Source organism: Salmo salar, chromosome ssa20 (assembly GCF_905237065.1).
Source record: "Salmo salar chromosome ssa20, Ssal_v3.1, whole genome shotgun sequence".
In the NCBI taxonomy this organism is placed as follows: Eukaryota; Metazoa; Chordata; class Actinopteri; order Salmoniformes; family Salmonidae; genus Salmo; species Salmo salar.
In genome coordinates, this window is record NC_059461.1 from 46,145,047 (window position 1) to 46,246,787 (window position 101,741).

The window sequence follows — 101,741 nt, forward strand, 5'->3', positions numbered from 1 at the left end:
CAGATAAGGCAATTAATTGGTATTCGCTCTTGTTGGACTTCGGGCTGCATATTTTTTGCCATTTTCTTCACATCTTAAAACGTTGTGAAGCCTCGCCCCTTTTTTAAAGAATTGCATTATGGGCCCTAAAAGCAGGGAAATAGTGTCCACTGCTTGTATACTTTGTATTTTTGCGAATGTAGTACGACATCCGGGAACTTTTGGCATACTAACTATATCCATACTGTGACCAGTAAGCATACTATATACTCAAAATACGTCACAACTATTATGGTTAGTGCGGTTAGTATGAGTATTCGAACACAGCTATGGATTCCATGTGTTTGATGCCATTCCATTTACTCCGTTCCAGTCATTATTATGAGTCGTCCTCCCCTCAGCAGCCTCCACTGGTCAGTATTCCTTTGATTGTAAGCCAAGCCTGTCTGTTTTGCCTCAACGTTGTGCATATCTTGGTTTTATTGGTTAACAACCCACCGATCTATATTACTCTCACCTCGTTTCAGCTCATCTGTTGCAATATCTCTACACGAGTCATACATATTTAAATATGAATGAGTGTAACCAGTCATAATGTCCATGATCTGCAGACCTCATGCCAACACAGACGGTTTAACCATTGACTGCAGCCAGGACACATCCTTCACTCATCTCATCCTGCTTGTATGTGTGTAAAAGGTCACCACAGCTCTCTTAGGTAACTAGCTAGTTGTCATTGAAAGGGCATTGTCATTGACAGGGCATAGTCCAGAGCTTCTGTGGTGAATTATGTAGGTTATTCCATGTAGCCAAAGTCCATTCTTCTTTAAAAAATCAAGTGGAAAAATATATTACGTGAAATGTCCTCGAGAGTGGATAACAGTGTATCTATCGCAAGGTCTGAGCAAGGGGGGAAACAGCTAACATCCTCTAATTCTACACATTTCCCCATTGGGCAAAGAGAGAATGCTATTTTTTTTAAACCAAATGTCCTGCAATTCTACAATAATGTCATTATTGACATTTTGCAATGAGGCGGAGAGGATTTCGCATTTTTAAAGCTAATTTCCTGTAATTCAACTTTTTTTTGCCATCACTTCATATGCTATAGGGAGGGGGAAACACCAGCAGTGGATTAAGGCCACCTGCTTATGCTTGTGCAGAAGGTTGACTTATGAACATACTGCAGGTAATTACATAAAGAAAATGAGAAGTAAAAACAGGTTTAGCCCCTGGTGCAACCGTGATCTGGCAGAGTTACTCAAGGATTGCATTTGGCGAAAGGCTCGGCACACGCATACTCAGGCTGACTGGCTCTCCTTCAGGCAAACGAGAAATGAGTGCACTCAGGCTATCCGGAAGGCCAAAGTTAGTTACTTTAACCTCTATGGGCTAGGTGGGACGCTAGCGTGCCACCCGTGGTGCACTCCATCAACAGCAGGTGCATTTCAAGAGCGGCAAATTTGAATCCAAATAAATGTCAAAATTCTAATTTTTCAAAAATACAACTATTTTACACCATTTGAAAGATAAACATCTCCTTAATCTAACCACGTTTTACGATTTCAAAAAGGTTTTACGGCGAAAGCATAAATTTAGAGTATGTTAGGACAGTACATTTACAAGAGTTGTGTGTAATGTTTTGTCAAGTCAAAGACAGGGTCACCAAAACCATAAAACCAGCTAAAATGATGCACTAACCTTTTACAATCTCCATCAGATGACACTCCTAGGACATTATGTTAGACAATGCATGCATTTTTAGTTCTATCAAGTTCATATTTATATCCAAAAACAGCGTTTTACTATGGCATTGATGTTGAGGAAATCGTTTCCCTCCAATAACCCGGCAGTCAAGTCAGCGTCACAAATTAAATAATTAAAATTAGAAAACATTGGTAAAATATTATATTGTCATTTAAAGAATTATAGATTTACATCTCTTGAACGCAATCAACTTGCCAGATTTAAAAATAACCTTACTGGGAAATCACACTTTGCAATAATCTGAGCACTGCGCCCAGAAAAATACGCGTTGCGATACAGACTAGACGTCATGTTGGGGAGATCTAAAATCGAAAATACTATGTAAATAATCCATTACCTTTGATTCTCTTCATCAGATGTCACTTCCAGGTATCACAGGTCCATAACGAATGTAGTTTTGTTCAAAAAAGCTCATCATTTATGTCCAAAAATCTCCGTCTTGTTAGCACATGATCTAAGCCAGCCGGACTTCTCGTCATGAACGAGGGGAAAAAATATATTTCCGTTCGTTCAAACATGTCAAATGTTGTATAACATAAATCATTAGGGCCTTTTTTAACCAGAACATGAATAATATTCAAGGTGGACGAATGCATACTCTTTTATAACGTATTGGAACGAGGGTACCCAACATGAACTCGCGCGCCAGGTGTCTAATGGGACATCATCGTTCCATGGCTCTTGTTCGGTCAGATCTCCCTCCAGAAGACTCAAAACACTTTGTAAAGGCTGGTGACATCTAGTGGAAGCAATAGGAAGTGCCAAAATATTCCTCAGCCCCTGTGTTTTTCAATGGGATAGGTTTAAAGTCAATACAACACATCAGGTATCCACTTCCTGTCAGAAAATGTCTCAGGGTTTTGCCTGCCAAATGAGTTCTGTTATACTCACAGACACCATTCAAACAGTTTTAGAAACTTTAGAGTGTTTTCTATCCATATATAATAAGTATATGCATATTCTAGTTACTGGGTAGGATTAGTAACCAGATTAAATCGGGTACATTTTTTTTATCCAGACGTGCAAATGCTGCCCCCTAGCCCTAACAGGTTAAGAAGCAGTTCTCTCTCTGTGGGTCTAATGCGACTAGCCCCGATGCTCCTCCCTCTTATTCCTCTGCCCTGCTACAAAGTTTCTCCCTGCAGGCGGTCACTGAGTCCGAGGTGCTAAAGGAGCTCCTTAAACTTGACCCCCAATAAACATCTGCGTCAGATGGTTTAGACCCTTTCTTCTTTAAGGTTGCTGCCCCTATAATCACCAAGCCTATCTCTGACCTTTTTAACCTGTCTCTCTTCTCTGGGGAGGTTCCCTTTGCTTCGAAGACAGCCACAGTCCATCCTTTATTTAAAGGGGGAGATCAAGCTGATCCTAATTGTTATAGGCCTAATTATATTTTGCCCTATTTATCCAGTGTTGGAAAAACTTGTCAATAATCAACTGACTGGCTTTCTTGATGTCTATATTATTCTCTCTCGTATGCAATCTGGTTTCCGCTCAGGTTATGGATGTGTCACTGCAACCTTAACCTGTTGAGGACAGCCTAGCCAACATCCAATGGAACAGCACGGCGCGAAATACAAAACCTCAAAAATCGAAAACTTTCAATTTCTCAAACATACGACTATTTTACACCATTTTAAAGATACACTTCTCCTTAATCCAACCACATTGTCCGATTTCAAAAAGGCTTTACAGCGAAAGCAAAACATTTTCCAAGCAAGGATATATGTCACAAAAACCCAAAACACAGCTAAATGAAGCACTAACCTTTGACGATCTTCATCAGATGACACTCCTAGGACATCATGTTACACAATACATGTATGTTTTGTTCAATCAAGTTCATATTTATATCCAAAACCAGCATTTTACATTGGCGCGTGATGTTCAGAAAATGTATTCCCACCAAAAACTTCCGGTGAATTTACAAAAATACTCATCATAAACGTTGACAAAATGCATAACAATTATTTAAAGAATTATAGATACAGTACTCCTTTATGCAACCGCTGTGTCAGATTTTAAAATTGCTTTACGGAGAAAGCACATTTTTCAATATTCTGAGTACATAGCTCGCCATCACAGCAAGCTATACAGACACCCGCCAAGTTCGGTGTCACCTAAACTCAAAATTAGTATTATAAATATTCTCTTACCTTTGATGATCTTCGTCAGAATGCACTGCCAGGACTGCTACTTCCACAAGAAATGTTGTTTTTGTTCGAAATAATCCATATTTATGTCCAAATACCTCCGTTTTGTTTGTGCGTACAGAGCACTATCCAAAGGCATAACGCGCGAGCGCAGTACCAGAGACGAAAAGTCAAAATGTTCCATTACCGTTCTTTGAAGCATGTCAAACGCTGTTTAAAATCAATCTTTATGGTATTTTTAATGTAAAAATGCGATAATATTCCAACCCGACAATAGCATATTCATTCAAGAAGAAAAAGAAGGAACGGCGAGCTCGCGGGATCACGCATATCCAATCCCTTTGTCCCCAGGCAGTCCACTCAGTGACTGAGCTACTATTCTCTGCCCAGTGACAGGAGAATGCTGAAAGAACTTTCTGAAGGCTGTTGACAGCCAATGGAAGCCTTAGGAAGTGCAACGTCACCCCACAGACACTGTAGTTTCGATAGAGATTCAAAAGAAGAACTACAATTCTCAGACTTTCCACTTCCTGGTTGGATTTTTCTCAGGTTTTTGCCTGCCATATGAGTTCTGTTATACTCACAGACACCATTCAAACAGTTTTAGAAACTTCAGAGTGTTTTCTATCCAAATCTACTAATAATATGCATATTCTCGGTTTTGGGCAAGAGTAGTAACCAGTTTAATTTGGGTACGTTTTTCATCCGGCCGTGAAAATACTGCCCCCTATCCCAAACAGGTTATTAAAGGTCCTCAGTGATGTCACCATTGCCCTTGAGTCTAAGCCATGTTGTACTGCTATTTTTATTGACTTGGCCAAAGCTTTTGATACGGTAGACCATTCCATTCTAAGGGGTATTGGTGTCTGATGGGTCTTTGGCCTGGTTTCTGAAAGAGTGCAGTGTATGAAGTCAGAACATCTGCTGTCGCAGCCACTGCCTGTCTCCAAGGGTGTACCCCAAGGCTCGATCCTAGGTCCCACGCTCTTCTCAATTTACATCAACAACATAGCTCAGGCAGTAGGAAGCTCTCTCATCCATTTATATGCAGATGATACAGTCTTATACTCAGCTGGCCCCTCCCTGGATTTTGTGTTAAATGCTATACAACAAAGCTTTCTTAGTGTCCAACAAGCTTTCTCTGCCCTTAACCTTGTTCTGAACACCTCCAAAACAAAGGTAATGTGGTTTGGTAAGAAGAATGCCTCTCTCTCCACAGGTGTGATTACTACCTCTGAGGGTTTAAAGCTTGAGGTAGTCACCTCATAGAAGTACTTGGGAGTATGGCTAGACGGTACACTGTCCTTCTCTCAGCACATATCAAAGCTGCAGGCTAAGGTTAAATCTAGACTTGGTTTCCTCTATCGTAATAGCTCCTCTTTCACCCAAGCTGTCAAACTAACCCTGATTCAGATGACCATCCTACCCATGCTAGATTATGGTGATGTAATTTATAAATCGGCAGGTAAGGGTGTTTTCAAGTAGCTAGATGTTCTTTACCATTCGGCCATCAGATTTTCCACCAATGCTCCTTATATAACGTTTCAGGTAAAACCCAAGTGCAGACTGTGTTGAAGTAACAATGTTTATTACAGCAACAGGTAAACGACAGGCAGGGGTCGATAATCCAGAGTAGTGGGTCAAAGGTACAGGACGGCAGGCTCAGGTCAGGCAGAGGTCGGTAATCCAGAGTAGGGGCAGGGTCAGGCAGAGTGGTCAGTCAGGCGGGCTCAGAGTCCGGACAGGATAGGGTCAAAACCAGGAGGGCGAGAGAAAGAGGGGAAAAGCAGGAGCTGAGTGAACCGCTGGTTGACTTAACAAACAAGACGAACTGGCAACAGACAAACAGAGAACACAGGTATAAATACACAGGGGATAATGGGGAAGATGGGCAACACCTGGAGGGGGGTGGAGACAATCACAAGGACAGGTGAAACAGATCAGGGCGTGACACCTTATAGGACACATCACTGCACTCTATACTCTTCTGTAAACTGGTCATCTCTGTATACCAGTCGCAAGACCCACTGGTTGATGCTTATTTATAAAACCCTCTTAGGATTCACTCCCCCCTATCTGAGATATCTTCTGCAGCCCTCATCATCCACATACAACACCCGTTCTGCCAGTCACATTTTTTTAAAGTCCCCAAAGCACACACATCCCTGGGTCACTCGTCTTTTCAGTTCGCTGCAGCTAGCGACTGGAACAAGCTGCAACAAACACTCAAACTGGACAGTTTTATCTCAATCTCTTCATTCAAAGACTCAATCATGGACACTCTAACTGACAGTTGTGGCTGCTTTGCTTGATGTATTGTTGTCTCTATCTTCTTGCCCTTTGTGCTATTGTCTGTACCCAATAATTGTTGTACCCTGTTTTGTGCTGCTACCATGTTGTGCTGCTGCCATGTTCTGTTGCGACCACGTTGTTGTCATGTTGTGTTGCTACCATGCTGTGTTGTCATGTGATGCTGCCATGCTATATTGTTGCCTTAGGTCTCTCTTTATTTTTATTTCTAATCTCAGCCCCCCGTCCCCGTCGGAGGCCTTTTGCCTTTTGGTAGGCCGTCATTGTAAATAAGAATTTGTTCTTAACTGACTTGCCTAGTTAAATAAAGGTTAAATAAATTAAATAAAATATTACACATCCCAGGCACACACTCAAGTGCATTCACACTCAAGCACACACACACACGTGTGCATGCACATACCCATGTGCATGCACATTCCTAGTGTACACACACACACACACACACACACACACACACACACACACACACACACACACACACACACACACACACACACACACACACACACACACACACACACACACACACACACACACACACACACACACAGAGCTTTGCATTATACACTTTAGTTTTGTATTGTGGTTTCTAGGTGGTTGACCTATATTCAAACTGCTACTTTTTTTCATTGATATTTACTTGGTATGTGGTATTGATTTAGTACATGTGTATGCGTATGTGTACCACTTGATGAAAGCCAGGACAGGCCCGTTATCTTGAGGAAGCAAAGGGTGAAGATGTTACCTTGGATTTTGAACACAAACTGGCAGCCTTTCAGTACACAGGACAAAGTTTGATTGGATAAGCAGCAAAACAAAGTATTCATTTCTCACGACCACTCTTTGACCTAGGCAAAACGGCAAACAGAAACCATCTGAAAAACAATTTGCTAATTCTAAACATCCAATTCAAATAAATAGTACATTTCTAGAATTTTGGGAGAATTGCAATGAACCGTAAAGCAAAGTTGTGATGATGTGACGAGAGCCAAATCACTATCAATTCAATATCAGTTCCATGGTAGGATTGATGTGGACAAAGCCTGTAATCTGACCTGGACGCATAGGGTTGCCATTTTCAACCCACCAGCCTCCCATGTTACCCTACCTCTCAGGCCCCATCAATTATTCAGTAGGCCAGGGAAAGTGCTGGTCTCCAGTCCCCCACTGAGTCTGGGACAGCAGTAGCAGGATCGTCCAGCACCGGGATGATGCTAAGGAAGTTAGGGCCAGGAGTCTGCAGGTGGCCAACCCTGCTGCTTTGGTGCCTGTACGTCTTTGTGGAGGAGCACACTGTCTATGGCCACAACAGAACTGTGGAAACCAGGGAGATGGAGAGGCCATTTTGTGAACAAGGTAGACACACTGTATGTCTCTGCATGCTTATATAGACCTGAGAATAATTATGATCCTATTGTGAGGCTACTGTGTTTTAGCTGTGTGTGGCATGAGAGACAAAACCTGACTATGTCACCTTGTGACAGCACATGGAAACCCTTGGTGGTACACTACCACTACCATTTTGTGGTAAAACTCTATTTATTCAAACAGGATACTATTGTCCGGTGGGAAGTCCCACATCAGTGCCATGTCCGAAGGGTACGTTTGGGCCGACGGTTGGTGCTAGTTCCATGGACAGCTGTCTCAGCTGCCCAACCAACCACTACTGTCCACGACCTGCTCTGACCTCCGGCATACCCTGTGGAGCCTGGGCAGAGCAGCCCCTACCTGGCCAGGACAGATGTGTGTGTCTTGGAGAAGGGCAAACCTTCCAGGTGTGTGTCTGTGTGTGTGTGTTTACGTATGTGTCTGTGTGTGTGTGTTTACGTATGTGTGTGTGTGTGTGTGTGTGTGTGTGTGTGTGTGTGTGTGTGTGTGTGTGTGTGTGTGTGGGTGCAAAGCCCTTCTTTTATGATTTGTATTGTGTATCAATGACTCTGTCCTGTCAGTCTTCTGTAGTATCAGGCACACAGGTTGCATGCAAGAACAGTTAACACAATATACAGTATATCCACTTGGTTCATGGGTTCAATCTGTAGCCCGCGGCTCAGAATGTTTCATATCAAGTTTCAACATAGCCGGAGTCTAATTTCCGTCCGTGTCAGTCACCCAGTGACTGTTGAGCCTTCCACTCAGCAGCTCATGTTCAAAGGGGAAATGACTAGATACTCTGAATGACTTCCAGGTATTGGGTGTTGATCTAAGCGTTTTAATGTCAAATCAAATCAAAATCCAATTGTATTTGTCACATGCTTCGTAAACAAGTGCGTGGGGAGAGTCCAGTGTGTGTGCTTCGAGTCAAACGAGTTTTGCAAAAGGTCTAATGTCTATTTGTGTGCATGTGTGTGTTTGTGTGTATGTGTTGGTATTTGTGTTTGTGTGTGTGTGTGTGTTGGTGTGATGTTTGTGTGTGGGTGTGTGTGGGTGTGTGCATGTGCCAATTTAGGCCAGTGATGGGCAGTGCCCCTGTGCCCTAGGGTACCGCCTCATGGGCCAAGGGGACACTTGTTTGCACAGTGTGTATGATATTTGTAGAGATGGGAGAGCGAGGACACAACATGGAACCTGTCTGGACAGGCAGCAGTGGGCACAGCACTGTACCCAGCAGGTTAGGAGAAGATAACTCACCCATGCATGCACACACACACCCTACACACACACACACACACACACACACACACACACACACACACACACACACACACACACACACCCTAACACACACACACACACACACACACACACACACACACCCTACACACACACACACACACACACACACACACACACACACACACACACACACACACACACACACACACACACACACACACACACACACACACACACACACACAGACACTCTACATTCTGTGTCAATGGTTAATTGAACAACGTATTGTAGTTCATTGAACAAAGTACTTTGTGCAGTACAGGTGTGTTGATAGTACTTTTTTAATAACGCGATTTGCTTTACCAAGACATGCATACAAAAACCGTGGAAACTGTTTCCATTGTTACATTCTATTCTGTGTACAATCATAGACAATGTACAGATGGAACTGTGGCAACATGGGTGTCTACTCTGTACTAGTCCAACCAATCATTTATTTATACAATAGATCCGTGGATCCCAAACTGTGGGGCTCGCGGTCGCGAGTTTAAATAGATTTTTTTAAGGAAATCAGTCCAGCTTTCAACTTACTCTTGAAAGTTGTAATAGTAGAATGCACAAGATGCAATTTTGAAATGCTGTAGTGCATGATCTGTTTTCCTTGTCAGTCGTTGCATACTGTATCTTAGAGAGCTATTTATAACTTGTCAGAAATGTCCAGATCAACTAGCCATTGTCAGCTAACAATTTTTAGCTAGTTTTTTCCCCCCATAGATTGTGTTGTAATGCTTGAGACACTCATATCACATGAATACACATTAGACATAGGCAAAATATCTAGAATTGCAAGAAAATAAGCTTTAAACCTGCAAAATGTTCTCTCCACCAACAAGAGGGTGTGAACAGTGCTTGTGCCCATAGAAATAAATGTGGCACATGTACACGTGCGCAGTGGGGGCGTGGGATGTTCCCCAATGCTAGAAGAGGGGCCTGAGTGAAAAAGTTTAGGAACCCCTGCACTACATGACTGACAGGGGGCACTGTTTTGAAGCCACCGCACCTCCATCTTCACACTCCCCCACCATTGTAAAAAATATTTTGGAAACCATCGAAATGCATTTATTAATGTCTACATTAGTTTTTTTGGCACGTTTATTCTATTATCATGTCATTGGCCCATATATAGCATCATCAATCCAAGGTTTATATACATAATTGAGTCCAACTTAATGTGTAACCTTTTTCCCTTGACTGGCTGCCGCTCAGTCCCAGCCTTTTCCTTTAGTCTGTAGGTCAACAGATCCCAAGTGTTCCTCTCTTCCTCTCCCAGGTGTGTCTCTCTCCAGGGGACTACCAGGGCTTTGATGGAGCTCTGGGCCTGTGTCTGTGCAGGGAACCCCCAGAGAGAGCTGTGTGTGGGGGCTGGTGTAGGAGCAGGCCAAAGCTGGCACTGCATTTAGTGTGTGCTGCTGTAGACTTGCAGCTGGTATATAGCAACTCTGAAGGCCAGGTAAGCCATGATGACTTGAGCATGTGTTGGAAAGAGTTGCATGGCAGACACATTATGCGCACATACTCACACAACGCACCACACACACACACACACACACACACACACACACACACACACACACACACACACACACACACACACACACACACACACACACACACACGTATGCAACCAATAAAAACGTGGATTTGACACACACACACACACACACACACGCACGCACGCACGCACGTACGTACGTACGTACGTACGATTATTTGTCTCTCTGAAATTCAACCATCAAGCGATGTCTGTCGTTGAACAACCCCATGCAATGATTAGATAGTGAAAAAACACACTAATCTCTTTCATAATTTCTTTAAACAATAAAAGCAAATTTACCAACATTTCTGAACATGGATATATAGCATTTTGGAATGAAACTCTTCAATTACAAACACTTGATCCTGTCCTCTTAACTCTAATCAACATCCATAGCACCATTTTAATGAAAAATTGATGGGTATACAGTACACTAGCTTGGGTTAAAACGTAGCTTGTACAATCACAGACAATGGACAGAGGATGCACTGAATAAACTTGGAAATCACATACTTGGAAATCACATACTTGGATATCATATGCTTGGACATCATAGACAGCCATATAGAGTAACAACCTGACATAGTTATCAGTAAACGGCCCTGTGTTTTCTCTAACAGGTGAGCGTCTCCGGGAGTGTGCTGCTGGAGACCGTGTTCAAACGCTGGGACTCCCAGGGGACCTTGCAGTGTGATGGTCGCCACAATGTCTCCCATCCTGTGTACACAGTGCAGACAAATGGTGAGCTCCTCGGATACAGAGTGGGCCCAGTTAAAATAGGTCCTTAATACACGGTAGGACCAATAATAACAATGACTGTCTTTGTGTGTCTGCTTTTTTAAAGATGCAGGGTTCCTTGGTCTCCTCAATGACGTCCCAGCGGCGATTCAGAAGTTATTTCCAGAGAAAAGCATGGGAATGCACATCTCTACAGGTTACCCTATCATCAGAGAATGATACAAAACCTACAGTGCTGTCAAAAAAAAATTTCCCTACTTTTGCATATTTTTTATAATGAATATTGTCAGATCTTCAACCAAAACCTAATATTAGATAAAGGGAACCTGAGTCAACAAATAACACGACAATTATATACTTATTTGATTTATTTCATAAACAAAGTTATGCAACACACAATGCCCTGGTTTGAAAAAGTAATTGACCCCTTACACTCAATAATTGGTTGTGTCACCTATAGCTGCAGTGACTCCAACCAAACGCTTCCTGTAGTTGTTGATCAGTCTCTCACATCGCTGTGGAGGAATTTTGGCACACTTCTCCAGGCAATGCTGCTTTAACTTAGTGACATTTGTGGGTTTTCAAGCATGAACTGCTCGTTTCAAGTCACAACATCTCAATTGGGATTAAGTCTGGACTTTGACTAGGTCATTCCTAAACTTCAAATTTGCTGCTTTTTAGCCATTTTCATGTAGACTTGATTGTGTGTTTTGGGATCATTGTCTTGCTGCATGACCCAGCTACATTTCAGCTTCAGCTCACAGATGGATGGCCTGACATTCTCCTGTAGATTTCTCTGGTGCAGAATTCATGGTTCCTTCTATTAAAACAAGTCATCCAGGTCCTGAGGCAGTAAAGCCTCCCCAAACCATCACACTACCACCACCATGCTTGACCATTGGTATAAGGTTCTTACTGTAGAATGCAGTGATTGGTTTTTGCCAGGCATCGTTTTTGTTATTTGTAAAGTCAGGTTCCCTTTATCTAATATTAGGTTTTGGTTGAAGATCTGATAACATTCAGTATAAAGAAATATGCAAAATAAGAGAAAATCAGAAAGGGGTCAAATACCTTTTCATGGCACTGTACATGTTATCCTAATTTTACTGTCCCAACACACTTACTGATAAAATATTATCTCTGTGATTCATTCATTCATCCATCCATCCATCCATCTATCCATTCCTCCGTTTGTTTCTTTGTTCGTTTGTTAATTTGTTCATTAATTAATTCAACCATCCATCCATCCCTCCATGACTATTTTCTACCAGGTGACTCTGGTGTCAGAGAGGAAGGAGGGGCTGGGCCTGATTGGTCCAGCAGATCGACCATCTGGGGAGGAACCATGAACTCCAGCTCTGTGGGAATTCTGAACCCTACTGCATGTCTACACCAAGGAGACACACTGCTCTTCACTGTCACCAGACAACACTACCCTCAGTATGATGTGTAAGTCAATCAAACTGCTCCTGATAGTGGATTTTCTACACTTCGCTCTCAGAAATGTGTTTTTTATTTGCATAGGACTTGAAGATTTTTTATAAAATGTCAAACCTCTTCATCTGGGACAGGGTGCCGTTGCAAATCCAATGCACTTCTGAAAGTGCAGTATGGAAAAGCCACCATCTGCAACAATTATTTTGGCCTTTGCGTGGGTATCTTTCTATGAGCAGCATTTTCTTTATCCTTTTTTACTACTGAGCTTCAAGCTTCCTGTCTTGTTGTCCAGAGAGAACCTGTACAATACCAACCGTGACTTTGACTGGGGTTCTCTGAGGCTGCTGGCTGAGGACCTGACACTGGCCAGGACTCCACCGACACTCTTCTCCTTGGTCTTCACTCAACCTGGGGTGTACGCCTTCAAACTCAGTGACCATCAATACAAACACATGGTATTACCCTGTTTGTTTGTACAGGGCCTTAGAGGTTCTTACCTAATGAACAAAATGGGCGAAAGATGCAATCGTTCTATAGTAATGCCCTGCTCCTCTTCATTTAAAAAAATTGTGTTATGGAGTAACTTTAAACTGATAAAAGTGAAATCCATAAACTTTCCCAATATCTAAAGCCAATATGCTCACGTGCTCCTCTTACAGTATGTGAGGGTAATGCCAGCAGGTGGACAGTGCTATGAGGCTGGACCATTCTTCCCCACTGTCCCCCATCATCTGACAAGGATGGGCATCGCCAAGAGACGACACCTGATTCTACGCCCTGACTGGTTGGTGACAGGAGGACTGCTGCTTGGTGCTGTGGTCATCCTCAGCCTGTGTGTGACGCTGCTGGTGAGAGCACTTCTTGGCGTTGACAGGCACACACACATGCGTCCTCACAGGCATGCCTTGATTGCAAGCACACACACACGTCCATAAACATTATTGGCAAGTATAATGGAGAAATTTCAGTTTAGAAAATGCATATGTGTAACAGTTAAGAACGTAGTGGAGATTGGGGTCAGTCGAGCCAAAGGGTTAGTTGAGTCACCCCCTCTTTCTAGGAAACTATACATAAAATGAATCATGTGACCAAATATTTAGGAATAAAAAAAGAAAGAAAAGTGGTAAGCAAGTCAGGTTCAAAAAACGGATTTTCACAAAGTCAGATTAATGTATTGTGTTATAGCTTTCATGATGCTTGCATCTAAGCCAAAACTGATCATTTTAATACTGTTCTATACATCAGTTAGAGACTCTATAAGCTTATACAGTATATGCAGTCCTAAACCAAGCATGAAAGTGCATCTGTGTGGCTGTGTGGGCTAACATAGTAAAAATGGTTGCTGTGGGGCAGTGGTGGAAAGTACTTAAGTAAAAATACTTTAAAGTACTACTTAAGTTGTTTTTTGGGGGGTATCTGTACTTTTATATTTTTGACAACTTTTACTTTTACTTCACTACATTCCTAATGAAAATAATGTACTTTTTATTCCATACATTTTCCCTGACACCCAAAAGTTCTGTTTAGTAGGACAGGAAAATGGCCAAATTCACGCACTTATCAAGAGAACATCCTTAGTCATCCCTACTGCCTCTGATCTGGTGAACTCACTAAACACAAATGCTTTGTTAGTAAATTATGTCTGCCTGTTGTAGTGTGCCCCTGGCTATCCATAAAATAAAATAAAAACAAGAAACTTGTGCCGTCTGGATTGCTTAATATAAGCAATTTGAAGTATTCTTTTAATAGATGACTTTCACTTTAACTTGAGAAATTTTCTATTAAGGTATCTTTACTTTTACTCAGGTATGACATTTGGGAACCTTTTCCACCAGTGTATCTTTCCTTTCTGTATTGCACATGATTTTTCAGTGTTCTATTTGTGACACTCAAGGTGTGGGTTGATGGTCACTAGACCTTGATACTGAATGTTATGGATTATTCTCATATCTGTTGATTGCAGCCAGAATGGAGGTACAAGGACACTGAGTATTCACTGCTTTATTGTATTGATGACATTCTGTGAACACTATGATTCTGTAGCAGGTGACAAATTCACTTCCTTTTTTGTTTTGACTTCCTGCAAGCCTCTCGGGCTGCTGTTGACTACCTTTTAGATTCTAGTGGAGCAAAGGTCATACACATTGTACACACAATTCTGTTTTTACACAGAAGTCAGACAGATTTGTACTCCCATGTGTAGATCTTGTTTCGGGAGTATGGCTGGCCAGAGAAAGTGGCCACCAGAGCCCAGTACCGTATACTCCAGATCCAGTACCCCATGGAAGACTACTCATCAAAGGGTTCCAGGGTGACGACATTAAAGAAGTACCACAGAAACCTCCAGGCCAGGATGACAGAGGCCTCTGTACAACCCGGTACAGTATAATATATCCTCCTCGTTCCCACTCACTCTTCACCCACCATAGCCCATAGGCAAGCAAGCTACCCAAACACCTTATTATACAACATTCCCAGGGACCGGACCATAGTATAACAGCTCACACCTGTACCCTTTACTACCTTACACAACCCTGTTTACACAATAGGGAGACTGACCCTTAGACACCCAAAAGCTACAACCAATCACACTGGTGTGGTGCTTGCAAAATACCCCCATTCACGTGCATGCTCACGCAATATCAACAGCCACACATACTACAACTGAAACAATCTTGATCAAGTTGGAAAATCAGCCCAAATACGCTTAGATTTGTTATATTTATATTTTGACAATTTATATTTTTTCAATTTACATTGCAACGAAATCACTGCAGTGGTGTAAGAACAAGACCAATATACAGAAAAATATGCTCAGTAGCCGATTCAGCATAATATAGAATGGAAAACATGTTTTATGTGAACCAATGACATCATAGACAGGACAATCTGTGCAAGACAGTACAATAGGGACACAATGTTACAGCAATACCAGTAGTGTGGGTAAAATCACTGGGGAAGACAAGCCAGAAAAAATCCATATTACAACCTATGTGTTGCGATAATCGTATTGTTTGCTGTATAACCTGTTAGTTCAATCAACCAATCAATCCAATTTATTTATAAAGCCCTTCTTACATCAGCTGATGTCACAAAGTGCTGTACAGAAACCCAGCCTAAAACCCCAAACAGCAAGCAATGCAGGTGTAGAAGCACGGCGGCTAGGAAAAACTCCCTAGAAAGGCCAGAACATAGGAAGAAACCTAGAGAGGAACCAGGCTATGAGGGGTGGCCAGTCCTCTTCTGGCTATGCCGGGTGGAGATTATAACAGAACATGGCCAAGATGTTCAAATGTTCATAGATGACGAGCAGGGTCAAATAATAATAATCACAGTGGTTGTAGAGGGTGCAACAGGTCAGCACCTCAGGAGTAAATGTCAGTTGGCTTTTCATAGCCGATCATTCAGAGTATCTCTACCGCTCCTGCTGTCTCTAGAGAGTTGAAAACAGCAGGTCTTGGACAGGTAGCATATCCGGTGAACAGGTCAGAGTTCCATAGCCGCAGGCAGAACAGTTGAAACTGGAGTAACAGCACGACCAGGTGGACTGGGGACCGCAAGGAGTCATCAAGCCAGGTAGGCCTCAGGCATGGTCCTAGGGCTCAGGTCCTCCGAGAGAGAGAGAAAAAGAGAGAGAATTAGACAGAGCATACTTAAATTCACACAGGACACCAGATAAGACAGGAGAAATACTCCAGATATAACAGACTGACCCTAGCCCCCCGACACATAAACTATAGCCGCATAAATACTGGAGGCTGAGGCAGGAGGGGTCGTGAGACACTCTGGCCCCGTCCGACGATACCACCGGACAGGGCCAAACAGGCAGGATATAACCCCACCCACTTTGCCAAAGCACAGCCCCCACACCACTAGAGGGATATCTTCAACCACCAACTTACCATCCTGAGACAAGGCCTAGTATAGCCCACGAAGATCTCCCCCACGGCACAACCCAAGGGGGGCGCCAACCCGGACAGGAAGATCACATCAGTGACTCAACCCACTCAAGTGACGCACCCCTCCTAGGTATGGCATGGAAGAGCACCAGTAAGCCAGTGACTCAGCCCCTGTAATAGGGTTTGAGGCAGAGAATCCCAGTGGAGAGAGGGGATCCGGCCAGGCAGAGACAGCAAGGGCGGTTCGTTGCTCCAGTGCCTTTCCGTTCACCTTCACACTCCTGGGCCAGACTACACCCAATCATAGGACCTACTGTGAAGAGATGAGTCTTCAATAAAGACTTAAAGGTTAGGACCGAGTCTACGTCTCTCACATGGATAGGCAGACCATTCCATAAAAATGGAGCTCTATATGAGAAAGCCCTGCCTCCTGCTGTTTGCTTAGAAATTCTAGGGACAATAAGGAGGCCTGCGTCTTGTGACCGTAGCGTACGTGTAGGTATGTACGGCAGGACTAAATCGGAAAGATAGGTAGGTAGTTCTTATGGCTTGCTACCGTGATATATAGGCCTAAGGCCGAGACACTAAGAAGAGACAGTGGCAGAATAAATTCAACCACACATTTGTTTCATCACAAAACTGGAGAGCAACCTCTGTCCACAAAGCATATTACATGTAACAAACAGTTACATGACCTACAGCATAGTCAGGCAAGTTAATGTTTCCGACATTTTCGGACCACTAAACAATATTGATTTAGAACAACAGAGTTGTCGCAAAGAAAACAGGAGCTGCCTCCACTATTCCAACACCATTTCACCTTCAAAATTTCAACATCATGAAATCACCTACGCTTAGTCTAATACAGTGACAACTAGAAGATACCAAAAACAATTTAGTCCAATCAACATAAGCTAAATATGATTTGGCTGTCCATGGTTCTGATTTCTCTGTGTATGCGTGCAAGTAGGAAAAAAACATGTTGACTCACCCAGTTTGTAGAGAAACGCCAATGCCATCCCCCTCTCTTCCATGAGACGAAACAGTCTAACTCGGTCATACAATACGCTTTTAGTTTTTGTTATCCTAGGCTACCTGGCTAAAATGCTTGCTCGCTAGCCTAACTTCCTTTCATGGGCAACGTTAGCTTGATAACATTAGCGTACTACAACTAGCTACATATTGAACTTCTATCCTCTCAGGCCAGGGGCACAAAGGATGACTTTATGGTTGGATCAGAATCACCATTAAAATCATTGGCTAGTACGGAGAATTAAGTAAAACCCACAAGTCCAAATCCCTAAGTTATGAAAGGGACAGTTTTAGCTAGTTAGCTAGCCTCCAGAGGACAACAACACAGTGAGATGCAACAATTCTATTTTTTTCTGTATTTTGATGTTTTGCTCTCGATGTAATGTGAATTGTGTGAAGCCAAATCCAAGCTGGCTTCCCTTGACCCTTTTTTTGGTGTGCCAGGACCGTTCACAGTTGAGGTCAGTCAGTTTAGCTATTATTTTATACTTTATTTTATCAAGGGAGGCCAAATGCTCGCTGGCTTCCCTTGAGTTCAATGGCTTCCCTCGCATTCAATACTATGGGCGGAAACGTCATACCAGACAGCATCAGATAGGCCTAGATTTGTGGAAGGTACTACACAGCGCAAAGACCCCCTTGTGCACTCAACGTCTGTCGAGATGTGTTGAGTTTCCTTGTAGCCTATTGCCTGAATGTAAAACAATGTTCTGTCTGTTTGCTAATTTTCATGGCCTAAAATAAATGTGTTCATATGGGCAGAATATTATCTATAGGCTATAGTAGAATATTATCTATAGGCTATAGTAGAATATTATCTATAGGCTATAGTAGAATATTATCTATAGGCTATAGTAGAATATTATCTATAGGCTATAGTAGAATATTATCTATAGGCTATAGTAGAATATTATCTATAGGCTATAGTAGAATATTATCTATAGGCTATAGTAGAACACAGTCATGTGTAGGCTATTTCAAAAATACAGAATACCATATTTTGAGTTGACTCTATAGGCTATTATTCTATTAAGATCGACCTGAGGTTCAACTTTAAGCAAGGTCATCTTAAAACTATTTTGATACTCACCTCAAGTCTTGATAATATGAATGAGAATGTAGTCCATTTTGTTTTGAAATCAGTATGTATAGTGTTGGTCCCATGCTTCATGAGCTGAAAGAAAATATCCCAGAAATGTTCCATATGCACTAAAAGCTTATTTCTCTCAAATTTGTGCACAAATTTGTTTACATCCCTGTTAATGAGCATTTCTCCTTTGCCAAGATATGCCACACCTGTCAGGTGGATGGATTATCAAGAAGCTGATTAAACAGCATGATCATTACACAGGTGCACCTGTGCTGGGGACAATAAAAGCCAATTTAAAATGTGCAGTTTTGTCACACAACAATGCCACAGATGTCTCAAGTTTTGAGGGAGGGTGAAATTGGCATGCTGACTGTAGGAATGTCCACCAGAGCTGTTGCCAGAGAATTGAATGTTCATTTCTCTACCATAAACCGCCTCCAACATAATTCATAATTTTAGAGAATTTGGCAGCACATACAACTGGCCTCAAAATCGCAGACCACTTGTAACCACGCCAGCCCAGGACTTCCACATCTTTTATTTCACTGGTGGATTGTCTGAGAAGGGGAAAGGGGGGGGGGGGTTGAGGAGTATTTCTGTCTGTAATAAAGCCCTTTTGTGGGGAAAAACTCATTCCAATTGGCTGGGTCTGGCTCCCCAGTGAGGTGAGCCTGGTTCCCAAGTGGGTGGGCCTATGCTCTCACAGGTCCACCCATTGGCTGCGCCCCAGCCCAGTCATGTGAAAGGAAAAGGAAAAGTATGATACACTAAAGCCTGGCTTCCTTTGACACTCATGAACACATGCCTCTGAATACAGATATCAGTTAGTTACAGTGGGCCAAATCCTAACTGGAGATCTGTGCACGTAACTCTGACTTTCATGTATATCATTCATGAATATCAATTTGAGACTAAATTTGAGTTAAGAGCATGGATCTCAAGTTAGGATTTGGCTTAAGTGATAAGCTAATAAAACAAAATACCTATTCAGGATAACCTCACTTGTTGAATATGTATATATATATGCCATCCCATTGGGCACACACTGGTTGAATCAACATTGTTTCCACATTAAACCAACGTGGAATAGACGTTGACTTGACGTCTGTTCCCAGTGGGATTTAGCAAATGCTTTTATCCAAAGCCACTTACATATGGGTGGCGTCAGCGGGAATCGAATCCACAGCCCTTGGTTTGCAAGTGCATACTTCATGCTATACATTCTGTGTTCTATTTAATTCTGTGGTAGCCCTGGACTTGGAGGCAGATGAGTTCTGGGACTATGAGCATCAGGTGGACCTGGAGGCCTTCAGCACTAACACCTTCTACAGCATCCTACTAAAACACAGTGTGTCTGTCACCGCTAGACTGAGCCAGCTCAGAGGAGAGGTATAACCTTGCAGAAATGGAATAACAATAGTATTATAATGTAACTCTATATATAACTCTATAGGATTCGATTTTTTTTATAGATTGAGCAACATGATCTCACAAACTCACAGCTATTTGTCATATACTGTATGTACATGTATTTCTATAGGTAAGCCAAACCTCGCACCAAACCTCTCACTCTCACCTTCCCAAGCCTCAAATATCCCAAACGTAAAGTCCAAGTAAATTGAGACAATGTCATATTGTATAGTCTTCTCATATTGTATGTCATATTGGAATGCTTGTGTTTTTTTTGGGTTACACCCGTTTTTCACCATATTCAGGGCCGGTCCTAGCCTTTTTGGGGCCCTAAGCACCTCATGGGCAAAACATTTTAGTGGCCCCACTTTTAAAATTGGAGAGAAGAAAATGACATTTTAAAAGAAGTTTGCTGCAATTCCACAGATTTTGTCATGGGTTGAAGAAGATTTAGCAATTTTATAAAATATTTTATGCAATTCTACTCATTTTGTTATGGGGCAGAGAGAAAAATATGCAGTTTTATCGCTCATTTCCATCAATTCTACACATTTTGCCATAGAGTGGAGATAATTCTTTAAAACTACAAAAATGTTTCTGCAATTCTACAAATTTTTCCATGAGTTATGCCATGTAGGGTTAAGTGCCTTGCCCAAGTGCACATCAGCACATTTTTCACCTTGTTGTCTCGGGTATTTGAACCAGCGACCTTTGGAGGTCAGGGCCCCTGCGCAAGTGCCCTGCATGCCTGGTTGGTAATTTGGCCATGATTAGTACAAGTTTAGATAGCTGGCTAAACTAATTTACCAATCTAGAAATGTTTTGTTGACATGGGTCAATTGAGTGACTGTCAGTGACTGACATAAGAGAAAAACGGATGTATGTTTATGCACAACCAAATTGCACCTCGTGTATTCCGTTTTTATAACTCAACAGTAAGTTGAACATTTATTTTTGGGTCTGGGGCCCCTTAGTGCCAAGGTGCCCTAAGCGATCACTTATCTTGCTTATGCCTGGGGCCGACCCTGACCGTATTGGTCTTTCCTGTTTGTGGTTAGAGTATCGGAGAGTGGTTAAGATTATTACACTGCTCCGGGGAGCTGGGCCGATAACGATGTACAGTAATATGAGCAGCGTGGACCCTGCAAGTCTTTGTGAACCCTGTTTCGGAGACAGAAACTTGCTATGCTCTACTGTGTGTGTGTGTGTGTGTCTGCAGGTGAAGGACCTGTATCAGGGGGTGATGGGCAAGCTGAAGGGGCTCCAGCTACAGCCGGGCTGGTCTGCAGTTGGGAAGACCAAGGAGGGCTATGAGAGGCTGCGGAGGCAGGTGTGTGTTACCCTGACCTGAATCAAACACATGCTACTTGCGCTGTACAAATACCAACGGAGCTAATGAAATAGTCCCAGAAGTGCAAACATCAAGCTAAATCAAGTGCACCTTGTATTTGACCCAGGTCTCATTGTTTCACATGCATTGCATTCTATACTAACATTGTGGTAAGTAAAGTACTGCAATACTAGATGCTATCCCCCTGTTGCCATAAGAGGGCATTGTCATGTGCCACTGTCATCCACTGTTGCTTCCATCTCTCCCACTAAACATCACCAGGTGGAGCAGGAGGTGATCCGACGCAGGTCCCTGGCCCAGCAGCTCAGACATCTCTTGGACAGTCAGCTCGGGGTCCTGAGGACAGAGCTGATGGCCCAGCAGATGGTGCACAGGAACTTCGGGGCCCATCTCAGGGAATGTGTGAGGCTACTGGGCCAAGCAGTGGACAACACTGACCACCCTCTCTGGGATGAACACCCACAACAGTAATGTCTGAATCTGTGTCCCTTGTCTCTTCCTGTCATGCCTGTGTGTTCTGGAAAGAGCTTTGAACTACAGCTGTTTTTAATTGGCCAGGGGTTTTAATGAGAGTGTTACAGTTTTTCTCAATCCCGTGCAAGCATGTCTTGGACCAATGTTGTCGTTTTACAAAACAAAGTCCACAAAACACAGAACGCGGTGTCCTTTTGCAAAACTCAAAACATAAATACATTCATCAAAACTATATTATACTGTCAAAATTGCTAATAAATTCATCAAAAGACCACGACTGCCTGCAAAAAGATTAACGCAACCATACTTATCGAGTCCAAGCAGACAAAAGAGAAAGTTAGTCTGTCTCTTTAAAAATTCCAGTAGATTAACACATTTTCTTTGTAGTCACTAAATCATGATGGTCAAAATTGGAAGAACAACTATCCAAAGGTGCATAATTATAGGTAATTACTCTCCTTTTATGCATATTTCACCAAACAATTTTATACACATAAAATAAAAAAACAAGCACATTGTGTGCAGGATTCATTCATTGGTATCATCACTATCCAAATCCATGTATTCAATACATAGCCTGGTTAGTGCATAGTTTTGTAGATTTTCCATTGGCACACAGAAACAATCCACAATAGAAATAAGGAAATGTTAATGCATTGCAGGAATACAACTTCTATGAATGTACAGGCCTCAATCTACACCAAAGCAAAGCTGTAAAATGGAAGGTCACAATGTTGGAGATGATGACTTAGAAGTAACCCAACTTCATTCTATACATGTCTGCAATATTGTAAAAAAAACTAAAAAACATGTGTCCCTATTGTCTAGATATTTCCCTATATTGTACATGGTATGACACTGATAGCGTGATTTAGAATTTAGTAGTGTAATGCAGTAGTATTTACTTATTTGTCACGGTTGTCGTAGGAAGGAGCGGACCAAAGTGCAGCGTGTGTGTCGTTCCACATTTTATTTTCACTGTGAAACTATGCAATACATACACATAAACTAAAGAACAACAAAAAAACGTGACGCAGAGGTGAAACATACACTAACTCAGAAACAATCTCCCACAAACCCAGGTGGGAAAAACACCTGCTTAAGTATGATCTCCAATTAGAGACAACGATGACTAGCTGCCTCTAATTGGAGATCATCCCAAACAAAACCTAGAAATAGAAATACAAAACTAGAACATAGAAAAACTAAACTAGAAAACCCCCCTGTCACGCCCTGACCTACTCTACCATAGAAAATAATAGCTTTCTATGGTCAGGACGTGACAGTACCCCCCCCCCCCCCCCTCCCCCAAAGGTGCGGACTCTGAATGCACCAACACACAAAAAAATTGGGAGGGTAAGGGAGGGTGACAAATGTCTATGGCTGCTCTGGTGCAGTACTCAGAACCTTCTCATCCCGCGGATCCTCCAGCAGAGGAGGCGGCTCCGGTTCGGGGCATAATCCCCGCTCCGCCCGCTGATCCCTCCGCTTTTGTGTCACCGGACTCCGGATCGTCGCCGAATGACCCGGACTGCGGGCCGTCTCAGGAGGTTCCGGACTGCGGGCCGTCTCAGGAGGTTCCGGACTGCGGGCCGTCTCAGGAGGTTCCGGACTGCGGGCCGTCTCAGGAGGTTCCGGACTGCGGGATGTCTCAGGAGGTTCCGGACTGCAAAACGTCGCCGGAAGCTCCGGACTGGGAACTGTCGCCGGAAGCTCTGGACTGGGAACTGTCGCCGGAGGCCTGATGCGTGCGGCTGGCACAGGTGGCGCCAGACTGGTAACACGCACCTCAGGGCGAGTACGGAGAGCAGGAACAGGACACACCGGACTGGAGAGACTCACTGGAGGCCAGGTGCGTGGAGCAGGTACAGGTGGCGCCAGACTGGTAACACGCACCTCAGGGCGAGTACGGGGAGCTGACTCAGGTGGCACCAAACTGATAACACGTTCCTTTGGGAAAAATCTGTGCATCCTCCACCAACTCAACAACTCTCCCATATCTCTCTTCTCCTGGATTGGCTCTGGTTCCCTCCTCGGCCCCGCCGACTGCTCCATGTGCCCCGCCCCAACATTTTCTTGGGGTTTCTGTGGCCTTCCTTCCCGACTTCATAGCTGTCCCTCCCTCGCTGCTTCCGCCTGCTTCCCTGGCAGGCTCTTGTCTCCTGCCACTATTCCTTCCAAAGTCCAGGATATACTCCTCCTAATCTCCTCAAAAGTCCACTGGTCCATACCACGCTGCTTGGTCATATTGTGGTGGTTAGATTCTGTCACGGTTGTCGTAGGAAGGAGAGGACCAAAGTGCAGCGTGTGTGTCGTTCCACATTTTATTTTCACTGTGAAACTATGCAATACATACACAAACTAAAGAACAAAAAAACAACAAACCGTGACGCAGAGGTGAAACATACACTAACTCAGAAACAATCTCCCACAAACCCAGGTGGGAAAAACACCTACTTAAGTATGATCTCCAATTAGAGACAACGATGACCAGCTGCCTCTAATTGGAGATCAAACCAAAAACCAAACCCAAACCAAAAACCAAACCCAACAGAAATACAAAACTAGAACATAACATAGAAAAACTAAACTAGAAAACCCCCCTGTCACGCCCTGACCTACTCTACCATAGAAAAGAACAGCTTTCTATGGTCAGGACGTGACATTATTGCCAGAAAGAGTGAACACATTTCTCTTCGAATGAAAATATGTGTTAATATTCAGTCAACAAAACACTTAGATGACATTTGTATTTAAAGTTCAGCAAAAGTTGGTCTAAGATATGCAAGTCAGATCCAAAGGCAAGAAAATAAGACGTTCTGTAAATGTATTTTAAGAATTTGATCATTGCTGTTCTGTTATTGATACGTTTCAATACAGACCCAAAAATTGCTTGTAAATGATTAAAAAAAAAAAATAACTCACCTCTCATTGGTCTGTTAATTAAGATCAGGGGTGTCAAGCTTGACTCCTGGAGGGCAGCACATCAAATCAAATCAAATTGTATTACCACATATGTCAAATATAACTGATGTAGACTTTACAGTGAAACACTTGCTTACGAACCTTTCCCAATAATGCATAGTTTAAAAATAATATTACAAATAAAAGAGGAACCAACAAAAATGAAATACACAACAATGGAGCGACAGTACCAGTCAAAAGTTTGGACACACCTACTCATTCAAGGGTTTTTCTTATTTAAAAAAAAAACTATTTTCTACATTGTAGAATAATAGTGAAGACATTAAAACTATGAAATAACACAAATGGAATCATGTAGTAACTAAAAAAGTGTTAAACAAATCTAAATATTTTTAATATTTGAGATTCTTCAAAGTAGCCACCCTTTGCCTTGATGACAGCTTTGCTCACTCTTGGCATTCTCTAAACCAGCTTCATGAGGTAGTCACCTGGAATGCGTTTCAATTAACAGGTGTGTCTTGTTAAAAGTACATTTGTGGAATTTCTTTCCTTCTTAATGCTTTTGAGCCTATCATTTGTGTTGTGACAAGGTATGGGTGGTATACAGAAGATAGCCCTATTTGGTAAAAGACCAAGTCCATATTATGGAAAGAACAGCTCAAAGAAGCAAAGAGAAACGACAGTCCATCATTACTTTAAGACATGAAGGTCAGTCAATGTGGAAAATGTCAAGAACTTTGAAAGTTTCTTCAAGTGCAGTCGCAAAAACCATCAAGCGCTATGATGAAACTGGCTCTCGTGAGGACAGCCACAGGAAGGAAGATGCAGAGTAACCTCTGCTTTAGAGGATAAGTTCATTAGTTACCAGCCTCAGAAATTGCAGGCCAAATAAATGCTTGAGTTCAAGTAACAGACATCTTAACATCAACTATTCAGAGAAGACCGCATGAATCAGGCCTTCATGGTCGAATTGCTGCAAAGAAACCACTACTAAAGGACACCAATATGAAGAAGAGATTTGCTTGGGCCAAGAAACACAAGTAATGGACATTAGATCTGTGGAAATTTGTCCAAATTTGAGATTTTTGGATCCAACCACTGTGTCTTGTGAGACTTTGTAAGGGCTATTTCTACCAAGAAAGAGAGTGATGGAGTGCTGCATCAGATGACCTGGCCTCCACAATCACCCGACCTCCACCCAATTGAAATGTTTGGGATAAGTTGGACCGCAGAGTGAAGGAAAATGCAACCAACAAGTGCTCAGCATATGTGGGAACTCCTTCAAGACTGTTGGAAAAGCATTCCAAGTGAAGATGGTTGAGAGAATGCCAAGAGTGTGCAAAGCTGTCATCAAGGCAAGAGGTGACTACTTTGTTGAATCTCAAATATAAAATATATTTTGATTTGTTTAAAACTGTTGTTTACTACATGAATCCTTCCATGTGTTATTTCCTAGTTTTGATGTCGTCACTATTATTCTACAATGTTGAAAATTGTAAAAATATAAAGAAAAACCCTTGAATGAGTAAGTGTGTCCAAACTTTTGACTGGTACTGTATATATACGGAGTACCAGTACCAGATCAATGAGCAGCAGTACGAGGTATGTGGTGAAATTGCCATACCAAGCGGTGATGCAGCCACTCAAGATGCTCTTGATGGTGCAGCTGTAGACATTTGAGGATCTGAGGGCCCATGCCAATTCTTTTCAGCCTTCTGGGGGGGAAGAGGAGCTGCCGTGTCCTCTTCACGACTGTGTGGGTGTATGTGATGATGTGGACGCCAAGGAACTTGAAGCTCTTGACTTGCTCCACAACAACCCCTTCGATGTGGATGGGGGCATGCCCCCCCCTTTTTCTCCTATAGTCCACAATCAGCTCATTGGTCTTACTGACATTGAGGGAGAGGTTGTTGTCCTGGCACCACACTGCTAAGTCTCTGACCTCATCGCCGTTGGTGATCAGGCCTACCACCGCTGTGTCGTCAGCAAACTTGATGATGGTGTTTGAGTCATGCGAAGCCATGCAGTCGTGGGAGAACAGGGAGTACAGGAGGAGACTAAGCACACACCCGAGGGGCCCTCGTGTTGAGGGTCAGCGTGGAGGATGTGTTGTTGCCTACCCTTACCACCTGGGGCCGGCCCGCCAGGAAGTACAGGATCCAGTTGCAAAGGGAGGGGTTCAGTCCCAGGGTCCCTAGCTCGGTGATGAGCTTGTTTATCCTTGCCTTTAACAGCAGTTATATTATGATCAATTAACAACAAAGGAGAAATGAAAACCACCAGGAATACAGCAGCTCTTGAAAACAGGAGCTATACAGCCAAGTTAGATAGACCTTGCTATGCTTTGTGGTACACAGTTAGAACCTTGCGTTTTCCCAATGCCTGACAATGTGACCTGACCAGAAAAAAACTCTGTGCCCTATGATCTTTAATACAGTGTTGTTCAGAGGGTGGCGTCACTGGCATCTGAGATGGCAGAGCAGGTGTCGGGGGAGTGCCAGCGGCAGGGGGCATGGGCGACCCTGGGAGAGGGAACAGGGGCGAAGCTTCTGTGTCCTGACACTGGCTCAGTCCTTAGCAAGGAGGACATCATAGGTGAGACCTCTTACCATACTGCACCAGGCTTGAAACTGAAGGCTTAATCATTAAATAACGGATACAGTATCTTACAGTACAGGCACACGACTGCAATAAACAGTCATTCTAGAATCTATTATCTGTCCCTAGACAGATAATAGGTTATACGACAGATAATAGGTTATACTCTAGGCTCTATTATCTGTCCCTGCTAAATTTGAGAAGTTCAGAGAAATACATATTTTATATGAATGAAGATAAATAAATAGTAGTTACACACAGGAGTCACCCTGATTTGTGTTTCATTCACTCCAAAGCTGTAGCGAGTGAAATGACACCACCTTGTGATAGAAAGATGTTATGTATTTGTCAATGGGACAAAAGGGCCAATATATAATGTAAATCAGTCTACGCTCAAGTCAGATTAATTTTGCTTCATAGACACATTGGCTGTGGTAAGAGACTTAAGCCAGATTTACTGAAATATTGTTATAACGTTTGACATATTGCTTCCTATGAGGTGGATCAAATCCTTCTCCAACTTCATTTCTTCCAGCCCCTGACGGGTCAGTGCGTGCCTGTGGAGCAGTCCATGCAGACTCTATCACAGGTCTCATACTACCCAAACCCCACACCCACATGCTCCTGGCCAGCGGGCACAGTATGCCAGTGCCCCCTGACTTCTTCCTCCACCCTCAGACTGGCAGACTGCTGCCCGTAGCTGGCAACGTGGGCTATGACCCAGCAAGCTCTACCCTAGTCTTCACAACAGACTCATGTACAGGTGAGTCAAGTGCGCTGTGTGGTAACCACAACTAGAGATCGATAGTACATGCATTACGACTTCGTAATGCACTTTAACTTTGTAAGTTTACGTACAACAAGTTCACATACAAACAATTCACACTCTTTCACTTTTAAAAGGCATAGTAATGATTTAGATTCACTCAAATCCAAATGTATGATTTAGATAAGGTTGTAGATACTTAAAATGTCCTGCTCCTTGTTATCAGGGGATATGAGAAAGTGGGAGTTTCCCCTCCTGCCGTTTGTGCCATACCCCCTCTCCCGCCATTCAGCCCAGCCCGTGACCACCCAACTGAGGGGCCTCCGCCCTGGACAAAGACTGCTGCTAGGGAGACCCATGTGTGACCCTGACACAGGCGTCCTGGTGCCCATTTTAGCTGTGACCATCCACCCTCAGACTGGGCTGGTGTACCCCCTGGGAGGTGTGCATGTGTGCCCCCTCACCCGACTGCCCCAGCCCATCCAGGTGGGCTCTCCCATGTTGGACCCCATGACAGGAAATGTGGTGCTGACTGCCGGAGTCAGTCTAGATCCAATAACAGGTCAGTACTGCCTGGGTGAACAAATTACCCACATAAATACTGTAGTATTACTATATTTATATAGTATTCACTGTAGTGTTTTACAGGCTTTACTAAAGTGTTTTTGCGGTCACCTTATAGGCCTACTGTCATTAGCATATGGATTGGTTGTGCATTGGTGTCTAGTTGTAGGTTAGTTTTCTAGTGAAATTGTTGACTGGAGCAAATCGAGTCTGAGTCAATACCAAGAGACCAGAAGGGGGACAAGAGGTCTGAGATAGTCAAGACCGCGACCAGAAACATACGAGTCCAATTCAAGACCATGATTGTAATTTTGTCAAATCACCACCATAATAAGAGTTCTAAATGTCCAGTATGGATTTATAAAATAATGATTATAATAATATCAAAATAATTAGAATTTATATTGTTATTCTCAATGATTTTCTGATTTAATCTTTTCATATTTATTTTTTTTAAATCAGGATTTTTCTTTGCTAGTCTCTGGGGATATAAATCTAGCTAGCTAAGTCAGCCATTGGCTAGGCCATCAGAAGCTAGATAAAGGCATCTACAATTCAACTTTACAAAAACATGGAAACTTCTGCCTTCTTGAAGGCCAACAAGTCACTGAGCAATAGCGAGCAGTAGTTTTCCTATGGTCCAGCTAGCTAGCTTTTGTTGCCGGCTAGTTTGCAGAGGCTGCAGCAGGTGTTATCAAACAGGATGTTGTTGCTCATTTGTTAGCTTCTCCTTTTTCAAGGATAACTTTCAAAAATAAGTTAATTTTCAAATTATCATCATCTGATGAGTGGGACTGTGTTTTTTATTGCAGCGTGCTTGCGGTTGTTAGCCATCTCTTTGAAAATAAGTTATGTGTATGAAACATTGTTGCATATAACGTGGAACTGACAGCATTTTAGCAACATGAAAATGTATTAAAATCTGTTCATATACACCCCCAGGAAGAATATGATACTGAAAAAAATAAATAATAATCTGACAAGTGACCAATTTGGTCATTTTCACGTTTTCATAAATTCTTAGAATGTTTGGGAATTACATATACTAAGGGATTTGTGAAAATGTTATAGCAATCAATATAGAGTGAGAAAGCGGCCATGGGTTTGGACAATTAATAGACACCGCAGTGGATAGCGATTTACATTTGCGGATGTAATGGTTTTCTTTAGAGAAGTAGAGGAGTCAGGCGCAGGACACAGGGATAAATGTAAACAAACGTGTTTACTAAAAATATCAATAAATCTTCTCATAGGAAAATACATAGTTTGGAGAAACACCTCCAACTACACACAAAACAGGAAACAATCACCGACAAGACAAACAGGAAATGCAGAGGTTAAATAATTAACATAATTAGCTAAATCAAAAACAGGTGTACACAATAAAGACAAAACCAAACGAACAGTGAAACATCGATCGGTGGCAACTAGTAAGGTGACGTCGGTGACGTCGACCGCCGAACGCCGCCCGAACAAGGAGAGAGGCCGACTTCGGCGGGTGTCGTGACAGCGGAAAGTGATTTACATTTGTGGATTGGTGATTTACATTTGTGGACTGGTGATTTACGTTTGTGGATTGCTGATTTCACATTTGTGGAAAGTGATTTATATTGGTGGATTGGGAATTTACATTTGCGAATACATTTGGTATGATGTTGATCCCATACACCTCATTCTGACCATTTTACTCACCGGAGCAGAGCTGATTAGGCTGTTTACATTTTATCTACTGTGTTCTTGACTAACTATAACTTTTTTTGCCTATGTTTATGATCATATTCAGCAGTTGTTGCACGTTTGTAAATTCATCAGTTGTTCTGCGCTCTGGCACAGTCAGACGAGAGTGCTCTGAAATTGGAGTAGATAGCCAGAGTGAATTTGCGAACGCAAAAGATATGCTAACTGTATAACAGTTGTTCAAGTTATTGCTAGCTAACCAAATGACACCTGCATCTCTAGCTGTGTATAGCCACCGAAAAACAATATGATATGAGGGGAAAAAGTCAGTCACTCACCCACTCATCCAATGGCAGGACATGACATCCTTCTAGCACAGGCCTGGGCAATTATTTTCCATGGAGGGCCACATTAGAATATCTTTTTTGCCATTGCGGGCCAGAATCTTATTACAAAATCAAATCAAATTTTATTGGTCAAATACACATGGTTAGCAGATGTTAATGTGAGTGTAGCGAAATGCTTGTGCTTCTAGTTCCGATCATGCAGTAATATCTAACAAGTAATCTAACAATTTCACAACAACTACCTTTTACACACAAGTGTAAAGGAATGAATAAGAATATGTACATATAAATATATGGATGAGCGATGGCCGAACAGCATAGGCAAGATGCAGTAGATGGTATAGAGTACAGTATAAACATATGAGATAAGTAATGTAGGGTATGTAAACATTATATAAAGTGCCATTGTTTAAAGTGACTAGTGAAACATTTACATCCAATTTTTAATTATTAAAGTGGCTAGCGATTTGAGTCAGTATGTTGACAGCAGCCACTCAATGTTAGTGATGGCTGTTTAACAGTCTGATGGCCTTGAGATAGAAGCTGTTCTTCAGTCTCTCGGTCCCAGCTTTGATGCACCTATACTGACCTCGCCTTCTGGATGATAACGTGGTGAACAGGCAGTGGCTTGGGTGGTTGCTGTCCTTGATGATCTTTTTGGCCTTCCTGTGACATCGGGTGGTGTAGGTGTTACAGCCCGACAGGATGCTCTCGATTGTACATCTGTAAAAGTTTGTGAGTGTTTTTGGTGACAAGCTGAATATCTTCAGCCTCCTGAGGTTGAAGGGGTGCTGTTGCGCCTTCTTCACCACGCTGTCTGTGTGGGTGGACTATTTCAGTTTGTCCGTGATGTATACGCAGAGGAACTTAAAACCTTCCACCTTCTCCACTACTGTCCCGTCGATGTGGTGCTCCCTCTGCTGTTTCCTGAAGTCCACGATCATCTCCTTTGTTTTGTTGACATTGAGTGTGAGGTTCTTTTCCTGACACCACACTCCGAGGGCCCTCACCTCCTCCCTGTAGGCCATCTCGTCATTGTTGGTAATCAAGCCTACCACTGTAGTGTCGTCTGCAAACTTGATGAGTTGGAGGCGTGCATGGCCACACAGTCGTGGGGGAACAGGGAGTACAGGAGAGGGCTGAGAACGTACCCTTGTGGGGCCCCAGTGTTGAGGATCAGCGGGGTGGAGATGTTGTTTCCTACCCTCACCACATGGCGGCGTCCCGTCAGAAAGTCCAGGACCCAGTTGCACATGGCGGCGTCGAGACCCAGGGTCTTGAGCTTAATGAGGAGTTTGGAGGGTACTATGGTGTTAAATACTGAGCTGTAGTCGATGAACAGCATTCTTACATAGGTATTCCTCTTGTCCAGATGGGTTAGGGCAGTGTGATTGCGATTGCGTCGTCTGTGGACCCATTGGGGTGGTAAGCAAATTGGAGTAGGTCTACGGAGTCAGGTAGGGTGGAGGTGATATTATCCTTGACTAGTCTCTCAAAGCACTTCATGATGACAGAAGTGAGTGCTACAGGGCGATAGTCGTTTAGCTCAGTAACCTTAGCTTTCTTGGGAACAAGAACAATGGTGGCCCTCTTGAAGCATGTGGGAACAGCAGACTGGGATAGGGATTGATTGAATATGTCCGTTATCACACCAGCCAGCTGGTCTGCGCATGCTCTGAGGATGCTCTGAGGTTTTGGTAGTGGGCTGTGTCGGTGGCACTGTATTGTCCTCAAAGCGAGCAAAGAAGTTGTTAAGTTTGTCTGAGACATCGGGGTCCGTGACGGGGCTGGTTTTCTTTTTGTAGTCCGTGATTGACTGTAGACCCTGCCACATACCTCTCGTGTCTGAGCCGTTGAATTGCGACTCTAATTTGTCTCTATACTGAGGCTTAGCTGTTTGATTGCCTTGCGGAGGGAATAGCTACAGTGTTTGTATTCGGTCATGTTTCCGGTCTCCTTGCCCTGATTTAAAAGCAGTGGTTCGAGCTTTCAGTTTTGCGCGAATGCTGCCATCAATCTATGGTTTCTGGTTGGGGAAGGTTTTAATAGTCGCCATGGGTACAACGTCACTGATGCACTTGCTAATAAACTCGCTCACCAAATCAGCGTATACATCATTGTTGTTGTTCGACCCTATCTGTAACATATCTCAGTCCACGTGATCGAAGCAATGTTGAAGCGTGGATTCAGATTGGTCAGACCAGCATTGAACAGACCTGAGTACAGGCGTTTCCTGTTTTAGTTTCTGTCTATAGGCTGGGAGCAACAAAATGGAGTCGTGGTCAGATTTGCCGAAAGGAGGGCGAGGGAGGGCTTTGTATGCGTTGCGGAAGTTAGAGTAATAATGATCCAGAATTTTGCCAGCACGGGTCGCGCATTCAGTATGCTGATAAAATTTAAGGAGCGTTGTTTTCAGATTAGCCTTGTTAAAATCCCCAGCTACAATAAATGCAGCCTCAGGAAATGTGGTTTCCAGTTTACATAGAGTCCAATGAAGTTCTTTCAGGGCCGTCGAGGTGTCTGCTTGGGGTGGGGGATATACATGACTGTGATTATAATCGAAGAGAATTCTCTTGGTAGATAATGCAGTCGGCATTTGATCGTAAGGAATTCTAGGTCAGGTGAACAAAAGAACTTGAGTTCCTGTATGTTGCTATGATCACACCACAACTCGTTAATCATAAGGCATACACCCCCGCCCTTCTTACCAGAGAGATGTTTGTTTCTGTCGGCGCGATGCGTGAAGAAACCAGGTGGCTGTAACGACTCTGATAACGTATCCTGAATGAGCCATGTTTCCGTGAAACAGAGAATGTTACAATCTCTGATGTCTCTCTGGAAGGCAACCCTTGCTCGGATTTCGTCTACCTTGTTGTCAAGAGACTGGACATTGGCGAGTAGTATACTTGTGAGCGATGTGCCCATCTACGGAGCCTGACCAGAAGACCGCTCCGTCTGCCCCTTCTGCGGCACCGTTGTTTTGGGTCGCCTGCTGGGATCCGATCCATTGTCCTGGGTGGTGGACCAAACAGAGGATCCACTTCCGGAAAGTCGTATTCCTGGTCATAATGTTGGTAAGTTGACATTGCTCTTATATCCAATAGTTCCTCCCGGCTGTATATAATAAGTTTTAAGATTTCCTGGGGTAACAGTGTAAGAAATAATACATAAAAAAAACGAAATACTGCAAAATACTGCATCTCTGTCAGCGCCGGAAGTTACAGGATTATACATAATGTGTATGACTGTTGACAGATATATCTACTGTAAATCACATCTTGATATGTTACTTATTTTACTTTTTTAACATGCAGAGAAATAAACCACATCCATGTTCTCCTTTTGGTAGGTATTTTCATTATTAAACATGCAATGAACTACATGGAGGGAAAAGTACACTGTGCATTCAGCACCACGGACAGAACTCTTGTTAACGGGTATGCACAAAAACACAAGAAAGAGAGAGAGCTCAACATTACATTTAAACTACTCAATCAGTGTGAGGAGTGAAGTCTCTGGTGGGAATTGACTAGAGAAGTGAAGTCAGGTATAGTTTCTGACGTCACTATGTGCAGGTTTGTTGAGAGGCGAGCATCAGTAAGAGATGATCTGTGACTTGACTTGTTATATTTCATCACTGAAAATGTCAGTTCACATACATAGGCTGACCCAAACAGTACAAACATCTTCTGAACATGACTCCTAATCTTTGGAAAGTTTTGTTCAACAAAAGATGCATAAAACCTTGTCAGTGTCAATTAAATAGTTCTCCAATCACTGACTGAAGATCGATAAGCTCAAGTTGCAGGTCAGTGGAAGCGTTATCCACATTGAAGGTGAAAGGAGAGGAAACCAACAACATGTCATTTTCCAACACTTTGAAATCCTCAAAACGACAAGAAAACTCACCATTCAAAGCACGCAGCAGCGATGGATACTTCTCCCGCAGGTCATCTGATAGGGAACAGACTAGTAGTGTCGGAAGGTGGGTGAGATTGTTGGCTTCTACTTGGCGGGTCAGGAGGAGTAATTTTCCCTTGAAGGCTTTGACAAGGCTGTACATCTGATGTGCAAAGGTTCCTTCCCTTGTAGTTTGGAATTCAGTTCATTCATGAGGGCCATGATGTCCACGGTGAAGGCAAAATCAGCCAACCATTCTTTATCTTGCAGTTTAGGGAAATCCACATATTTTCCTTTCATTTGCAGAAACTCAGCAATCTCCGACTTCAGGTCCCACACCCTTTTAACCTCTTACATCTAGATGTTCCGCTAGCGCGAATTACAAACTCCTCAAAAATCCAAAAACTTCAATTTTTCAAACATATGACTATTTTACACCATTTTAAAGACAAGACTCTCCTTTATCTAACCACATTGTCCGATTTCAAAAAGGCTTTACAACGAAAGCAAAACATTAGATTATGTCAGGAGAGTACCCAGCCAGAAATAATCACACACCCATTTTTCAAGCTAGCATATAATGTCACAAAAACCAAAACCACAGCTAAATGCAGCACTAACCTTTGATGATCTTCATCAGATGACACTCCTAGGACGTTATGTTATACAATACATGCATGTTTTGTTCAATCAAGTTCAATCAGCTTTTTACATTAGCATGTGACGTTCAGAACTAGCATACCCACCGAAACTTCTACTTTACACCCAATGTTGTTTTGGTTCCAAATAATCCATAGTTATATCCAAATAGCGGCGTTTTGTTCTTGCGTTCAAGACACTATCTGAAGGGTGACGCGCCGGCGCGTATCGTGACAAAAAAATTCAAAATATTCCATTACCGTACTTCGAAGCATGTCAAACGCTGTTTAAAATCAATTTTAATGCGATTTTTCTTGTAAAATAGCGATAATATTCCGACCGGGAGACGTCGTTTTCGTTCAAAGACTGAAAATGTAAAATGGACTCTTCACGTGCATGCGCACGCCCGTTTCATTGTTCTCAGATCGACCACTATCCAAATGCGCTACTGTTTTTCAGCCAGGGACTGCAGAGTCATCATTCCCCATTCTGGCGCCTTCTGAGAGCCTATGGGAGCCTTAGAAAATGTCACGTTACAGCAGAGATCCTCTGTTTCGATAAAGAGGCTATAGAAGGCCAAGAAATGGTCAGAGAGGGCACTTCCTGTATAGAATCTTCTCAGGTTTTGGCCTGCCATATGAGTTCTGTTATAGTCACAGACACCATTCAAACAGTTTTAGAAACTTTAGGGTGTTTTCTATCCAAATCAAACAATTATATGCATATTCTAGTTTCTGGGCAGGAGTAATCAGATTAAATCGGGTACGTTTTTTATCCGGCCATGAAAATACTGCCCCCTATCCTAAACAGGTTAAGCACCTTCCCCAAACTCAGCCATCTCACGTTTGTGTGGCAGGGGAGATCTGCATGACCCGACTGTCTCTTCCAACAGTGAGACAAACTACCTGTGGTTTAAACATTTTGCTCTTATGAAGTTTACCACTTTAGTGACTGTATCCACAACATGGCTCATTTTCAGAACACATTTACAGAGCACCTCCTGATGAATAATGCAATGCAGGAAAATAATTTTCTAATCTGGGTTCAGCTCAGCTACTTGATCGTGCATTCTTTTCAAAAGGCCAACGTTTTTTCCTGTCAAGTTTGGGCACCCATAAGTGGTCACACTGGATAACTTTTCAAAACTCAGTCCCAGCTTTGCCACACACTTATTAACCTCCTCCAATAAATATTTCCCTGTGGTTGTGCTCTTCATTGACTGCACTGAAGCAAACTCCTCTGTAATTTCAAAGTCTGGGATTTTGCCTTGTAAGAATATCAACAACTGTGCCGTGTCACGTGGTCTCACCCAGGGCCAAAGACAAATAGATGAAATCCTTTACCTTGTCTTTCAACTGTTGTTCCATATTCTCTGCGATGTTCTCAACACACCGGGTCACTGTTCGTCTTGACAGCGAAACATTTTCAAACAGCTCTTTCTTGTCGGGGCAAAGTATTGCTGCAGAGTCAATTAAACGTTCTTTAATGAATTCGCCCTCAGCAAATGTTTTACTATGTTTAGCAATTGTGTGGGACAGTACATAGCTAGCTCCCACAATTCCGTTGTTTGCTGAATGCAGTTTTGTGAAAAGTCCTTGCTTCTTTTGCAACTGAGAAAGCAACTCTTTCAATGCACTTGCCCTCTGCTCAGAAGACATATTCCTATATTTCCCTGCATGCTTTGTCTGGTGTGTGTCGGGACAAGTTGTAACGTTAGTCTTTCAAGACAGCGATGGTGTCTTTGCACACTAAGCACACAGCCTTCCCCGATACCTCAATATACAAATATTTCAATGTCCACTCTTGCTGTAACACCCTACATTCATTGTCTACTTTCCGTTTCTTTGTAATCTTTGAAAAACACATTTTTGAGCAAATTCTAGATCGCTACTAGTTGTAACTGTGACGTGTGTGTCAGCCTGTCCGTCACTGTCTGTCCTCGTGCAGTTATTTATACGTGCCTTCAAAATAAATGTCCCATAAGAGGTGGGAGTTAAATCATTACACAAAGGCGAGTATTCATTGGGCTTTTAATTTGTCCAAATATGCAAAACTATTCTAATGAAGCTAGCTAACTTATGGCTAACATGACATTAGCTATGTTTGGTATCGTCAGCTCAATTAACTTGCCATCTGTTGTTGGGTTGGTTGAGAAAACAAAGCTGGATAGCGGAGTTATCATTGTTTTTCTAACTTAAAGAAGATGGACATACAGAATTTCTTCTTGAGAAAAAGGGTGAGAGATGCAGCTCAGCAAACACAGAGACGGTTATTGTATTTGCAGGAGTAAGTGAATAGATTGTGTGTGTGTGTTTGCAACACAATTATTTACTTGTAGCATTTCATATATGGGTTTGCTGGCAACGACACGAAAACGATTCTAGCGCTTCCATGGGGCAGAGGTCAGACTGTTGTGATTCTATATGGCCAGATTGCTAGCAAGAATGACAAGACACTGCCATGTGGGGGGTCGTAAGTGGCTCATTTCAGCATGTTTCATCTTGTTATAGATACCGAGTCTTGTTTTATGGTATTTTAACTGATTTAATGTAAATGTAAATATGGCTAAAATTTGCCAGCTAGCTACTAGTAACCAACAACTGTAATGATGTATGAAACAGCAAGTGGTCATTGTGCACATTTATTTGCTTTCAATAAACAATGGAGACAAAATATAGTTTACATGTTAACAATCTAAGACAAACTCATCTGTTTGTCCCATGGCTGCACGTGTGTCAATTTTGTTGTTAAAGTGACAGAGAACACAGGTATTGTTGTTAGTGATAGGTTAGGACAGTTGAATGTTAATCAGGCTGTAGATTGAGTGAACTGCTAATATCGTTAAGGAGCATTAGTGATCCCATATTTTACCTAGCTCAATTCAGGTAAATATTATTCGCCTATTGTTCATATTACTTCTGTGTTTTTCTGTTCAGAATAATCCATATTGTTACGGCACTGATACTATTCTGTCTCTGTAATAATAGGAGATCCATCTTCAGAAAGCAAGGAAGAGAGAGAACATAGAGAGAGGGGAGGCCCACAGAAGAGAAACATATAATATTCCTCTCAAACCAGAGGAAGTAGTACTTGCTAAACATTACCTCTCAAAAAAAGAAAGATGCCACTTCTGACATGTCCTGTGTGTATAAGCTGTTAGATCCTGATGCTCTATATAGTGCCTTCAGAAAGTATTTAAACCCCTAGTATTACAATGGCGCCAGAGGAGATGGCTGCCGTTTTACGGTCTCCTAACCAATTGTGTTATTGTCTATGTTTTTACGTGTTATTTGTAACTTGTTTTTTTACATAATATTTCTGCCACCGTCTCTTATGACCGAAATGAGCTTCTAGATATCAGGACAGCAATTACTCACCTCGTACTGGAAGATGATTTTTTCTTCAACGAGTCGGACGCAAAGGATTTACTTTACTTACGCCCTCATCCACATCATTCACAGGAGAAAGACAGAGATATTGGGGATGTAGGTCGGGGTGCCTTGGAAGGATCCGATGGCGAGTGGGTAATCTGCCTTTACCATTAGTCCAATTCGCCAACGTACATAAAATAGATGAACTACGATCACGTATATCCTACCAACGCCTGAGGTAGAGTATCTCATGAAAAGCTGTAGACCACACTATTTACCAAGAGAGTTTTCATCTATATTCTTCGTAGCTGTCTATTTACCACCAAAAACCGATGCTGGCACTAAGACCGCACTCAATGAGCTGTATAAGGCCATAAGCAAACAGGAAATCACTCATCCTCATCCGTTTTACCTAATTTCTACCAACATATTAAATGAGCAAGCAGAGGTAAAAAACTCTAGACCACCTTTACTCCACACACAGACATGCGTACAAAGCTCTCCCTCACCCTCCATTTGGCAGAGCTGACCATAATTCTATCCTCCTGATTCCTGCTTACAAATAGTAAAGCAGGAAGCACCAGTGACTAGGTCAATAAAGAAATGGTCAGATGACGCTGATGCTAAGCTATAGGACTGTTTTGCTAGCACAGACTGGAATATGTTCCGGGATTCTTCCGATGGCATTTAGGAGTTCACCACATCAGTCACTGGCTTCATCAATAAGTGTATCAATGACGTCGTCCCCACAGTGACTGTACGTACATACCCCAACCAGAAGCCATGGATTACAGGCAATATCTGCACTGAGCTAAAGGGTAGAGCTGCCGCTTTCAAGGAGTGGGACTCTAACCCGGAAGCTTCTAAGAAATCCCACGATGCCCTCCGACGAACCATCAAACAGGCAAAGCATCAATACAGGACTAAGATTTAATCGTACTACACCGACTCAGACGCTTGTCGGATGTGGCAGGGCTTGCAAACTATTACAGACTACAAAGGGAAGCACAGCCGCCGAGCTGCCCAGTGACACGAGCCTACCAGACAATCTAAATTACTTCTATGCTCGCTTCAAGGCAAGCAACACTGAAGCATGCATGAGAGCATCAGCTGTTCCGGACGACTGTGTGATCACGCTCTCCGTAGCAGATGTGAGTAAGACCTTTAAACAGGTCAACATTCACAAGGCCGCAGGGCCAGACGGATTACCAGGACGTGTACCCCGAGTATGTGCTGACCAACTGGCAAGTGTCTTCACTGACATTTTCAACCTCTCCCTGTCTGAGTCTGTAATACCAACATGTTTCAAGCAGACCACCATAGGCCCTGTGCCCAAGAACACTAAAGTAACCTACCTAAATGACTACCAACCCGTAGCACTCACGTCTGTAGCCATGAAGTGCTTTGAAAGGCTGGTCATGGCTCACATCAACACCATTATCCCAGAAACCCTAGACCCACTCCAATTTGCATACCGGCCCAACAGAACCACAGATGATGCAATCTCTATTGCAATCCACACTACCCTTTCTCACCTGGAAAAAAGGAACACCTATGTGAGAATGCTATTCATTAACTACAGCTCAGCGTTCAACACCATAGTGCCCTCAAAGCTCATCACTAAGCTAAGGACCCTGGGACTAAACACCTCCCTTGCAACTGCATCCTGGACTTCCTGACGGACCGCCCCGAAGTGGTAAGGGTAGGTAACAACACATCCGCCACACTGATCCTCAACACGGAGGCCCCTCAGGGGTGCGTACTCAGTCCCCTCTTGTACTCCCTGTTCACTCATGACTGCATGGCCTGGCATAACTCTAACACCATCATTAAGTTTGCCGATGACACAACAGTGGTAGGCCTGATCACCAACAACGATGAGACAGCCTATAGGGAGGAGATCAGAGACCTGGCAGTGTGGTGCAAGGACAACAACTTCTCCCTCAACGTGATCAAGACAAAGGAGATGATTGTGGACTACAGGAAAAGGAGGACCGAGCACGCCCCTCATCAACGGGGCTGCAGTGGAGCAGGTTGAGAGGTTCAAGTTCCATGGTGTCCACATCACCAACAAACTATTACGATCCTAACACACCAAGACAGTCGTGATGAGGCCACGACAAAACCTATTCCCCCTCAGGAGACTGAAAAGACTTGGCATGGGTCCTCAGATCCTCAAAAGGTTTTACAGCTGCACCATCGAGAGCATCCTGACAGGTTGCATCACTGCCTGGTATGGCAACTGCTCAGCCTCCGACCGCAAGGCACTACATAGGGTAATGCGTACGTCCCAGTACATCACTGGGGCCAAGCTTCCTGCCATCCAGGACCTTTATACCAGGCAGTGTCAGAGGAAGGCCTAAAAATTGTTAAAGACTCCAGCCACCCTAGTGATAGACTATTCTCTCTGCTACTGCACGGCAAGCGGTACCGGAGCTCCAAGTCTAGGTCCAAAAGGTTTCTTAACAGCTTCTACCCCTAAGCCATAAGATACCTGAACAGCTAATCAAATGGCTACACAGACTGTTTGCATTGTCCCCCGCCCCCTCTTTTACGCTGCTGCTACTCTCTGTTTATTATCTATGCATAGTCACTTTAACTCTACCTACATGTACATATTACCTCAATTACCACGACTAATTTGTGCACACTGTACCAGTACCGCCTGTACCAGTACCCCCTTTATATAGCTTCACTACTGTTATTTTACTGCTGCTATTTAATTTTTTGTTATTTATTTTGTTTATTTAAAAAGATATATATGCAAAATCGTTCAGAATAATAGTGTTGGGGGATGGGTAATGTATTGATGCTCGAGTGCCAAATCAACACATTTATTTCTATAAAAAATGTAAAAAAAATGCCCTTTTTTTCTCTCCAATTTTGTGGTATCCAATTGGTAGTTACAGTCTTGTCCCATCGCTGAAACTCCCGTACGGACTCGGGAGAGGCGGAGATCGAGAGCCGTGCTGCCAAACATTTTTGAAATATCTAATTTACATAAGTATTCATACCCCTGAGCAGTAGCGGATTTAGGTATAGGTGACATGGGCAGTCGCCCAGGGCGGCACGGGTCGCCCGCATCAAAAAATTCGGAATGGTGACATTTTTCATTGACGTGACATTGACGTCACGTCAATGAAATCATATCACCGTGTGGGACTGTGGGTCAATTAACCTTGTCGGAGTGGGCGCCCTGATTCTAGTTTGTGAGCTAGGCAGGCTACTGCCTGGGAAGGTCTCCCACTCAGAAGTACGAGATGGGGAGGGGCGCGGGTGTAGGTTGACCTCAGGTCTCCCCACTGGAAGCCCGAGGTAGGGGTAGCGGGGGAATCTATCAAATAGCGCACCTCTAACTTTGTACAGTACTAATGAAATTAGTAAAATCAGTTACACTACAAAATGCTACCAAATAAACCACAATTCCTTCATAATACTGTGAATATATAGTTTCACAGACATATTGTTGCATTTTTTTCTGGTTTGTGCAAAATCGTTCAGAATAATAGTGTTGGGGGATGGGTAATGTATTGATGCTCGAGTGCCAAATCAACACAAATTTGTTTCTATTTGTCTTTTTTACATGTTTTATTTTTATATACATTTTTATATTTATATAGTTTTAAATGTTATGATTATTTATTTGTGTTGTTCCAAATGTCTGAATAAAAATTACAGTTAGTGCAGAATGGGGTGTTTTTTTGTTGTTGGTGGGGGGGCACTGAAGAGGGGGTTCGCCAAAGGAGCCGTACAAGCTAGAACCACCTCTGCCCCTGAGTCAATACTTTGTAGAAGCACCTTTGACAGTGATTACAGCTGTGAGTCTTTCTGGGTAAGTCTCTAAGAGATTTCCACACCTGCATTGTGCAACATTTGCATATTATTCTTTTCAAAATTCTTCAAGTTATGTCAAATTGGTTGTTAATAATTGCTAGACAACCATTTTTAGGTCTTGCCATAGATTTTTAAGCAGATTTAGGTCAATCATGTAACTCAGAAACTCAGAAACATTCACTGTCTTCTTGGTAAGCAACACCAGTGTAGATTTGGCCTTCTGTTTTAGGTTATTGTCCTGCTGAATGGTCAATTCATCTCGCAGTGTCCGGTGGAAAACTTAACGATTACAAGCATACCCATAACATGATGCAGCCACCATTATGCTTGAAAATATGGAGGGTGGTACTCAGTAATGTGTTGTATTGGATTTTCCCCAAACATAACTTTTTATTCAGGACAAAAAGTGAATGGCTTTGCTACATTTTTTGCAGGATGTTTGTTTTGGAATATTTGTATTCTATACAGGCTTCCTTCTTTTCACTGTCAATTAGGTTAGTATTGTGGAGTAACTACAATGTTGTTGATCCGTCCTCAGTTTTCTCTTATCACAGCCATTAAACTGTTTTAAAGTCACCATTTCCCTCATGGTGAAATCCCTGAGCGTTTTCCTTCCTCTCCGGCTAATGATTTAGGAAGGGTGCCTGTATCTTTGTAATGACTGGGTGTATGGATACACCATCCAAAGTGTACTTAATACATTCAACATGCTCAAAGGGATATTCAATGTCTTTTTTTTCATTTTTACCCATCTACTAATAGGTGCCCTTTGTGCAGTGGTGTAAAGTACTTAAGTAAAAATACTTTAAAGTACTACTTAAGTAGTTTTTTGGGGTGTCTGTACTTTACTTTACTATTTATATTTTTGACAACTTTTACTTTAACTTCACTACATTCCTAAAGAAAATAAAGTACTTTTAACTCCATACATTTTCCCTGACAACCCAAAGTACTCATTACATTTTGAAAGGGAAAGGATTTGAATGCTTAGCAGGACAGGGAAATGGTGAAATTGACGCACTTATCAAGAGAACATGTGGTCATCCCTGCTGCCTATGGTCTAGCGGACTCACTAAACACAAATGCATCTTTTGTAAATAATGTCTGAGTGTTGGAGTATGCCCCCGGCTATCTGTACATTTTAAAAACAAGAAAATGGTGCTGTCTGCTTTGCTTAATATATGGAATTTGAAATTATTTATACTTTTACTTCTACTTTTCATACTTAAGCATATTTTAGCATTTGCATTTACTTTTGACACTTAAGTATATTTAAAACCAAATACTTTTAGACTTTTACTCAAGTACTATTTTGCTGGGTGACTTTCACTTTTACTTGAGTAACTTTCTATTAAGGTATCTATACTTTTAGTCAAGTATGACAATTGGATATTTTTTTCCACCACTGCCTTTGTGAGACATTGGAAAATCTCCCTGGTCTTTGTGGTTGATTTTGTGTTTGGAATTCACTACTTGACTGAGGGACCTTACAATTATCTAAATGTGTGGGGTACAGAGATGAGGTAGTCATTCAAAAATCATATTAAACACTGTTATTGCTTATAGAGTCCATTTAACTTATTATGTGACGCATCTCTGTGTGAACATTTTTACTCCTGAACTTATTTAGGCTTGCCATAACAAAGGAGTTCAATAGTTATTTTGACTCAAGACATTTCAGCTTTTCATTTTTTATTAATTTGTAAAAATGTCTAAAAACTAATTCCACCATCATTACGGGGTATTGTGTGTTTAGGCCAATAACACGAAATCTCAATTTAAAAATCAGGCTGGAACACAACAAAATGTGGAAAAAGTCAAGGAGTGTGAATACTTTCTGAATGCGCTGTATATACAAAAGTATGTGGACACCCCTTCAAATTTGTGGATTTGGCTATTTCAGCCACACCTGTTGCTGACAGGTGTATAATTAAGTGATAATGCCCGAAAAGCCAGTGTTTGGAGGATATATTGGCATTGGTGTTGTTAGGTCCGAGACTTAAGTCGAGGGGCAGAAAACGGTGCCAATATATCCTCCACGTTATGTTGATTAATTTATTCATACTATTTCATCCTTCCACAAGGTATACTCCTAACACAAATCTATTGCTACCCAAGCCAGCTGGTCGTTCGGTTGCCAGAGACGCGACCCAGTCGTTCAGTCTTCTTGTTCTGTATCTGTGGACGTGACCCAGTCGTTCAGTCTTCTTGTTCTGTATCTATGGATGTGACCCAGTCGTTTGATCTAAATGTTCCATTGCCATACTGGCTGGCAAAGTTCTTATCCCTTGCTTGCTAGCTAGCCAACTTCGGCTAACTTAGTCACGTCAAACCAGAGTAACAGCAAAGTTTCTGCATTTGTGCTTGTTTAAGCTGTTTTCTAGTGACATTTATATGGGTACATCCATAACAATAAGCTAATGATGTGCGATTTCGCCTGGCGTAGAAAATGTGCTCTCTCATTAGGACACTTTTTCAGAGGAGCTAGCCAACAACACAGCTAACAAAATCGCTTCAAACTGAAGTTGGAAAGACTGCAAACTACCTGCACTTCGTTTCATTTGACCTGTTTTCTATTGATAGTTCTTTGTATATAATTATCCATAAAAATTATGCTGATTCATGATTTCGACAGGCTGAGAAAAGATGTCTGCTTGTCTGTCTCATCCCAACTCCTGACACGTTCATTACTATGCGACATCTGGAGATCGAATTTGAATATTGAAACAATGTTGCAAATGTCGGAGACAGGTAGCTAGGTTTATACAATTCTCCGCTGTTAACTAAATGTTAGTCTAAAAGAAATGTGAGATAATGACTAGAGGCTTTTTATAGTGGAGATCAAGTTTATAAAGTGCCTGGCTGGGCTGATGAGACAGTGGATTGAGCAGTCAGATGGAACAGAGTAAATAGGCATTTTAACATCAGATTTAGCTGGTAGAATAGACACCGGCTGGATTGCAGTTTTAGTAAATCAGCATTCAGGAATAGACCTACCCGTTGTATAAAATCGAGCACACCGCCACGCAATCTCCATAGACAAACATTGGTAGTAGAATGGCCTTACTGAAGAGCTCAGTAACTTTCAACGTGGCACTGTCATAGGGTGCCACCTTTCCAGTTTGTCAAATTTCTGCCCTACTTGGGCTGCCCCGGTCAACTATAAGTGCTGTTATTGTGACGTGGAAACGTTTAGGAGCAACAACGGCACAGCCGCAAAGTGGTAGGCCACACAAGCTCACAGAACACGAATGCAGAGTGTAAAAATCGTCTGTCCTCGATTGCAATACTCACTACCAGGTTCCAAACTGCCTCTGGAAGCAACATCAGCACAAGAACTGTTCGTCGGGAGCTTCATGAAAGGGGTTTCCATGGCCGAGCAGCTTTACACAAGCCTTAGATCACCATGAGCAATATCAAGTGTCGGATGGAGTGGTGTACATATTATCTGCAAAAGTTTTCTGGGTACCCTGCACTCTACAGTTATAATACAAGCCTACTGCTAATGTAAATTTACGCAGTTGCAACATAATCCAAAGGATGGCATAACCCTTTGGATTATGTTGGAACTGCACAGTGCGCAAAGCATGACAATCTCACATTTGTTGTGACCAACACCATGAGTTGTTTTTTCAATCGAATATTGGACATTGTTTATGAAAACATTGCAACCAAAATAATACATACCTTCTCCAACAAGTTGTCTATATGGAACATTCCGAAATATTTATGCACTTGTAATTTGTACTATTAACAATATATTCCATGGGTTTACTGACCACAATCCATTAAACTAATATTAGGAAGTTTGGCATCAGGAGAGCACAGCGCATGGAAGAAAGCGGTGAGATATGCGACATCGCGTTGTTTCTGCAAAATGTTCACTTCTAGTTGGGGGGAGGCCAAGAGTACGGGGCGCTTCATTTCGGCCGCGCAGGGACCCCCCTCCGAGTCAGGTCTTCAGGTCTGAGCCCCGGATGTTCTGAATGTCAAGTGACGTCCCTGTTGGTGTCCTTTCAGAATCACGAACCTGTCACACACTGAAGGCCTATACGTTCTCCACTGCGCAAACTTGTCTATAATAGATATAAAGGCTGTTAAGATACCGTATTAATGTTTCAAGAAAGGAGTGTATATATTTGGCCTGGTGAAGTGGTTTTATGCGCTGACTGAATGGAAGCTGAGGATTCTGAGATTTTTTTTACTCCTCTGGTCTCGGGAAGAAAGTAAAGAAAGAAAAGTTAAAAAAAGACAATAGCCTATCTACTGGTGACTTAATCATAATTAGGACCAGGAGTTTTCCCTGACCACTTGACCTGAACCAGGAAAAACTGTAACTAGGACACTAAGTTCCTCTTGGTCAGGTCAAATGGTAAGGACAAACTCCTGGCCCTACACATAATGTCATATCCCTCTCTCTAGGAGCGGTGCTTCCGGTAGGCGGCCTCCTCCTGGGTGAGTCCTTCATCGAGCCCCTGAGCAGCATGGTGGTCCGGGTGGGCGGCGGTAGCATCCGGGCTGGGAAGCTGGTGCCTCATGCCGGGGGGTTCCAGGCTCTACTGAACAGCCAGACTCTGGTTGCCCGTATCCGCCTGGTGGAGCTTCTGCGTGGGCTCAGAGAGGACTGGGGCTCTGGGGAGATGGGTTTGCGGGGTCTGCAGGCCCAGAGGAAGGAGACTGAGCTGGGACGGATCCAGGCTGCAGCCAAGGAGTTGGAGCAGGCCTGGGTGAAAGGGCTACACTGTCACCTGCAGCTGCTGAGCCGGCTGGAGACCCTGCTGGACTGGGCCTGGGGCGTTGCCCAAGATGGTGGCGTCCAAGGTAGGTTGTTTTCACACGTGCTTGTGTACTTTGCCAGTTATTTTTGTCCAGAATTCAATCAGATCAGCCTTAACCCGCGGTAACCAACAAATGCATTGCTTATCATTGCTTTTGTTTAGGCGTGTCGGAGGTGTAAATGCATTGAAAGGATCAAATCCACAAGCGACACCCAGCATTATACCTATTGTGGACATTGCCATCGCATTACTAGAAATCCCATGCAGTTTGAACCCTGGGATTTGTGATGTAATCTACACCTCATTTAGGCTGATATAAATCTTTATTATTTTGTTGAATGATTTTCAATTTAAGTGTCATTATTTTCTATATAGCCTACGCTTTCTTGTTCTGAACTTCTCACGCGGGTGGGAGTCGGGATGGTTATGGTTTTGTGACAATGACCGCAAGATTAGCCGCTGATGGATTTGACAGCTCCAACACAGTCTTAACAAGAGCAATAATAAGCTATGCGTTTGTCGGTTACAGCGGGTTAACGATGATCTGATTGAATCCTTACTCCCAATCCAGATGTTTAGAAATAGAGCGAATGGAAGGCCAAGTTTAGGCCGGGGTAGACAGTGGCGGATGAAAACGGCTGAAAAAATACATCAATCCGTTTTGTCCGTCAAAAAGTGCCACTGTCTTCCTGGCTGCCCCTTATTCCCACTGCTTTCGGGGTAAAAAGGGTTAAGAGTTATGGGGACCTGACATCTGTATCCTACTACATTAGGAGAAATCCATCTCCCTGGTGCTGATCTGTCCCTCCCGGCACTGCCTGGGATGGAGTATCCTGATCCACAGGGCTCTGGCCTAACGGTCCCCGTCCTGGGGGCTCAAATGGACCCTGTGTCAGGACTCACTGTCCCCCTGGCTGGAACCATGGAGGACCCAGATGGCAAAGGTGATTGGATGATGGATGGACTGACTGATTGCCTGATACAGAAGTACATTTAATATATTTGATTGCCATACACTTATAGTGTATCATATCAGTATTTCTGTGCTACTGTATGTTATTCGACAGGACTAGTTGCGATTCGTTTTGGGGCCCTGACAGTGGACACTGTAACAGAGGTGCTGGCTCCTGTTGTGGGGGTTCGCCTGGATGTGTCCAGACAGACTGTTGTGCCTGTTACTGCTTCATACTGCCTGGCTCTGGGAGATAATACTGACAGTGTGCTGGTAAGAAAGATAAATTACACTGGTTGCTTTTCTTTTCAACACGTTCAACTTGGCCATTGTCAATATACATGTTCCCAAAATGACAGGTTAAGCACACAATGGCTCCAACATGTTGCGTTTGAGTGCTTTTCCGTCCCTTGTTCAAACAACTAACATAATCAACACACAGTGATTGAGTTCCATAGGATAAATCACATGTATCTCTTGTTGACTTGTTGTGCATGCCAGGTGGAGGCCCTGCGGAAGGAGTGGTGTCTGAGGAACAGGTACTGGAAAGAGGAGAAACAGAAGGAGGAGGAGCTTCTTGGGGATCTGGATGCAGCTCTGCAGCACTGTGTCCTTGTGGCCACTCAGGAGGACTCTGAGCAGGTAAGCTGAACTAGGCTGGGCAGGCAGATGGATGGGGCTGCTCAGTCCTCAACAAACAGAAAAGGATTTGTCTTCTGCTGAATTGTTTGAATGCATACATGTCATTTTGATTTATGTTCATCTCCCTAGTGGCATTACTGTATAATGGAGATCCTTATCCATTCTGTGTGTGTGTGTGTGTGTGTGTGTGTGTGTGTGTGTGTGTGTGTGTGTGTGTGTGTGTGTGTGTGTGTGTGTGTGTGTGTGTGTGTGTGTGTGTGTGTGTGTGTGTGTGTGTGTGTGAGTGTGTGCACTGTAGGCCCACTGGGTGGACACCGAGAGGCAGCTGAGGGAGGCTGCAGCGGAGCTTCATGAGGCTGGCCAGTCAGAAGCCCAGAGGAGAGCATCCCAGCTCTCAGACCTGTCTCTGCTCCTGCCTCCTCGCGTTCTGCTCATCCTCACTCAAGGTATTGCAAGTCTTCAGTTAATCGTTAGAGAGTGGATTTGGATAGGCTTATCCATAGCTCAAAGCTATATTGTAATATACTTTTGATTGCATATTAGGCTACCTTGTGATGTGTGTGTATATTTTATGGATTTTAACTTTATTTAGAATAAGGAATTCAGAGGAGGAGAGTAACAGTGGAAAAAGTGGTGGCTGGGATTGAGCCCCGATCTCCGGTGGGGAATCATAAATGTGGCTTATACTGTGTTACCACAACTCAGCACATGTCTGTGTGTGTCTTACTGTGTTTAGGTGATGATAAGGAGTGGGAGCAGCAGTGCTGCTGGCAGACAGAGCTGGTGGCTGGGCTGGACAGGGTGAACGTGTGCGTGGAGAAACTGCAGCAGGACCAGGAAAGATGGACAGCACAGAGAGGAGAGCAGACGCCATCAATCCATGTCGTGGTCAGATCTAGCATAGTTCAATCCGATTACGCAAACATATAGATCAAGTAAACACAAGGGGCCGGTTTCCCGGACAAAGATTAAGCTTAGTCCTAGACTAAAAAGCTTGCTCACTAGAAAAACAAAATCCTTTTACGGTGAAGATGAATTGTATAATTTATTAAGGGGATTGTAATCTGCAGATGAATGCATGTTAATGTACAAGAAATGAATGTGTCACAATGACTCACAAATATGGAAATGTGTTGTTTTGAGTCTCTCTTGTATGTCTCCCAGGATTGGAAACGGAGACAGAAAGAAATATGGGAGCAGCTAAACTCCAGGCAGGCAGAACTAGATGCTGCTCTTATAGAGCTGCGCTGTGTCCGAGAACTCTGCCAGCTCCGTGCAGATACAGCGCAGGTAAGCACAGGCAGAAAGCAATACAATCACGGTCAGTTGTGATACAGCCTGGATTCGAACCAGGGTGTCTGTAGTGATGCCTCAAGCACTGAGATGCAGTTCCTTAGACCACTGCGCCACTCTGGAGCCCAATTGGGAAGGTGACAAATGTTTTGTAGTTTTGGCTATGTACTCCAGAACTTTGGATTTGATACCATGACTATGAGGTTAAAGTGCAAACTGTCAGCTTTATTTTCATCCATATCGGGTAAACCATTTAGAAATTACAATACCTCCCCCCCCACCCCCCATTTTAGGGGACCAAAAGTATTGGGTATTAAAGTAGTAAAAGTTAAGTATTTGGTCCCATATTCACAGCATGCAATGACAACATCAAGCTTGTGACTACAAATTGGTCGGATGCATTTGCTGTTTGTTTTGGTTGTGTTTCAGATGATTTTGTGCCCAATAGAAATGAATGGTAAATAATGTATTGTCATTTTGGAGTCACTTTTATTGTAAATTAGAATATGTTTCTAAACACTTCTACATTAAATGGATGCTACCATGATTACGGATAATGATGAGTGAGAAAGTTACAGAAGCACAAATATCACCCCCCCCCCAAAAAAAATGATCCTCCCCTTTTATTGTAATAAATAGGTTAGCATGTCTTGGGGGCATGATATTTGTACGTCTAACTTTCTCACTCATCATTATTCACGATTCATTCAGGATTGTCCTTAGTCTTGGTAGCATCCACATTAATGTAGAAGAGTTTAGAAACAAATTATATTCTTATTTACAATAAAAGTGACTCCAAAATTACACAATAATGCATTATTTACCATTAATTTCTATTGGGTACAAAAGCAATTGAAACACAAGCAAAACAAACAGCAAATCCATCCAAACAATTTGAAGAGTCACAACCTTGATGTAGTCATTGCGTGCGATGCATATTGGACCAAATACTTAATTTTTTACTGCTTTAATACTTACAGTACAAGTCAAAGGTTTGGACACGCCTACTCATTCAAGGGTTTTTCTTAATTTTTTACTATTTCCTACCTTGTAGGAAAAGCAGCCAACAAGTGCTCAGCATATGTGGGAACTCCTTCAAGACTGTTGGAAAAGCATTCCAGGTGAAGCTGGTTGAGAGAATGCCAAGAGTGTGCAAAGCTGTTATCAAGGCAAAGGGTGGCTACTTTGAAGAATCTCAAATACAAAATATATCTTGATTTATTTAACCTGTTAGGGCTAGGGGGCAGTATTGACACGGCTGGATAAAAAACGTACCCGATTTAATCTGGTTACTACTCCTGCCCAGTAACTAGAATATGCATATAATTATTGGCTTTGGATAGAAAACACTCCAAAGTTTCTAAAACTGTTTGAATGGTGTCTGTGAGTCTGACCATTACTTGAACTTCTTTGCCATCTCTATCAATTACAAAGGATCTCTGCTATAACGTGACACTTTCTACAGCTCACATGGTCTCTCAGAAGGCGGCAAAAAGCTGAATCATGGCTTTGCAGGCTCTGGCTGAAACAAAGTAGCGCGTTTGGGTAGTGGCTGGTTACAGTACTGTGAGACTCAGGCTCGTGCCCGCGTCGACCGAAAGCTTTCTTTTCCTTTGTCTGTTTACCTAAAAGGAGATTCCCGGTCGGAATATTATCGCTTTTTTACGAGAAAAATGGCATAAAAATGGATTTTAAACAGCGGTTGACATGCTTCGAAGTACGGTAATGGAATATTTAGATTTTTTTTGTTACGAATTGCGCCATGCGTGCGACCCTTATTTACCCTTTAGGATAGTTTCTGGAACGCACGAACAAAACGCCGCTATTCGGATATAACGATGGATTATTTGGGACCAAACCAACATTTGTTATTGAAGTAGAAGTCCTGGGAGTGCATTCTGACGAAGACAACAAAGGTAAGAACATTTTTGTTATAGTAAATCTGATTTTGGTGAAGGCTAAACTTGCCGGGTGTCTAAATAGCTAGCCCGTGATGGCTGGGCTATGTACTTAGAATATTGCAAAATGTGCTTTCACCAAAAAGCTATTTTAAAATCGGACATATCGAGTGCATAGAGGAGTTCTGTATCTATAATTATTAAAATAATTGTTATGCTTTTTGTGAACATTTATCGTGAGTAATTTAGTAAATTGTTAGTAAATTCCCCGGAAGTTTGCTAGTTCTGAACGTCACATGCTAATGTAAAAAGCTGTTTTTTGATATAAATATGAACTTGATTGAACAAAACATGCATGTATTGTATAACATAATGTCCTAGGGATGTCATCTGATGAAGATCATCAAAGGTTAGTGCTGCATTTAGCTGTCTTCTGGGTTTTTGTGACATTATATGCTAGCTTGAAAAATGGGTGTCTGATTATTTCTGGCTGGGTACTCTGCTGACATAATCTAATGTTTTGCTTTCGTTGTAAAGCCTTTTTGAAATCGGACAGTGTGGTTAGATTAACGAGAGTCTTGTCTTTAAATAGCTGTAAAATAGTCATATGTTTGAGAAATTGAAGTAATAGGATTTTTAAGGTATTTGAAAATCGCGCCACTGGATTACACTGGCTGTTACGTAGGTGGGACGAATTCGTCCCGCCTAGCCCAGAGAGGTTAACACTTTTTTGGTTACTACATGATTCCATATGTGTTATTTCATAGTTTGGATGTCTTCACTATTATTCTACAATTTTGAAAATAGTAAAAATAAAGAAAAACCCTTGAATGAGTAGGTTTTCTAAAACTTTTGACCAGTAGTGTATACTGTAAGTGAATTTCTAGCAATACCTTTGGTATTGTGGGGACTATGTACAAAAAGTGCTGTAATTTCTTTGACCTAATAGTCATTGTATAATTTCACAAACAATTGTTCAGGTTCCCAATACTTTTGGAGCTCACTGTATATTTGTTATTGAATAAACTATCCCTTTAATATAGTCGACTAGTGTTGCCATTGAGCGTATCTTTCTATCCAGTCTGTGTTATCAGGTTCCTTCTGGTACAAGGAGTTTGGGCTGGCCAGGCTGATGGTCCCCAGTAACCCTCTGAAGGTGGTGTCGTTGACCCAGCAGAAAGCTGTGCCTCTCCTGGAGCGACTCATTCAGCTACTGGAGGACAACAAACAGCCAAGTCTCTCCCCGAGCACCTACCGCCAGCGCATCTCTAGTACCTCAGCAAGCATTATGTTGCATTTTTCAGTCTTGTTTTTTTCTGATAAGGATGTTGTTTATATAGCTTTTTTGTCAAATGTGTGTTTGTAGGTTTGTCAACAAAACAGACGTTTGGATTGGAGACATGTTCTCGTGCATGGACAGAGTCCGTGCCTGTGGTTAAAGGTAGGCGCAATAGACAGTGGTCCTAGTGGTTCAGATGGCTCGGTTGGTTGGAGCATGGTACTGGCGACACTAGTGTTGTGGGTTGTCACAGATAGACTTAGACTCCGCTAAATGATCACACTGTTCTATGTGATAGAACCATTCTACTGCGGTTGCTTGTTGTTCATAACACTGCCTTATCTAGTAAAAAGGGATCTATTTTTGATGAGTTACTGTTGTTAACAGTGAGAGATATCTATGAAGGAATCTCCACCCAGTCTCTGAGAGAACCAATGAAAGCTCAGCCTCAGGACCAGGATTCTAAGGGCCCCAGTGTCCCCCAGCCCAGTCCTACTCACTCACAGACAGCTCACAGAAAAACTGCAATCTCCGACATACACTCACAAGGTAAGATTAATTGATTAATGATTTAATAAATGAATTACCTTTACTTCATCATAGGCTCTGCTGATCATATTTATGAAGAGTCCTAATGGTCCCATTCCTTCACAGAGGGCCAGCCTATGAAAGAATCTGTTCAGCAGTCACATGTCTGTGTCCCCACACTGTCAGGTAAAGAACAACATTGAAATGTGCTCTTTATTACAAAATAAAGATTTAACAAGACTATTCTTTTGTTTTCACTATAACTGTGTGCAGAGAAATTGTAATCTCATCTCGTTTCAATTCTACTCAAGTGCTTTGACTATGTCTCCACCTTGTGGGTAACACATTGACTACATATAGTGTTTGGACGAATTACAGAACTTCTCAAACAAGATCACAAGGATGACTTGTTGTAAAAGTAGCTCTGAGATGAGTGTCTCATAATGGCATGTAAATGTTTATGTGTGACCTGCTCTATGTGTACAGTGTGTGTGTACGGTATAAGTCTGTGATGATGTTTCCCATACAGAGGGGGAGTGGGATAAACTGCTGGAGCTCTCCCCACTCTTCCAGCTGCTAAAGGGTGTGGAGAGGAAGCTGAGGGGCCCAGCGCGAGATGCAGGACTCCTGAGGGGGGAGCTCGACGGTGGGTTACGCAATAGCCTGTAGAGTAAAACGCAGATTACAAACGTCCTGTGATGTGTTTGGGCCAAGAATTGTAGAGATTAAAGAGGACCCTCACACACACGATTGCTCCACCACATACCACAATATATAATAACCGAACAATACACAATAACAAACCGAACAATGTTTATTTTTATACGTACTTCTCTTGTGGCAAACCTTTAGTCACCAAATAGTTTGTACCAAAATCAATAACCAAACCCCCCAAAGAGGAAGTAAAGGATGACATTGGCATGGAGAAAGATCTGAGTAAGAACATAGTGTACCACCTCTTTGAACTAAAAGGCTTTGTGAGGGACTCTTTCAGCCAGTCCTTGTTCAACACAAATGCAATTTGACACGGTAGTTGTTAATATTTGAGACCAACTCTGACGTTCAATAAGGAATCATTAAGAAGACTATTTCAGAAACAGTAAAAGTCTAAACAGAGAAACGGGACAGGAAGGAAGACAGTTGGGAGATTAGAGATTAGATATAATTTTTGTGAGGAGCACTTTGAAACAAACTGTCATGGTATGCACTATACAAATAACGTAATTCTTAGATAAGGATTACCATCCACAGTGTTGGGAAGTAGTGAACTACATGTATTTCAACTAGTAATTTAACTACATTTTGCAGTATCTTGCTGGTATTTGAACTAATTTCAACTTAGTTAATTACTTTTTTTCCCATGTTGCGGTGTAGCTAACTACTGGAGCTATGTAATAATTGTCTTTCTTTTTCGCCATCAGGCCTGCGTAATTCTCACTTGAATCATTGTTTTTGTGATTAATAAGCTAAATTACACATTACAGTATGTTACCAAATGACCCCAAAGTGATCTGTTCTTGGAATTTGTAGTCTGATGATATACATATGATCATTTTTCACGTAGTACTGTAGTTTAGATGAAGTGAACTACTTTCTGAAAGTAACTTTAGTTAAGTAAAGTATACTTTTTGTTTAAGGGTAGCATTAGCGTAGCTTAACTTCTTCCAGTGTGAAGTAATTGGTAGCTTGGTAAACTATATTTTCAGAGTAGCTTCCCTAACACTGACCATCCATCATAATCAAATCACCCCACCATCACGGGAAAAAAGCAGCTAAGATGGCTGACATAGCAAGATAACACCACAGCTGCTTCTTATCCTCCGAGGTTTTGCAACACCGGGAGTCATAATTCCCCTCCCTTTGGCCCTCGTTGTTTACATTTACATTTGAGTCATTTGGCAGACTCTCTTATCCAGAGCGACTTACAGTCGGTGCATTCATCTTAAGATCGCTATGTGAGACAAGGTGAGAAAACCATAGAAAATACATAGAATTCATAATAATATGATTTGTTTCAGTCTGACTCTGAAATTAGTCACAAAATTACACAACCAAAATGCAACCAAAAGGCCAAACCGGACCACTTGTTCAGGGAAAATCTCTACCAGCTGTGGTTGTGAAGGAACTAGAAAAAGATCTGAATCAAAGTGAAAACAAGCAAAAGACAAAAGTAAAAAAGACAAAATAGCCGTTGCCAAAAAGACAATACCCTGTTAACGACTGCTTTGGTGCTTTGATAATTATTACCAAATGTCACACCCACAACACTCAATACAACTTTACTTGACCTAAAATGTATGCTTTCAATTGTGATAATACACAGCCTTTTTAGAGTTCCTAGACTACTTGTGCTACGTGAAGTGTGAATTGATAACCCAGCAAGCAGAAATGGGCAACTGGATTTATAGATTATTTCTGTATTTCAGGCAGAGCGAGCTCTTTTATTGACTATCTGGATGCACAGTGGGAGTGTGAAGGAGAGCTGCTCCTTCTTGACCCAGATTGTCTTAATCCCAGAGAGTTCCTGGTCTACCACCATGGGCTATTCCTACTGCAAACACTACATACTCTCGAACTGGTTAGTCACTCACTTTCTCTCCCACATACTGAGAAAGGTTTGTGAAGGAGTCATAGTTCAAAGCATTGTTTAACTCATCTTTCCTATCAAAAGGAGATTAATTAATCATATGTGGTCTTTACTGTCTGTCTAAAAGTATTTTTCTTTGTTAGTGTGAATGTTCTTAGCACCAATTGTTAATAATATTACTTCCATAGACTCCAGCAGTGTCACTCCAGATAGCAACTAGTCTTCCATCCAATAACTACAAATACAATGCCTTCCGAAATTCCTTCTTTTATCAGGTGATGTCCCAATTTCCGCTGTGTGTGCATGAGCTAGAGAGAGAGGGAGGGAGGGAGGGATGGAGGGATGGAGAGAGACTACATTTCTATTTTGGAATAAAATATGCATTGGGGAACAGTGTGCATGTTGTACACGATAATCAACATCAATAAAATCTATTTCCCTTTAGGATTGAATGACAGCTCTGAATCTTGCAGTTTAGCATCTGATGTTTGTGATGTTAACATCTGTGCCACATCTGTTTGCTACTAACTGATGTCATGTGTTGGTAGGAGGCTGAGAAGACGGTGTTTGTGCGTCGCCAGAGACTGCAGTCAGTGGGAGGATTCTCTCTGCTCCTCTTGCACTGTCTGTCACATGTCACTGTTGGGGACATGACCGTCGACTCAAGTCCTACCTTCCAACGGGCTTTCTTCAAGGTGCTGCCAAACTCTGTCTGCGTCCCAGAAAGCAACCTATTTCCAACTTAGTGCACTACTTATGACCAGAGCCGTATGGGCCCTGGTCAAAAAGAGTTCATTATATTAGGGAATAGGGTGTCATTTGAGACGCAACCTCTGTCATATCCCAAAAAACTGTCTGGAGATGACATAATGTCTTTGTTTGCGTTTGTGTGTGACTGTATCGTGAACAGGGTTGGGTAGTAACGGATAACCTGTAACAGGGATTAGGTAATCACATTACAAAAATTAAATAACTGTAATCAGCCCCAATTTACATTTTAATACATGTATTTAGATTACCGTTACATTCTTAAAAACAACTGAATATATTTTGCATGACTTCTAATGTCAAGATGTGAGCTGCAGGTGTTTGCCTCAAACATACGGAAATGGCAGATGTTTGAAAGCTGTGCTGAGCCACACTGCTCAGAAGGTACCTTTCAGTGTGAATGGAAGCTGTTCCTGTCTGTTTTAATCTATCTATTTTGAAATCTCAAAAACTGCTTAGTTGCTTTCCACAGAATAGTTTTCTCCCCTAAAAAAGTCAGCCCGCCACATACTGAGAACTGAATCCTCGCAGAATTTATGTGATTCTTTGTGTCAAAAGGATCTCTAGTTTCAGTGGAAACACTACAACTTTATTGTCCATTAGTATGTGGACACCCCTTCAAAATAGTGGATTCGGCTATTTCAGCCACATCTGTTGCTGACAGGTGTATAAAATTGAGCACACTGCCATGCAATCTCCATAGACAAACATTGGCAGTAGAATGGCCATACTGAAGAGCTCAGTGACTTTCAACGTGGCACTGTCATAGGATGCCACCTTTCCAGTTCGTCAAATTTCTGCCCTGCTTGGGCTGCCCCGGTCAACTATAAGTGCTGTTATTGTGACGTGGAAACGTCTAGGAGTAACACCGGCACAGCCGCAAAGTGGTAGGCCACACAAGCTCACAGAACAGGAATGCAGAGTGTAAAAATAGTCTGTCCTTGGTTGCAACACTCACTACCAAGTTCCAAACTGCCTCTGAAAGCAACATCAGCACAAGAACTGTTCGTCGGGAGCTTCATGAAAGGGATTTCCATGGCCGAGCAGCTTTACATAAGCCTATGATCACCATGAGCAATGGAGTGGTGTAAATCTCTTCGCTATTGGACTCTGGAGCAGTTGAAAAGTGTTCTCTCGAGTATGGAATCACGCTTCACCATTTGGCAGTCCGACAGATGAATCTGGGTTTGGCGGATGCCCCAATGCATAGCGCCAACTGTAAAGTTGGCCCCACAAGTCTCAAAACCACAGTCTCAGACCGTCGCTCACCCGCTGGCCTGGTTTAATCTTTCCCCAGATATGGAAAGCCATTGAGCAAGTACTTGGTTTTGGCATAACCATAACTTAAATACACATTTGTCTGGTTTGTTGGCCATGTATTGGGTAAAACGGCACAAGCTTTGGTTGGGAACAGTTGCTCATCAACAGTTATGTTCTCTCCTGGCTTGTAACAAGTAATGCAATTCTTTACAGAACTTGTCCAGATGTCTGAGAGCGGCAAACCTGTCTGTCTGCACACATATTGGTCTTGTCTCCTTGTCATCAAAACTAGAATAATCTCTCTAGTCCTGTTTATACCTGCGGCTAGCATGCGTCCTTTGTCCTGATCTTGTCCATATTCTGATTGTGCCCACGTATAAACCGTTGCATCTACACATGGTATTAAAATGTCTCTTACCCATCCACCGTGTCCACACTGTGACCAAATTTCCCTGTATGCAAATCATTTGACAGATATTGTTTTTTAAAATAATATTCAAATCATATTTTATTGGTCACATACACAGGGTTAGCAGATGTTAATGCGAGTGTTGCGAAACGCTTGTGCTTCTAGTTCCGACTATGCAGTAATATCAAACAAGTAATCTAACAAATTCACAACAACTACCTTACACACACAAATACAGACATGTAAAGGGATGAATATGAATATGTACATTTAAATATATGGATGAGCGATGGTATGCGTTATAGGCAAGATGCAGTAGATGGTGTAGAATACAGTATATACATATGAGATGAGTGATGTAGGATATGTGAACATTATTAAAGTGGCGTTATTTAAAGTGACTAGTGATACGTCAGAAAGTCCAGGACCCAGTTGCACAGGGCGGGGTCAAGACCCAGGGTCTCGAGCTTAATGACGAGTCTGGAGGGTACTATGGTGTTAAATGCTGAGCTGTAGTCAATAAACAGCATTCTTACATAGGTATTCCTCTTGTCCAGATGGGATAGGGCAGTATGATGGCGATTGCATCGTCAGTGGACCTATTGGAGCGGTAAGGTGGAGGTGATATGATCCTTGACTAGTCTCTCAAAGTACTTCATGATGACAGAAGTGAGTGCAATGGGGCAATAGTAATTTAGTTCAGTAACCTTAGCTTTCTTGGGAACAAGAACAATGGTGGCCATCTTGAAGCATGTGGGGACATCAGACTGGGATAGGTTGAATATGTCTGTCAACACACCAGCCAGGACGCGGCTAGGGATGCCGTCTGGGCCGGCAGCCTTACGAGGTTTAACACATTTTTTACATTTTAGTCATTTAGCAGACACTTATCCAGAGCGACTTACAGTAGTGAATTCATACATTTCATATTATTTTTTTTTTTTGTACTGATCCCCCGTGGGAATCCAACCCACAACCCTGGCGTTGCAAACACCATGCTCTACCAACTGAGCCACACGGGACCTAACACGGTTTAAATGTTTTACTCATGTTGGCCACGAAGAACGAGAGCCCACAGGCTTTGGTAGCGGGCCGTGTCAGTGGCACTGTATTGTCCTCAAAGTGAGCAAAGACGTTGTTAAATTTGTCTGGGAGCAAGACGTTGATGTCCGCGACGGGGCTGGTTTTCTTTTTGTTATCCGGGATTGATTGTAGACCCTACCACATACGTCTCGTGTTTGAGCCGTTGAATTGTGACTGTACATTGTCTCTATACTGACGCTTTGCTTGTTTGATTGCCTTGCGGAGGGAATAGCTGCACTGCTTGTATTCAGGTCATGTTTCTGGTCGCCTGCCATGATTAAAAGCGGTGGTTTGCGCTTTCAGTTTTGTGCAAATACTGCCATCAATCTACGGTTTCTGGTTAGGGAAGGTTTTAATAGTCCCAGAGGGTACGACATCTCCGATGCACTTGCTAATAAACTCGCTCACCGAGTCAGCGTATTCCTCAATGTTGTTGTCTGAGGCTATCCGGAACATATCCCAGTCCACGTGATCGAAGCAATCTTGAAGCATGGAATCCGATTGGTCAGACCAGCGTTGTATTGACCTGAGCACGGGCGTTTCTTGTTTTAGTTTCTGTCTATAGGCTGGGAGCAACAAAATGGAGTCATGGTCAGACTTGCCGAAGGCAGGGCGGGGGAGTGCTTTGTATGCATCGCAGAAGTTCGAGTGGCAATGATCCAGAATACTACCAGCTCGTGTCGCGCATTCGATATGCTGATAGAATTTAGGAAGTATTGTTCTTAGGTTAGCTTTGTTAAAATCCCCATCTACAATTTATGCAGCCTCAGGATGGCGGGGGGACATTGGCAAGTAATATGAGAACAGGACATTGGCAAGTAATATGCTCGGAAGTGGTGGATGGTGTGCTCGCCTTCTGAGTCAGACCAGTAGGCCGCTCCGTCTGCCTCTCCTGCGGCGACTGCGTTGTTTTGGGTCGGCCTCTGGGATAAGATCGCATGAACAGAGTGGAGGTCCGAACAAAGGATCTGCTTCGGGAAAGATGCATTCCTGGTCGTAATGATGGTAAGTTCGCTTTTATATCCAATAGTTCTTCCCGGCTGAATGTAATAACACTTGAGATTTTCTGGGTTAACAATGTTAGAAATAATACATAAAAAACAAATAACTGCATAGTTTTCTAAGGACCTGAAGTGAGCTGACCATCTCTGTCGGCGCCATTTTCCATGGGATGCATATTCATAAATGTGTTTTAAGACAAATATTGATGCCATAAGTCAATGGTGCCACCTGTGATTTCATTTGGAGGGCAGGATAATTATGATTTACATGGTTTCACTGTCCAGATTCATCTACACTTGTAAGATATCCAGACACAATGCATCCCTGACTACCTCGGGAGGTGGTCAGGGAGATCAGATCACAATTTGTATTTTAATTGTCTACACCTGTCCAAACTTCTGGGCACAATGCATCCCTGACTACCTCTGTAGGTGCTCAGTAAGATCTGATCACAATCAGATCACAATGTGTCTTTTAATCGTCTACACCTGTCAAAAATTCTGGGCACAATCAGAATGTGGACAAGATCAGGGCAAAGGAAGCAGGTTAGGACCAGGTATAAACAGGGCTTCTGAAGCGGTTGCACACCTATCAGACAAAAATGACTCCACATCCTTGCTTTTTCGGCCTTATGCCCCACAGATACACAAGAGTGCAATAAAGGCATGTCCCACCCACATACTGTTTACTTTCCTGTGCGCATGAGTGACAGTGCAATCTCTGATGTGCTACAACATCTGAATGTCACATAAGCAAAGAAATCTGTGGAGTGCGCTGGCAATTTGTCTCTTTGCGTGAGGTGTAGAGCCTGCTCTCTCTGTGAGAATATTCTGGAAAAGCCGCCTTCCTGTTGCGTTCTCGTCACTCTTTCTACCCAAACCATGCCATCACTCCCAGACTTCTGTTTCCACCGTGGCAGTTGGGATTACCGTCTCAGTTGGCAAAACTCAGGTACCGGAGGCGGAGGCTTGAAGTCAACATCAGAATCAGGTGAAGACTTCATCAGCAATGCTGCTTTCAAGCTCAATATCCGATCCTCTATCCGACTCCAGCTCATCTAAGTTCTTTGTCCATTTGTTTGTTTGGGATTGCCATTGTGAGCAACCCACGCTGTATGTTTTATTCAGCGTTGGGGGCGCCGTGAGAGTTAAGATACTCTTCAAAGAGGTAGGGTTTCAGACATCTTTGAAAGATGGGCAGGGACTCCGCTGTCCTGACTTTAGGGGGAGCTTGTTCCACCATTGGGGTGCCAGGACACAGAAAATTGGCATACACAAATTGGCCTGAAACTAATCCAAGGCCACAATGACAATCACAGTTACTGAGCAATCAGACAGTTCAAACAGCAGTGATTAACTAGGCTACTAGGGAAAAGACAGCACTTAATTTCAATGGGCCTAACAACACCAACTGCTACTTATTGAATCAAAAAATATACTTGCTGCTCTTGTAAGAGTTCATCACCTTTCAAACTATAGATGACGCACTAAGACTGGGGCCAAGTAAGGCTCCTTAAATAGTCAGGGAAGACAGGCAATGCCACTCTCTCTTAAAGCAATTACACAAATAGTCCACAATGACAGTTACATTTCGAACAAACTTAGTTCTCCGTCTGTTGTAAAAGTAGGCTATTGCAAACATAAGCACAACATAAAGAGGTTGTCTAGCAATTTTATGTTATTTTTTCAGGAAGGGAGTTACACGCAGGTATTTAGATGCAGCTACGGTATGTAGCCTGCACAGCATATCAAACAAGCAAGACACAGACAGGCAATCAACAACGATGTAATGTTATTTTTTCTTCATCATTGCAAACTTTGGCTAAACAGGAGGCTATATCGCACCATAATCATCACACAAAACACTAATTGTTTTGCCCCAATGCAATGTGTAGACTGAGTCTTGCTTGTGCCTACGGCGTTATCCGTTACCACAGACATAGTCGTAGCCTTCATATATATTTTTTGAATGTTCATTCAAATCGCAGCTGTTCAGAAATACGAGGCACAGACATAGACTACATCATCATATTGATCAAATTGGTTGAGGGTTCAGAAGAGGGTGAGTAAAGAGCGATATTTGAATGTGTGTGTAAAATAACATATGCGCAGAACGTGATTTGGATCCTTCGATTTTAGAAAGACGTTTCCAGGCTGGGTGGGTTCTAGTGTTAATGCTGTGGGACATGATGTTTGCCAACTAAGTTTTTTTTGGCATAGAAGTTGTACAGCCACCTAAGAGAGGAGGTGATATAGAGAAATTGCTGTTGCAGAGAGGCATATTATATCCGTGCACTACAAACAGAGCCCTAGAGGCCTGAATTAAACATTTCTGTTAGGTTACTTCCTGTGAGCAACAGGTGTGCATTTCTTTTTTTGTAAAAAAACAAGTAAAACAATATACAAAACAGTATATCAACTATTTGTGTAAATAAGGATTGTGAAAAAAGAAAGAAGCAGTACTACATTGTGACATCATCTACGGTGCCTTCAGAAAGTATTCATACCCCTTCACTTATTCCACATTTTATTGTGTTACAGCCTGAATTAAAAATGGATTCAATAAAAAAAATCTCACCCATCAACACACAATACCCCATTATGACAAAGTGAAAACATGTGTTTAAACATTTTTGAAAATGTATTGAAAATAAAACACAGAAATATCTAATTGACATAAGTATTCACATGTCATGACATGTTAGAAACACCTTTGGCAGTGATTACAGCTGTGAATCTTTCTGGGTAACTCTCTAAGAACTTTGCACACCTGGATTGTACACTATTTTTGTACATTATTATTTTTTAAATTCTTCAAGCTCTGTCAAGTTGGTTGTTGATCATTGCTAGATAGCCATTTTCAAGTCTTGCCAAAGTGGATTTAATTCAAAACTGTAACTAAGCCACTCAGGAACATTCAACGTGGTCTTGGTAAGCAACTCCAATATATATTTGATCTTGTGTTTTAGGTTATTGTCCTGCTGAAAGGTGAATTTGTCTCCCAGTGTCAGTTGGAAAGCAGACTGAACCAAGTTGTCCTCTAAGAATTTGACTGTGCTTAGCTCTATTACGTTTCTTTTTATCCCCAGAAAACTCCATAGTCCTTGCCGATGACAAGCATACCCATAACATGATGTAGCCATCACTATTCTTGATAGTATGAATAGTGGTACTCAGTGATGTGTTGTGTTGGATTTGCCCCAAAGATAATGCTTTGTATTCAGGATTTTTTTTTTGCTGGTTTACTTTAGTGCATTATTGCAAACAGGATGCATGTTTTGGAATATTTTCATTCTGTACAGGCTTCCTTGCGAAATGAACTGCCATTTAGGTTAGTATTGTGGAGTAACTACAATGTTGTTGATCCATCCTCAGTTTTCCCATATCACAGCCATTAAACTCTTTTTTTTGAAAGTCGCAAAACTCTTGGATATCTGCACGAACTCTAGCATAAATTATGAATCAGCGATATACAAATTGGCTTAATTATTTATTTACTAACTAACAAAATAATCACACAGAATTACATAAACACACAAACAGGATCCCTAGTGGACTAACCCGATATGATGGCTTGGTAGACAATGGAAAGGGGTGTGGACAGATAAAGAGCGGGAAAGACAGAGTGGGAGAGACAGAGAGTGGGCTTATTGTACATACATGTGAAAATACGCCCACCGTAAATATGGATATTTAGCACCCAAACAACCGCTCATTCGGATTTTGAAATGCAACACATATTTACGCTTGTATGTCTTTGTTGTCTTTTTGTTGAAATCGGCGGTCTGCATGGGGAGTAATTCGACAGAAGTCTCGAAGTCTTTCATAGTTGTAGCTTGTTCAGCGGTTTCTGTTCGTTAGAATAGAGTGGTGAGAGCAAATTTTTCTTTGTCTCTCGTTTTCGGTCGAGTTTACTAGACTATTGTACATGCACAGCTGCAGACTGTGAATGTGTAGTCTTGTAGTTTTCTTAACCATTTCAACGTGTACAGCTGGCGCTGCACGTAACTGGTCTGTATTTAAATTGCCAACCATTTCAACATGTTCAACATGTGAATTGGGTCACGATGGGGGGGGGGGGTTATGCATTCTGGAAAAAGGGGTCGTTCCATGACGTTGACATAATGTCTGTGTTCACGTGGGTGTGGTCACTGACTGAATGGTTAAGACTTCAAATGAAAAACAATTCTCTCATTTAGAAGGCTAACATCACATTACATCTCACAAATAGCTTCATATTTAATCATATAAGTTCCTGAACATTTAGCTGTGAACCTGACAACTGGGAAATGTACACATTCAGAGATACAGTTACATTGTTATACCGGCCTTAATGAGATCCCAAAACAACAACTGATATGACATAATTGTTCTTTAAGTACCCACGGACTCTTCCAACTGTTTGGATTACAGAAATATTGTTTAATTATCCATACCTGGATGTCACAGTACTACAAAATCTCTCTCTGTTGTAACAAAGGGATTTTTAACTTCCCTTTTCATTGGGTGGGAGAAAGCGAGTTCCTGCTGGTATTTACGACCGTCATAAAATTGCCAACTTCACCCCACTCTCCCCCTCTGCGGGAGAGAGAAGGCGCTGAAGAGCAGACCCACTGTAAACTGATCCTTCAGATCTTCACAGAAGAGTCATGACACTTGCCATAACAAAGGGGTTGAATACTTATTGACTCAAGACATTTCAGCTTTTAATTGTTCTTCTTAATTTGTAAGCATTTCAAAAAACATAATTAATCTTTGACATTATGGAGTGTAGGTTAGTGACCCAAAATCTCAAATGAATCAATTTAAAATTCAGGCTGTAACACAACAAAATGTTGAAAAAGTCAAGGGGTGTGAATACTTTCTGAAGGCTGTGGGTAAATGCCTATTGTTCTCCAAACGCTGATGAAGGCTGTCGCCAAAACATGTCCGTTTGCTCTGACCTCTGCTGCTTAAAAACACATTTAAACTTGAAGAATGTTTCAGTGATTGTGGGTTTTCCCTTTTCCCCAGTATGTGCCTTTTGAACCTGGCACTCAAATACTTTGTGTTACTATAAACTATTGAGTTAAGCACGCCAGTGGAGGCTCTAAAGTTATCCTTTTTATATAAAACATACTAAATATATTCACGTCACTAAATAATTGATTAAAACACATTGTTTTGCAATGAAGGTCTACAGTAGCCTCAACAGCACTGTAGGGTAGCACAATGGTGTAGCTGGATACAATTGCTTTCCGTTCTCCTCTGGGTGGGTACATTGACTTCAATACAAAACCCTTAGAGGCTTGTGGTTCTCACTCCCTTCCATAGACTCGCACAGTAATTATGACAACTTCCGGAGGACGTCCTCCAACCTGTCAGAGCTCTTGCAACATGAACTGACATGTTGTCCACCAAATCAAAGGATCAGAGAATGAATCTAGTACTGAAAGCATAAGCTACAGCTAGCTAGCACTGCAGTGCATAAATTGTGGTGAGTAGCTGACTCAAAGAGAGAGAAAGACAATAGTTGAATAGTTTAATTAATTAAAGAAGCGAGAGAAAGCGATTTCTTTTCACTTTCACTTACTTGGCTAGTGAATGCAGCTAGTTTAGCCAACTCAAACACCTGGCTCAAACAGAGAGGGATGCTATGTTAGCTAGCTGGTTATGGCTATTCAACACTGGAACTCTTCCAAGCCAAGGTAAGCTTTTGGTTTTATTTGTTATTTGTTATTTTATTAGGATCCCCATTAGCTGTTGCAAAAGCAGCAGCTACTTTTCCTGGGATCTACACAAAACATGAAGCATAATACAGAATGACATAATACAGAACATCAATAGATAAGAACAGCTAAAAGACAGAACTACATACATTTTTTACTTTTTAGGGATAGGGGGTAGTATTCGGAAGTTTGGATGACTGAGGTGCCCAAAGTAAACTGCCTGTTACTCAAGCCCAGAAGCTAGGATATGCATATGGTAGTATTGGATAGAAAACACTCTAAAGTTTCTAAAACTGTTAAAATAATGTCTGTGAGTATAACAGAACAGATTTGGCAGGCGAAACCCTGAGGACAATCCATCCAGGAAAACGTTTTTTGAGGTCAATTGACATTCCAATGCTTTTCTATGGGAAAGCCGAATTATTAGGACCCAGATTCCTATGGCTTCCACTAGATGTCAACAGTCTAGAAATTGTTCAATGTTTTTTTTTTAAATGAAGAAGTATTCATATTCTTTCTAATTGTCACTCAGAAGGACTCTAGTATTATGGTGCGCGTGAATGACTGCACGCTCCTCGATATTTTTCTCTGGTATTGGAAACAGTTTATTCCGTCTTAAATTTTATCGATTATTTACATATTAGAGTACCTGAGGTTGGATTAGAAACGTTGTTTGAAATGTTTGGACGGGTTACTTTTTACATTCCTTTGTTGGGCGAGTTGGAACAGGTGTATTTCTGAATCAAACGCGCCAAATAAACAGACATTTTTGGGATATAAAGAAGGAATTTTTCGAACAAAACGACCATTCATTGTATAACTGGGACATTTGGGATTGCAAAAAGATGAAGATCTTCAAAGGGAAGCGATTTATTTTATCGCTATTTCTGACTTTCGTGATGCATCTGCTTTGTTGGAAAATGATTGTGACGCGCACCGGTGAGGGCGCGCACTTGGTTATTTATCTCCGGTATTGAATATACTATTTTCCGTCTTAAATTGCATTGTTTATTTACATATTAGGGTACCTGAGGATTGATTAGGAACGTTGTTTGACATGTTTGGACCAAGTTTATTGATAATGTTTGGGATTAATTTTGTATGCATTTTGAACGAGGGGAAACCGGTGGATTATTGAATGAAGCGTGCCAAATAAACATACTTTTTTGGGATATAAAGAAGGACTTTATCGAACAAAAGGACCATTTGTTATGTAACAGAGACCCTTGTGATTGCAACCAGATGAAGATCTTCAAAGGTAAGGGATTTATTTTATCGCTATTTCTGACTTTCCCGATGCATCTGCTTGGTTGGAAAATGTTTTAATGCTTTTGTATGCGGGGCGCTGTCCTCAGATAATCACATGGTGTGCTTTCGCCGTAAAGCCTTTTTGAAATCTGACAACGCGACTGGATTAACAAGACGTTTATCTTTTAAATGATGTATGACACTTGTATTTTCATGAAAGTTTAATATTACGATTTCTGTAATTTCAATTTGGCGCTCAGGCAATTTCATCGGATGTTGTCAAGGTGGGTCGCTTGAGGCACGCCTAGCCCAAAGAGGTTTTAAAAAAGGCACACTGTTGTGGAAAATCAGTACTGCGAGAGACTTGGTCATTTCTTATTTAATCTTATTTAATATTGATTAATTATTGCAATAATGAGGCTGGTCGACCCCCCCACCCTTGAGTGTTGGACCAAGTAACCTAACCTTTACACAAATGCAGAGTACTATATATACAGTGGCTTGCGAAAGTATTCACCTTCCTTCACATTTTTCCTATTTTGTTGCCTTACAACCTGGAATTAAAATAGATTTTTTTGGTGGTTTGTATCATTTGATTTACACAACATGCCTACCATTTTGAAGATGCAAAATATTTTTTCTTGTGAAACAAACAAGAAATAAGACAAAAAACTGAACTTGAGCGTGCATAACTATTCATCGCCCCGCTCCTCCGCACACTCCACTGGCTTCCAGTTGAAGCTCGCATCTGCTACAAGACCATGGTGCTTGCCTACGGAGCTGTGAGGGGAACGGCACCTCCGTACCTTCAGGCTCTGATCAGTCCCTACACCCAAAGAAGGGCACTGCGTTCATCCACCTCTGGCCTGCTCGCCTCCCTACCTCTGCGGAAGCACAGTTCCCGCTCAGCCCAGTCAAAACTGTTCGCTGCTCTGGCACCCCAATGGTGGAACAAGCTCCCTCACGACGCCAGGACAGCGGAGTCAATCACCACCTTCCGGAGATGCCTGAAACCCCACCTCTTTAAGGAATACCTGGGATAGGATTAAGTAATCCTTCTAACCCCCCCTACCCTCCCCCCCAAAAAGTTATAGATGTACTATTGTAAAGTGGTTGTTCCAATGGATAACATAAGGTGAACACACCTATTTGTAAGTCGCTCTGGATAAGAGCGTCTGCTAAATGACGTAAATGTAAATGTATTCTTTTGCAGCAATTACAGCTGCAAGTCTCTTTGTGTATGTCTCTATAAGCTTGTGTAACAGTGTAGGTTCCGTCCCTCTCTTCGCCCCAACCTGGGCTCTAACCAGGGACCCTTGCACACATCAACAACTGACACCCACGAAGCATCGTTACCCATCGCGCCACAAAAGCTGTGGCCCTTGCAACGCAAGGGGAAACCCTACTTCAAGTCTCAGAGCGAGTGACGTCACTGATTGAAATGCTATTAGCGCGCACCACCGCTAACTAACTAGCCATTTCACATCGGTTACACTTGGCACATCTAGCCACTGGTATTTTTTGCCCATTCTTAAAGGCAAAACTGCTCCAGCTCTGCTGGTGTACAGACATCTTTAAGTCATACCACAGATTCTCAATTGGATTGAGGTCTGGGCTTTGACTAGGCCATTCCAAGACATTTAAATGTTTCCCCTTAAACCAATCGAGTGTTGCTTTAACAGTATGCTCAGGGTCATTGTCCTGCTGGAAGGTGAACTTCAGTCCCAGTCTCAAATCTCTGGAAGACTGAAACAGGTTTCCCTCAAGAATTTCCCTGTATTTAGCGACATCGATCATTCCTTCAATTCTGACCAGTTTCCCAGTCCCTGCCGATGAAAAACATACCCACAGCATGATCCTGCCACCACCATGCTTCACTGTGGGGATGTTGTTCTCGGGGTGATGAGAAGTGTTGGGTTTGCGCCAGATATAGCATTTTCCTTGATGGCCAAAAAGCTCAATTTTAGTCTCATCTAACCAGAGTACCTTCTTCCATATGTTTGGGGAGTCTCCCACATGCCTTTTGGTGAACACCAAACGTGTTTGCTTATTTATTTCTTTAAGCAAGGCCTTTTTTCTGGTCACTCTTCCGTAAAGCCCAGCTCTGTGGAGTGTATGGCTTAAAGCGGTTATATGGACAGATACTTCAATCTCCGCAGTTAGAGCTTTGCAGCTCCTTCAGGGTTATCTTTGGTCTCTTTGTTGCCTCTCTGGTTAATGCCCTCCTTGCCTGGTCCTTGAGTTTTGGTGGGTGGCCCTCTCTTGGCATGTTTGTTGTGGTGCCATATTCTTTCCATTTTTAATAATGGATTTAATGGTTCTCTGTGTGATGTTCAGTTTCTGATATTTTTTTATAACCCAACTGTGATCTGTACTTCTCCACAACTTTGTCCCTGACCTGTTTGGAGAGCTGTTTGATTTTGAGACAATGAAGGATTGTTCTACTCCTAAGCTATCTCTAGTAAAACACATTCTTGTCTATGTAATGCAGTCTTTAACTCATTTGTCAGCTCAAGCCATCTCCAGTGACCATACGCCCAGATTAGCAGCAGGGATCTAGAGTGGAGCCCATGAAAACACAGAATTAAACAGAACAGACATGTCCTGTTTGTTAAGTATTAATTGCTAACTATTAATATAAACAAACCAGGTAAATAAGTAATTTTTCTATCACAACACATAGCCTACATATCAATGCATACACACAAGCTATCTAGGTCAAATAGGGGAGAGGCGTTGTGCTGTGAGGTGTTGCTTTATCTGTTTTTTGAAAGCAGGTATGCTGTTTATTTGAGCAATATGAGATGATTATTAATTTATTGCCACATTGGCCCACCGGTGTAGCTGCTAAACTGCTGACTGTACACTGTACTGCATGATTGTAACAGGTTTACTAATACATTAGTTCTAGTAGCTAGCTATGTTGACAATGATGTTAATATGGTGACAACGATGTGGGCTGTGTGTAGCGGTTAACGGTTATGATATGAAGGTTTGGCTTCGAAAGGTTTTTTCGCTTGGTCACTGAAAGCTGATGTGTTGTGCACTGAAGTTCACAAGCGAAGGGGAAAAGGTGAAAGGAGGGGAGCATGTAGATGCGAGTACAAATACAAACAGCATGAACCCCTTTATTGTTGTGTGTGGCTGCTATGAAAGTGAACTGTGTTTGCATGTGATTAAGGGTGTATTCATTCCACCGATTCTGTTGAAAAATGTTTCTTAAACGGAAGCAAACAGAAAAAAACAGGGATTAAAAATACCTACATTTGTCCAATAGAAACTCTTGTTTGCAACTGTTGGACTAATAATTACATCCTAGATCGCCTACTGTAGATGCAGGCAAGAGTGTGCAATGCAGTACTGAATGTGTCAATGTCTGTCACCTTGGTTACTCAAATGTATCTAGACCTGTCCACCTACGTTGTAAACTTTAATTTATAGGCTAGGTTGTAAGCAACCTGTCACAGGCGTCGTATTGAAGAGACCAAGGCGCAGCGTGTTGAGTGCTCATCTTTTACTTTTAATGAAAACACTTAATAAAGAAAAGACAAATGACAGCCAAACAGTTCTGTCAGGTATGCTAACAAACTAAACAGAAAGCAACCACCCACAAAACCCAAAGGAAAACAGGCTGCCTAAGTATGGCTTCCAATCAGAGACAACGAAAGACACCTGCCTCTGATTGGAAACCATACTCGGCCAAACATGGAAAACGAAACATTGAAATAGAAAACTAGAACAAATTCCCCAAGAATCAAAAACCCCAAAACACACAAAACAACCACCCTGCCACGCCCTGACCATACTATGGCAAATGACCCTTTTCACTGGTCAGGACGTGACACAACCTCATGATGGGTATAGGGAACATTTGAGTATCATGTAGTAGCCTAAACTTATTGATGTTACATTGAGCTGGGTGAATGGAATATGAATGACAGTCATCCAATATGCTGTAATAGAAATAAGACCATGCTCATAAAAAATAAATAATCGTCCTCCCTTATCTTAAACGACACCGACCGCCACAGGAGCACGCCAATTCCTCATTCTATTATAACAAGGCTTATAATATGTTATGATCATTATAAGGTTATTATAAGACATTATAAAGGGATCATACACACTCAAGACAATTAGATTCATCATAGTTTCATAATGCTCTATGACTGCATCTATAAGGTCCTACAGTATGAATATGTTTACAAGGATATCTAAGTCTTCATAAGAAGGTGCGTCAAGTAAAGTGATACCACAAGTTATAATACTTTTTTAAAGACTAATTTGTGCGTATAAGAAGTTATAAAGCATTATATGTAATATGTTACTGTTTTTCTTTCTTAGCTGCTGCAAGCATGTCTGGGTGAGCTATTCCAGGCCCGACTACGGAGTTCCTCAATGGGTATGGAATGTGCTGCTCCACAGAGCTCCATGCCATGGGACTCCCACCCCACCTCCCTGCTGGAGGGGCTTCAGAGGCCCAGTCGGGGGCTCCTTTCACAGGAAGTACGTTCTTCCTCTCCGGGGAATCGACATTAGCACAATGTCTTGCTGGCGTTTCACCTCAACGATTATGATAGCTAGAAACAATAAAGAAACCATCTATTTTGGTCTTTTAAAATAAAGTGATACGGAGTTTATTTCTAAAGCATTCCACACGATGGTGATGGAAAACAACTGTCTTTGGCAATTATCATGTTCCATTCCTGTTTGGTGTCTTTTTCTTGAGCAGGAGGTGGAGGGACTCCTGCAGAAGCACAGGGAGGATTTGGTGTTCCTCCATGTTGAAAGGCTGTTGAGAGAGAAGAGCTTGGGGCTCCGAACCATGGAAGTGCGTCACAAAGCCCAGGAGGAAAATACTGATTCTCAACCAGGGGGGCCTATGACATGATTTAGGGGTCCCCGGATTTTGGGAAAGCATTTTAGTAAGCGTCGGAACGGAAAATGTTGAGAGCCCATCACATACAGTATTGAGTACAATTAATGATGGCTGATCTGCTTGGAAAAAACACAGTTGTGTATGAACTGGCAACTGATGAAAGACCAAAACGTTCTCCTTGGAAGTGTGACGGAGAGGTTCTTCATGCACACTCACACACCTATCATTTTACAATTTGTATCCAAACTGACCATGACGTCATAAAAGAGATCAGACTGACATCACTGCAACCAGGTTTGCCCACTGGGACTAGAATGCTGGGAGGGTGGCACAGGAGGTGTCCTTCAACCCTATGTGTGTTGAGATAATTTTTAGGATCATCAGTTGCTGTTGTCAGTTGCAGGCACAATCTGTGATATTTCCTGCTGTTCAATGGTCATATCAATGAATACCCATTGGCTCTTGAGGAATATAACTTATAAATGCCTTATGAACTTAGTATAATAATCCAAAATATAGGTTGCAATGGTCCATGTTTTTGCTTTTTTTTGTCATCTTAGTTTTTGTTAATAATTGTATAATTTAAAGAAATGTGTATGTTTAAAACTATCATATCAATCTTTTTGATAACCCTTGTATCCATAGCTGAGTGTATGAATTTGACAGTGGTTGAATTTCTTCAGTTCCACCTCCCTGCTGAAATGGCAGCGGCTGCTGTGGGGCTGAAACATTGTGGTGTTCAAATCTAGATTGTAGTAGAGGTTTTGAGTTTTAGAAAATTGGTATACACAGTATTGACACAGGACACTGTAGGAGGACAGATAAGTATTAAAAACGTTTCAAAAATCTAAGACTGATTTATCAACTTTTTGCAATGATCAGTCTGTACTTTTGATGTAAACCGTTATGCCTGTATTGCTTATATCAACAATTCTATGTCTCAGAAGTGCTTGGAAGTAAATAAACAAAGACGATGAATTATGGCGGATTCATGTGTTTATTATTACATTTGACAGTCGGGAAGCTTCATATATTTTCTCAAACCAGCAACTGCAACATCTACAGTCAAGTTCTACCTAGATGTCTCTGAGCATGGAACGCAAGAGCTGGTCAGTTAATTGCTTTCAAGGCGTTTGTTAACACTGGGGCTCAGTTAGAGCACAGCTTGTCCTCATCAGGGTATGTCTGGGCTGGTGTGTTGTATGAAGTCGTAAAAAGGAATGCAAAGGGCAAAAGATGGAACAAAAACATATTCTCCTTTTTCACTCCCGACTAGTGAGTTTCAGTGCAACAACAATGATGAGCAACACAATCCCAACAACAAATCCAACGATATTGAGGATCTTGGCCATCCTGGACGCCTCTGCAGCCACTGTTGCCTCTCCAACTGCGTTTGCATTATCCGCCTTCAAACACACAATGGGGGATAATCAATGCATTATCCCACTTTCACTTAGATAACCATAGAATCCATCTAAAAAATCACACAAGCTATTCAATAGTTAATCAGCAGATGCGTTTGTAAATACCTTTATAATTGTTGAATAATTGATTGAGTCTGAATTTTGGATATCTTACCTTGCATGAGCAAACTATTGCCGCAATTCCAATTGGGAGACAGCAGCATAAAGTGTTGAAAATGGACCATCCCAGGTAAGATGGCACTGTGGTGCAGGCTTGGGTTCCTTCCATTGTCTCTGTTTTTATGTAGTTGGACGTACTATAGTGAACCAAGTTGGAGCTGGAGCTGGCCTGTCCCAAATAAGTGATGGGGGTTGGGGAGCAACAGATCTTTATTGAGGGGGTGTGGACTGTGGGATGTTGTCACGGCTGTCGAAAGGATCGGACCAAAGTGCAGCGTGGTTGTAGTTCCACATTTTATTAAATCCGTAAAACTTTGCAATACATAAAAAACTAAATTGACAAAACAAACCGTGATGCAGAGAGAAACAAACACTACTCAAAATATAATAACCCACAAAAACCCAGGAAGAAAAAACCCTACTGTCACGACCGTCAAAAGGAGTGGACCAAAGCGCAGCATGGTAAGTGTTCATCGTTGAATTTATTTACCTCAGAACACTACAAACATGAGGAATAAACAATGAACACGACCGTAACGTCTTGTAGGCTTAACAAGCAGTACAAAAATAAGATCCCACAACTACAGGTGGGGAAAGGCTGCCTAAGTATGATTCCTCATTAGAGACAACGATAGACAGCTGCCTCTGATTAGGAACCATACTCAGCTCAAAACAAAGAAATAGACACCATAGAATGCCCACCCCACACCCTGACCTAACCAAATAGAGAAACAAACCATCTCTCTCAGGTCAGGGTGTGACACCTACTTAAATATTATCTCCAATTAGAGAAAACGAGGACCAGCTACCTCCAATTGGAGATCAACCCCAAAAAACAACATAGAAATAGAAAAACTAGAACTAAAACATAGAAATAGAAAACATAGAAAACCACCCAAAACACCCCCTGTCACGCCCTGACCTACACTACCATAGAAAATAACCTCTTACTATGGTCAGGACATGACAGTACCCCCCCCCCCAAAGGTGCAGACTCCGAATGCCACCAAACAAAACATAAACAAAAGGGAGGGTTGGGTGGGTAACTCCTTTCTATGGCGGCTCAAATGCAGTCCACATAACCTTAACCTCCAGCAGAGGAGGCGGCTCCGGTTCGGGGCGTACTCCCGGCTCCTCCCGCTGATCCTTCTGCTTTATTACCACCTGACCGTGGATCGTCGTCGAGAGAACCGGACTGAACCGGACTGAACCGGACTGATCATTGCTGGAGGTTCTGGGCTGCAGCCCGCCTGGAGGTTCTGGGCTGCAGACCGCCACTGGAGGCTCTGGGCTGCAGGCCGTCGCTGGAGGTTTCGTACTAGGGAGCGTCGCTGGAGGCTCCGGACTGGGGAGCGTCGCTGGAGGTTCCGGACTGGGGAGCGTCGCTGGAGGCTCCGGACTGGGGAGCGTCGCTGGAGGCTCCGGACTGGGGAGCGTCAGTGGAGACTCCGGACTGGGGAGCGTCGCTGGAGGCTCCGGACTGGGGAGCGTCTCAGGAGGTTCTGGACTGGGGACCGTTGCTGCAGACTCCGTGCCATGGATCATCACTACATGTTCCGCGCCATGGATCATCACTGGAGGCTTTGTGCCATGGATCATCACTGGAGGCTCCGGGCCATGGATTATCACTGGAGGCTTCATGCCATAGATCATCTCTACAGGCTCCGGGCCATGGATCATCCCTACAGGTTTCTTGCCATGGATTATCCATACAGGCTCCGGGCCATGGATCATCACTGGAGGCTTTGTGCCATGGATCATCCCTACAGGCTTCAGACCATAAATCATCACTGGAGGCTTTGTGCCATGGATCATCCCTACAGGCTTCAGACCATAAATTATCACTGGAGGCTTCTTTCGTGGAGCTGGAATAGATCTCACCGGACTAGAGAACGTCGCTGAGACTTCTGGACTAGGGAACGTCACTGGAGGCCGGGTGCGCGGAGCAGGCACAGGGTATACTGGGCCGTGGAGGCGCACTGGAGGTCTGGAGCTTATGGCTGGCACAACCCGTCCTGGCTGGATAACCTCCGTAGCCCGACAAGCATGAGGCGTTGTGACAGGTTGCACATGTTTGTGTTGGCGAACTGGGGGTACCGTGCGTAGAGCTGGCGCAGGATAACCTGGGCCGAGAAGACGCACCGGAGACCAGGAACGCTGAGCAGGCATACTCCTTCCTGGCTGAATGCCAACTCTAGCACGGCACCTGTGAGGAGCTTGCACCGAGCGCACCAGGCTGTAGCTGCGCACTGGCGACACAGTGCGTATCTCAGCATAACGTGGTGCTTGCTCGATCACTCGCCCCCCACAGTAAGCACGGGGAGTTGGCTCAGGTCTCCAACCTGACTCTGCCAATCTCCCCGTGTGCCCCCCCCCCCCCCCCAATTTCTTTGGGGGTTGTCTCTCGCACTTGCCTCGTTGTTGGTACAGCGCCTCATAATGACGCCGCTCTGCTTTAGCTGCCTCAATCTCCTCCCTCGGGCGGCAATACTCCCCAGCCTGCCTCCCGGGTCCTTTACTGTCCAGAATCTCTTCCCAGGTTCATTCCTGCTTGGTCCTTTTGTGGTCGGTTATTCTGTCACAGCTGTCGAAAGGATCGGACCAAAGTGCAGCATGGTTGTAGTTCCACATTGTATTAAATGCGTGAAACTTTGCAATACATAAATAACTAAATTGACAAAACAACAAACCGTGACGCAGAGAGAAACAAACACTACTCAAAATATAATAACCCACAAAAACCCAGGAAGAAAAACCCCTACTTAAATATGATCTCCAATTAGAGACAACGAGGACCAGCTGCCTCCAATTGGAGATCAACCCCAAAAAACCCAACATAGAAATAAAAAAACTAGACCTAAAACATAGAAATAGAAAACATAGAAAACCACCCAAAACACCCCCTGTCACGCCCTGACCTACTCTACCATAGAAAATAACCTCTTACTATGGTCAGGATGTGACAGATGTGGACTTATACCTGTGTTCTCTGTCTATTTGTTGCCAGTTCATCTTGCTCGTTCAAGCTTACCAGCATTTTCCCTGTCAGCTCCTATCGTTTCCCAGCCTCTCTTTGCAAGTCCTCCCGGTTTTGACCTTTGCCACGGCGGTGTGGGAGCAACAATCTGCCATCTGCCTCAGACAGGTCAAAGCAGGCAGGAATCGAAAATCCAGGGAAAGGCAAAGGTACAGGATGGCAGGTGGACTCAGGGACAGGGACAAGCAGGGTTCAGTTATCCAGAGGTGGAGCAAAGGTACAGGGCGGCAGGCAGGCTTAGCATCAGGCAGAGAGGTCAGGCGGGTACAGGGCCTGACCCTGTTCCTACAATAAACAGTGTTACTCTGACAGTCTGCATCTGGGTCTTACCTTGATTCCTGATAGTACGAACTGGCCATGACTGACCCAGCCATGACTGACCCAGCTCCGCTATGCCATCTTCTCCCAAGGAGCCACCATTGGTAGGCACAAGGAGTTGTTTCGCGGCAAGTTGTGGACATTTTGCGGGAGCAAGTCTGTGGGTTGCTTACTAGGCAGCCGACCATGACGGTAACCTCCCAGCCCCTCTGTAACCCGGCTGGTAGCAGCGCCATCACCCCATTTTCCATGGAACCCTGTTTTCCCGGGAACCCCATTACACTGATGTCTGGGAGGGCACTCGCCTGGGCCACGGCGGTGTGGGAGCAACAATCTGCCATCTGCCTCAGTCTGAAGGTAATCGTGGCGGATGTGAGAAAGGTGTTCGGGAGAGAAGCTCCGGTGTCCGGGAGAGAGGCTGCCTGGAAGCTACTCCAGCTTCGCCAGGACACCCTCAGTGTGGCAAACTATGCGGTGGAGTTCCACACACTAGCAGCATCTGGAACCCAGAAGCGCTGTTCGACACGTTCCTGCATGGCTTATCGGAGAAGGTAAAGGATGAGCTGGCAGCACGAGAACTACAGACGGATCTCGACTCACTCATTGCTTTAACCATCTAGCCGATGCTCGGCTATCGGAACGTATGAGGGAGAAGAGGTTCGATTGCGGTACCAATCGTTCACTCAGGGATCCCTCCTTGCAGCTGATAAACTCAGGAAGTCCCCGGAATCTACATCCCAGAAAGGATCCGTGCCTACTCGAGTCCCTCCAAGAGCCTCCAGAGACTGCCAATTCACCTCTTCCCGAGCCGATGCAGCTCGGAAGGGCTGGGCTGTCTCCAGCCGAACGCATACGCAGATTTGAGACCCAGAGTTGTCTGTATTGCGGTATTTCCGGTCATTTTGTGTCTACTTGTCCCTTCAAGAGAGCTAGCTCATTCGTTGCAGTGAGTACACTGGTGGGTCTGAAAGATAATAGTTTTTCTCCCCTTACTCGCCCCCATCTCTATGCCACCCTGCTGTGGGGTGACCAGTCCAAGTCTCTCCAGGTACTCATCAACTCGGGGGCCGATGTGAGTCTCATGGACATTACCCTGGCGTCAGAGCTGGGCATCCCTACTCAACCCCTCTCCATTCCCATGGGTGTTAGAGCACTGGACGGGCGCTCTATAGGCCAGGTCACCCACCAGACCACCCCCGTCAGCCTACGAGTGTCGGGGAACCACAGCGAGGCTATCCAATTCCTGCTGGTGGAGTCTCCGTAGATTCCCATGGTATTGTGATTCTCTTGGCTCCAGTGACACAATCCCTCCATTGACTGGGCTTCGGGTGCCATTGTGGGCTGGAGCCCGTCCTGCCACACTCATTGCCTGAAGTCAGCTCTGCCTGCCCTGGGACGTCTTCCTGGGGGCTTGGAAATTGCCCCGGACCTCTCTGCCAGCTCCACTGAGTACCAGGACCTCTGGGAGGGATTCAGTATGGGCCGGGCCACTTCGCTTCTGCAGCACCGACCGGGATCCAAGAAGGTCAAGTCTGAGGCACTGGCACGACACTATAGGGCCGCGGCTACACCCCCGGAAGCCGAGACCTGTCCCCCTCGCTCCAAGATCATTAGCCCCTCTGCTGTTCATCCTCTGTTGCCCTGTACCCTCCATATTTTCCCTATATTTTCTGTGTCTCGAGTCAAAACCATGTCTGACTTCCCCTTGTCTTCTGTTTCTAGGACCCCCCCCGTGTCATCGTGGGCCATCTAGCGTACATGGTGAGATGCTTCTTGAGGGTTCGACCACAGGGCATGGGTTTTCAGTACCTGGTTGACTGGGAGGGTTATGGCCTGGAGGAGAGGTGCTGGGTTCCCGCTAAAGACATCTTGGACCCGGACCTCATCACCGACTAACGACTTTTGACTATTCCCTGCCTGTACTTTAGCCTATCGGATTTCCCGTTACCTACCTATTGCTTGATCTCCCGGACTACATTACTAGCCTTTTCCCTGCCTGTACTGTTACCCTTTTGGACCCCCTGTGTATGACCTTCTGCGTGCCCCTGGACCCAGCTACCTGCCTCCTCCTGTGGTCCTTTTCAATAAACACCTGCTGTGCCCTGCGCTTGAAACCAGCTCTCTGTCTCCCCTCGTGTTCATTACAAGGAGTACTGATTGAGAATGTATTTTTCTACTGGAAAGAGTCGAAAGGTTTTAGTTGAAGGAAACAGATTATAGAGACTAGTGAAAGTAACAAAGTGAATGACGGCTTTTAAATAGCAATCCAATTTTAAGGAGTAAGACAGAGGGATTGAGCATTGGGACTGATATTAAATTAGAGGCTGCTCATTCTTCAAGGCCTGGTCCACTGGTCTCGTGTTTAAGTCATCTGTTGTTTGGATTAGAGAACTTTCCTTTGTAACAATAGATATCTGCCAGTACACACTGAACTCAATAGACACAGTGGGGAAATTAGGGACAGTTTGTACAGAATTGTATGTCAATGCAACAGGTCAAAAATATTATGATTACAAGAGTTGAATTTTTAGGACTGATTAAATGTAGCATAGTGAAAACTAAGTACAAGTTTATTTTCTTCCAGGACTGATGGAATGTCCACTACCAAGTTTTTCTTTCATGTTTATCAATGATTCTGTATCTCTTCCTTTGAAAGGCTTCCTGAGGCAGGTGCCTTGGGAGAGCAGTTAAAAGTGCCAGGATCCAGCTGTACCTCCCAAATTAAGCAAGGCCTGGCCATTTTGTTTGTGTTTATCCTACGATTTTTTGCCACACACATGCCAGCACCCACACACAACCCACCTGTTATTGGATATTTGTTAAAGGTGCAGGAAAACACTCACTTAATAGGGCTGACTGACTTCTGTTCTGACTTCCTGGTGAGGCCTGATCACCCTTACTAGGAAGACAGGAGACATTGTTTTTTTAATGGGCTATGTAAAAACAAATAATTAAGAAGGAGTTTATAATTTATCAATAGTCCTATGTGTGATTCGGACCACGAGAAGGACAGAGAGAGAGAGCTGTCTCTAGTCTATTTTACCATTACTTTATGGGATACAATTATTTCCTTATGGAGTTATCAACAGATAATTTGATTTATTTATTCTAATTTGTTTATTTTGGATTTAACACCAGTGTTGTTTTTTTCACACGCATGGATCCAGATGTGAGTCATGTGTCCAAAGGGGAATTACCGGTCCCCTGGGGCCCTTTGGTAAATATGCAAATAGATTTTCTTCACATGCCTGCCTGTAAAAAAGGAAAAAGAGATGTTGGTAATGGATGACAGTTACTCCAAATGAATTGACTGGGAGCTCCCTAATTCCCATCACCCGTTCACCTTTTTTTGTGCTTTTGCTGTGGGGAGACCAATCTAAGTCTCCCTGAGTGCTCATTGACTCTGGGGCTGATGAAAGTTTTATGGATGCTACTATTGTTCCTGAGCTTGGTATTCCCACTCAACCTCTCTTGGTTCCCAGGAATGCTAGGGCACTGGACTGCCGCTCAATAGGTAGTCACCCATAGTACTGTGCCCGTTCATATACGGGTTTCAGGTAACCACAGTGAGACCATACAGTTCCTCCTCATTGCATCTCCCCATGTTCCGGTTGTCTTGGGATTTTCATGGTTCCAAAAACACAACCCTGTTATTGACTGGACCACAAGCTCCATCCTGGGTTGGAGCCCATTTTGCCATTCCCACTGTCTTCAAGCTGCACAGCGTTCCCCGAGACGTCTTCCTCAGGATGTTAGCAAGGCTTTTGGTGTTTCTGCCATTCCCATTGAATACCATGACCTCCTTGAAGTTTTCAGTAAGGCACGTGCTACTTCCCTTACCCCGCACTGTTCTTATGATTGTGCCATTGATCTTCTTCCAGGCACCACGCCACCTCGGGGTCGGCTATATTCTCTATCCGGGCCAGAGACAAAGGCTATGGAGGCGTACATAAAGGAGTCTCAGGCTACTGGGGCCGTCCGTCCATCTGCATCTCCTGCCGGCGCAGGGTTTTCTTTGTGGAGAAGAACAACATGACCCTGTGTCTGTGCATTGACTACCGGGGACTGAATAACATTACGGTTAAAAATCGGTACCCCCTACCACTCCTCTCCTCGGCTTTTGAACCTCTCCAAGGGGCCACCATTTTTTCCAAGCTGGACCTTCGGAATGCCTACCACCTGGTTCGGATACGTGAAGGGGATGAGTGGAAAACAGCCTTCAACACAGCCAGCGGACATTATGAGTACCAGGTAATGCCATTTGGTCTTCCAGGCTTTGGTAAACGATGTGCTCCAGGACATGCTAAACTGTTTTGTGTTTGTCTACCTTGACGACATCCTGTTTTTTTCCCGGTCAGCCAAGAACATGTTCTTCATGTCAGGCAGGTCCTTCAGCGCCTCCTGGAGAACCAATTGTTCGTGAAAGCTGAGAAGTGTGAGTTACACCGCTCTACAATCGCCTTTCTGGGATATGTCATTGAGGGTAATGTCCAGATGGATCCTGGAAAGGTGAAAGCAGTGGTGGAACCAACGTCCAGGGTGCAGTTGCAATGATTCCTAGGCTTTGCTAACTTCTACTGCCGTTTCATTCAGGGTTACAGCACCCTGGCAGCCCCCGTCTCAGCACTCACTTCTCCCAAAGTACCGTTCACATGGTCTCCAGCTGTCAACAAAGCCTTTGTGGACCTGAAGCATCAGTTCACAACAGCACCCATCCTCATCCATCCGGACCCGTCTCGTCAATTTGTGGTAGAGGTTGATGCTTCTGACGTTGTAGTGGGGGCCATCCTGCCCAGGATCAAAAGCTTCATCCCTGTGCCTTCCTGTCCCATCGTCTTAATCCTGCAGAGAAGAACTACGACGTGGGCAACCGAGAACTCCTGGCAGTCAATATGGCGTTAGAAGAGTGGAGGCACTGGCTGGAAGGAGCAGAACAGCCATTCTTGGTCTGGACTGACCATAGAAATTTGGAATATTTCTGTACAGCCAAGAGCCTTAACTCCAGGCAGGCTCGGTGGGCTCTCTTGTTTACGAGAGTCAACTTCACCATTCCCTCTGGCACACCCACAGTCTCCACAGTGGGTTGGGGTATTGAGACCCTGGTTCGCAAGGCACAACGCTCCCAGCCTGGACCTGAAGGGGATCCGGCTGACCGGCTGTTTGTCCCTAACTCAGTCCGGTCCTGGAATGGGCTCATTCCACCAGGCTAACCTGTCATCCAGGTTCCCGCAGTACCCTAGCACTCTTCCAACAACGTTTCTGGTGGCCCACAATGGTTCCTGACGTCTCTGCCTTCATCGCCGCATACACAGTGTGCGCCCAGAACAAGACTCCAAGGCAAGCTCCTTCTGGCCTTCTTCAGCCACTACCGGTTCCTCATTGTCCCTGGTCCCATATCTCTCTGGACTTCGTCACTGGGCTTCCTCCGTCTGACAGTGGTGGATCAGTTCTCTAAAGCCACTCATTTTATCCCTCTCCCCAAACTTCTCTCTGCCAAGGAAATGGCCCAGCTCATGGTGCAGCACGTCTTCCAGATCCATGGACTCCCGGTGGATATGGTTTCCGACCGGGGTCCTCAATTTTCATCTCAGTTTTGGAAGGCGTTCTGCACCCTAATTGGGGCGTCGGCCAGCCTATCCTCCGGATTCCACCCCCAGTCGAATGGCCAGTTTGTGCAAGCTGACCAGGACCTGGAGACCACCTTAAGATGCCTGGTCTCAACCAACCCCACTACCTGGAGCCGACAACTGGCCTGGGTGGAGTATGCCCGGAACACCCTTCCCTGTTCAGCAACGGGACTCTCCCCTTTTGAGTGCTCCATGGGGTATCAACCTCCGCTCTTCCCAGAACAAAAACCAGAAGTCAACATACCCTCGGCCCAGATGTTCGTCTGCCGCTGTCGACGTACCTGGAGAAGAGTTTGCGTAGCAATTCTCATAATCAACTCCAGGTATTGTCAACAAGCGGGCCGGACTCCGGCTCCCTGCTACCCCATTTGGGCAGGGGGTATGGCTGTCCACACGGGACCTGCCCCTTCGGGTAGAGTCCCGCAAACTGTCCCCCCATTTCATTGGTCCGTTTCCCATCTCGAGAGTCCTTAGTTCCACTGCTGTCCGTCTCTTGTTACCCCGTACCCTCCGTATTCACCCAACGCTCAATGTGTCTAGGATTAAGCCTGTGTGTCATAGTCCTTTGTCTTCTGTCCTGAGGCCCCCCCTCTCCGTGTCATCAAGGGCCATCCGGAATACACAGTGAGACGTCTCCGACGTTACGGCCCGGAGGAGAGGTGCTGGGTACCCGCTAGAGACATCCTGGATCCAGCCCTCATCACTGACTTCCACCGCCTACACCCCGGTCAATCAGGTACAGTTTGCGCCCAGGTAGGATGCTAGGTGGCGTCCCTGGGGGGTACTGTCGCACCCTGATCAGTTTCACCTGTCCTTGTTAGTCTCCACCCACTTCAGGTGTTGCTTGTCCCTGTGTTCCCTGTCTCTCTGTGCCAGTTTGTCTTGTATGTTCCAAGTCAACCGGCGTGTTTTTCCCGTGCTCCTGCCTTTTCTATTCTCTTTTACTAGTCCTTCCGGTTTTGACCCTTACCTGTTTTCTGGACTCTGTACCCACCTGCCTGTTTTCTGTACCCTGCCTGCCACACTGTACCTCCTGGACTCTGAACTGGTTTTGACCTTTTGCCTGTCCACGACCATTCTCTTGCCTACCCCTTTTGGATGTAATAAATATCAAAGACTCAAACCATCTACCTCCCGTGTCTGCAGCTGGGTCTCGCCTTGTGCCCTTATATTTCTTATCCTCCAGAGGATGGTGATGCCAACTTTGGATGAGCCCCCATTTTCCCCCTGTACATACAGACGATGAGTAATGATTGAAGGTTGTTTTCTTCATCCCCAATCCAACGGCCAGCCGGAGCGTGCCAATCAAGACCTGGGGACAACTCTTCGGTGCCTCGTCTCGGCCAACCTCACCACTTGGAGCCAGCAACTCATGTCGGTGGTGTACACCTGAAACACCCTTCCCTGCTTGGCCACTGGGCTCTCGCCCTTCGAGTGCTCCATTGGTTATCAGCCCCCGCTCTTCATGGAGGAAGAGGGTATGGCTGTCTCCTTGGGCTCTGCCCCTCTGGGTAGAGTCCCGCAAACTTTCCCCATGTTTTATCGTCCCTTTCCCCATTTACAAGATTCTTAGCCCCTCTGCTGTTTGTCTCCTGTTGCCCCGCACCCTCCACATACATCCCACATTTCATGTATCAAGGATTAAACCTCTGTCTCACAGTCTCCTCTTTCCAGAAGGGTAGGTTTTCTAGTTTTGACCATTCTGCCTTCCCTGAGCCTGTCTGCCGTTCTGTACCTAGTGACACTGCCCTGGATTACTAACCCCTGCCTGCCGTTCTGTACCTTTTGCACTCTGCTCTGGATTACTGACCTCTGCCTGCCCTTGACCTGTTGTTTGCCCCCTGTTTTTGTAAAAACTTTTGTTACTTTGAACTGTCTGCCTCTGGGTCTTATCCTGAGTTCTGATACAGTCATACAAAATGAGTGGTCTCATTGTATACACATGAAGTCATGAGTGGCTATCAATGGAGTATTCATTGAACTGACACCATATCAGATTTTCCATCAAGGGCACCCTGGCATTCAGGGTTTGGATGCAACCAAGAGAATCTGTACTTCAAACATACTGTAAGTCATCCTCTTTTACCATTGGCTACCATTGTCCCACATCTACTATGGCTATAGTGCCACACAGACCCATTAGCAGTTATCAATTTGTCAGATATGCATCTGTTGGTCACAGACAGCTACCATAAAAAAAGTAGGGGCGTGGATCAGAAAAACAGTTAGTATCTGATGTGACCACAATTTGTCTCATGCAGGTCGACACATGTCCTTCGCATAGATTTGCTCAGGCTGTTGATTGTGGCCTGTGGATCATTGTCCCACTCCTCTTCAATGGCTGTGCGAAGTTGCTGGATATTGGCAGGAACTGGAACACGCTGTATGTCACGACTTCCGCCGAAGCCGTTTCCTCTCCTTGTTCGGGCGGCGCTCGGCGGTCGACGTCGCCGGTCTTCTAGCCATCGCCGATCCACTTTTCATTTTCCATTGGTTTTGTCTTTGTTTCCCACACACCTGGTTTTCATTTCCCAATTACTGGTCATGTATTTAACACTCTGTTTCCCCCATGTCTTTGTGTGTGATTGTTAAGGTCGGTACGTTTCCGGCAGTTTTTTCCGGGGTGCTGTTTTCACCCGTGTTTTGTGGCAACCGTTATTTGTTCGTGTCACGACATCTGCCGAAGTCGGCTCCTCTGCTTGTTCGGGCGGCGTTCGGCGGTCGACATCACCGGCTTTCTAGCCATCGCTGCTCCATTTTTCCATTGTTCCATTTGTTTTGTCTTCTTCCCTGCACACCTGGTTTTCATTCCCTAATCACACTGCATGTATTTATTCCTCTGTTCCCCTCCATGTCTTTGTGTGAAATTGTTTTTGTTACATGTTCGTGTGTACGTGCCATGCTGGGTTTTCCCCCGTTATTCCGTGGCTTTTCACGAGGGATGTTTATTGTACAACATTTGCTCATTTTTTGTGAGTGTTTCACGCATAGCACTTTTACCTTTGGCTGGAGGTTTTGACTGTCACGACTTCCACCGAAGGTGGCTCCTCTCCCTGTTCGGGCGGTGCTCGGCGGTCGTCGTCACCGGCCTACTAGCTGCCACCGATCCCTTTTTCGTTTAGTACTGTCTAGTTTTACACACCGGTGTCTAGTTGTTCTGATTGTGGGGGGTTTATATTTCCCCGCTGCAGGTTAGGCTGTGTGCGGGATTGTTACTGCTTTGTGCTGTAAGGCGTGCGTGCCTGCACCACAGGCTTTGTTTCATTTTTATACGGTATGTGTTTACCGTGGGCAGTTTGGCCCGTTAGTTTGTGGCGTAGAGATTTCTCCGCTGTGAGTACTGAAGTTTCTCCCTTGTGGGTGGAGGCTCCATTTGTGCAGTTTTCCCGTTGTGTTTTGTGCTGTGCTGTTGGAAACGCCTGGAATAAACGGTTGTTTCCCTTAAACCCATCTGCTCTCCTGCTCCGGATTCCACACACCCCCCTCTTCACGAGAGGTGTCGTTACATTGACGCAGTGGCGTCTGTCTGTTTTATTGCCTCTGCCTGAATAAAGTGTGTGCCTGTTCACAACTCTCTGCTCTCCTGCACCTGACTTCTCCACCAGTAGCGCACACCCTGACAGTTCGCACATTGGTATTGTTACTTTGTGCTATTTTCTTAAGTAAAGTGCGTTGTTCACTCATCTCTGCTCTCCTGCGCCTGACTTCATGCACCAGCTACACCTACCGCCTGACACTGTAGTACACATCGATCCAGAGCATCCCAAACATGCTCAATGGGTGATATGTCTAAGTATGCAGGCCATGGAAGAACTGCGACATTTTCAGCTTCCAGGAATTGTGTACAGAACCTTTCAACAGGGGGCTGTGACAACTTTCAAAATAAACAATTTTGGTTTTCTGATAAACATTACTGGTACATTGTGATATTACATTACGTGGAAACCTAATGAAAACTTTTGGGGAATGTTCTCTGGTTGTTCCAGATGTTGTGCACAACATTTTAGTGAATGTTAGGATAACATTCCAAGGATATTTAATTAAAAAAAAACATTATTTGAATGTTTTTGGGATGTTATCATCCTCATGTTAGCTAAAACCCTAACTAGAACTTAATGGGAATCTTAGATAATGTTCTGGGTATGTTCCCAGTTTGCTGGGATTGCAATCACTGTATGTCTCAAACACATCAAATGAAACATCAACTCATACATTTGGATGGAGATGTCGAATTCATTTCGCAATGATTACATTTCAATAAACCCCAGTCATACAAAATCAAAATGAGTGGTCTCATTGTATACACATGAAGTCATGAGCGGCTATCAATGGAGTATTCATTGAATTGACACAATGTCAGATTTTCCATCAAGGGCACACTGGCATTTAGGGTTTGCATGCAACCAAGATAATCTGTATTTCAAACATACTGTAAGTCATCCTCTTTTACAATTGGCTACTATTGTCCCATATCTACTATGGCTATAGGTTCATACAGACCCATTAGCAGTTATCAATTTGTCACAGCGTGCAGTCTCTTTTTATAAACTGTCATAATATGAGTTATTGATTGTAGTCTACCTTTTCTTAGCAATAACTGCTGCCTTGCTTTGCTCTGGTGGCTATGCTGCTTTAGAGTCCTGGATGACATCCAACTTGCTTTTGAAGACATTCTATACATGTCAATGGCTGGAATCTGTCAGATGTCTGTATTTGACATGCGTCAAGTTACAATTATATGTTAAGTCGTAATTGTCTAATGCTATTGCTACATGCTTAAGGCGTACGATAGTGAGGTGTAGGTTTTCTAACTTACTAACACTGTAGGCTACGGAAGAATGATTCATTCACACTATTTCCTTTGTCTTGTTTACTCAAAGGTCACATTCCATGGTCTCTATGGCTCTGTGTCTCTGTCTCTTTATCTTTTTGGGGGGGTTCCGCTAGGGGGGGAAACACAGTGACCTTCAGCTAATGGGTTCATGTTTTCCCATTTCCTTTTCAGACATTGTACTTGAAATGAAAGTAAGTGAAAGTGTCTGCAGCACATCCATTCTTGTACAACTGCTGTTTCAGATCAACTGAAATGTCATTTGGCAATCAAGGAAACTACACAAGCAGGAACGCACGCATGCACACACACGTGCGTGCACGCAGGCAAACACAAACGTACCACGCACGCCGCACACACACACACACACACACACACACACACACACACACACACACACACACACACACACACACACACACACACACACACACACACACACACACACACACAAAAGGAAACCACACAAAAGGAAACCACACAAAAGGAAACCACACAAGTCTGATAAGGATCACTAATGCTCTGCCACAAAGGATTTTTACATTTTTTATTTAACCTTTATTTAACTAGGCAAGTCGGTTAAGAACAAATTCTTATTTACAGTGACGGCCTACCCTGGCCAAACCCGGACGGAAGGCGATATGAAAGAACCAGAAGGGAGTCAAATGAGATCAGAAGAGTTTGTAAATACACTGAAAACATATATAAATGCAACATGCAACATTTTTAAAGATTTGACTGTTACAGTTCATATAAGGAAATCGGTCATGTCACGTCCTGGCCAGTATAAGGGTTAATTGTTATTGTAGTTTGGTCAGGACGTGGCAGAGGGTATTTGTTGTATGTGGTTCGGGGTGGTGTGTTTGTTGTAGGGGATTTGATTTATGTATTCTGGGGGTTTTTGGCCACTGTTCCTTGTTTATGTATTTCTATGTTGATCTAGTTGGTTGTATGTCTATGTTTGGTTAATTGGGGTTGGGACTCTCAATTGAAGGCAGGTTTTGTCTATTTGCCTTTGATTGAGAGTCCCATATATTAGGGTGTGTCTGTGTTTGTCTTTTGTGGGAGATTGTTTTTTGCACTGCGTTTTTGTATAGCCTGCAAAACTGTTGCACTGTCCTTGTTTATTATTTTTGTATAGTGTTCACGTTAGCAATTAATTAAATTCAAAGATGAACACGACCTCCGTTGCGTATTGGTCTACTTTGTCAGATGAGGACTTTTCTATTTCTTCTGAAGACGAAGACAGATGTGACAGAATCTCCCACCACCAAAGGACCAAGCAGCAGAGGAAGGAGCAGAGGGATTTTGAAATGGACAAACGGGAGAGATGGACATGGGAGCAAGTAATGGCCGGAGAGGGCCCATGGAGAATGGCTGGTAAGGACCGGGAACGTTTCCGAGGAACACGACTGGCGTTGAAGCACGAGAGGCACCCCCAAGAAATGTTTTTTGGGGGGGCACACGGGTAGTTTGGCTAGACCAAGGAAGAGCCAGAAGCCAGCTACCCGTGGTTATATGGAGGAGCGTATGAGGTGGAAGGCGCCATGTTTCGCTGAAGAGCGCACTATCTCACCCATACGCACGCACAGTCCGGTGCGCGTTATTCCAGCCCCTCGCAGGTGCCATGCTAGAGTGGGCATCCAGCCTGGTAGGAGGATGCCTGCGCAGCGCATCTGGTCGCCGGTATGCCTCCTAGGACCAGGCTACCCAACTCCCGCTCTACGCATGGCAACCATCAGGCCCCTGCACAGCCCAGTCCGCCCTGTACGAGCACCCCGCTCGTACAGGGCTACTAGTTCCATCCAGCCAGGACGGGTTGTGCAGGAGGTAAGATCAAGACCGCCTGTGCGCCTCCATAGCCCTGGGTTTCCAGTTCCTGTCTCTCGTGCGGAACCGGAGGTGCGTCAGCCCAGTCCGACTCGTCCTGTTCCCGCTCCCCGCACTAGCCTGGAGGTGCGTGTTCTCAGTCTGGTACGTCCAGTACCAGCACCACGCACCAGGCTTCAAGTGCGTCATCCCAGTCCGACGTCGCTAGAGCTGCCCGTCAGTCAAGAGTCGCCAGAACTGCCCATCAGTCAAGAGTCGCCAGAACTGCCCGTCAGTCAAGAGTCACCAGAACTGCCCGTCAGTCAGGAGTCGCCAGAGCCACCCACTAGTCAGGAGCTGCCAGTGGCTAGACTGCCCGGAGATGCCAGAGTGGCCAGACTGCCCGGAGATGCCAGAGTGGCCAGACTGCCCGGAGATGCCAGAGTGGCCAGACTGCCCGGAGCTGCCAGAGTGGCCAGACTGCCCGGAGCTGCCAGAGTGGCCAGACTGCCCGGAGCTGCCAGAGTGGTCAGACTGCCCGGAGCTGCCAGAGTGGCCAGATTGCCCGGAGCTGCCAGAGTGGCCAGACTGCCCGGAGCTGCCAGAGTGGCCAGACTGCCCGGAGCTGCCAGAGTGGCCAGACTGTCTTCCGGGTCTGCCAGAGTGGCCCGACTGTCTTCCGGGTCTGCCAGAGTGGCCCGACTGTCTTCCGGGTCTGCCAGAGTGGCCCGACTGTCTTCCGGGTCTGCCAGAGTGGCCCGACTGTCTTCCGGGTCTGCCAGAGTGGCCCGACTGTCTCCCGGGTCTGCCAGAGTGGCCCGACTGTCTTCCGGGTCTGCCAGAGTGGCCCGACTGTCCTCCGGCTCAGCCCAAGTGGCCCGTCTACCCGGAGCTGCCGGGGTGGGTCGTCTGCCCGGAACTGCCAGAACCAGAGCCACCTCCAGATATAGGTGGGTTGGGGAGGGGGGGTGTAGCACAGTGCCGTTGTTGACGGCAGCCACCCTCCCTTCCCTCCCTTTAGTTTGGGTGGAATTTTTGTTGTTGTTTGGGGTTTTTGTTATTTTTGAGGTGCTTCCGGGGTTAGCACCTTTAGGGGGGGGGTACTGTCACGTCCTGGCCAGTATAAGGGTTAATTGTTGTTGTAGTTTGGTCAGGACGTGGCAGAGGGTATTTGTTGTATGTGGTTCGGGGTGGTGTGTTTGTTGAAGGGGATTTGATTTATGTATTCCGGGGGTTTTTGGGCACCGTTCCTTGTTTAGGTATTTCTATGTTGATCTAGTTGGTTGTATGTCTATGTTTGTTTAATTGGGGTTGGGACTCTCAATTGAAGGCAGGTGTTGTCTATTTGCCTTTGATTGAGAGTCCCATATATTAGGGTATGTCTGTGTTTGTCTTTTGTGGGAGATAGTTTTTTGCACTGCGTTTTTGTATAGCCTGCAAAACTGTTGCACTGTCCTTGTTTATTGTTTTTGTATAGTGTTCATGTTAGCAATTAATTAAATTCAAAGATGAACACGACCTCCGTTGCGTATTGGTCTACTTTGTCAGATGAGGACTTTTCTATTTCTTCTGAAGACGAAGACAGATGTGACAGGTCAATTGAAATACATTCATTAGGCCCTAATCTATGGATTTCACATGACTGGGAATTCAGATATGCATCTGTTGGTCACAGAATGCTACCTTAAAAAAAATGTAGGGGCATGGCTCAGAAAAACAGTCAGTATCTGGTGTGACCACCATTTGCCTCATGCAGGGCGACACATCTCCTTCGCATAGAGATGATCAGGCGGTTGATTGTGGCCTGTGGAATGTTGTCCCACTCCTCTTCAATGGCTGTGCGAAGTTTCTGGATATCGGCAGGAACGGGAACACTCTGTCGTACACATCGATCCAGAGCATCCCAAGCATCCTCAATGGGTGACATGTCTGGTGAGCAGACAGGCCCTGGAAGGACTGGGACATTTTCAGATTCCAGGAATTGTGCTTTCAACATGGGGACGTACATTAAAAATTAGAAACCAAGATGGCATAGCAGTCGGACATGTGTTTGTCTTGTCCCGTGCTAATAGTTGTTTTCCTTGTTTTTTTCGTATATACTTCGTATATATTTTAATCTCACTTTCCATCTACGGACTGAATATACTTTCCTGCAACCCGCCCCACCCAATGTGGTACGGATCTGGTGTTTTTATTTTTTAGAACTGGAACCCCCATCAGCAGCTAGCCAGCTAGCTGGCTACTAGCTAGTAGTCAGTTAGCCACTGCTAGCGGTCTTCACCATTAACTCGGACACCAGCCAGCTTCAGCTCGATCAATACCTGCCAGTCTGCACAGCACGATATCAACCCAGAGCATATCGGACTGCTTTTTCTCTACCACATCTGAAATTTTCATCCCCAACTACAACATCTTCTGACAAGACAGAACTGCCAAAGGGGGCGGAGTTGCAATCTACTGCAGAGATGATCTGACCTACCACTGTTGTGTCGTCAGCCAACTTAATTATGGTTTTGGAGTTGTGCTTGGCCACACAGTCGAGGGTGAACAGGGAGTACAGGAGGGGACTATGCAAGCACCCCTGAGGGGCCACCGGGTTGAGGGTCAGCATGGCGGATATGTTGTTACCTACTCTCACCACCTGGGGGCAGACCGTCAGGAAGTCCAGGATCCAGTTGAAGAGGGAGGTGTTCAGTCCCAGGTTACTGAGCACAGTGATGAGCTTAGTGGGCACTATGTTGTGTTGAATGCTGAGCTTTAGTCAATGAACAGCATTCTCACATATGTGTTCCTCTTGTCCAGGTGGGAGAGGGCAGTGTGAACTGCAATAGAGATCCAGTGTGTCTGGGCTGATTGTGTTGATGTGAGCCATGACCAGCCTTTCAAAGCATTTCATGGCTACAGATGTGTCTACAGATGTGAGTGCTATGGGGCATTTTCCGTCAAGATAGAACTGCTAATCTACTGTAGAGAGTTGCAATCTACTGTAGAGATAGCCTGCAGAGTTCTGTCATACTATCCAGGTCTGTGCCCACACATTTAAAGCTTCTACTTTTAAAAATCCACCTTTCCAGAAATACGTCTCTCACCGTTGTTGCTTGTTATAGACCCCCCTCAGCCCCCAGCTGTGCCCTGGACACCATATGGGAATTGAATGCCCCTCATCTATCTTCAGAGTTCGTACTGTTAGGTGACCTAAACTGGGATATGCTTAACACCCCGGCCGTCCTACAAAATAAGCTAGATGCCCTCAATCTGAAACAAATGATCAAGGAACCTACCAGGTACAACCCTACATTCGTAACCATGGGCACCCTCATAGTTAACATCTTGACCAACTTGCCCTCTAAATACACCTCTGCTGTCTTCAACCAGGATCTCAGCGATCACTGCCTCATTGCCTGCGTCCGTAACGGGTCCGCGGTCAAACAACCAACCCACTCTCAAACACTCGCTAAAACACTTCAGCAAGCAGGCCTTTCTAATCAACCTGGCCCGGGTATCCTGGAAGGATATAAACCTCATCCCGTCAGTAGAGGATGCCTGGTTGCTCTTTAAAAGTGCTTTCCTCACCATCTTAAATAAGCATGCCCCATTCAAAAAATAAAGAACTAAGAACAGATATAGTCCTTGGTTCACCCCAGACTTGACTGCCCTTAATCAGCACAAAAACATCCTGTGCTGCCGCAGCGGCATACTGCATTAGCATCGAATAGCCCCTGCGATATGCAACTTTTCAGGCAAGTCAGGAACCAATATACACAGTCAATACTCTGCCAACAGCTCTGGTGGACATTCCTCCAGTCAGCATGCCAACTGCATGCTCCCTCAAAACTTGAGACATCTGTGGCATTGTGTTGTGTGACAAAACTACATATTTTAGAGTAGCCTTTTATTGTCCCCAATTCAAGGTGGATTTGCCACACCTGTCAGGTGGATGGATTATCTTGGCAAAGGAGAAATGCTCACTAACAGGGATATAAACAAATTTGTGCAAAAAATGTAGAGAAATAGGCTTTTTGTCCATATGGAGAAAAATAATTGATATTTTATTTCAGATCATTAAAAATGGGACAAACATTTTACATGTTACGTTTATATTTTCGTTCAGTATATAATAATGTACTCTATTTATTTTGGCTCTCATTAGACCTGGATTCAAATAATATTTCAAATCTTTCAAATGTTTTGAACGTTTGTTTGAGCTTGACTGAAGTGACTGAAGTGCCATAAGGGTGGGTTTTGCAGTTTTGTGACTATTCCGTTGGTCCCGTTACACCAGGTAAGCTCAATAAAGCGCAGCTAAAGTGTTCGAAAGAAACCAAATACTAGTTGAACCCAGGCCTGGCTCTCATCAGACGGAATAACTAATGAAGGCTGATGTAGGCTACAGTTGCTCTTACAAACAGAAAGTGTTCCTTGGTGTTCAGTGTTCCTTGGTGTTCAGTGTTCCTTGGTGCTCAGTGTTCTTTGGTGAGTATATTCAGTACTGGAGTTGCATGCTGATGAGGCCTATGAACAACCCACACATGCATCCTTTTGGGCATGTCTGGTTTTCATTAACATTCCAACTGTAATACAGGAACGCTTTCAGGCTGTTTCAAGTCACTCTACTAACTCCAACCTAGCAAGAGATGCAGGAAGAAAACAAAATTCTAAAATAATATGTATTGTTTTTTGTGATATATTAATCTATTAATTTTAAATAAATTATCCCCAGCGTGGATTAACAATTTAGGAAAGATGATATTACACTATCAAACAAAAAAGTTCAGTGGTTCCCAACCAGGGGTACAGGACCCCTGAGGTTACTTTTATTCCCCAGGTCGTTGCTGTAAATGAGAACGTGTTCTCAGTCAACTTACCTGGTAAAATAACGGATAAATAAAATAAAAATAAACTTGGCCTACCCACAGGGTGTACTACAAAAGACTCATGAGCTCATAGGGTTACTGGTAAAGTGCACATGAGGGAGTGCTTCAGCTGTACTCTGTGCAGAGCCAAATTCAGTTGGTGGTACAGTAACCGAAAAAGCTTGGGAAGCACTTGTCTAATTAAATTAAAACCAAAACGTGGGTTATATAACCGAGCAGAGGTTTTTTTGTGTGTGTGCAGCCATGCCACTGATTCACAATACGGTACATTGTTAGATGATTGCCAACATGGTTTGGGCCAATCAGTAAATGTCACCCTCTAGTGTTTGTTGAAGACACTGCTGAGGCACAGTGGCTTTCTGAAGAGACTACAATGGTGTAGACAAATACCTTTATTATGGAGTAATAATGAGAACAGAAAATAATGAATGTTTACCATAATGTAGTCTGAGTACTAATGATGCGCGGGTCAGCTGTTTGTTCTCCCGCACCAACCCACAATTGCTAAAAAGCCGAAGTTAAAATCTCAGGCCCACACCCGACCCTGACCTGTGAAAATGTTCAGTTCACTTTTTTTCTCTTGAACATTTGTAGAACAATGACATTGTTCTTCAACATCGATTCATTTATTTGGCGCGCACAGGTAGGCCCTAAAGCTTAGGCTTACTCACTAATGCCAGATAAAAATAATCAAATAAAAACCTCAATGTAGCCTATAAATATGAATTGCACAAGAAATATACATGATTTATGGCTCTTTTAATAAAGCATTGTTTTCTCTTTATTCAACCGTCTTCCACCCATCCACCCTTCACCCACACAATGTTTCATGACCTTAAACCCGCCCGCCCCGCGAGGCAGGGATGACAATTGGGTCTTGACAAAAGAAAATACAGTATCATGATAAGAACACACTCTGAGTATGGAGCACAAGCGCTGGTCTGTTAATTGCTTGCAGGCATTTGTTTACACTGGGGCTCGGTTAGGGGCACAGCTGGTCCTCATCAGGGTTGGTCTGGGCTGATGTGTTGTATGAAGTTGTAAAAAGAAAACATTTGCAGCCCTAGGAATGCAATGGGCAAAAGATGGTATAAAAACATATCCTCCTTTTTCATGCTGCGGTGAGTTTTAGTGTAATAATAATGATGCCCAACACAAGTCCAACGATGTTGAGGATTTTGGCTATCCTGTACGGCTCTGCTGCCGCTGTTGCCTCTCCAACTCCGTTTGCATTATCTGCCTACAAACATACAATGGGAGATAATCAATACGTTATCCAACTTTCACTTAGATAACCGTAGAATCCACTTTAAAAAATCACACAAGCAATTCAGTAGTTAATCAGCACATGCTTGAATTGTGGATCTCCTACCCTGCATGAGCAAACTATTGCAGCAGTTCCAAGTAAGACGAAGGGTCGAGGTGTGTAAATATTTGTTAACAGCAGCTGCGATCTCTAATGTTAAGGAAGTGTCAAGTTTTTTGTAAGAATACCTTATGATAAGTTGCAGACCATACTACACTGCTCAAAAACATAAAGGGAACACTTAAACAACACAATGTAACTCCAAGTCAATTACACTTCTGTGAAATCAAACTGTCCACTTAGGAAGCAACACTGATTGACAATAAATGTCACATGCTGTTGTGCAAATGGAATAGACAACAGGTGGAAATTATAGGCAATTAGCAAGACACCCCCAATAAAGGAGTGGTTCTGCAGGTGGGGACCACAGACCACTTCTCAGTTCCTATGCTTCATGGCTGATGTTTTGGTCAATTTTGAATGCTGGCGGTGCTTTCACTCTAGTGGTAGCATGAGACGGAGTCTACAACCCACACAAGTGGCTCAGGTAGTGCAGCTCATCCAGGATGGCACATCAATGTGAGCTGTGGCAAGAAGGTTTGCTGTGTCTGTCAGCGTAGTGTCCAGAGCATGGAGGCGCTACCAGGAGACAGGCCAGTACATCAGGAGACATGGAGGAGGCCATAGGAGGGCAACAACCCAGCAGCAGGACCGCTACCTCCGCCATTGTGCAAGGAGGAGCAGGAGGAGCACTGCCAGAGCCCTTCAAAATGGCCTCCAGCAGGCCACAAATGTGCATGTGTCTGCTCAAACAGTCAGAAACAGACTCCATGAGGGTGGTATGAGGGCCCGATGTCCACAGGTGGGGGTTGTGCTTACAGCCCAACACCGTGCAGGACGTTTGGCATTTGCCAGAGAACACCAAGATTGGCAAATTAGCCACTGGCGCCCTGTGCTCTTCACAGATGTTAGCAGGTTCACACTGAACACGTGACAGACGTGACAGAGTCTGGAGACGCCGTGGAAAACGTTCTGCTGCCTGCAACATCCTCCAGCATGACCGGTTTGGCGGTGGGTCAGTCATGGTGTGGGGTGGCATTTCTTTGGGGGGCCGCACAGCCCTCCATGTGCTCGCCAGAGGTAGCCTGACTGCCGTTAGGTACCGAGATGAGATCCTCAGACCCCTTGTGAGACCATATGCTGGTGCGGTTGGCCCTGGGTTCCTCCTAATGCAAGACAATGCTAGACCTCATGTGGCTGGAGTGTGTCAGCAGTTCCTGCAAGAGGAAGGCATTGATGCTATGGACTGGCCCGCCTGTTCCCCAGACCTGAATCCAATTGAGCACATCTGGGACATCACGTCTCGCTCCATCCACCAACGCCACGTTGCACCACAGACTGTCCAGGAGTTGGCGAATGCTTTAGTCCAGGTCTGGGAGGAGATCCCTCAGGAGACCATCCGCCACCTCATCAGGAGCATGCCCAGGCGTTGTAGGGAGGTTATACAGGCACATGGAGGCCACACACACTACTGAGCCTCATTTTGACTTGTTTTAAGGACATTACATCAAAGTTGGATCAGCCTGTAGTGTGGTTTTCCACTTTAATTTTGAGTGTGACTCCAAATCCAGACCTCCATGGGTTGATAAATTGGATTTCCATTGATTATTTTTGTGTGATTTTGTTGTCAGCACATTCAACTATGTAAAGAAAAAAGTATTTAATAAGATTATTTCTTTCATTCAGATCTAGGATGTGTTGTTTAAGTGTTCCCTTTATTTTTTGAGCAGTATATTTACCAAGAGAGTTTTCAACTTTATTTTTTGAAGCTGTCTATTTACCATTACAAACCGATGCTGGCACTAAGACCGCACTCAATGAGCTGTATAAGTAAGCATTTCACAGTAAGGTCTACACCTGTTGTATTCGGCGCATGTGACAAATAGAAATTAGATTTTATTTGATAGGGCCATAAGTAAAAAAGAAAATGCACATTCAGAGGTGGCGCTTCTAGTGGCCGGTGATTTTTATGCAGGAAAACTGAAATCTGATTTTACCTAATTAATACCAGCCTGTCACCTGTGCAACTAGAAGCAACAAAACTCTAGATCACCTTTACCCCACACACAGAAACTCATACAAAGCTCTCCCTCACCCTCCCTTTGCCAAATCTGACCATCCTCAAGATTCCTGCTTACATGCAAAAACTCAAACAAGTGACGAATTCAATACGGACGTGGTCAGATGAAGCGATGCTAAGCTACAGGGTTGTTTTGCGAGTACAGACTTGAATATGTTTAAGGATTCATCCGATAACACTGAAAAGTTTACCACATCAGTCACTGGCTTCATTAATAAGTGCTTCCACGACTCGTCCCCACAGTGACAGTACGTACATATCCCAACCAGAAGCCATGGATTACAGGCAACAGCCACACTGAGCTAAAGACTAGAGCTTTCAAGGAGCGGAAATCCTGCTCTGACCACCGACGAGCTCTCAACCAGGCAAAGCATCAAAACAGGACTAAGATTGACACTCGTCAGATGTGGCAGGGCTTGTAAACTATCATGGATTAGAAAGGGAAATCCAGCCGCGATCTGCCCAGATCTCGCTCTCCGTAGCTGACGTGTGTAAGACATGTGTAAGACCTTTAAACAGGTTAACATTCACAAGGCCAGATGGCCAGACGGATTACCAGGACGCTTATTCAGAGCATGTGTCTTCACTGACATTTAAAATTTCTCCCTGACCCAGTCTGTAATACTAAAGTCCCTTTTGCCCAAGAATGCCAAGGTAACCTGTCTAAATTACTATTGCCCCATAGCACTCACATCTGTAGCCATGAAATGCATTGAAATTGAAAGGCTGGTCATGGCTCATGTAACCGATGTGAAATGGCTAGTTAGTTAGCGGTGGTGCGCGCTAATAGCATTTCAATCGGTGACGTCACTCGCTCTGAGACCTGAAGTGGTTGTTCCCCTTGCGTTGCAAGGGCCGTGGCTTTTGTGGCGCGATGGGTAACGATGCTTCGTGGGTGTCAGTTGTTGATGTGTGCAGAGGGTCCCTGGTTCGAGCCCAGGTTGGGGCGAAGAGAGGGACGGAACCTACACTGTTACATTGGTGCCGTGACCCGGATCATTGGTTGCAGCGGAAAAGGAGGAGGTCAAAAGGGGGGTGAGTGTAACCGATGTGAAATGGCTAGTTAGTTAGCGGTGGTGCGCGCTAATAGCGTTTCAATCGGTGACGTCACTCGCTCTGAGACCTGAAGTGGTTGTTCCCCTTGCGTTGCAAGGGCCGCGGCTTTTGTGGCGCGATGGGTAACGATGCTTCGTGGGTGTCAGTTGTTGATGTGTGCAGAGGGTCCCTGGTTCGAGCCCAGGTTGGGGCGAAGAGAGGGACGGAACCTACACTGTTACATTGGTGCCGTGACCCGGATCATTGGTTGCAGCGGAAAAGGAGGAGGTCAAAAGGGGGGTGAGTGTAACCGATGTGAAATGGCTAGTTAGTTAGCGGTGGTGCGCGCTAATAGCGTTTCAATCGGTGACGTCACTCGCTCTGAGACCTGAAGTGGTTGTTCCCCTTGCGTTGCAAGGGCCGTGGCTTTTGTGGCGCGATGGGTAACGATGCTTCGTGGGTGTCAGTTGTTGACGTGTGGAAGGGTCCCTGGTTCGAGCCCAGGTTGGGGTGAAGAGAGGGACGGAACCTACACTGTTACACTCACATCAACACAAACAGCCCAGACACCCTGGATCTCTATTGCACTCCACACTGCCCTCTCCCACCTGGACAAGAGGAACACCTATGTGGGAATGCTGTTCATTGACTACAGCTCAGCATTCAACACCATAGTGCCCACTAAGCTCATCCCTATGCTCTGTACCCTGGGACTGAACACCTCTCTCTCTCAAGTATGGGAGGAGTACAAATTGAAGAAGTGGCAGAAACCAAACTATTGGGAGTGCAGCTAGACAATTGCTTATCATGGTCGTCTCAAATAACTAATCTATGTAAAAAAAATATTAAAACAGCATGTATAATCAGAAGGATAGCTAAATATTTACCAGGAAAAATTATTGAGCAAATAACACAAGCTTTAATTGAGAGTCAAGTGAACTACTGTTCTGTGGTCTGGGGAAATGCATCATCAAGTGAAGTTAGGAGGCTGCAGATTGCACAGAACAAAGCAGCAAGGATTGTTTTACGGTGGAGATATGGTTTTTCTGTTTCAGTCATGCGCAATGTTCTTGTTTGGTCATCAATCGACAAGATAATTGAAAAAAAACATGCTTATTTTATTTCATAATATACATCATTTAAAACGGCCAAGTTCTATTCACAACGGTAATCCACTCCACTGAATAGTAGGCTAGTGATTGCTTTACAACGCTTGCAGTTAGCCACTGATTCCTTCCAAATCACTCATTGTTGAATTTGTGATTCCAACTTGTTGTGTAATGTTTATGTCTAATGGCCGAAAAGCACCGATAGGTTTTATCTATAATTCCTCTTCATAATTTCTCTTCATATGACAAGGATTAAAAAGGATTTGCCAGTAGATTGTCGACTTGATTCTTGATGATGACTGCTAACTTGCTAGCTAAGATTTTGAAAATATGATGCTGACATGATCAGTCCAATCAAAGCTATGGTAGATATAACGTGATTGGACGTCATTTTATCTGTGGCCAATGACCTTGAGCCTTCTTGGATGGGTATGTCTAATGTAACTCTATAGCAGCACCCAAGGTGCTTGAATTTTCGAGCTCTACCCATAGATTTTGTGGTGACGTAGTGTCCCCATGAGTAACAGAACACTGAGCCAATCATGGCGCAACTAGAGAATATTACCAACCCCTATGCTCCATATTTTCCACTGGCTGCCCCACAACTACAGAAAGCACTGAGTAAGGCTGAAACACCTACATTTTGGAGCTACCTCAAAAAAAGCAAAAAGGAGACCATGTTTGTATGCGGCTGTATTAACTCAATTATTATTATTCTTACATTTGTTGCAAACTGATATGTGACACGTATTAATGCCAAAATAACATGCAAAAATGAATGACGGGTCGCCACTGCAAATAAGTGGTGGTGATTGGGGATCAACAGGCCTTTATTCAGTGGTTGTTTTAATTTGCTGCTACTTTGGTTGCAACTCAGATTCAAAATAATCCTTCCAAGCAGAATCAGGCTTAATTACTCACCTGGGGGTTACTATTCAGTAAATTGATAATCTGTCTTTCAAAAATATTGATTACTTTGCTGTGATGCATAATCCAGTTCCAGTAGTTATTACTCATTTAAAAGTATAGAATGACCTAGTACCATGGTGCATTTATGCTACATGATAAAAATGCATGCTTGCAATAGTACAATTCAGGGTACAATAGGTGGATATCACTCCATTTGAAGAAGTTTTAGTAAACTGTGCACATTTTCAATACCCCTGAAAATCTCATGGCGGCACTCTTGGTCTTTTTGTGTTCAGATACTGCTGTAAGCGGTCCATTATGAACCGAAGAGTTGACTGAAATAAAGGTGAGCTTGTGCTCTTCAGCGGGGTGGCAGTTG

The 101,741-nt window shown here is 43.7% G+C and overlaps 1 protein-coding gene and 1 long non-coding RNA gene across 4 annotated transcripts; one reads left to right on the plus strand and one right to left on the minus strand.

Annotated features, from left to right (window-relative positions):
- Positions 1-6,839: 6,839 nt before the first annotated feature.
- Positions 6,840-73,765, plus strand: LOC123729204 (uncharacterized). 3 transcript variants are annotated; one of them, XM_045703439.1, is made up of 33 exons: positions 6,840-7,568; positions 7,764-7,987; positions 8,659-8,820; positions 10,156-10,335; positions 11,040-11,160; positions 11,264-11,353; positions 12,429-12,606; positions 12,887-13,049; positions 13,254-13,442; positions 14,798-14,972; positions 19,865-20,004; positions 21,245-21,355; positions 21,638-21,843; positions 27,213-27,370; positions 27,909-28,136; positions 28,366-28,701; positions 46,894-47,292; positions 48,023-48,193; positions 48,317-48,474; positions 48,703-48,843; positions 49,142-49,289; positions 49,580-49,731; positions 50,008-50,133; positions 53,116-53,305; positions 53,401-53,475; positions 53,701-53,862; positions 53,968-54,027; positions 54,371-54,487; positions 56,268-56,419; positions 56,617-56,703; positions 56,977-57,123; positions 72,250-72,411; positions 72,638-73,765. In XM_045703439.1, the coding sequence occupies exons 1-33, from the start codon at positions 7,421-7,423 to the stop codon at positions 72,794-72,796; spliced, it is 5,415 nt and encodes a 1,804-aa protein (XP_045559395.1). In that variant the 5' UTR covers positions 6,840-7,420; the 3' UTR covers positions 72,797-73,765. The 3 variants fall into 3 exon arrangements, with proteins under 3 accessions (XP_045559395.1, XP_045559396.1, XP_045559397.1); XM_045703440.1 differs by lacking the exon at positions 56,617-56,703; XM_045703441.1 differs by lacking the exons at positions 72,250-72,411; positions 72,638-73,765 and having other exon boundaries at positions 56,977-57,854.
- LOC123729205 (uncharacterized) lies at positions 73,763-75,182 on the minus strand. Its single transcript, XR_006760946.1, has 2 exons — positions 74,363-75,182; positions 73,763-74,190 (listed from the first exon to the last, which is right to left on the minus strand). It is a non-coding gene; the product is annotated as an uncharacterized lncRNA (long non-coding RNA).
- Positions 75,183-101,741: the final 26,559 nt, after the last annotated feature.

Bases quoted from the DNA above. Each gene is read 5' to 3' on its own strand.
- LOC123729204 (XM_045703439.1), top strand. From the start codon at position 7,421: ATGATGCTAAGGAAGTTAGGGCCAGGAGTCTGCAGGTGGCCAACCCTG. The intron at 48,844-49,141 runs GTAAGCTGAACT...TGTGCACTGTAG, and splicing joins CTCAGGAGGACTCTGAGCAG to GCCCACTGGGTGGACACCGA. The intron at 49,290-49,579 runs GTATTGCAAGTC...TACTGTGTTTAG, and splicing joins TCTGCTCATCCTCACTCAAG to GTGATGATAAGGAGTGGGAG.